This window comes from Danio rerio, chromosome 8 (assembly GCF_049306965.1).
Source record: "Danio rerio strain Tuebingen ecotype United States chromosome 8, GRCz12tu, whole genome shotgun sequence".
NCBI lineage: Eukaryota > Metazoa > Chordata > Actinopteri > Cypriniformes > Danionidae > Danio > Danio rerio.
Genome location: NC_133183.1, coordinates 59,384,552 through 59,528,730, shown reverse-complemented (window position 1 = coordinate 59,528,730; position 144,179 = coordinate 59,384,552). Strand labels below are relative to the sequence as shown.

Below are 144,179 nucleotides of genomic sequence, written 5' to 3'. Positions count from 1 at the left end.
GTGCTTAATTGTACTTTCATACTCTGTTAATGATTTATTTTTTATTACTAAATTAAGGATTGCATTATTTACAAGTCATTTGTATTTATGAGTAGTTGAGGGTTTTTAGGATCATTCAGAATGAGTTAGTAAATGATTAATAACTATTATAAATAACTAATCCCTTATAAATGACAATTAAAGGCTCAGAATCAAATGAACAATAATCTTTGCAATCTTGTCTAAAAATCAAAGTTACTGTAAAGTTTAAACATTGCCATAACAGGAGTGTCAAAATACGACATTAAACTGGATAAAACAACAACAATATCATAATTTAACAATATAATAAGATGTGATGTTTAAACTCTACAGGGATTTTATTTAGATAAGCTTACAAAGATTTATTTTTCATTTGAAGTACAGTTTCATTTGTGTATCTTTAAATAAATAGGAATGAATAATGTTATTTAACTGAGCCCGTTTAATTGTCATTTATAAAAAACTTATAAAGCATAAATAGTCCTCACTTTAGATTAGGTCACAAAACTATACTAGATTACTAAACCATTACTATATGCCTAAATAATAAGACATATAAACGTTGATTTCAATAGTTTATTAATCATTTACTCACTCGTTCTAAATTATCCTAAAAACTCTCAACTACTCTTTTAAATACAAATGGTTTGTAAATAATGCGATACTTAATTTAGTAATGAAAAATAAATTATTAAAGTATGAAAGTACAATTATTAAACACATTTTAAATATGTTTGTAAGTCAACAATAGAGCGTTTGTAGCTGCAATTATAAACTGCTTACTAAAGCATATTAATGTCGAGTTAATGCTTAACAGATAATGAATTCACTATTTGCTAACGCTTAATAAATGATTTATAGTGTGTTGTTATTATAAAGTGTTACCGTAAGTTTTTTTTTTATTCCTGGTTGGAGAAAGGTAAGTTTAAACAGTGGCTGAAGCCTGTCGCTGAAAACAACCGCGTCATTTATTCTTTCAAGCTTTGTTTCTTCTGAGCTTATCAGAGTTTTTTTGCATTGCTGCGCTCCATTGATCTATTAAACTACAACTGTTTATTAAGTTAAAGGTTTGATACTGATTAGAACTTGAAGTGGCGATATTCTGAGGTCTTTAAAAATCTTAAAAAGGTATTGAAATTACCTTTAAGATTCCTGCATTTACCCTGTATTGCCATTTTGAAATTCAAAAATCCATTATTGTGCATCCTCCGCACAGAAATAAATGAACGTTAAAGAAAGATATTCAGTTCAAACAGAGTACTGGCATCTCACTGTCTGAATTTTCTATTGTAATTTATGACCAACACACACAATAAATAATTTTAGACTATTAGAAATGTAATTAAGTCACTTTAATAGATAGAAAAAAAGAGTGTACAAAGCAGAGAATAAGCCAAATCAAATAAATATTCCAAATCAAAAGTGCAAGTAAACAGAAAAAATCTGCTTTTAATCACAAACTAAAAAAGAAAGCTAATATAGTTTTTAAATGGCGTGTATACCTTTTAAATAAATCACTTGGCTTATTGTTAAATGGCATTTTATGGATGCGCTGTATGTTTGTATCATTGCAGTGATGACCAGTATTACAGCTCTCAGCGTGGCCACATGGATGAGCGGCGGCAGTAAGTTCTGCATCTTCTTTGTTTGTATGGCATATTCATTGATTGTATGCCATATTTATTGCCTTGCTCTTTTTTTTTTTTTTCTCCAGTGGTGAACGGCGAGGACGTAATGACCGTTACGGAGGCAGCATGGTCAGTATTTAGTCTTTTGTCATTTTTTTAATCTTTACTTCCATTTCAATACATCACCCACAAAACATCTTTGTGAATCACTTTTAATAGCTGGCTTTCCATAACTGTTCGTATCCATTTTGAATTATCGCATTAGAAACGAGTGATGTAAATGCCAAATCTCAAATAAAATTCCCTAGTTTGCAAAAAACAGAAAAAAGTGAGAGACATTTGAAGTAAAAAAAAAAACTCATTTATTCTGGCTGCACAATATTGAAAAAACTGACATTGCGATGTTTTATAATTTACGATATTTATTGTGATATGGAATATATAATTTCACCAGATGTCTATTTGTAAATAATTCGTTTTTCAACACTAATATTTTAACAATTTATAAAAAATTTATCACTGTCTGGCCATCGGATATTAGGCATGGGTATAAATATTGCGAATGTGATTTTCGAAAGTGTTGCAGCTTTTCGTATACGTGTATGATTGCCGTTTGTTAGTCTCATACAGATGGAGCGATTGGACCCGGAAACTGCTTTGCGTGACGTCACACTTAACAAGCGGATAGCATGCAAAGCTGATGATGTTTACTTTGTAGCCAATGTGGATATAAAGACACAGACATGCTGTTTTCTGAACGTTGACATGATTTGAAGCTTATTTAAATTTGATTCTCACATTTTGTGTTCTGTTCTCTGTTACTTTGCAGAATGATGGATATGGTAAGTTTTCCCTAATATATATAAATATTTATATTTATATATTAAGAGTATTTGCATACTCTTACTTGGAATATAATTGTTTTGATATTTTTGTTCTGTTTATTTATATATTATTTACAATAAAACTGTATATTTTTAAGGATGTTTAGGAGTGGATTTATCTAAAATATCCACCAAGCTATGAAATATATTCTCTTATCCCATCTTTAATTTGTTACCATCTCTTTAGGGCAGGGGTGCCCTAACTTGTTCCAGTCTTGAACACTTTTAATGCTTCCACATGTTTACTGCATTCATATAGCATCTGTGTCCTCCCAGCAGGCATACAATGTCATGAGGCATTAATATTAGGTTAAATTTAGGTCATGATGTCGGGTTTTTAAAATTCAACGTTATTTTGACATCCAATTACTACCTCAAATGATGTGGATATTTGGTTGTTTTAAGGTTGCGATGATAAGTGAACAAAATCCAGCTTTGAGCCAAATCATACTGACATCAAATACTGACATTTATTCATCAGGTATGGCAACCAAAATCTAACATTTGATAGACGTCATAGTGGTAACGCCAACACTAGGCATGGGCCGGTATAAGATTCTGACTGTATAATACCTTGGATAAAAATATCACCGTTGTGTTATTACTGCTCCATAATATATTATTTTTTAATGTCTGTACAAAAACTTTTTTCCCTTTTAAAAACAATATATTTAATTTTTTAAAAGGTTTATAATATTTTGGAACATTAAACATGTCAGGCTAAACAATTCAAATGAATCATTGGCTTCTGCTGTCCTCTTTAGTTTCAAAAACACAGATTTCTTTTTTTAAAACGGCATCTTTGTATATTTTTTCTGCTGGAGATACTCTTGTCCTAAAAAAAAAAAAAAGGATGTAAATAAAAAAATCTTACACCTACTTTAGGAACAGTATTACAAAACATTTTGGCGGTTTTAAAACCCTGACTTTTTCAAATCGTATCATGCCTGGTCAACACAATGTCAAACTGTAACATTATTAAATGTTAATATTTGGTTGTTTTTAGGTTGTATTGGAAAGTGACCAAATGCAACGTCTGTCCAACGTTGGACACTAACTTAATTTTCATTTCATTCACTTCCTTCAACATACCTGCCTGGAAGACTCTACAAGACTCGACACTTGTAAACAGTCGCTCCAACGCACTTGTGCGGCTCTCAATCCCGCCCACATTCTTCAGCGATTCCAAGCCAACCAATCACTGAGCTTGCGCTTCTCGTCGTTGCGACATGTAGTTACATTTATTGAGAGGTGCACATCAGCCACGGCGAGGGCTATGCGTCCGCAGGTAGGCTGCGCCGTAGCATACGCTTGACGCAGAAGTATAAATCAGTCTTAACAGGCTCTATGCACAACTAGAATTATAAAGACAATCATAAACTTCCGGTGAAAGCTTAAAGTAGAGATCTGCGCGGGACTAAATTTTTAATCCCGCACCCGCCAGGTTTTAGCCTGAACCCGCTAAATATTATATTAAGAATTTGTTATCCCGCTGCCCAACCAGCCCCGTTTTCTACCCGCCGCACCCGATCCCGCTAAAGAGCGGGGGAGAACAAAACCGAAAATCACCCAGCTATACAGTTTATATATATAAACACACACAGCACCAAGCACACACACACACAAAGCTCTCTCTTTCATACGCGCGCACTAACACACATAAGCACCAAGCAGACACACAGGCAAAGCTCTCTCATTCGCATAGCAATATCTGCAATATTGCTAAACAGCCCGCTCCCGTCCCAAATTAAACCCGTTACCGACCGCTCCCGCGATTTATTCTGAAATTTATTCCCGCGCCGCAGAAATCTAGTCGGTCCCGCGGCACCCGCGGGACAGCCGCGGGAATGCAGACCTCTAGCTTAAAGTGACTATTTTCAATTTCACAAGGTTGTTTTTACAGCTTCAATGTTGTAATGTAATTGCAATACATTCAGTTAAATAGACTAAAGCATTCATTTAGTTGTTCAAGCGTAAAACGATATGAAAGACGTCAGTAGCAGCAGGCTAGCGCAGAAATTCCGCTTAAAATACTGGGGTAAAATAAACCATCATATTTTAAAGACATGGGGGGTAGGGTGGAATTTAATGCGGTGCTTCTTGTCTTATTTTTAGACCCACTATATATCGTATACCAGGCAGTGAAGATTGCTGATTTTTAAAGAAATCAGATCTTAAACGTGAAAATTTTGTAATGGAAAGACGGCCTGGCTGAAAACTAAAAGTCTGTGTGTGTAAAGCCCATTGGTGTTGGAACTAAACTCTGCAGGACATCGGCCCTCTAGGACTGAGTTTGGGCACCCCTGCTCTAGATTTAAATATGTACCATGTAAATTACATTTAATTAGTTTGAGGGGTTTTTTTTGGCATTGAGAAGACAAAAGAGTGGCCCAATTGACCCAAATCCAGTAAACATTATTAACTTCTTCCCCTTAAATCAGATAGTAATTCGTCTTGGGATTCCTCCTATCAGTCTGGTGAGTGTTTCATCCTGTTGGGCCAGCTGTTTTGTCGTGTCCAGTTGTAAACCTCTCATTTTAACACGTTTTTACTGTCTCCATGTGCTCAGGTGGAAGGAGCAGTTACAGTGACGGTCCTGTGATCACCACACAAGTGACTATTCCTAAAGATGTGAGTAAATCATTTACAACCACACCTACTGCAGTTCACTCATGAAACGCATATTCACGTGCATCTGCTGTGATTCTCAGCTGGCGGGATCCATCATTGGTAAAGGAGGACAGAGGATCAAGCAGATTCGCCACGAGTCTGGAGCGTCAATCAAAATCGACGAGCCCCTCCAGGGTTCAGAGGATCGCATCATCACCATCACAGGAACCCAAGACCAGATCCAGAACGCTCAGTACCTGTTACAGAACAGGTATGATCTTCATTCAGTTCATTTCACCAGAGAGCAAAGAATCACCAAGAGGCGATACTCTAGTGCGATTTGGGGAAACGGCCACTAGATGGCGTTGCGGCTATTTTGAAGTGAACATTTCAATAGAACAACAGAGTATTATAAGTCTGTAAAATAAGCTATTAAAAGTGCAGATGATTGTGATGGTAAGTGTTGAATTGTCGTCTTTCAGGTTGCTTTAATGCTCTTTTTAAATAAATGAATAACAAAGCAGCTGCTTTCCATCCCGACAGCAAAATGATTCAATAGACAGCCGACTGCTTTCACTCCAAAACGGCGGAATCGGAGGCTGTTGAAGGGCTCTGCTGTTGCAATTGAATGTTCTGTTCCAACATGATAAATGTCAATCAAAGGCGGCAACACCAAGGCTCCAAAAGTACAAATTTATTCAATTAAAAAGGCTGACACAGAGCGTGTAACGTTTCGAGCCACCCGGCTCTTCATCAGACAATGTTCATCACAATCAGGTGCTCCTTTTTGTACACTTCCGGATCACATGATCTCCTCTCCCATATATGCCCACATATACATACACGCATATGTATACATACACAATCATTCATGTATACATATATACACAGAAATACATGTATGCACATTCACATATAGTCTATAGCAGTGGTCACCAAACTTGTTCCTGAAGGGCCGGTGTCCTGCAGATTTTTGCTCCAACTCTAATCAAACACACCTGAGCAAGCTAATCAAGGTCTTACTAGGTATACTTGAAACATCCAGGCAGGTGTGTTGAAGCAAGTTGGACCGAGATTGGTGACCCCTGGTCTATAGCTTTGATATTTCATGTCAAATTACAAAAAAATATATATAAATAAATCAATAAACCGTAATATTACATCACAAATTATAATAAAGAAAAAAGTAAAAAATAAAGAAAAAATAAATATATATAACAGGATACACCAGACTATACAACAAACCTTTAAACCAAACCCCTACTTAAACTTTCATTTATTCATTCATTCATTATCTTTTCGGCTTAGTCTCTTTATTAGTCCTACCACAGCGGAATAAACCACCAACTCATCCCGCACACTTCCACGCAGCGGACGCCCCTCCAGCCGCAGTGTAAGCCTTTTTAATTTAATAAATTTGTACTTTTGGAGATTTGGTGTTGCCGCCTTTGATTGACATTTATTTGCACCTTTTGCGGTTTTGGCTGAGCACCCAATTCAGAGAGATGTGCGTGCTTTTGTACAGTTTTTTCTGTTCCAACATGATCTAATCGCCGTGACGTAGCTTCAAAATTTCTTTTCAAAACGGAAGAATGAGTTTGCTTGAAATAACAACTTATTTTCACTTTTTTGTGTAACATGTGTCCTAATAGTGTTTTAAGCAGCTTGGGACACATATATGACTGGCAACAGCTTAAAAAATGCGTTTGGGTGGTTTGTGACCCTTTTAAAATGTTATGTTCTTTCGTTCAAACAATAGCCCCTTTCACACATACAGACCTTTCCGGAAAATTACCGGCAATTTTCCGGAAAGGTTGTATGTGTGAACAGGTCCTTTTTGAGAATACCGGTAAATTCGTTCTGGCTATTTTCCGGAAAGAGAAGTTGTAACATTACCGGCAATTTGCCGGAATGCTGCGCTGTGTAAATGCAGAAGGAAGATTGCTGGAATAAGCAATCACAACAGTCAGACGCGGTCCGCGCAATTTTTTCTGAGAATAAAAGCCTTTGAATATTGTTCCAGACACATTTAGCTGCTAGAAGTTAGTCAGATAATGTTTATATGTTCTTCTTAATGCCAACTGTGTAAATAATCATCGATAAGATGCTTATGATAAGCCGCTGTTTGTTTACCTTCAAGCTTTGCGTGTGCCTGTGATACAGCCTGTGAGCGCCTGCACACGCACATATTATGAACATCTCGACATGCGAAAGTGATCCTGCGAAAGTTGTTCACAATATTGATCATCCACAGAGTTTGTAATTTAGTCAAATGTTTACAAATACAAGCGCAGCCGTTTAAAGCTCATTTGTGGGGAATGATGTCAGAATTTACCGGTATTTTGGAATGGATGTGTAAACGCTCTTTTCCGGAAAATTTCCGTAACGTCCTCGCCTGTGTGAACAGCGCTTTTTTGAATTTACCGGAATTTTCCGGATATTTACCGGTATCACTGTGTGAAAGGGGCTAAAGGTCGTGGAGAAAAATATACTGGGGGGTAATAATTCAGGGCGGCTAATGATTCTGACTTCAACTGTAGTGCCTTTTGAATATTGGCATGTTTGTTCAGTTTGGACTGCTTTCTTAAGTTCTCTCCTGCTTGTTGTGTCCATCAGCGCTCTTCACCTCTTGGGACGCCAGAACTAAGCAGTCCACGTTTCTCAGGATCTCCATCCAGCTGCAGCTCAACACCACCTTTACCAGAGTCAAACCAGCCCCAGTCTCCGCCTGTCCTTCATTGTGGATTTTGTGGGATCGTTCTTTCTTTCTTTCTTTTTTTTTTCTTGCTTTGTTTTTATAAATCTTCATTTTATATGGGCCAACTTTCACTTCACTCAACCTGTACGAGCAGGCGGCTTTTCAACAGGATGACGTTATTGTTGTTGGTTTTTTCCCCTCTTTTGAAGTGAATGTTTTGTGAGTTGCGTTTTTTTTTTTTTTCCACTGTTCCTAAACGTTTGATCCAGAATGTACACGTTTTTTTGCTCGCTCTTCATTAAATTGATTTAGGTAGAGAAGGAAATGTAAATATCCAGTGATACTATGGAAGATGAATACTACGGACATATGAGTTTAACCTTTACACTCTCTCTGTTCCACACGTGTGTGTTTTTCCCTCAGAAATGCAGATATTTTCTCTAGGTACTGAAGGCTTGCAGTACTTTTTGTATGTCTTCTCTCCTGTCTGTTTGCTGGGTTTTAAAATCTAGTGTTCACATTCTCTACCTCCGCTGTTTGTTTTGTAGGTAATCCTGCATCCCTTTTTTTTTAGAGAAAAGAACTAAAGTGGATTTTGAAGTTTTAGACTGTATTTGTGTCCGAGCAGGGCTGTAAATCTCACTCTCCCTTTCTTTATTTTATCTTTATTTTTGTACTCAAATTTGTCTCAAGTTCTTCAGCCAGGCACATTTGTAGAGTTTGTCATTTGTCTGAATTAATAAAAGAATTGCCATTTTTTTCAGTGTTGTGTGATTGTTGATGCAGTCATATCCTTTGTAATGAAAATCATCATGTCTGGATTAAGAATGTCTAACATTAGGTTTATATATGCTTTTCACTGTTATATAGTTTTACAGTCATTTGAAAGTTATAAAGTATGCCATGGGTGGTGAAATAATGAAAGTAAAGATATATATGTGTATATAAATATGTATTTGTGTGTATTTATAAACGTTCTGGCCACTTTATTAGGTACATCTGTCTAACTGCTCGTTAACGCAAATCAGCCAATCACATGGCAGCAACTTAATGTGTTTAGGTCAGTGCATTTCCATCCCTTTATGACCACCGTGTACCCATCTACTGATGGCTACTTCCAGCAGGATAATGCACCATGTCATAAAGCCTGATTCATCTTCGACTGGTTTCTTAAACATGACAATGAGTTTAATGTACTCAAATGGCCTCCACAGTCATAAGAACTCAATCCAAAGGAGCACCTTTGGGATGTGGTGCGAGATTCACTTCATGGATGTGCAGCTGACAAATCTGCAGCAACTGTGATGCTATTATGCAGTTCTGAAGGCAAAACGGGATCCAGTCCGATACTAGTAATAAAGTTATATCTAAAGTAAATAATATCTAAATAAGTTATATATAAAGTTATAAAGTTATTATAAATTATATCAGCCAATCTCAGTAATGATAACGCACTTTATTACTACTTAACATATAAAGGCTAATATAACCATTACAAAAAAACTCTTGATATTCTGTCTTCTCTCCACATCAATTCAAACTATGGTCATGCTTCAGGCGTTTTTGGACTTTGGCCAACAGTAATCTGTCTTCACACTTTGTGTATGATAAAGAAGTCTGTAATTTTCAGGTCACACTTTAAGGTACACTTCTATTATATAAATAATAAACCATTAAATATAACTTTCGCCTAAATGAACTCCTAATTTGATGTATACAATAAGATCACACAGCCGATATCTTAATAATAGGTACACTATATAAATAGTTCAACTTAAAATTTTAAGGCAACAAACTTCAGGACATTTTTGACTTGAATTACTTCACTTGACTCGGTTTAAGTTGAGTTAACTCAAAAATGTCCAGAAGTTTGTTGCCTTAAAATTTTAAGTTGACTCAACTTTTTTTTAACAATGTAGTTAATAAGCCGCTAATTAATAGTTAAAATAGAGTTATTACCAATAATGATTACAGCAATATATATTGATTACACACTTTTTTTTTCATTTGTGATAGGCTACTCATTTCAATGTAGTTCCCAAAACTTATTTTACTTTGAGCATTTTTAATGTCTTGAACTGTCTGAAATGCATTGCATTAAATATAAAATATGAACTCCAAGTCGCACACTGGAGAATTTCTTTCTTAATTTTGAAAAATAGACCATATCTATTATACAGTATGTGGCTATATAATAGTATCTTTAAAACTTTCAGGCACTTGTTGACCTGTTATGATGCATTTTGCCCTGTGTTCTTCTCATTTTGCTTTGTATCCATATGACATTTGACGTTTTTGCACTTTGGTCAGCCGTAATCTTTATTTCTTCACACCTTGTTTAAATGCGGCCTGACACAGTTTTCATCATAGCATATTTCATATAGCAATCTCTTAGACAGTTGTTTAAAAAATTGTGAGATAATAGCTATATTTTAGCTGGTCTTAAAGTAATTTTTCTGGTATAAGTTATTATTGGCCATTAAAGAATGCAGTCTGACAGCATAGCTAAAAGACATGATTTCTGAACATATCACAGGATATACTGTTTAATAGGTTTTTAATATAAAAATAATTGTGAACTTAAAGGAATAGTTCACCCCAAAATGACAATTTACTCACTACTGAACACAGAAATTTTGAAGGAAGCTGAAAACCTGCAGCCATTGACTTCAATAGTAGGAGAAACAAATATGGAAGTCAATGTAGGTTTCCAGCTTTCTTCAATAGTTTAGGATAGAAATCATACTCATTAAGCTTGAAACCAGTAAATGGTGTGCAAATTATGACACATTGCATATGTTTTGCAGCATTAGTAATATTTCTTTAAGCCTCACTCGAATGTTTGCGCATTTTTGCGCATCTATAATCCGCTTGAAGACAGAAACCCCGCTCCCTCTCTCTCTCACACACAAACACACACACACACACACGTGAGAGGAGCAGTCTTAGCAAAAGAAGAAAGCGGGAAGAAGCAGCTCACATAACACGGACACTACAACAGGTGTGTATTCTGAATTACAGATAATTCTGTGAAACAGCTCTACTTACAAAAAAGACAAGTCTGTGTTTGCAGTGGATGTACAACTTTGTTCCAGAGCCATTCACACAGGTCCTCCTGCGCTCTCATGTCTGTCATAACTCTCCTCTTCTGTCATTGGGTTGTTCAGTGGTGGAAAGAGTATTGAAAAGCATAGGCTACTTAATTAAAAGTACCATTACCTGCCTAAAAATGTAGTGTGAGTAGAGTAAAAGTATCTGTTGTAAAATTACTCAAAGTAGGAGTAAAAAGTAGCTCTTTTAAAAGTATTCATGAGTGAGTAGTGAGTATTACGCTGTTAGTTGACGCATTAACATGTAATTTGTGGATGTGTGTGTAAACGTAACATTCTGTAGTGCATTTATTTATTGCCCAGCAGCCACACAACATCATAAGACATTAATATTAGTTTAGATTTTGGTTGTGATGTCAGGTGACCACAATTCAATGTCTAGCCAGCGTCTAAGGACAACACTATTTTGATGTCCAATAATGACATCAAATGACGTTGATATTTGGATGATTTTAGGTTGTTAGAAAGTGACCAAAATCCAATGTCGAACCAACCTCTTGAACCAACATCCTATTGATGACAAATAACTGACATTTATTCATCAGGTATGGCAACTAAAATTCAACATCTGATAGACGTCATAGTTGAAACGTCTACACAATGTCAAGCTGTAACATCATTAGACGTTGATATTTGGTTGGTTTTAGGTTGTTAGAAAGTGACCAAAATCCAATGTCGAGCCAACATCTTGAACCAACATCCTATTGATGTCAAATACTGACATTTATTCATCAGTTATGGCAACCAAAATTCACGTCTGATAGACGTCATAGTGGTAACGTTGACACAACGTCAAGCTATAACATCATTAGACGTTGATATTTGGTTGATTTGAGGTTGTTAGAAAGTGACCAAAATCCAATGTCAAGCCAACATCTTGAACCAACATCCTATTGATGACAAATACTGACATTTATTCATCAGTTATAGCAACCAAAATTCAACGTCTGATAGATGTCATTGCGGTAACTCGGTCCTAGAGGGCCGGTGTCCTGCAAAGTTTAGTTCCAATCTCAATTAGACGCACCTGGGCTAGCTACTCAATCATATACCAGGCTTTCTAAAAACATCCGTGCAGGTGTGTTGAGGCAAGTTGGAGCTAAAATCTGCAGGACATCGGCTCTCCAGGACTGTGTTTGGGCATTCCTGATCTAAAAGGTCTCAGGGTCAATGCATGTAAAGATTTTGAACATCTTCTTGGACACTTTTAATGCTTCCAAACTGTTTGCTGCAATGTAAAGTGCAGATGTCTTGAGGTAGTTCACTATGATGCAATTTACCTTTTATGTGTGAATTGATTGGACAGGACTTACAGAACAGATTTTTCTAATTCCCATAGACAAGAGGAAATAAAGTAGTGAATGCAGGTCGAAGGAAAGTAGTGGAGTAAAAGTATAAAGTATGCTGCACTAAAAATGTACTCAAGGGAAAGTAAAAGTACACATTTTTAAAAATACTTATTAAATTACAATTTCTGGGAAAAACTACTCAATTACAGTAATTTGAGTTATTGTAATTAGTTACTTTACACCACCGATATCGTTACTTCTTTCGATATTCAGTGTGATTGAGAATTGGAGAAGGATTGCTTGATGAGGCATTTAAAAGACTTCAGTACATCCGCTTTTCAGCTGATCAAGGCACATGACACAAAATGCACACTTCGAGAATAAGTTTGAAATTGCGGTTTGTTTGAAATTGTTTACGACAAACAGTGTTGTTAAAATGCAGAGTAATAAAGTAATTAACACGTTAAGTAATTATATAAATATTTAACGATAAAACCACTAAAACAGTGTTGTTTAGATTTATTTTGCTGACTTAAATTATTTCATTCCCAGAGATGGGTTGCGGCTGGAAGGACATTCGCTGCGTAAAAACTTGCTGAATAAGTTGGCGGTTCATTCCGCTGTGGCGACCCCGGATTAATAAAGGGACTAAGCCATCAAGAAAATGAATGAACTTAAATTATTTCAAAGGTTTCAAAGAATGTTTAATCTCTAAGAATGTTTGATGCTTAATCTCTACTGTATAAATAATTGCTTGTTTCTCTAGATTTGAAGATTTTTAGGATTAGAAAAAGTAGTATATACAATACATGTCAGTATTAGGAAAAAAACTAAACAAAAAAAGAAAAAATTAAGCATATAAATGATTATATGGGGTGATGCAGTGGCGCAGCAGGTCGCTGGTTCGTGCCTCGGCTGGGTCAGTTGGCGATTCTGTGTGGAGTTTGCATGTTCTCCCCGTGTTCGCGTGGGTTGCCTCTGGGTGCTCCGTGTTCCCCCACAAGTCCAAACACATAGCTAGTTAAGCTATATAACTAGGCAGGTTAGGGTAATTAGGCAAGTTATTGTATAACGGTGGTTTGGTCTGTAGATTATCGAGTAAAAATATAGCTTAAAGGGGCTGATAATTTAGTCCCTAAAATGGTGTTTAAAATTTTTAAAGCTTTTATTCTAGCCGAAATAAAACAAATAAGATTATTTCCAGAAGAAAAAAAATTATCAGACATACTGTAAAAATTTCCTTGCTCTGTTAAACATAATTTGGGAAATATTTAAAAAAGAAGAAAAAAAATCAAAAGGGGCTAATAATTCTGACTTTAACTGTATATATATATATATATATATATATATATATATATATATATATATATATATATATATATATATATATATATATATACAACAGTTCTGTCTGGTTCTCGAATCTGATTGGCTGATAGCCGTGATATATTTAAGTAATATCAGCACTCGTACAGCCTCTTACCCTTTGTGTATTACCCCGCCCACATAAAGCCAGCAAAAAGCAGACACTACAGATCTAAAGTTTAAAAGATGCACGCTCAACTGTTTAACTGTCAGCTTTGAATCCAAAGCGGAAGAAAGTAGTTCCTCTTAAAACTGTTGTATAAACGGAATATTACACTCGTAGCAGTTCAATATGGCTGTATATTGGCACTGGTGGGAGCACTAAGCAAACGCACCCCTCCCACCAGTGCCGATATACAGCCATATCGCACTGCTACTAGTGTAATACTGCTCATATAAATATATATATATACATACATACATAATATTTAGATATAAAATATAAAAAAGTTTGGTATAGATTTGTTTTAATAATATAATATTATATCTGAGCAATATCACACTCGTAGCAATGCAATATGGCTGAATATAGGCACTCGTGGGAGACGTGTGTTGGCTCGAAGCCACAGGCCGAGTGTCCTAGTGCCCCAGCAGTGCCAATATACAGCCATTTCACACTGTGTGCACTTCTGGAGTGTGATATTGCATTTATACAACAGTTTGATGGCATAATCGTGTATATAAAACGAAAATCAAACACAGAGAGTCTGAAAAACCTTTTTGTACGAGGAACTACTTTCTTCCGCCATTCATTCACATCTGCAGCTGACATCAGAACAGCAGAAACCATTGCTACTTCTCCAAACCAGAGCTAATATTTGAATGATTGTAGTGAGTTTATTGATCTGCTGTCACTCTTTGTGGACAGAGTAATACACAAGGGTGAAGAGGCTGTACGAGTGCTGATATTGCAGAATGTCGTATGACTATTAGCCAATCAGGCTCGAGAACCAGACATAACTATTGTATATATTATATGAGAAAAGCAAACTTTCATTTTGGATTCGATTAATCTTTCGCAGCAAGAAGGTCGCTGGTTTGAGCCATGGCTGGGTCAGTTGGGATTTCTGTGTGGTGTTTGCATGTTCTCCCCATGTTCGCATGGGTTTTTAGTGTTCAGCAGCCACAAACTCACAGTCTTTCTCCAAACAGAAGGAATGGAGCAGCCGCTGTCCCCTCGAGAGTCCGGCCGGTTTGTGTCTGAGCGCAGTCGGGATGTGTTTGTGGATGAAGACGGTGTTAAACGTGTGGCACAGATGATCTATGAGCTCCGGGACAGTGACGAGTTCACCGCCAGCGGCTGGAAGAAGATGAATCCTCTCGCACCGTCACCGGACTCGGACGACGCCATCAACTGGGTGTTTGTGACAGACACCATGAACTTCTCCTTTTGGCCTGAGAAAGAGGACGAGCAGTGCGAGGTGGTGTGCAGGGGAGACACCTATCGAGGGTACATGTCTCTCTGTGCCGCCATCACCAGAGCCATGGACGAAGGTGACGACGATTACTTTATTCACTATAGGCAGCTATGTAGTTTTTATTGTTTATTATTATATATTATATTATATTATATTATATTATGTTATATTATATTATATTATATTATTATGTTATGTTATATTATATTAAATTATATTATATTATGTTATGTTATGTTATGTTATGTTATGTTATGTTATGTTATGTTATGTTATATTATATCATATCATATTATATTATATTATATTATATTATATTATATTATTATGTTATGTTATATTATATTATATTATATTATATTATATTATTATGTTATATTATATTATATTATATTATATTATATTATATTATATTATATTATATTATTATGTTATGTTATATTATATTATATTATATTATATTATTATGTTATGTTATATTATATTATATTATATTATATTATATTATATTATATTATATTATATTATATTATATTATATTATATTATATTATATTATATTATATTATATTTATTATATTATATAATGTTATATTATGTTATCTTATGTTATATTATATTATATTATGCTATATTATATTATATTATATTATATTATATTATATTATATTATATTTTATTATATTATGTTATGTTATGTTATGTTATATTGTATTATATTATATTATATTATGTTATATTATATTATATTATATTATATTATGCTATGCTATGCTATGCTATGTTATGTTATGTTATGTTATGTTATGTTATATTATATTACATTATATTATATTATATTATATTATATTATATTATGTTATCTTATGTTATATTCTATTATGTAGTATTATATTATATTATATTATGCTATGTTATATTATATTATATTATATTATATTATATTATATTATATTATAATTTATTATATTATATAATGTTATATTATGTTATCTTATGTTATATTCTATTATGTAGTATTATATTATATTATATTATGTTATATTATGTTATCTTATGTTATATTCTATTATGTAGTATTATATTATATTATATTATATTATATTATATTATATTATATATACAGTTTAAGTCAAAATTATTCGCCCTTTTGTGAATTTTAAAAAAAAAATATTTCCCAAATGATGTTTAACGGAGCAAGGATTTTTTTCCCTAGTATTTCCTATAATATTTTTTTTTCTGGATAAAGTCTTATTTGTTTTATTTCGGCTAGAATAAAAGCAGTTTTACATTTTTTTTTACATTGCAAAGTTCAAGCTTGATCAACTCTGACCTGCGAAATGGCATCACCTGATTGCGTGAGACCAATCGAAGATCAAAACATGGCCTCTCTGTTGTTGGACTTTCCCCTAGTCCCCCAGGTTCAAAGATCGGCCAGAGGCCTAAAATAAGTTCATATTAATTTAATGAATCAAATGGATAAAGCATACAGAGCGCTCTGGCCTGCAGAATAAACCCTTTACAGCAGGCATGTCCAAACTCGGTCCTGAAGGGCTGCTGTCCTGCAAAGTTTAGTTCTAACCTCAATCAGGCACACCTGGGCTAGCTAATCAAGCTCTTACTAGGGTTTCTAGAAACATCCTTGCAGGTGTGTTAAGGCAAGTTGGAGCTAAAATCTGCAGGACATCGGCCCTCCAGGACTGACTTTGGACATCCCTGCTTTACAGTATGAGGTTTACATGTGGGCATTCCACACTACTCTCTAACCCTGGCAACCAAGTATATATCGCCGATTTGCCTTCGGCCCCACCCGTGGGCGCTAGTAAGAAATATCCACCATTCAGATCAGTTCAATAATCAGTTAAATCATCAGTTGTTAGGCAGAACAGCACATCTGCAGAGAAAAATGTACGCATACACATAACAGAGCCTACAGGAGAGTGAGCCTGAGCCCCTCCAGCCTGTGATTGTTCTTGTAAATGAGCACACTCTAGAACAGGGGTTTTCAAAGTGTGAGGCGCGCCTCCCCTGGGGGGCGCCAGAGCATGTCAGGGGAGGCGCGGGAAAAAATATAATATAATAAAAATATAATTATTAAGTTTAATTATTATATGTATTTTTTATTATATTTAAACGTTTTAATTAAACAAAGCAAAAAAAAACTAATACGTCAAATATAAGAAAACCTTTTTTACCCAGAAGGCATAGCTGTGAATTTGCTTCTGTTTGGCAAGCCCGCCAATACAGGTATATGCCTTCTAATACAATGGGTCGGTTTCTGAGACCCCCCGATTCAAAGCTGTAATGAAGTTCACGGCCCTTTGGCCGCCGGGAAGAAGGAGGCGGAGAACCGAAGCAGTTTTAAAGTGATTTATTAATGACAGTGACGGCAGCTCCTCACGGAGGCTGTCGTCTAAACCAAAACAAACGGACGGCAGTCTCCAAAAGCAAAAGTAAAATATGTCCGGGCCCGGTCCTCTCTCGGCTTCCTCTGCCCTCGTTCCTCCTTTTATGATCCAGAGCTCCTTCCATGGGATCCGAGGCAGGTTTGCCACTTACGCGGTGGCCTCACTCCCTTCCCACGGCTCTCGGCCACGCCCCCTCGCCACAAAAGCCTTCGAGTTCAGGGTTTAAACCCAAAAGACGACGATATGATGATCAGTATTTTAGTTTAGGATTTACGTTATATATATATATATGTGTGTGTGTGTGTGTGTGTGTGTGTGTGTGTGTGTGTGTGTGTGTGTGTGTGTGTGTGTGTGCGTGTACGTGTGCGTGTGCGTGTGCATGCGTGTTTGGGAGGAGGGGGGCGCCAATGAATAAATTGTGTCAAAAGGGAGGCCCACTGTCTTAGACTTTGAAAAACCCTGCTCTAGAACACAGGTGTCAAACTATGTTCCAAAAGGGCCGCAGCTCTGCACAGTTTAGTTCCAACCCTAATTAAACACACCTGATCAAACTAATTGAGTCCTTCAGGCTTGTTTTAAACCTACAGGTAAGTGTGTTGGAGCAGGGTTGGACCTAAACTGTGCAGGGCTCCGGCCCTCCAGGAATTGAGTTTGACACCCCTGCTCTAGAAGAAAAGATGTAACATTCCGTCGATAACAAGTATGAGGAGTTAACTTCTCAGTTATCAGTCACACAAAGGCTGTTATGGAGCAAAATTATATGAGGTTAAGCACAAGGTTATTTGAGGATAAACACATCAGAATATGTTCATGCAATTATTTAAAAACAGAACTAAACTATTAATGCAATGATTAGTCTATTAATGCAAAGGATGAAGTTAAAATCATCAAACACTCCTTCACTGTACAGACACTAACATATGCACCAATTGCTTGCTTTTTTTAAATGTCTAATCAGGTCTAATTGTTTAATCCCGCCCCTTTTGCCGCGCCGTACAACAGAATTTTGCATGCTCAAACTCTACTGTTGCAAAACTCTTGACATTACACCAGCTAACAATGATCACCGCAGTTAATCAATGAATAGGTCTATTAGACAAATACGCAAGTTGAAACAAACAGAAAATGACTACATAAAAAAAATGCTAAGATGTGCGCCGCTGATGTTGTTTCTTTTTTTCAGGAGTGCCCATTACAAACCCCAGCTTCTTCAGTGAGATCAGTGAGTCCGAGCTGGCGAAGGTGCTGCGTTCGGACAGCCCTACACCCATGCCCATGCTGAGAGAGCGGCACCAGGCCCTGACAGAGGCTGGACGGGTGCTCGTCCAGCACGGAGGATCCTTCCGCACATTCATGAGCCGCTGTGAGAACGATGCCCAGAAGATGGTCCAGCACATTGTGGAGAACATCCCGTCATATAGAGATGAAGCCACATATGAGGTTAAAGATGTTTGATTGATTTCCCATTACTGGTTTGCGGCTGTAAGGGCATCTGCTGTGAGAAACATATGGCAGAGTAGTTCATTCTGCAATTGGTTCATTCCGCAGTGGCGACGCCTGATAAATCAGGGACTAAGCTTAAGGAAAACGAATCAATGAAAGTTTAATTGGACTTTTTATTTTTATTTTGTGGTAACACTTTACAATACGGGACACATAGTTAGGTAAAGGTTAAAGTACATCCAGGAGGGGGTTATCGCAGAATAAAGCACTTAGAATAAAGACTGAAGTGCATTATTCTATGATAACAACAGTCCTGGATGTCACAAAAAATAAAAATTAGACACAAAACAGTGTTCTGAGGGTGAGGCAGTGGCGCAGTAGGTAGTGCTGTCGCCTCACAGCAAGAAGGTCGCTGGTTCAAACCTCGGCTCAGTTGGCGTTTCTGTGTGGAGTTAGCATGTTCTTCCTGCGTTCGCGTGGGTTTTCTCCGGGTTTCCTCCACAGTCCAAAGACATGTGGTACAGGTGAATTGGGTAGGCTAAATTGTCCATAGTGTGTGAATTTGTGTGTGTGGATGTTTCCTAGAGATGGGTTGCAGCTGGAAGGGCATACGCTGCGTAAAAACTTGCTGGATAACTTGGCGGTTCATTCCGCTGTGGCGACCCCGGAATAGCAAAGGGAAATAGCCGACAAGAAAATGAATGAATGAATGAACAGTGGTCTGAGCCAAAATAGTTTAGCAATTTTTTAATTAAGGGCAAAGCCGACAGAAATGAAAACGGAGTCTACACTAACCTGTGCGTTGTTCATTCACAAGATTCACACCCTTTAGAAAGGGTGGCAAAAAAGTGTTATGGTACGGTTTGGTTCGGTACGCCTTTTGACAGTGGAAACGGCCCTAAAAGCGTACCAAACCGAACTGTACCGTACCACTCAGTGGAAATGGGGCATAAGATGATTCAGAGTTCCCGGATGAACCTGTGTTATTAAGCGGTTGTTATCTCGGAATAACATACCTTGTAATGTTGGGACTAAACATGTCAAACATGAATAAATTCTGTAATAAATGTGTTGTTCAATGTTTTTTTCAGGCTAGTAAATACAACACCTAACATTAATCATGTGTCCCGTTTTACAAAGTGTAACAACTAGGGATGTAACGGTATTGTAAATACCGTCATACCGCAATATTAAATTTTTTAGATATTACCGAAGTCGCATGACTCGGTAAAACTATAGGTCTTCTGAGAAAATTTGCTCAGGCGAATGAAGCGAACGGGACGTAGCTGAAACTACATTTCCCATCAGCCCAGGCGTGGCCATAATCCTTTGCGGTCTGTTGTCGCTACAGATCCAGTAATGCGGAAATGGAGTGTGCTGCTAGTAGCGGAGATGAAAAAAAGATGGAAATGATCGAACCTAAAGCGGGTGTTGTCGCCGCGCGCGTGCTGAATAGCGGTGCTGTCGCGCGCGTTCTAATCAGCTGTGTTGTGGCGCGCGTATTGTAAAGCGCCGAGGGGGGGTTGAGCGCGCATACTCAAGAGAGGTGTTGTCGCGCGCCTACTGAAGGGCTGGACTGGACGGAGGGTGTGTCGCGTCGCGGGGGCACTTTTGATCGTTTTGGAAGGGCACTTTCTATCCAAGACTAAAAAGGGCATGTGCACTGCACAGGTTGAGCCCTATGTGTGCACGTGCCTGCAAGTTGGGGAATACGACTAATAATCAGTCATGGGGACTGCAGAAACACAGCACACTGTTCAGATTAATGCAGACATGAGATCTCTATCTCACTCATGGTTTGTCTTCTCAAGTGGGGGAAAAACAATGCACAACCTTACCCCATTGCTGTCAACAAGGGCCAAGTCATATCTCTCTTGTCCCAGAAACCTCAGTCCCAAATGAGAGGGCTTTTTTCTGTTGCAGGGGACATTGTAAATACCCAGAGATACCAGCTTTTACCAGATTATAATTATATGATAATTTTCCTTTAAACCCATCTCTATCTAAGTGAGTGAGTGATTAAATGTTGAATGAGATGAGTTTTCAACAATACTAAATTGAAACTTTATTTTTTTACATGGTTTAATAATTTTTTGTTATTAAAATTGAAGTTAGTGTTTCAAAGCTTACAGATAGATGGCTAATTTGTATGTCATTGACACTTTTGGCACTTTTTTGGAGTATTTTCAAAAGTTTTTTTTTTCCTGTAAATGATTCAATAAATACCGTACCGTGACATTCATACCGAGGTATTACCGTACCGTGAAATTCTGATACCGTTACATCCCTAGTAACAACGTTTTCTTGTGTTTAATTAAATTGCATTTGATTAAAATTGCATACTCCATAATAAATTATTATTATAAAACCCAACCCTCAAAGGAAACAATCTGCATTTTGACATTTTTAATACAAGTGCCAATGAGTTTGTGGTTAAAGTCATCACCAGGACCAGGACACATTAATAGTGGTTTACAAGGACTCTTCATAGATCTGATGTATTTGTAACCCACTGGTCCTACTGTACCCAACCCGGTCTGAGCTGGGAACCGGTGATTTTTTTTGGATGGAAGTCGGTTGCTCTAAAAAGGAGGCTAAAGACCATGGCCTCTAGTGTATGTTGCTAGAGCACCTTTAGAGGTCAGAGGAGTGAGATTTTACGTGCATAGCACTTTGCTAGCTGACACCCGTTGCACTCACTCACCTAAACCTCAGTCCCATCCCGAACCCCCATGTGTAACTCACCGGTCCTACTGCACCTAATCCACTCTGAGCTGGGATCGAACCAACGATTCTTTGTATGGGAGTCGGTTGCTCTAACAAGAAGGCTAAAGACCATGTTTGTTGCTAGAGCACCTTTTTGAGGTCAGAGGGGTGAGTTTTACCTGCATAGCACTTTGCTAGCTGGCCTCTGTTACATATTTTATACAGTAAAAACAGCTTGTTATATAGATTACCCCACTCCTATTTATACCACATAAAAGGTTTAAAGTCGGTTAGTTCTAAATATAAAAATAACCGACTTTAAACCTTTTTTTGGGTGAAAATACTAGTGGTCTAAGACTTTTACACAGTACTATATATATATCAATGTTTTGTTAATAGGTATATATATATATATTTGTTTGCTGTTGTAGGGTAAGAGAATCTCGTTTTACAAGAGGGCTCAGATTCTTGTGGCAGACTTCTGGGGCATCATGGAGGCACGTGGAGAAGGCAACATCCCAAACCTCGACTACCTGACCATGTTCGCCGACTACAGGGTCCCACAGGGCCTGGTGTATCTGGGGGCTTTACGCTACTCCGATGCCCTTATGGAGACACTGAAAAACGGTTTGTAGCTTGTTTGCTTAGCTAGTCTGGACCTATTTTAAAGATTCTGAACTGTTTTAAAATCTATTTGAAAGAGTGCAACATGCAAGTGATTACGAGTGAAGAAAACGTTTCCATTACAGCAATGCAGACAGCTTTTTTGAGAATAATTCTTTTGAGACTTATATCAGAATTGTAATTCGCTATATGCAGTGGTGCAAAGATTAATGTTGCCATTACTTTTCACAAACTTTTAAAGACATTTAGGGACCGAAGACAGTGATGAAGTGTTTCAGGTGTAATTTTGATCTCATTCTTCCTGCAAACAAGTCTTCAGGTGGGCAACAGTACGGGGTGTTGTTGTTGCAGTTTGCGCTTCAAAATGCATTCTCTATTGGAGACAGGTCGGGACTGCAGGCAGGCCAGTCAAGTATCTGTTTCCTCTTCCTCCGCAGCCAGGACTTTGTAATGTGTGCAGAATGTGGTTTTGCGTTGTCTTGTTGAAATTTGCATGGGTGTCCCTGGAAAAGACGTCTTCTTGAAGGCAGCAAATTATACTCCAAAATCTCCATGTAGTTTTCAGCATTAATAGAACAGAAGTGTATGTTACCTTTGCCAAGGGCACTTGACCATGGCAGACCCTGGCTTTTGGACTGGAAACAGTCTGGATGATCCTTTTCTTCTTTGATTCTCAGCACACGGCGTCCATTTCTCTCAAAAATGACCTGAAATGCTGATTCATCTGACCAAAGTACATGTTTCAACTTTGTGATGGTCCATCCTAGATGCCTCTAAGCTCTGAGAAGTTGATTTCGCTTCTGGACACTGTTAACATAGGGCTTCCTTTTGGCACAATACAGTTTTAAGTGGCATTTGTGGATAAAACTAAGTATTGTGGTACTTCACAAAGGTTGGCCAAAGTAGTCCTGAGCCCATGTAGTGATATCGCTTATAGATGAATGAGGATTCTTGATGCAGTGCCACCTGAGGGATCAGAGATCACAGCTGTTCAGCTTAAGCTTGCGCTCTTGTCCTTTACACACTGAAATTCCTCCAGATTCCTTTTAATGGTGTTTTACACTGTTGAAGGTGAAATATCCAAATGTTTTCCTATCTTTCTTTGAGGAACTGGTGATCCTCGGCCCATCCTAAAGGACTAGACCTTCTTGGATGCTGCTTTTGTATTATATTCACCTGTTCATATTGTCTGCAAAGAAATACAAGTCAAAGTAAAGTTGGAAATCACTATTTTATTTTTTCATTTGCGCTTTTCATACTGCCCCAACTTTTTCTGATTTGGGGTTTTAAATAAATAAATGATTGTTATCCATCGAGGACTTAGAGGACAAAACATACACTTAATACACAAATACACTTAATTGAACGAGCACATAGACATCATTTATATACTATATAACTGCAGGTTAACTATGTTTATATATAATAACTTTAACTGTTAAAAGCTATTTTTAGTTAGTTTAGTTTAGTTACTAGTTAATTATATTTATTTGTAAGTAATAAAGTAATAACCTTAACTTTTTCCAAATTTGATTGTAACACAATACTGTGCACTTTTTGTAAAGCTGCTTTAATACAATAATTATTGTGAAAAGCGGTAGACAAATAAACTTGAACTGAATTCTTCTGTCACAGGTGAATTGTTGAGCTCGGGTGAGAGGCGAGAGGTGGAGATCAGGGGTTGCTCTATCTGGTGTGTGGAGAAGATCCGACAGCATCTGTGGAAGCTGGTGGAGGAGAAAGATGGGAAGAGCTGCCACATCAACTCTGCTCTCATTGACTTTTACCTGTGGCCATATGCCAAAAAACACCACAAAGAAATGGCCCACATCCCAATCCATCACACACGATGCATCTACTATTGACTGCATCTCCTTTTTCTATCATGCTGTTTAGAACTCTAAATAAAATGATGAAAACGAGGCGATTTACTTCTGGAATATATTGTTTTAATATTAAGGGTTAGTTCACGCAACAATTAAAATGTTTTAAATGTTTATGTCAGTTTTATATTTTCTAAACACTAATTTTTGTAGCTGTTTTTTAACACTATAGTATATAGACATCTTTAAAGCTAACATACTGATTCTAACATCTAATAATCTTTACATTAATTTCACGGGACCTTTAACCAGTAAAGGCTTTGTTTTTTTACATACACTGAAAACATTGCATGGTTCCACACATTCAATTTGTGCTGAGAGAACATGAAGGAATTACATCAGCGTATTAGCTTTTACAGAGTTAAGTGGATTGAATTTAAAACAAATTACGTTGTCCACCCAAAAAAGCTCAAGAATTGTGTTTTCAGCTCATTTTACATTAGTAGTTTGAACAAACAGCTAACTTTTGCACATTCTTTGTGTTTTTATATATTTTGTACATATTTTGAGTGTAACAAACACATCAAGGTTCAAATGGCTTGTTCAACTTTTAAAAAATCTGAAAAACGATGTTGGATTTTGCTGTATTTGACTTTACCGTTCTTGGGTGGCTCGCCAATGTGTTAGATCAGTGGTTCTCAAACTTTTTTACATCAACTACCACATCAGAAAGAAATTGTCTCTCCAAGTACCTCCATAATGACGAGGCAGATTAATTGACATATTTGTATATCTTTGAAATCTAAAAATTAACTTGTATTTTAAAATAAATAATTTGGAATTACATATTTAAGTTAGAAATTAGATCTGCTTACTCGTACTTTACAGTATGTGTGTCAAAAACTGAGTGATTATTTGCAGAAATACACTGCTTGACCAGTTCATACGTGATTTATCCTTTACGTGCAGAATTTCCGGGATTTGAAATCTCATCTTAAGTGGACCACGGAGTTTGTATTAAACACACACAGAGACTAATTAGGCTATATTCTAGCTCCAAGCAGAGGTGCAACAGCACATTAGTGCTGCAACTGCACATTGCTGGAAGGGTATACGCTGGATAAGTTGGCGGTTCATTCCACTGTGGCGACCTATGATAAATAAAGGGACTAAGCCGAAGGAAAATGAATGAATAATACTAATTGTTTACTGGAAAAACAGTGGACAATGCGTCTCAGGATTCTTAACGTCACGTGGTATGTGTTACATTTCTCATCTTTAATTATGATCGCAGTCGTGATTACTGAATAAACATTTGTTTAATTTTCGTAACATGATATATTTTACCAGAGGTGACAACACCATGTATGTCAGGTATTCACAGAATTAATTAATATATTTTAAGGAAACATTCAACGACAAACAAATAGTTCTCATCTGTTATTCTGAGCCATAGAGCGCCACCTAAAGGGAGCACGTATTGGCAGTTACTGACAACATTTCCACTCAATAATAACCACTGAAGCTTTTATGTCCGTTCAGGCCGCCATACTCACGTCTGTGTAGCAGTTTCCACTTGCACGAAGCCGAAGGTACCGACAAGTCCTAACCAGGTGAAAGTTTGCTTAGTAAATTATAACACCGCCGTTATTATAATCCCTACACGTTTGCAGAATACGTGTGTTAAAGGTAGAAACGCGCTGAGGGAATATTACTGTAAACAGGGCGCCTTTGTTACTTGTTTTCAACACCAGCGAGCTAAAAAAAGTCAATGCTAGCGACATTTTAGGTAGCGAATTGTATAATGACTAAAAACTACATTATATCAGGGTGTAATTATTATTTAAACGTATATTACATAACGACGAGTAACGTTACATCTGAAGCGGTTGTTCAGCGAGCACTACAAGCTCCACTCGATTATATACTACATCTTCTAATTGTCAAGTGCTTTGTGTTTATTCAGTGAACAATGCTTATTAAACCTGTTTTTATTTGTTTATTTAAGTCTAGCATGCTAACACATTCAAACGTTATCCGCAAAGTTGTTATGGTAGATGTACGTTAGCACTGATTTTTCAATGCTATAATTTGCTAGTCCCAGAGACGCCACTCATTATTTTGATACAGTTATGATATTGTAAATATAGTATATAAATGCATTTATAGCGCTTTAAAGCCTTTTTAAAGGTCTGTGTAACATGAAAGTGCACATTTTTGTGGTATTCTGCCGCGTCAGGTTTGGTTTGGTTAGAGCCTGTTGTGTCGAAATCGGACTCCCCTCCCTGAAAAAAAAAACATGTGATGAAACTACAATCTCATAATTTACCAAAATGTATGATATCAGGATAAATTTGGCTTATATGTGACCTCTTAAACCTGTATGTGTAGGGAGAGTAAATCTAAATTAATTTGCACCATTAATTATTTACTTTTAATTTTGTATTAGAAATTTGCTCTGAATGTTATACTTTTAAAAGTGCCATGACATTTAAATAGTTTTTCTAGATGTTAGTATCAGTATTGTTAGTTTTTAAGATATCTACAACTTATTTAAGAGTCAGCATACGGATGCAACGATTATAAATTTTGTTTGTACGATTATAGTCTGAGGAATAATCACGATTATTACACATTCATACATTTCAAAACACTACTGGTTTAGAAAATCACATGAAAGCACCCTGTATTTTAAATTGTTATTGTTATTTAATACAGCACAAAATAGTATTAAAAACAACCAATAAATCATTTGTCTTTGGAATTAAAAATAAGTGAAAAAAAAGTTTTTGACATTTAAACAATAATTATTTAACACTGAAAATAAATGACAGAACAATAAATAAATGTAAAAAATAAGAATAAATAAAAACATTGTATTTGTCGAATGCAAGTCTATTGCAAGTATTTCCCTTTTAAAGAAAACAAATGTAGTCAAAGGCTGTTGAACCTCTGTCTGAAAGGCACTTTTGATCAACTTTATTACATAAATGTTTGGTGTTTTCGTTTAAGATTTTTTATTCCATACAAAGTATAAAGCTGAGCGAGAATAAACATCCTGCGGTGCGATATTCGCGAATTGAGCGTTTGACGCGTTTAGCGCGTGAATCGCTTGAGTTCAAAAATCCGTGTTAGCCAATCAGAAGCTTGCTCTTGTGGGGGGCGTGATTTTGACGTATGCCTGTTGTTGGTGTCCTGGGGCAAATCCTCCAGCCGACACCGACAACAGTGCATCAAAGTGGGCTCGGCTCAGTCAGAAGCACCGCTGAAAGCCTCCATCATCCAGGTATAGTTTCTGGAGGAGTATATGAACTCACAAAGCTGGGTGCACCTCTGAACCTTTAGTGGACTCAGACACGGCCCTAAACGTCTCAACGCTGTTTTTCAGCCTTCATAAAACACATAAACTGTATTTTCTTAATAAAATCCATGTTAGCCATTTAGCAACGAAGCTAGAGTCACCGGGCAGACAGAAGCCCTGCCCATCACGCGACTCCGCGTCTGTTCTGAATTAAATTTGACGCGTGAATGAAGCAGATTTGATGCGCGAATGAAGCGAGTAAACTCAAATGTTCACGCGGCTATTTATGCGCGAATATTGTGATTTATCCGCGGATTCCGAGTCTGGTGTGAACGCAGCATTATAGGCGTAATCATTTCTGGAAACCTATTCAATGACATAATTTTGATGGTTGTTTGTCGCCACCTGTTGGTTACACAATGTAATTGCTACAACATTCACCAGCGTCAAGTTCCATTAAATGGAGATCTTAATCTTTACCACAAACATCAGTGTTATATGTTATAACTATAAACTGTTCTCCGAGCTCTTCTGTGTTATTTGATGGTTTGTAACGACCTGTAATAGTGTAAAAACTGAATATCTCTTGATCAAACACAGATTTGAATGCAGCACTTCGATAGATTAATAAACATATGCTAATCATTATCATTTATCATTCATGTTGCGTGGGTTTAAATTGAGATCACGATCCTTTAATGTTTATTGTGCAGCTTTACAATGAATGCATTATGGCAGACTGAACAAGCAGTGACAGAAAACACCTTTAATTAAAAGCCTAACCGTACGTTCACACCGAAAGCGGCGAGAGCGTCAAAGTAGCCGGAAGTCATTCATTTTCAATGAGAGCCGGCGGCGATAAGCGGCGAGGAGCAGCGCGGCGCGTCTTCGCCGGCGTGAGCGTCGAGGAGAGTTGAAATGAAGTCAACTTTATGGTAATGAGCTATGACGCGGTTTGGCGGCAAGCAATCAGAATGAAGACGTCCATCGCTTGATAGCAGTTCAGAGAACACAGACCTGTGAACTTTGGTTCCGACCACAGTTGTTCCCAATGGTTTGATTATTGCGGTCGCCGGATTTCCAATTATTTACAATTTTTTTCCTACAGGAACATACATTAAATAAGTTACTGGTGAGTTACTGATGTTCATTAATGCTATATAAATTTATCTTGAAAAAGCGGGAATATCACGCGATGTGACAGTACAAAACAGTACTGCTGCTTCAGGATATTTCAGACAAATGGACACATATTGGATAAATAGAGCAAAGCCACACCACACGCAACTTGATCTTCCATTGTTGTATGAATTTGATAAGAAGTGCGCAACATTTTCACGCTAGAAAACGTTTTATGCAGGAATGTAACTGATAATGCTGCTCCTTTAAATATGAGATCAATGTTGCGAGTTTTGACGCTCTCGCCGCAGGAGCTGAAGGCAGAGAGTGTTGTCGCCAGGGCGGCCAGAGCGACCTTGGACGCTCTCGCCGCTTTCGGTGTGAACGTACGGTAAGAATGCATTTAGGTGCCACTGCAACTTTTTCCATCATCATTATATTTACAGGGAAGCCAAAATGCTTTCATACATGTGATTTTAAATGATGCGGGAGGTGATCTCTTTGCGACTGTATAGTTCAAAAAAAGTTCTTAATCAACACGTTACTTGCGTTCCAAACCGTGGGTTCCTAGTTAATAATGAAACCGGTTAATCGTTGCATCCCTACTTTATTTTTCGTCAAGTAAATGTTGCACTGACTGGTGTTGGTGTGATTGGCAGGTCTAGGATGGCATCAGCAGTGATCTCCGTGCCCACCACCGCCTCACGCTTCGCCCTGCTGCAGGTCGACTCTGATTCGGACTCAGATTCAGATGTAGGAAAGCCGAAGGCGGCGGGTCGAGGAGCAGGGAAGCCCCGGTCGGGGAAATCGCCTAGCGGGAAGAACAGCCAAAATAACGAGAAAAAGAAGGAAAAGAGGAGACGGAAGAAGGAACAGCAGCAGAGTGAAGCTAATGAGGTGACAGAAAACAAATATGTATATGTTTGTCTGTCTGTCAGTCTGTCTACTTATAAACCTTTTTCTTGGAACGCAAAATTACCCATTATGCTTTGCGTGTATGCGCAAGGCGAATGCAAAGAACTTCCGGTCGGCAGCTGATGCGTGTAAACAGTTACATTTGGACAGCTTTGAAACGATAGTTTTAATCTGTTTTACCAGCTTTTATCCTCTTTGAACTAATACTGTTGTCCATCAGCAGCATCTCCTGGACTGATCATTTAAAGAAATGCAATCTAATAGGATGGAAAACAGCTGCTGTGAGGCGTTTTTCCCTTGTTGTCAGACGGCATGTTCTGCAGTTTAAATGAAGCCTCGTCATCGCTAAAGTCAACATTTTCTCTTTATTTCAAATATATAACCAGCCCAAACAAATGTAATTCACCAAAATGTTTGACACACACACATAGCCTGTACTGTGCCACTGACACACTGATTTAATAACTGTTACAACGTGAAAATATAGGCTAGTCTCATATCGAAATGACAGAAAAACACAAACCGTGGTAAAAACAACACACGAAATAAAACACAAACGGCTCGCGATTAGAATGAACAGCAAATCAGCAGCAGAGGATCAGTTTTTGTAAATTGCACGACTTTCATACCTGTTAAGTTTCATGCCAGTACTCTGGTTTGCTGTCTCTCTCTCTCTCTTTCTCTCTCTCTATTTCTCTCTCTTTCTCTCTTTCTCTCTTTCTCTCTCTCTCTCTCTTTCTCTCTTTCTCTCTCTCTGTGTGTGCGTGTTTGTGTTAAAGAGCCGCTGAGCTAACAGCTGACAGGCCGGGATGGCACTCACACACTGTATTTCTGACGGCAGACACGTGAACTAGGAGAACGTTTTTCTCGTATTTCTGACGCGCTTGAACCACACGTGACAGATTATAACGGCTTTAACAGACACATTTCTAAGTTGTGTGTCACAAAAACACTGTTATCCAATAAAAACGTTATTGAAACCCATTTTCGGAGCGCAAATTACCAGTTGTACACGCTGTAAACGGAAGTTTTTGGCATTCTACCGGAAGACGCTGGTCGCTATGGCGCCCTCCATGCAGCAGCCATGAAAAAGGTCTATATGTCTGTCCATCCGTTCGTCCTTCCTTCTGTCCGTCTGTCCATCCATCCATCTATTTATCTCATTTCCAGGGGGAGGGGCTCAGACCAAACATGAGTTTCTGCAGATTTTGTGTGATTCGAATGGTTGGATATGAAACTAAAGAGACAGTTGTTGTTTAACTGTATTGTTGATTCAAAATAGGAAATTAAGTCATAAGCTTGGCGATTTTAGAGAATTTGACGTTTCCATTTTGACGAGCATACTGCTCGAGAGGCGTTTCAAAGATGACCGCCGAGTGAAATCACTTGGACACAATCCCAATTCCACCCCTTTGCCCTTCACCTTACCCGATTCTCTTTAACTTAAAGGTGTAGAGATGAGGGGAAGGGCTAGATAGCTCTTGAAACTGAGTTTTTTTTTAGGACCACACTCGAAACCAAGGGATAAAATAAAAATTCCCAAAATAAAACAGCTGCATTGCTGCACATGGAAGTAAGGAGATGCACATATTAAATATATTTTTGGCAGTATTAACAAGCATATGTGTTAATACATTCATAACCGTTCATAAGCGTTCATAAGCGTTCGTGTTTTACCATCATGCTTTAAAAAAGAACGCTAAAATAAAAACAGCTAAATTTGGCTATCAATAATCCATAATAATAACTCCTGTATAGCAGTCCAACAAAATACTTTCACATCTGTCACTCGATGACACTCGAATACCCGGTCAGAAAAGTCTAGTGGTTGGGAATGACCTTTTTAAAGTGTCTGGTATAACGTTAAGGTTGTTTTTGTGTGTTTACATAGATCAGGGATGCCCAGACTCCGTCCTGGAGGGCCGGTGTCCTGCAAAGTTTAGTCCCAACCCCAATCAGACACACCTGGGCTTGCTAATCAAGCTCTTACTAGGCATTCTAGAAACATCCTTGCAGGTGTGTTGAAGCAAGTTGGAGGTAAAATCTGCAGGACGCTGGCCCTCCAGGACCGAGTTTAGACCCCACTGACATAGATGGGTATGGCTATGGTGTAAACGCACAGTACAGATGTGAGTTGATTGCCACGTTGTATCATTAGATAACATGATATATGCCTTTAGTGATTTTGTGAAGATAAAGAGCAAAAAATAATACAACTGGATTAACTACAGCAGTCACGATTGTCGATCTCCTATGAAGCAAGAGCTCACGATGACATGTGATGACATGTCCAGGTGCTGCAGTGCTGTCCCATTTCTTAGGGGTTAATTTTGAAGCCCTTCACACTCCGTTTCAAGGGGAAGGGGTAGGGGTACAAAAATAGAATTGGGATTGTGTCTTGATTTCAAACATCTTTAGGAAAGGGAGGGTTGTGTTTTACGCTAAAGTCCCTTTAGATAAAACATCAACTAAGTGCCTGTCAATGCTAAAAAAGAGAAAAAAAAAAGAGTTTTGTCTTTCTACATTGCAGCTCAGGAGTCTTGCTTTTAAGAAGATCCCTCAGAAGTCGACAGCGCCTCCTTCACTCACGCTCCAGGATTTAGCGAATGATCTGATCAATCCGGCAAATGTCCAGCAAGGCTCCAAACCGCAGGAAAACTGGCAGGAGTGGAAGCAGAGAGATGAACAGGTAAAAAAGCTCACAGTTTGTCTTTACTAGGGCCCGTTTCTCTCCACGCTTTATTCATTCGTGTTCATGTTTGTGTTCGTCACAGCTGACCAGTGACCTGTATGAGGCGGATCTGGAAAAGGCCTTGATGCTAAGTAAATTGGAGTTTGAGGAACATAAAAAGGTACGTTGGCAGGGCAAGAATTGCTTACAAAAACATATATTTCTTATACATTTGTGTAGACAGATCATTCATTTTTATTATTGTTTTTTTGTTAGAGCTTCACGATTCTGGCTAAAATGAGAATGGCGATTTTTATTTATTTAGTTTAATTTTTATTTTATTTTATTTTTTTTATTATCTTTATTCATTTTTGCTTTATATAAAGATCATGATTTTCTCGCGATTCTGTAGATGTAAATTAAAGGTATGGTAAAAACAAACATATGGCACAACATCGATAATAATATGTTCAATAGTTTCTATAAATAATTTTATTCTACTTATAATAATTCTGATGTTGAATTATGTTTGAGATATATGCTTGCAATCTGTCATTTTAGACAATTTTATTCACTGGTAAAATCAGACATTTGCCATTATCAGATTATATTCAACAATATATAGGCTAGAGTAGTAATACTGACATTGTAAACATTTATTTTCATGCACAACTTTGGGTTCGCTATGGAAGAAAGCGGCAACCCATCTCTGGGAAACATCCACACACACTTTCACACACACACTCATACACTACGAACAATTTAGCCTACACAATTCACCTTTATCGCAAGTCTTTGGACTGTGGGGGAAACCGGAGCTCCCGGAGGAAACCCACGCAAACGCAGGCAGAACATGCAAACTCCACACAGAAAGACCAACTGAGTCGAGGTTCGAACCAGCGACCTTCTTGCTGTGAGGCGACAGCACTACCTTCTGCACCACTGCAATTATTATTATTATTATTATTATTATTACATATCAAAAAATATCTTTATAAAAAAAAACAGAATTTTTTATTTTGTAAGTTTAAAGATAAAATATACAACATTAAACCAAAAGATTTGGGTACATGTGCATACAAAAAACTGGTGTTTTATCGATTCCTCCTCTAATTCACAAAAAATGCATGTAGATTCCATGTCTCTAAAAAAATTAACAAGTTCTTTCTCTGGATAAATTAAATGTCTTGGTTTATATGTCACTTCTTTCATTTTATTGGTGAGACAGTATTTACTAGGTAATTTCCAAACTTTTTCCCACTCAAATCTGTTCAAATAAGAAACTCCAAAAAGATTTGCATTTAGGCAGCAATGTGGTCCTGCATAACTTTTTAATGTAACAGTTTTTTAACTGTGTTGTCTACAATTCCCACACCATTGGTACTTAACTGATTAGTATGTAATAGGTTTGATTCAGAGCTGTGGTTCTCAAACTGTGGTACGTGTACCACTAGTGGTACGCGGGCTTCCTTCTAGTGGTACACGGAGGAATAAAATATATGTCATGTACATGCTACATACATTTCAAAATGGATTAAAAATTATGTATATAATACGCCATATATGATATATAGCCTAAATTTCTGAGGTAATCTGCCAGGTTTTTTCACTGTGCAGAATTGTAGCTGCTTTACTGGGCCTACTATGCTACTGTATTTCAATACTGCTCATTTTGGTGGTACTTGGGGAGACAATTTTTTTCTAAGGTGGTACTTGATGGAAAAACGTTTGAGAACCACTGATTCAGAGGATAAATTGCCAGATAAGAGCGGAACAAGTCCACTAGGAATTGCATCAAATACTATTGCAAATTCTTTAGCAGTTATGGGGATCTTTTAAAAATTGATCACATTTTGAATAACTGTCTCTAATGAAATGTTCTTGCCATAAAAACAGCGTTTGGTGCTGTCATCATCATCTGATCGGTGTAACAGCCCCCTCTTGTGGTTACACTGGTATAAGTTTTAAATGCCTAATATAAATGCAACTAATTCTGAAACTAATACTAATAATTTAACATTGTTACGTTGCTAGTTTGTTGTTTTCATGTGCAATTTTGCTCTCTTTCAAGGATGCTGACAAAGCTGAGACGGCGTCACCAAAGACGAAGACTGGTGGAAAGAAGGACAGGAAGAAGAACCAGCAGGGGAAGGACAAACGTGTCACCGTGTCTCTGAAAGACTTCCAGCAGGAGGGTGAGGACGCCGTATTAGATGACACTTTATAATAACGTGCACTGCGGATCAATGAAATTATTGGGTAACGCTTTAGTTGAAGTAACAATTAATGCTATTTACAACTGGCTTATTACCTGCATAGTATTAAGATATTAACTGTTTATTAGCACAATATGATCTCATTTACATCTCTAATCCCACCAAATACCTAAAACTACTACCTTACAAACTATTAATAAGCAGCTACTTTGTAGTGTATTAAGCTAAAAGTCTTAGTTGATGGTTTGTTAAAAGCATGAATTGTACATTAAAATTATTTAAAGTGGATCAGGGTGGGGCCAATTAGGAGCACTCACTCACTCTGATCCCCCGAGCTCTGCCAAGGTTGTGGAAATTCCGAATTGAAGCAAAACAAATTATTATAGTTGGCTTAACCACTTAAACTCTGCGGACCCGGTACCGTATTTACACTTAAATACACAGTATTTTGGATACCCGAGCTAGGTATTTTACATTGGTTCATTTTCATATTTTTCATATGACACATGTACAAGTTATAGCTCAAATGAAAGCTCTTGTCGGTGCTCATACGGTTCTAGCATTCTTTTTACTGAATTATATTCATATGCCAAACAGTTGTTGAATGAATTGTGGTGTTTCCATAGTGCAGAAATGTAAACAATACATTCATGATCAATAAGCAGCCACAGATAGCTCAGACAGCTGTCATCTCTTACCTTATGCTGTGCGCTTCAGGGCCATTTCTCCTCTGTTTTTGAGGTGATGTGCATAAGTAATCCTTTTATATGTCTGATGTGGTCCAAACACAGTACAATATGTTTGATCAAACAAAAGAATAGGGAAATATGAAAACAATGATCGGTCCATGTGGCTTGTACAGCACCTCTTATCAGTTGGAATGCAATAACTTTTGCATAGATTATGGTAGAGACATTTTTCTTTTTTCCTATGATTACAGACATGTGCAGGAACCACCAAAATTAATTACAGCACGCTAGACCACACAGAACCTAAAAGGTACACTTTCAAATTTGAGTTTATAAAAAAAAACACACAAAAAGCGCCTCCTTTTTTTAGGTGTTTATTATAACACAGATGACATATACAGTTATTTTAAACACTTTCAATAGTGTTTTATGAAAATTCAAAGGGTTTTCTTTAAAATTATACCAAATTTTTGCATTTACACCTCTTTATGTGGATTTGGGAAGCTTTTAAATTTGGTTAGGCAAAATCCAGGCTGAAATCCCCAAATAGCAGCAGAGTTTAAGTGGTTAAAATTGGCAAGAAAAAATCTGCACATGCGTCAACCAGCAGAACTTGGGAAGTTTAAAAATATACCGAACTTGATATTAACCTTTTTGATCACCAGCCACGTTACTAGCCACTCTGTACTTTCACTAGCCACAATTTTGTTGATGGGAAACAGTGTTAATTTTGACAGCAAATTCTGATTTAGTCTTAGTCTTTGGAATAATACACCATTTAGTTTTAGTCCTATTTTAGTCATCTGAAATCTTTTAGTCTTAGTCTAGTTTAGTTGACTAAATATCATAAGAGTTTTAGTCTTAGTTTAGTCTTAAGTCTATTAGTCTTAGTCTAGTTTTAGTGGACCAAATATTAGCAGATTTTTCTCCATAATTCATGTAATTCTAAGTATAATATAATATGTGGAAGCATATATAGAATACAGGCACATATCTAATTGTTGTAATAAAAAACATTTTATTACATGTCAAAAACAGTCTTTTTCACAAAAAATAACCACAAGACCTGCTCTCCCTGAACAATATACATGCTCCCTGAAAAAGATATGCATTGTCCCTGAATTATATGAAACGCATATGACATTGTTTCAAGATAAAGTACAGCATTCATACTGTGTTTTAATTAAATTGCTAATTTTAGTTTTCTTTGGAACTGTTAGTCTCCCGTCTATCATCCCCATCATTAGCACAAAGTCCTCATCCTCAATTGTTGTGAGTGGTAAACCTGTCCGTCCAATCCATCTAGCTATGGCCTGCTCCTTGGTCAGTTGTTCCTTTGATTCAGTCTTGTACTTTGAAGACCTTAGGAAATCTGAGATGGCCTGCTGCTGTGTTGTACTTGTAGCATCACTAGCTTTATTTCCACCTGGCCCATGGTCATCAGACATCTTCTGTATCTATGAGGATATATAAATGATATACAAAGTTGTGATATTTTCTTCTTTCTTGCCATATAACACACACACACACACACACACACCCACACCTTTTGTCGAGTCATATATATCACCACAACATCTATTATAATAGTACACATATTTATATTAATTAATTCAGCGAGACAATTCGTTTAATCAATACGATTTAAAGTTAATTTCCTTTGGCTTCAATTTTATTCCAAGTTTAGCAGAATCACGGTGGTTTATCTTATAGGATAACCTTAACGTTAGCGTTTATGCTTACCTTGGTGTGGATTTCTGGATGAGCCGTCTGTAACGTTAAATGTCGCTTCAAGTTGGTGGTGTTTTTCCCAGCGATTTTTACTCCACATGGTTTACAGACGCTCTTGTTGTCATATGTGAAGTTTGACCAGATGTCAATTCTTCGTTTTCGTCCTAGACCAAGCTCTGACATTTCTGTCTGTCTGTTCATGAGACGCTGCCCTCGGACCGAGTGAACAAAACTTTAGCGTGTTGTTAAGGAGAAAAGTCAACTTAAATTAACCAACGCTTTGTAACCAAGTATAATGTGTAACTAAATATAATGTATAACAAACGTCATCATAACTTGAAAACCGCGGCTTTTGTTTTGAAAATGGCTTTGCCAAGATCAACCTGCCCTCAAAAGATTCGCTCTGATTGGATTTCCCCACAAAAGGGTAGTTCTTATTGGATCTCTTCTCCATTCGTCCCGCCCCAACATTTTCCTCTCGTTTTTATTCGTTGACTAAACTGTCAGTTAAATTTCGTCATCGTCTTCGTCCTCGTATCTGACTTTTTATTTAGTTTTTATTTAGTTTTCGTCTGTAAAAAATGTTCGTTGACGAATATTTTTCGTCATAGTCTTCGTCAACGAAATTAACACTGATGGGGAAAATATAAATATATTTGTAAATAATAGCTGTATAATACACATTTTATTTAACAAAACATTTCTTTAAAAAAAAAAAACAAAGAAACATCATTGACTTAAAAAAAAAAAAAAAAAAAGTATTGTCATTTTATCAAACATATGCACAGTAATCTGTCCTGGCTAAAAATCTCTCAGATCACCAGTTAACTAAATATAAATGGATCTCATATGATCTCATAATCCCCTATTAAAGCATTGTTATTGTAAAAAAAATAAATAAAACGATAACTATATTAACAAAAATAACCGTAAGCAAAAGAAAGCGGGTGAAAAACATACTGTGTGAGATAATGAAAGGATGGTCACACGCACACGGTTAAGGCCAATTAATAATCTGTTCAAAGCGAAAGCAGCCGGTGCTGCTTACAAAATGACAAATTTGAAGCTCTTGAAAGACACAAGACTGTTGGTGCATGAGCATAACTTTTTGTCTAGTCTATTTGAACCGATCACAGTTGCCTTCCAGGCACGATTGCTTCACGCAAAGAAACAGGAGCGCGCACATGTTTTAAACAGTCCGCGCTTCACATCAGCTGTTATTTGTGCTGTTTCTCGATTCTAATATCACATTTGCACGCATATTGGGTCATCCTTATTGTCGAACCTTGCTTTTAAGAAAACCACAATTTAAAAATTATTTTCAACCAGCCAAAATGGCTAGTGATGGTTGTTGTCTTACCCGCCAAAGCTGAAATCTTGGCAGGTTGGCGGTTGTTAATGTCAATCCCTGGAAAAAAATAAAATAATTATTAAAAAAATATAAATATATTTAAAGTATCGCTGAATAACACAGAAAGGTTTGTTGTTTTATACATTTTTTGGTTGTATTTGACACTTATTTAGCGGCATTTAACCCTTTTGTGCTGTTTGAGATGTTTTCATCCACACTGGGATGATTCTGAGGCATAATTTGACCTCCACTTTCTCTTTTTCAGCAAATGGATTAATTCTTGGTGACTAATCTTAGTTTGACACATATTTTGGGAAAATGCTTTGGACTTTACTTTTTGAACGTGTTACTATCATCTGAGATTGAGCGTTTACTGCTTCTCTGTTGCAGATCAGCTGAAGAACAAGCCTGAGCGAGAGGTGAGTGAATATACTATCAGAGACCTGTAATAATATGAAATGGGCAAGCTCAACCTGCTTTGAGTTGAGACCGTTGAGATTTTCTAAAGCACTATTTGATTTTTTCCGACAGAAATATCATACATAAAAATTACATTTTCAATACATTTCAACGGACTTGAAAATGGAGCTGGATGAAGCAGAAGCTTATTATTTTCCCACCCTATTACCACACACATAATTTGTCTATTTCTTAAACTTATTTCTTCTTTTACTTAGCTCTTTTTACATGAGACATGATCTAATTAGTCGTCAGTCCCATCAAGTAAATCTGCTAACACTTTGCCATAAGCTTTCATTAGTTCATGTATTTATTAACATAATCTAATAATTACAGATACCTTTGCAACATTTATTAATCATTGTACAACATTTATTGATGCATTATTAAAGTCCAATTTATGCTTGTTAATATTGGTTAATGCACCGTGAGTTAACTAGATTTACTCTATTTCCATTTAACAAAGGTGAATTTGCACTCATCGTCCACTTTAATAGGTACATTAGTACCAGGTTAGAGTCCCTATTGCCTTTAGAACTGCCTTAACCCTTCATGGCGTAGATTCAACAAGGTACTGGAAATATTGCTCAAAGATTTTGCTCCATATTGATATTTTGGCATCATGCAGTTGCTGCAGATTTGTTGGCTTCACATCCATGATGCAACTCTCCCGTTCCACCACATCCCAAAGGTGCTCTATTAGATTGATGTCTGGTGACTGTGGAGGCCATTTGAGCACAGTGAACTCATTGTCATGTTCAAGAAACCAGTCTGAGATGATTCACGCTTTATGACATGGCGGGTTATCCTGCTGGAAGTAGCCATCAGAAGATGGGTACACTGTGGTCATAAAGAGATGGACATGGTCAGCAAGAATACTCGGGTAGGCTGTGGTGTTGACACAGCCTCAATTGGTACTAATGGGCCCAAACTGTGCCAAGGAAATATCCCCCACACCATTACACCACCACCACCGGCTTCAACCATTGATACAAGGCAGGATGGATCCATGCTTTCATGTTGTTTTTGTTCAATTCTGATTGAACATCCGAATGTCACAGCAAAAATCGAGACTCATCAGAGCAGGCAACGTTTTTCTAATCTTCCATTGTCCAATTTTGGCGAGTCTGTGTGAATTGTAACCTCAGTTTCCTGTTCTTAGCTAACAGGAGTGGCACCCGGTGTGGTCTTCTGCTGCTGTAGCCTCAAGGTTAGACGTGTTGTGCATTCAGAGATGCAGTTTTTGAAATACTAAGACCAGCTTGTCTGGCACCAAAAACCACGCCACGTTTTAAAGTCACTTAAATCACCTTTCTTCCACATTCCGATGCTCGGTTTGAACTGCAGCAGATCACCTTAACCACGTCTACATGCCTAAATGCATTGAAATGCTGCCATGTGATTGGCTTATTAGAACTGCTCATTGTTGCATTAATGAGCAGTTGGACGGGTATACCTAATATAGTGGCCGGTGAGTGTATATGCTGTATATATTCAGTTTAGCTTTAGTGTATTATTTTGGATTTGGTAAACATACTACCTAAACATGCTTTATTTAATTTGCTTGACAGATCAACTTTTGAATCTTATGGTTTTCTGTTTTTATTTGTTTATTTTAATAGGTTTACTCACTAAGCATGGAATGCAATGGTTGCCAGATTTGCAGTTTCTTTTCTTTCTTTTTTTTTTTAGCAATCTTTGATCACACTTTAGTTTAATGCACAATTAATGCCTTTGACAAACCATTAAGCAAGAATTTTAGCTCATAACTACTGATTATCTGCTAATTAATAGCTTGAAAAGGTGGCAGTTGGATTAGGGACACTTAAGATCATAGTTTAATAAGTGCTGATAAAGAGTTAAGATCCTAACAATAGGCAGGTAATAAGCTAGTTGTTAATGGTATGAATTGTTACTAAAGTGTTACCCTGTTGTTTTCCATAGCCTGTAAATCCAGCGCTCCGCGATGACAAGTTCTTTAACAAGCTAGAGGATGACGTGAGTAAAATCGTCCAGCGCGACAAACGCAGAGAGCAGTACAGCAACAGCGCCGGGCAGGAGGTCAACACGTCCTCAGAGCACGAGCAGGTCCGGCTTTCTCACTGCACATCATAATGTGATCTCAAAGTGGAGAATGCAGCTAAATATAACACCAAAACTGTTTTCAACTTCCAGGATGTGAGAACTGAGCAGCTGAAATACGAACTGGAGAAGAAAGACCAGGAAATCGCAAAGTTGAAAAAGACAATTTCACAATGGGAGGTAAGATGAAATGAGAAATGCTGCAGCAGCAGTAGTGAAGACGGTAATAATACTAGATAATAGAATAATGCATATCAGCTACTGTACAATGGGTACAAAGGAAAGCATTTTTATTGATCTGTACTTGTGTGGAAACAACAAGCAGTGTTTTAAACAGGGGCCTGTTTTAGTAAGGTTTAACCGACTGAGTTTAAACTTGAACTTTGAGTTGATTTACAGAGAATAAAAACTCAGAGTTTTCGGTTTCAGAACAGCTCATCTGAGTTGGGTCAATCAACTTTGAGTCGGCCAACTCAGAGTTAAGCGCGCACACTGTGACTATAAAAAGGCATTATTAATGGAGCGCAGATATTATGAGTGGCCATGGCAACCTCTGAAAAAAGAGATCAGCATTTCTTTCTCCAGCTGAACTTGGTGTGCTCATGCAAAGTTAGAGCAAATATGAGCGTATATATTTAAAAAAGCAACACCACTGCATCAGTGAACAACAGAGACAGTTACTGTGGGAAAACAGCTCAATTTAATGCATAATTTTACATTTAAAGTATTTAAATATTTAAAGGTGCAGTAGGTGATTTTTCACAATGCTAATAGCTTAGCATAAGTCTCTGAATCACAGTCCCTCCCCTGCCGTCTAGAGCCACGCCTCTAGAGCCAACTCTTAGAGTTGCATGGTTAACAATTTAGGGAGAGACTAGGCGGAATAGCGATATTTACTTGTGTTTTGTTGTTAAACTAAATAAAATCTACATTATCGATGCTGTAAAAAGTCCCTGAAAACGAAAATAGTCTAATCAGTCTTTCATCGAAAGATTTTAGTAGCTGAACAACACTTCTGTAAAGATATAACCCGTTTGTAACAACAACATCTAATGTTACATCAGCTGTGTGTGAAGCTAAAACAGTTTTAAAAACAGAACATTACCTGTCTAAGAGAAATTCTGCAGACATTGTGTCGTCCTTTCTCCAGCGTGCAAAGGTAACTCCAATATTGATTCAGGTTTTTAAAAAGTTTTGATTTAGCAGGTTTGTACCGATCTCGCGGGCGCTCCCCCTCTTGTGAACGCGCAGCACCAACAGCGGTCGGCAGAGATGCGTACAAACGGACTCTATTTAATTTGATGAACATTTTTTAGCTTTATGCCTTACCCAAAATATAAAAATACATAAAAATACATTTAGACCATTTACTTTAATCATTGATATTGAACAGTGAAACGGAAAACAGAAAAGGAGTTTCTCTCATTTCAGGGTTGAAATACTCTGAGTTTTCACTTAACCTCCTTTCTGAAACGGGCCCCAGGTCTATCACTGTTCTGACTAAATGTACATTTCATAGTAAAATACCCTCTATGCTTCATCAGTTTTATACAACCCCAAATTAGAAAAAATGTTGTTTTCCCAAATTTACTTTGACTTCTATCTTATTGCATGATGATCAACAGTGAACAGGGCTCGAAATTGTGACTGTTTTGGTCTCATATTCGCCCAAAATTAACTATGCAACCTCAAAATATATTTGGGAGCATTTGTGCGAGTGCATAAAATTGTTGTTTTCACAGCAAAATGTTCACCACATGCGCGGTATTAGGAGGCATTCATGCATTAGGCATCTTTGCACCTAAAAACACCAAACGCAGCGCTCGGGAATGGTTCAAAACAGTTGACATGTCAACTTGCTGCCGTAAACTAAGCCTGCAATGCTTGCCCTGCCTTCAAGCTCTTCTTATTGGCCCACTGCGCTAGAACAGAACGCAAATGGATTGGTTAATATCAGCTGTCAACCACTCAGCTCTGATGACAGCCGCGAAAAAGGTCTGGATACGAGAGAATGTAGACAAACTGACAGATATATTTTTAGAAACCACCTAAAGTTACAAATAATGGCACATCTGATAAGTGATCATGTGCTGAATGTCAATCCAGCATTTACACTTTTAGAAGAGTGGATAAAAGACTTCCAGTGGTTAAAGTCCGCTATGAAAATGACTAAAGCATTCACTGTAAAGAGTTTTCAGGTAACTGTGTTTGCCACTGAATCTACACATTTTAAGCACGAGATGTTCTAACGTTGTTTAATTCTTCACTTAATCATCACGATCCTGTCAATCGTGCGACTGACACCGCGTTCACCATCGATAAAAAGCATGCATTCACTGAGATGAAACTAATATTGCAGCTCATAAAAAAAAACGTTACTGCTATTAAGATGACGTATGCAAATAGTTAGTTGTATGTCAATATCATGTGTGCAATATCAGACATCACCCGTGAGAACAGCACAGTTATTATTGCTAATTCAGTTCATCTCATTCACGCCAAGCAGTGCGTGCCGGTGAGCGCATGCAGATTTTTGTTTATTTGTTAGTTGTGATTAGAGTGTTGATTTATAATAGAATTAATAGAATTGTTAATATAAAATGTGTAGTAATGATAATTTTTGGTGGGTGCGACTAAATTTTGTCTGGTGGAGTTAGGAGTACCGGTGCTACCAAGAAAAAAGGTTGATTTCGAGCCCTGGTGAAAATGCAAATTGTACCTCTTCCCAACAGAGAACATCCCCAACAGTCTAGAATGCATGATTATATAGCGTCAAGGCTTTACAATCAAAAAATGTGGTTATAATGGAAGTCAGTGGGGAAAAGCAGCCACCAACATAACGAAAGGATAGTCAGTTTGAACAGTACACAAGAGCTAATGTTATACTTTCTTACAGGTGAAATGTGCTAAATTGACCTCTCAAAAGATTTCAGTCCGATGAATCAAGGAATCTTTTATTTATTTATTTATTTATTTATATTTTTGATTTTTTTATATCTGTTTTTTTTTTCCAGGAAAGATATAAGGAAGTCAAGGCCAGAAATTCCCAGCTATTGAAAATGCTTCAGCAAGGAGAAAGTAAGTGCAAAATTGCCTCTGAAATCTAGCATTTATTAATGTTATAAGGGCTGTAAGGTGAATCAAGGCAAATTTGCTGCACATTTTGACAGGTAAACCGGCTCTGCAATTAGCTGTAAATCTCTAGCATGTGCTTTCAGATGGAGCAGCATTTACTACACAGAGCTGTTGCTCACTGACAATCTATGCAAAAGATATGCTAACTATTTAATTTGATTCAATCCTGAAATCAAAGTGAATCATTCTGCGATTTGACAGGCATTTCTTTGTGAACTATGGCTCAATGTTGCTGCTGGTCTGAAAACATGTGAGAACACTAAATTTAATAACAGGATTTTACTCATACCTCCCCTCACATCTTCAGTTGAGTTTTTATTATTATGATTCCATAGGCGTGTGTTTATTAGTGATGTTAAAGTGCCATGAACCCCCCCCCCCCCCCCTCTTTTGGTTCAAGTCCATCTCAGAATTAAAAAAAAAAAAAAAAAAAGTGCTTCGAGATGGGTGTGGGGCTCTGCGAGCAGAGGGAGGAGTGGGCGTGGCTGGCAGAGCAGTGGAAAAAGAATAGAGCGAACAACTGTGGCCAGTTGGCTCAAAGAATGAGACACAAACCACATGATTTTATAGTTTACAGAGTTAAAGTAAATCAACGGTAAGTAATTGAATGCCGTGCTACATTTGTTATTTGTAATTTGATATAAACAAAACCACAATTTGTTATATTATAATATATCATAATGTTATATCATAATATAATTGTGTTTATATAAATACGATAAATGAGGAAGACTTCTCTCCTCCTGAATCCTCGGGTCTGAATGCACTATTTGCTAATGCTTAATAAATAATTCATAGTGTGTAGTTATTATAAAGGGTTACTGAAATTTCTAATGTTCCTTTTTTTTCCTAGCGCACATCAGTTCTTATGGTGTGCAATTCATTTGCCTATGTTGAAAACTAAAAACTTTATTCTGACCATTTGACCGTCTCTTATGTCGGTTTGACGGATTGGCTGAAATATGCTTAGCCACGCCCCTCCAACCATTAGTTTCTGTGAGTGAAAGATAAGAGGAAGAGTATAGAAATAAAGCCCTTACTCTGTATTCAGTTTCATTTTGAAAAACGTCTTCAAGCTGAAATAAGTCAGATTTTTTTGCATATTAAAGGGATAGTTCACCCAAAAAAATTAATTTACTCACTTTTTACCCTGCCTTAAGTAGTTTCAAACCTTTAAGTTTCTTTACGTTCTGTTGAACACAAAGGATATACAGAAAAAAAGTTGAAAACCTGTAACCATTGACTTCCATAGTAGGAAAAACAAATAGTATGGAGGTCAGTGTTTAATGATTTCCTGCTTTCTTTAGAATTTCTTTTGTGTTCAACAGAAGAAAGAAACTGAAAGGTTTGAAACTAGCGAAGGGTGAGTGAATTATGACATCATTTTCTTATTTAGGTAAACTGTCCCTTTAAATTATCTAATTTAATCAATTTTAATCAAATTTTAATGGTGTATTTGCAGTTTGTGAGCGAGAGCACTCTCTTTTCCTTTGGAGTATATTTACAGCTGATCAGTCGTGTTTCCCTGACAAGATGTGCATGAGACTTCATTTTGATTGTTAATCATGTAGCCAGATATTTTTGAATTTTTATCCTGTGTTAATTTTAAAAAATCGTATCTAATTTATGTATTCGTTTGTGTTGTTTTGAAATGTTGTTGCCATGAAAAGTAGCCGTCATTGCTGACGTGGCACTAAATAAAAACACATCAGCAAAGGTCATCATGCAGCCCTAATTGGTATTGATCTATCTGTCTCTGTGCGTCTAGTGAAGGACAAAGCTGAAATTCTGCTGCAGGTGGAGGAGCTGCTCAACATTAAAGAGGAGTTGTCCTCACAGGTGTGTGTGTGTGAGACGCTACATTCACTCTTTCACTGGATGGCGTAGTTTTAGCATCAATAAAAGCTGTTTGTTGGTGTTTGTGTGTGTATTTCCAGGTTACACAATTACACACAGCTCTGGAGCAGGAGAGATCGAAAGTGAAGGGCTTACAGTCAGAACAACCCAAACATCAGGTATAAAACACACCAAACTTGTGAAAAAGTGACCACAATTGGCTGTTTAAAACCCTTTAATTTAAAAATTAACTTCGTTTACACAACAACATTTTTAGCAAAAGAGTTTAAACTCTTTTTAATGCATTTTGCTTGTTTGTTTACACAACAACAGCATTTGTTTATTTTTTAGTTTCTCTCTTCATTGTTGTGTAAATGTGAAATAATTATTTATATTTATTTATTTTATTATTATTTTTACGCAAGGGAAAATCGCATTTATTGAACGTAGCCTAAGATCCTAAGTTGTGTACTGCGGGCATGCGTGAAGCCTCATTCACACTATGATTGGCTAGCAGTGACAAAGCAACAAGCGTGAGCTCATTTCATTGGAGAATGAGCAACCTCCACCAACTTGAACAACAGCAACCGTTGGCGACCGGGTGGGCGTGCCAAGCGTCATGACAAAGTTGAGAATACTTCAACTTTATGCAAATGAAGAGTGACTTTCTTGAGCGACAGCCAATAGGAGCACTGGTAGAGCTCACACAATCCTCTCTATGCTCGCTCAGAGGCTGGTTGTCTTTGTGCTGTATATACCTACACAAACTTGCGTTTACAGCAGATCACCACCCAGAGTAGCAAGTAAATTCCAGGGTGGGCCATTTATATGGATACATCTTAATAAAAAGGGAATAGTTGATGATATTAACATTCTGTTTGTGGCACATTAATATATGTGAGGAGGCAAACTTTTCAAGATGGGTGGTGACCATGGTGGCCATTTTAAAGTCGGCCATCTTGGATCCAACTTCTGTTTTTTCAATAGGAAGAGGGTCATTTGACACATCCAACTTATTGGGAATTTCACAAGAAAAACAATGGTGTGCTTGATTTTAACATACCTTTATTCTTTCATGAGTTATTTACAAGTTTTTACCACTTATGAAATGTGTTTAATGTGCTGCCCATTGTGGTGGATTGTCAATGCAACCCTCTTCTCCCACTCCTCACACACTGATATTAACACCGCAGGAGAAATGCCAGCACAGGCTTTCCATATCCGTAGTTTCAGGTGCACATCTTGTATCTTCACACCATAGACTGCCATTTACATTTAAAATGTGTTTTGGTTTTAAGTAAGTCCACTATATTTTAGATTTTGATGTAACATCCTTACTAGATGAAAGAAAAATCCATAATTTTAAAAGGTTTTGAAATAAGATTTAGCCCTGACTCTAATGCATGCCATATTAAGTAAAAAAAACTGTAACATTTGCATATTTACTGGCTTAAACACATCCAAAAAATTGACTTTTTTGTCTGTAATACTTGTTTTTGCCACTATAGATTATAAATAACTTATTATAAGTCATAAATGTCTGCATAACATTGATTACATTTTTTTTTATTGGTTCAAAGATTTGCACAAGTGTTTTGTACATTTGTTTTCATGATTTAATTGGAAACACCACAATTACTGAATTCTGTCATCTGATTGTCAGGTCTGGCTGGAGCACTGTTAGCTTAGCATAATGCACCGAATCCGATTGGACCATTAGCATCTTGCTTAAATATCCAAAAAGTTTTGAGAACATTCATTTTTACAACTTGACCTTTCTATTGTTACATTGTGTACAAAGTCCAGAAGGAAATAAAACCTTGCTATTTTCTTGGCCGATATGGCTAGGAACTATACTCTCATTTCGGCGTAATAATCAAGGAACTTTGCTGCCGTAAAAGGGCTGAAGCAGAAGCAATGATATTACGCAGCACTTAAAAATCCGTTATTACATCGATTTTCGCGATTAACTTCCGTCTAATCAACTAAATGAAGTCAACATTTGATGTGTGTTTTTGTTTTTTACAGGGGAACCGGAAGGGTAAAAAAGCCTCAGAAGGGGATGTATGAACCGCATGTTAAAGGACAGACAGCTTGAATGTTCCACCTCCTCCATCAAGCTGCTGGAATCTGTAATATCTGTTCAAAACACCACTCACTCACTCCTAATCAGACTACCACAATCATCCACACACATTTTGTGTTCGTATTCCTGCTTGTTGCTGCATAGTTCGGTCCTGAAAACAGCAGATGTTTTTTTTTTTTTTAGAATTCGGACACTCATCATTGCTGTACAGTAAATCTGCTGATCTGTGCACCATGACTGAACGGCCAACAATCTTAAGTTCTTTTCAATAAAGATGCTAATCTACTTTTTCCAAGTCTGTTGGTTTATGCCTTCCATTCTCGTTAAGCGTCGTTATTGTTAATGAATGTAGCAGTCTTCGATCCATTTGCTCCACTCAATAAATCTATAATGATTACAGCTGGATATACTTGGACAGACTGACAGAAATAAGATAAAATAATCAACTTTTCACAACTGCTAGCATTGTAAAAATGGTAAAGAGATTTGTATGAAAATGTATTTTTGTTTTGTTTTCCCTGCACATTTCATGGAAGTTTCTAACATTTTGAAGAATGTTGGAAACTTGTAACCATTATAACAGGACAAACCAATACTACACTACTTGACAAAAGCCTTGTCGCCGATCCAAATTTTAGGAACAACAAATAATAACTTGACTTCTAGTTGACCATTTGGTATCAGAAGTGGCTTATATGAAAGGCAAAGGCCTCTAGATTACGCTTATTTAGCCAGAATAAAATATGATCATGCCTTGATTTTGAGTTATTTAAGTAGGACAGTAAAGTCTGACTTTGTTTAGACAAAAGTCTTGTCACTTTACAGTAATAATGTCCAGTATAGAATATAAAGTCCTGCTGCAGTGGAGAAAGAATGAATATTGTGTCTGACTCCATGAGCTTGGAGGACTGCATCCATACATCTCTGCAATGACTCAAATCACTTATTAATAAAGCCTGGTTTATACTTCTGCGTCAAGTGATCGGCGTAACTCACGGCGCATGCAACGCGCGTAGCTGTGCATTTATACTTCTGCACGCTGTCACTGTTGGTCTGCATTAACACTTCCGAAATGCTAGTTGGCAGTGAGGTGTAAATGTTCCTCTGTGTCGAGTTTCTTCGCTGCTGTTTTGCTTTTCCTGAACGCTTCCTGGATGTACAAGTGGCTCAAACTCGCTCATTTTGAGGCAGCAACCGACGGACGTGCAAAAACTTTAACTATGAGGTAAACACAAAACAAAACTTTCCATCCGGAGCTCCTTCATGGGACTCCACACTTGTAAACTATCGCTCCATTGCTCTAGCGCTGCTCGCGCGGCTCTCGGTCCCGCCCAGACTCATCAGCGCTACCAAGCCGACCAGTCACAGAGCTTGCGCTATGCGTTGTTGCAACGTGTAGTTACATTTTTTGAGAGGTGCATGTCAGTGACGGCTACGGCGAAGGGCTATGCATCAACGCCGTAGCATACGCCGGCGTTTGACGCAGAAGTATAAATCAGCCTTAAAGTCTTCTGGAATGCCAAAGAAAGCGTTCTTACAGGACTCCCAGAGTTCCTCAAGATTCTTTGGATTCATCTTCAATGCCTCCTCCTTCATTTAACCCCAGACATGCTCAATAATGTTCAAGTCTGGTGATTGGGCTGGCCAATCCTGGAGCATCTTGACCTTCTTTACTTTCAGGACCTTTTGTTGTGGAGGCTGAAGTTTGAGAAGGAGCGCTATCCTGCTGGAGAATTTGCCCTCTCCTGTGGTTTGTAATGTAATGGGCAGCACAAATGTCTTGATACCTCAGGCTGTTGATGTTGCCATCCACTCTGCAGATCTCTCACACACCCCCATACTGAATGTAACCCCAAACCATGATTTTTTTTTCTTCACCGAACTTGACTGATTTCTTTGAGAACCTTGGGTCCACGTGGGTTTTTTAGTAGGTCTTCTGCAGTATTTGTGATGATTGGGATGCAGCTCAACAGATGACTCAAAAATCCATTCTAACACTTTTCCAAATGAGCAACTAGAAGTCAAGTTATTTAAAACTGGAATCGACGACAAGACTTTTGTCAGGCAGAGTATGGACATCATTTGCTAGAGTTTTCCAACGTTCTTCAAAGTATCCAGTCTGTACTGTTTAATGTGTTTGAGGTGTGCCAGTTCCTTGAACTTGCATCTTCTTACAGGTCTGTTCTCCATCTTTAAATGTTAGAAAATCGTAAATGTTTTGCTGTGTAATACAAGTAAAAACAATTCTTTTTGACTTTGAATTGTTGACAAGGTCCTTCTGGGAAAGATGAAGCTGTGCTGCTTCCAATTTGGTTAGTTGCCACGTCTTATGTGGCCAATTTCCATCTATGAGCTGACGCCAAGCACCTGGATAGACCGGTCAGCACACAAGTAAGGCACTACCAAGAAATCTTAGCAACAGTTGAGTTCTCTAACAATTTTAAAGCCTGTGTGTGAAATAAAAACGTACAATGCTTATTTTGATTATGCACGTTGTTGTTTAGGTGAACAATTAATCCATACAAGTTAATCCACTGAAAAAAAAAACTTTGGTAATCTTCAATCAAAGTCTGACCAATTGCTTTTACCTTTGTCTGGTGGCTTCAGCCACAGTTTTCTTAGTCATATGAAATCCAAAGAAGTTTATTTATAAACTATTTCGAGAGGATCACGTGCTTATGGTTGCTTGCGGCTGATCTCACATTATCCAATTTATGATTCACTAATCAGACGATTCCTAAGCCACTATAAATACCCTAAGTTCCATATAACAGCCATCTTCATTTTGAAGAATCCACCCCTACTCCTCCTTTCCTAGATGGGTGGCACGGTGGCCCAGTGGTTAACACTGTTGCCTCACAGCAAGAACGTCACTGGTTCTAGTCCTTACCAAGCCAACTGACGTTTCTGTGCAGAGTTTACACGTCCTCCCCATGCTCATGTGGGTTCCCCATTTTCCTCCCACCGTCCAAAAGCATGCAACTTAAGTTAATTAACTAATCCAAATCGGCACCATAGACATGCTCCTAGTAAGTAGTTATCTCTTAAGAGCAATCACTATCTGTTCATTAGCTACTACAGCAGGGGAGTTCTCGAGATCTACTTTAGCTTAAACTCCCCTCTCGCCTTACAAACAGGAGGGAGCCCTGGGCTTGAGGATCTTATGGGCTCAGGGCTTTCTCCCGGGACAGCATGCCAAACAAGCTTTATAATCAAACATCAGCTTGGTGTGAACTCTTGAATTCACTCTTTATTTTTTGTGTATATAGTAGTGCTTGTAAAAAATGTGTGCAGAATGTGCACTGCATTATTTTGCAAAGAAAAAAAAATGTTTAATGAAAAACCCTCAAAACTGCTTTTCTTCACTTCTGCTCCACCAGTTTGTTACTGTTTTATTGCGTGGGGCACCAAAAAGTGGTATACAGTTCATCATTCATTCATTCATTCATTCATTCATTTTCTTTTTGGCTTGGTCCCTTTATTAATCTGGGGTTGCCACAGTGGAATGAACCACCAACTTATCCAGCATATGTTTTACGCAGCAGATGCCCTTCCAGCTGCAACCCATCTCTGGGAAACATCCATTCACTCTCATTCACACACATACACTACGGACAATTTAGCCTACCCAATTCACCTGTACGGCATGTCTTTGGACTCTGGGGGAAACCAGAGCACCTGGAGGAAACACACGCTAACATGGGGAGAACATGCAAACTCTACACAGAAATGCCAACTGACCCGGCCGAGGCTCGAACCAGTGACCCAGCTGTGAGGCGACAGCATTACCTACTGTGCCACTGCGTCGCCAGTATACAGTTCAATATTTCATATTTATGTCCGTTTCTACTGTCAAAAGTGTGTGAATATGGGACACACATCCGGGTCTCATCAGCCTATGATGGGCCTCAGCAGAGGGTATCTAAAGGACGGAAGCACTTAGTCATGCTGGGGTACACAACTGATGATATGTTGCCTTGGGGCAAACCCTACACCAGGGGTGGCCAACCCTGTTCCTGGAGAGCCACCTTCCTGCAGATTTCAGTTGCTACCCATATCAAACACACCTGAACCAATTAATTAGGACCTGAACACCACGTGATAATTACAGGCAGGTGTGTTTGATATGGGTTGCAACTGAATTCTGCAGGAAGGTGACTCTCCAGGAACAGGGTTAGCCAGCCTGTCTGACACCAACAACCATGCCATGTTCAAAGCCACTTAGGCTAAATCACCTTTCTTCCCCATTCTGATGCTCGGTTTGAACTGCAGCAGATCGTCCTGACCATGTCTACATGCCTAAATGCATTGATTTGCTGCCATGTGATTGGCTGATTAGGAATTAGTATTAATGGGCAGTTGAACAGTTGTACCTAATAAAGTGGCCGGTGAGTGTGATATATCCTATAGGTTCAATCTGTTGTGATAATTCTATAGTAATACAACAGAACAGAACAGGATAGATAGATAGATAGATAGATAGATAGATAGATAGATAGATAGATAGATAGATAGATAGATAGATAGATAGATAGATAGATAGATAGATAGATAGATAGATAGATAGATAGATGAAGACTTCAATGCAAAAAGCCAATAAAACTATGTCATTTCAGCGTGAACTGCGCGGTATCACTCGTTGTTATGGGAACTCACTGAGTGTGTTGATGATGACAGGTGAAGCTCGAAGCTGCTGATCTGTGATGGAGGGTGGTTCGCTCGCGCGTTCACGAGGGAGGGAGGGGGGAGAGAGCGAAAAAGAAAAGGGGGCTCGTTCTCCCGGTCATAACGACACATCTCTGGCGACATGAGCCACGCGTGACCGACGCTCCGTCCTCTTCAAAACCAAAGGCGAACTCTCGCTTTGCTATGCGGGACCGAGAGCCATGAAAATGCTTCGATTCCGGAGCCCGAGCCTCTCCTCCCTCGCGCTGGAGCTCCAGTGCACCGTCCGGCTGCTCGACGACTCCGAGATCTCCTGCAGCATCCAGGTAGTGACTAATAAACATGTATCCAGCATCCAGGTGATGACTAATAAGCGGTATATTGTTGACAGGGTTTGCGTTTGTTTAGCTGGAAGACGCCTATAGGGAGTGATGGTGACGCGCTCGTCATGGTTTGTGCTCGGTTTATTATTGCCGCCGTGAAATGACCGTTAACGTAAACAGTTACGCCCTTGACTTTTCTTTGTACTCGAGAAATATTGTTTATTAAACGTGTTTAGGTCGTGAACGCGAATAAGAGAATTATAACGAGTGGAAGCACGTTTGTTTTAATGGTGTGTAATTGAATTGGCTGCCTGATTGGCAACGGAGATCCTGATGTAAGGCAGCGCGTCCATGTGTCTCAGACTATGACGATAAATATAATTTTTTTTTTGCTTCAAAAGTGATTAGTGGCTGAAAAAAGTGTAACAGTTTGATAATTGTTTGTAAAGTCTTGTCAAGTCGTTTTTCATAAATAGCACTTGTCACTCAGTGTGTCAAAGCACGTTTAGCCCGTGTGAAGTACACTTTTAAACCGAGCGTACTTAAAATAATGTTTAATAATAATGTATAATGGAATAAAATGCTTACTTGTAAAATAGGATGGATAAATAAATAAAAAAAACAGTTACTTTTAGCTTGTGATTTACAGGAGTTTTCTGTTTGTCTACACTTTCAAATAAATGATTCATAACAAGACCCTGATCTCTGATCTTAACGTTTAATGTTACATTTTTTACTTTAAAAAGCCTATATTTATTACAATATATTGTATGTCCAATAATATATTAAAATAAATCAATTATTAGCAGGAAAGATATTATCTCATTACATTTTAAAAAATTCTTCATATTTTTATGTGATCGTCGCAGACTTTCTTTTTTTTTTCAAACTACTTAAAATCATCGACAAAAGTCGCTTTATTAAACTTTTGAACATCAAAAAGTTATAGGAGCAGAGATCAGATATAATTAAAATACACCCACTGGCCACTTTATTAGGTACACCTTACTAGTAGCAGGTTGGATTCCCGTTTTCCTTCAGAACTGCCTTAATCCTACGTGGCATAGATTCAACAAGGTATTGGAAACATTCCATGATAGCATCACGCAGTTGTTGCAGATTTGTCGGCTGCACATGCATGATTTGAATGTCCCGTTCCACCACACCCCAACGGGTGCTCTATTTGATTGATATCTGGTGACTGTGGAGGCCATTTGAGTTTAGTGAACTCATTGTCATGTTCAAGAAACCAGAGATGATTCGCGCTTTATGACATGACGCGTTATCCTGCTGGAAGTAGCCATCAGAAGATGGGCACACTGTGGTCATAAAGGGATGGACGTGGTCGCGCTAAACTTAAACATCTTCCATATATTGAAGTAATCTTTATTTTAATTATGTGCAGTTTTTAGAAAGGTATGTACTGTTTCAAGTGCATATTTGACACAAGCACACTTTGTTTTCACGAGGGCCTTAAAAATCTCTAATGAGCAAACTGAAGGCAACTATGGCATGGATTTTTTTTTTATGAACTTTTTTATGGCCAACGTGTGAACAGCTTGTAATTAAACTAATGAAGCCCTCCCTGACCTCCTAGGTTGTCTATGAAGCCTATGTAATTTTTATATGAATGACTAGGATGTTTTTGCAAAGAATGTTCTGTTTTATGACCCATGAATGCTTATGATTTCCCAGATAATACATAAAATGTATTCTGTACTTTTAATGTCAATTTATCTTGACAAAATATGTTTTCGCACTGTCCTCTGTAATATTAAATATAATAAAGTAAAACACTCACAACAGTTTAATTTTACCAAATGAAATCATCTTCGAAACTAACCTCTTATCAAAGTTGATTCTGCCTAGAGATTAAATGAACACTCCACTTTTTTTACAACTTCCCTAGAGTTTAACAGTTGACTTTTAAGGTTTTGAATCCATTTAGACAATATCCTGGTCTGCGTAAGCACTTTTAGCTTAGCTTAGCATAGATAATTGAAACTGATTAGACCATTAGCATCTCTCTTTTGCATTTTGATAATGATGATTTTTCAGAAATTTCTTTACCTTTATTATCAATGCATCTTGACAAAATATGTTTTGAATTCACACTGTCCTCTATAATCTTAAATATACATTTAAGTAAAACTTTCAAAACAGTTTAATTTTAATAATATCATCTTCAAAACTAACCTCTTGTCGAAGTTGAATATGCCTAGAGATTAAATAAACACTTCACTTAAAAAAAAAAAAAAAAAAAAAAAAAACTTCCATCAAGTTTAACAGTTGACATTTATTGTTTTTGAATCCATTTAGACAATATCCAGGTCTGGCGGGAGCACTTTTAGCTTAGCTTAACATAGTTAATGGAATCCAATTAGACCATTAGCATCTCTCTTTTGCATTTCGATAATGACGTACTGTACTTCTGATATGAATGTATCTTGACAAAATATGTTTTAATTCACACTGACCTCTATAATCTTAAGTATACTTTTTGGTAAAACTCTCACAACAGTTTAATTTTACCAAATGAAATCATCTTCGAAACTAACCTCTTATCAAAGTTGATTCTGCCTAGAGATTAAATAAACACTCCACTTTTTTACAACTTCCCTAGAGTTTAACAGTTGACTTTTAGCATTTAAATCCATTTAGACAATATCCAGGTCAGGCAGGAGCACTTTAAGCTTAGCTTAGCATAGATAATTGAATCTGATTAGACCATTAGCATCTTTCTTTTGCATTTCAATAATAATGATTTTTTTCAGAAATTCTGTACTTTTAATATCAATGTATCTTAACAAAATATGTTTTTAATGGACACTGTCCTTTATTATATTTTAGTAAAACTCTCACAAAAGTTTAATGTTACCTAATAATATTATCTTCAAAACTAACCTCTTATCGAGGTTGATGAGATTAAATGAAAACTCCACTTTTTTATATTTGGAAATATGCTTGTTTAACAGTTGACTTTTAACATTTTTAATCCATCTAGGTCTGGCGGGAGTACTTTTAGCTTAGCTTAGCATAGCTAATTGAATCCAATTAGACCATTAGCATCTCTCTTTTGCATTTCGATAAAGATGAATTTCCAGAAATTTTGCACTTTTAATATCAATGCATCTTGACAAAATATGTTTTGAATTCACACTGTCCTCTATAATCTTAAATATACTTTTAAACCTCTTTCAGTTTCTTTTATCTGTCGAACACAAAAGAAGCTATTTTGAAGAATGCTGGAAACTTGTAACCATCCGCTTGTTAAGTGGTGACGTGTTTGTGACGTATGTAATACTGTTTCCGGGTCCAAGCCGCCATTCATTTGAGTGGAGAAATCATTCGTTTATGATCACGTTTTATTCCTATCACACATTAAAGTTAATTTTATATAAAATCATAGTGTACACAACAATCTCTGGGCTTGCTGCATAACAAATACCAAATATTTAACAATTTATACAAAATTTCCACACTTAACAAGCGGATTGACTTTGATAGAATTTGTTATGGGCTAAAGGTTTTTAGCTTTGATCACAAGATCCTATTTTGTGTTTAACAGAAGAAACTGGTTTGGAGTAAATAGTGAGTAAATAGTAATTGTTGGGCGAACTATGTCTTTAGGACTGGATCATTGTGTCACCAAAGTATGGTACTGATATTCCACCTTTTGAGATGTATAGATATCCAGTGGAAACATCGTAATATCTTAATGTATCAGTGATGCCCCCCCCCCCCTCCCCCCAACAAATCTTGTCTTGCTTGGCAGCTCACTATGTTTTGTGAAGCAGCCAATACATTTCTTCCAATCATGCTCTCTATTTTCCAGTCACAATAAACGAGCTAACTCATTTCTGGGAAATACTCTTGACAGTCTGCTTCCTTTCAGAGCCCTCTCGGAAACAATACAAACATCCAATCTACTGAAAATCTGCATGTAGTTTTGCGAATATACAGTCAGATTTATTATATATATATATTTCTTTCCCCAATTTCTCTTTAAAGGAAAGATTTTTAAACACATTTGTAAACATAAATAATTTCTAATAACTGATTTATTTTATCTTTGCCACGATGAACACATAATATTTGACTACATATGTTTCAAGACACTAGTATTCAGCCTAAAGTGACATTACAAGGCTTAACTATGTTAATTAGGCAAGTTATGGTAATTAGTCAAATCATTGGATAATGATGGTTTGTTCTGTAGACTAAAATTGATTAAAAAATTGCTTAAGGGGGCTAATAATATTGACCCTAATATGGTTTTTAAAAAAGTAAAATCTGATTTAATTCTAGCCAAAATAAAACAAATAAGACTTTCTCAAGAAGAAAAAATATTATAAGAAATACTGTGAAAAAATTCTTGCTCTGTGAAAAATCCGGAAAAAGAAAAAAAATAATAATTCAAAGCTAATAACTGTGACTTCATCTGTAAATATGATTGAATCTGTAAGGGCCACGAAGCAATCGTAATGCTGTTATTGTCATGCAGCTGTAATGCAGGCTTAAGTGTTTGATGATAACGGATGATGATGATGTGTAGTCCGGCTCTTTGCAGTATCACTATCACATTGAGTCTAATGGAAGCAGCGTCCATTTCCAGAAACCGCACTATTATGATTACGTCAGGAAACTAACCACTTATCGAAGTTGAATCTGCCTAGAGGCTCATTTTACTGTTGACTTGCAGCGTTTTCAAACCATTCAAACCATTTCCAGTGCTGGTTCCATCCATCCTAAATAGTATTTGAAAATAGAATTAGTATATCCTAAACTGTAGTATGTTGAAAAGAGTGTGCCAAAGGTTCCCGGATGGTCTACTTTTTCCGGTAGAAATTCAAAGTGTAGAAGCGTCTGTACTCTAACTGCTAATATCGCCCACAATGCATTGCATGTTGGATGTGAATTCCATTTAAACTACAAACTCGGGTGGAAAAGTGTAAAGAAACTACAAACATGGCTGATGCGCAAGACCAATCGTCAAGTAGAGAGGCTTCGTTGAAGTTGTTGACTATTAATTAACATCCAGTCTACTGGAAAATATTTCAATCGTGCTTTCCGTGTTATATTTCATCAGCAACTACAATGTGAATTTATATAAAGACATGTTTGTACATTTACTTCTGAATGCATAATTATCCAAAGACTTGAAGAGATTCGCCTCGCAACACAACTGAATCTCCAATATTAAATATGAAAGAAAAGTGGATGATGTGTTGAGATGATTGACAGGGAACTTAACTAAGCAACAACAATGCGTATGTCCCAAAACTTGCATACTCTTCTGTTACACACTCAAAAGTATGTACTTATTCCTTCACAAAAAAGTACGCACTTTTAGAACGTAAAAGTATGCAAATTGGGACCCACCACAGGTCTGGCGGGAGCACTTTTAGCTTAGCTTAGCATAGATAATTGAATCCGATTAGACCGTTAGCATTTCTTTTAGGCTTTTCGATAACTTTTCTATTTAGAGATTGACTCTTCTGTGGTTACCAGTCTTCGCTGAGGCCCAGCTTCCAGCCTCTGCCGCTGAGACTGCAACTTTTGAGAAATTGAAATGGTCGTGCCCAACTGAGTCTGTTTTTTTTTTCTTCTCTTTCCCCAATTGGTGAACTTTTTTTCCCTCTCCGCTGTCGCCACTAGCTTGCATGGTTTAGGATCTGTAGAGCTGCGCATCGATGGACTTGCTCTCCAGTGTCTAGACCCTCAGTAGTGATTTTTAAACCACACTGAATTGAGCTGAACTGAACTTAAACACTAAAAAACTGAACTACACTGTTCCAATTTACTGCGACCATTTATTTGAAGCTGCTTTGACACAATCTACATTATAAAAGCGCTATACAAATAAAGCTGAATTGAATTAAATACATTGTGTACTAAGAGTGACGGAAAATGAAACTTGCTATTTTCTAGGTTGAAATGGTATGACTAGGAATTATACACTCTCCTGCAGCCATGGTACGGCAGGAAATTCTTCAATTATTACACTAAAATAAAGATATAGTACTAACAGAAGAGTCAAGTTTTAAATAGAAAGTTTTCAGCACATTTTTTGAGATGCTAATGGTCTAATCCGATACAATGATTTATGCTAAGCTAAGCTAAAAGTGCTCAGTCAGACCCAAAGACAGGCTGAATGGATTAAAACAAGTTAAAACTCAACTGTTTAACTTTAGGGTAGATGTACACTACCTGACAAAAGTCTTGTCGTCAATTTCAGTTGGAAGAGCAACATAATAACTTGACTTCTAGTTGATCATTTGGAAAAGTGGCAGAAGGTTGATTTTTGCTGTTGAGCTGCATCCCAATCTTCACAAATGCTGCAGAAGACCTATTGGAAGTCACATGGGCCCAAGATTCTCTCAGGATTCAGTCAAGTTTGGTTAAGAAAAAATCATGGTTTGGGGTTACATTCAGTAAGGGGGTGTGCAAAAGATCTGCAGAGTGGATGGCAACATCAACAGCCTGAGGTGTCAAGACATTTGTGCTGCCCATTACATTACAAACCACAGGAGAGGGACCACATCAAAGTTCCTGAAAGCAAAGAAGGTCAAGGTGCTCCGGGATTGGCCAGCCCAGTCACCAGATATTATTATTATTGAGCATGTCTGGGGTAAGATGGAGGAAGCATTGAAGATGAACCCACAGAATCTTGATGAGCTCTGGGAGTCCTGCAGGAACGCTTTCTTTGGCATTCCAGATGACTTTATTAATCAGTGATTTGAGTCATTGCAGAGATGTATGGATCTCCAAGCACATGGGAGTCAGACACAATATTCATTCTGTTTCCACTGCAGCATGACTTTATATTCTATACTGGACATTATTTCTGTTAAGTGACAAGACTTTTGTCTAAACAAAGTCAGAACTTACTGTCCTAATTAAATTGTTAAAAATCAGGGTATGATCATATTTTATTTTGGTCAAATAAGTGTCATCTAGAGGCCTTTGCCTTTCAAATAAGCCACTTTTGAAAACAAATGATCAACTAGAAGTCAAGTTATATTTTGTCTATATTTTGGATATTGTCTAAATGGACCTAAAGCATCAAGACTTTTGTCAGATAGTCTACTATGAGCCTATTTCCAAAAGAGTATTTCTTTAAAGCTAGTCCTGACTTCATAAAAAAAGACTGACAAAACTTTCGACCAACTTCTTAAATGTTGAAAACGTTTCATCTTTACTTACGGAAAAAACTGGAGGAGCAGAAGAGAAAGGAGAGAGATGACAGAAAGAGTGATAACCTTTTCATACATTGTATTTCTCTGTCCGGTGTGGTGTTTATAAACTTTTGAGCTAAAAGAAGGAGCTCGCTCTGTTTGGTCTAATAAATATTTCAGAAGGCCACGAGGCTCTAATGGCTTCTTGTTCTGTGATGGATTTCTCCTGCATATTTGATGACCGTCCTCATAGACAGAGGCTGCACCTCCATCGGCGCACTTGTACATGCTATAAGCACTCGCTGCTTACTTTTTCATCAGCTACACGAGGAGTTAAATGCTGAGTTTGTCGGCTGCGTCGTGTGCTGTGTAGGTCAGCAGTTAGTTCCGGTCCTTGAAAAGAGTGCTGATACGCAGACCTTTGACTTTTCACTGAGTTTGCGCCTTGCAAATAGACTCTAGATGTCTCACGAGAAAAGCTAACTAATTAAATGGGTGCCAATGTTTTAACGAGTTTCATTTGTGTGGAAAAGTGTATTTAATTTGTATAGAAAAAGTACACTCACCGGCCACTTTATTAGGTACACCTGTCCAACTGCTCGTTAACGCAAATTCCTTATCAGCCAATCACAGGGCAGCAACTCAGTGCATTTAGGCATGTAGACATGGGCAAGACGATCTGCTGCAGTTCAAACCGAGCATCGGAACGGGGAAGAAAGCTGATTTAAGTGACTCTGAACGTGGCATGGTTGTTGGTGCCAGACGGACTGCTCTGAGTATTTCAGAAACTGCTGATCTACTGGGATTTTCATGCATCTCTAGGGTTTAAAGAGAAAAGAGAAGAAAAAGAGAAAATGTTTTGTGGTCGCAAATGCCTTGTTGATGCCAGAGGTCAGAGGAGAATGGACAGACTGGTTGGAGCTGATAGAAAGGCAACAGTTACTCAAATAACCACTTGTTACAACAGAGGTCTGCAGAAGAGCATCTCTGAACACACAACATGTCCAACCTTGAGGCGGATGGGCTACCGCAGCAGAAGACCACACCGGGTGCCGCTCCTGTCAGCTAAGAACAGGAAACTGAGGCTACAATTCACACAGGCTCACCAAAATTGCACAATAGAAGATTGAAAAAACATTGCCTGGTCTGATGAATCTCCATTTCTGCTGCGACATTCAGATGGTAGCGTCAGAATTTGCCAATATCAACATGAAAGCATGAATCCATCCTGCCTTGTATCAACGGTTCAGGCTTGTGACGGTGGTGTAATGGTGTGGAGGATGTTTTCTTGGCCCACAGCCCTCACAAAGCGCGAATCATCTCAGACTGGTCTCTTGAAAATGACAATGAGTTCATTGTAAATGGCCTCCACAGTCACCAGAACTTAATCCAATAGAGCACCTTTGGGATGTGCCGGAACGGGAGATTCGCTTTATGAATGTGCAGCCGACAAATCTGCAGCAACTGCGTGATGCTATCATGTCAATATGGAGCAAAATCTCTGAGGAATATTTTCAGTATCTATGCCACGGAGGATTAAGGCAGTTCTGGAAGCAAAAGCGGGTCCAACTTGGTACCAGTCATGTGTGCCTAATAAAGTGGCCGGTGAGCCCAACCCCTAATTCTTTTTTTTTTAAAGTCCACATATACCGGAAGCTTTTTCCTCCCATACTGTGATTTTTTTGTTTTTGTTTGAAACAATGATCACATTCGGTTCCTAGCGAAAGCTGGATAGTGTCTTGTTTTTCAGACAGTAATAAGTAGTGTAGCAGCATTGAGGTGTGTGAAATTAAATTGAAACTAAAAAATAGTCCATGCAAAAGTTTGGCCACCCTCTCTTTTGTCTTGAGAGCAGATCTTTTAGACCAAACTAAATCCTCAAACAGACTTCACAGATGGTTTATTTCAGACATACTAAAAATCTAAAAAGATTTGCTCTTGTGTTTTTCTGTTTTGGACAGACTACAGGCATGCCAGTGTAGTAGGTCAGCGATAACGTAATCAGCGTGTGTTGGAGTGAATGAGATGCGTGTGTGCTTCGCATGGGTCATTTCTCAGTGGTGTGCCGAGTGTCTTCTCAGTGTCTGAAGGACAGAATTCTGATGCATTATTAAAGCAGATCATGTTCTTCAGCGAGTCTGTGCTTCACTTGTGTGCTACTGATGCTGCGCTCGCAAAACTGGACAGACTCAAACACACTTAACATCTCGACTCAGCTGGAGCTTGTGAAATATGATAGTTACCGTGTCTGTTTTAGTAATAAGTAACAGAATGCAACTTCTAAATGAAGCTTTTTTCAGTACTACACTTTAAAAAATTCTAGGTTCCACACGATTTCTTCACACTGTCCCCACAAAAATCAATTAAGTTAATTTAATTGTTTTTACAAACTTAAGTGCATTGAACATGCATTCATTCATTTTCTTGTCGGCTTAGTCCCTTTATTAATCTGGGGTCGCCACAGCGGAATGAACCGCCAACTTATCCTGCAAGTTTTTACACAGCAGATGTCCTTTCAGCCGCAACCCATCTCTAGGAAACATCCACACACACATACACCACGGACAGTTTGGCCTACCCAATTCACCTGTGCTGCATGTCTTTGGGGGAAACTGGGGAAACCAGAGGAAACTTACATGAACGCAGAGAGAACATGCAAACTCCACACAGAAATGCCAACTGAGCCGAGGTTCGAACCAGCGACCTTCCTGCTGTGAGGCGACAGCACTACCTACTGCACCACTGCTTCGCCCTGCATCGAATATAAAAAGATTAAGTTGTCGCCCCAAAAATCACAAGAATTGTGTTGATTCAGCTAATTTTAAGAAGGTAGTTTGAATAAGCAGCTGCATAAATCATTTTTAGGGTGTACAGTTGAAACCAGAAGTTTACACACACCCTATAAAGGCACATAGCCATTTTGTTTTTAAATGTCTCATAATGAATCATACTAAATGTTTACTGTTTTAGGTCTGTTTACATTTGCTAAATGCCAGATTAATGACAGCATTTTGCATATATATATATATATATATATATATATATATATATATATATATATATATATATATATATATATATATATATATATATATATATATATATATATATATAATTTTATATATTATTTTATTTATTTTATTTTTTTTTTTTCTAGACAGTCAAAAGTTTACATACATTTCCGTAGTATTTTGTAGCATTGTCTTTAAACGGTATAACTTGGGTTGAATGTTTTGGGGGATTTAAAGAGGAGCTACTATGCAAAACCCACTTTTATAAGGGGTTGTGTGGCATACAGAGTAGGGCTGCTCGATTTTGGGAAAAACCATAAACATGATTATTTTGGTCATAATTGTAATCACGATTATTCAAAACGATTACTGTTAGAGTCAAAATTATTAGCGCTCCTGGGAATTTCGTAAAAAATAAATATTTCCCAAATGATGTTTAAGTATTTCTTCTAATATTTTTTCTTCTGGAGAAAGGCTTTTTTGTATTTTGGCTAGAATAAAAGCAGGTTCAAATATTTTGAAACCCATATTAAAGTCTATAATATAAGCCCCCTTAAGCAATATATTTTTTGATTGTCTGCAGAAGAAACTAATGTTATACAATTACTTGCCTAATTACCCTAATTAAGCCTTTAAATCGCACTTTGAATCTGAATGCATGTATTTTGAAAAATATGTAGTCAAATATTATGTGCTGTCATCATGACAAAGGTAAAATAAATCAGTTATTAGAAATGTGTTATCAAAACTATTATGTTCAGAAATCTTATTTCCATTATACAGAAATTGAGGGGTGGGGGGCGTGGGAGGCTGCTAATATTCAGGAGGGCTAATAATTCTGACTTCAATATACAGTTATTTTCCACCCTGCAAAGGAAAGAGAAATAAATACCATAGAATACAATTATGAAACAAACTGTGCTTTAAGCATCTTCAAAAACATTTTAGCAACAAAAATCCTTCAGTCGAGAGCAGAGAGGCATGTTCTCCATTTGTTCTTTGATTATTAATCATAAAAACAGGCGGCAGAAGGATAATGGCGCGCAGTCTCTTTAATAGTTTCTCTTTCGCGTGTCTTTTGATTCTCAACTCGTTTGTTTATAACACAAATGAGGGTTAAAATGAATAATCACTTAACACCGCATTTTGACACCTATTTGACCATTAAAGCGCTCATGTTAAGATGACTTTAGATGTGTGCGCACTCCTCGTCTCAGTGTGCGAATGAGACCGAATGCTGGCTGCATGCTTCTGTTCTGTGTGTGCGCGGCACACAGAATCATGCGGTCTTTCGCGCTTTTAAGAGCAACACGTGTACCACTGGAAAGGGGGCGGTAAATGATGCAATAATCGTTTATCTCGATTAATGTTTTTTCATAATCGTTAGAAGCCGAAATCGGATTTTCGATTAATTGCACAGCCCAAATACAGAGTGTGAATATAATAAGCTTCTAATGGTAAAAATATATTATTTCTATTTTATTTAATCTCACTTAATAAAAACACTGCAGAAACACTTTAATTGACATTCTTACTTTGCACGTGCCATCAGAAAGGGAAAACCCCGCTCTCTAGTGACCATCTTTCCCTCATTAGTGTAGAGGTTATTCTTTTTTTTTTAAATCTGCCACTATGCTGACACGTAGGCATTTGTAGCTCCTCCCTCTTCTGAAAAGGGCACAGTCTCATTTGAATTTAAAGCAACAGTCACCAAAACAGAACAATTTGTATCAAAGCCTCAAAAAGTCAGTTTCAAAAAGTTATAAAACATTACTTGTTTGGTATTTGAGCTGAAACTTCACATACACACTTTAGGGACATCAGAGACTTATTTTACATTTCATCGAAAGAGGCATAATAGGCCTCCTTTAAACATACTTATTTTGGGCGCTCAGACAATCCATGAGAAAAGTTGTAAATTGTGAATGAAATTTGACTCCAGAACCATCTACTTGAAGGTATTTTGCCGCATCATGTTGCATAAATGAGTTCTGAAGCATGAAAATCAGCCAATCAGATCCATGACATGCATCACAGTGCTGTGTGCGTTCACCATCTGGCTTATTCAGCTTTACTCGCGCTGAACAGTTCTCACTGCTGTCCTTCTTGAAAGTGCAGCGGTGTCATCATTGATTAAACATTTCTATTTTGGTATTACAGCGAACGCAAATCTGCCCGTCTGCAGAAATGTATCTCTCATTGCCTGTTTTCATCAATAAACGTCCGGAGAGCCAAAAGGGAGAGAAGGTGGTGTTGTGGTGGAGACTATAAATAGTGCTCAGGCTATTCTTATCCTCCTCCTCTTCCATGTCCTTTGATTAGATTTCTTTTTTTTTTTTTTTTGTAAGAATGAGTGAAGAATGATAAAACAGGGAGAGAGAGAGAGAGAGAGAGAGAGAGAGGGAAGGGGTGTAAATGAATGACGTCAGCGCTGTGCTGGGAATGATGTGTCAGTGATGATGTGCAGAGCATGCTTACGGTTTGAAGGCAGCATGAGCATCTGAGCTGGGACTGCAGACTCTCTCTAAAGCTGCTCCTAATGCTGCATTTGCTCAAACGCATGTCTTTTATTGTGTCAGTTTACCTTTTTGGAATGTTTGCATAGGCCTGTCATGATATCTGTTTTTCGTTGTATGCTATATATTGCACCAAAATATACTGCGATAAAAATATTGTTGTCATTTTAAGACGATTTGATGCCACTTATTATTCATTCATTTTCTTGTCGGCTTAGTCCCTTTATTATTCAGGGGTTGCCACAGCGGAATGAACCACCAACTTATCCAGCATGTTTTTATGCAGCGGATGCCCTTCCAGCCGCAACCCATCTCTGGGAAACATCCACACACATATACTACGGACAATTTAGCCTTCCCAATTCACCTGTACCGCATGTCTTTGGACTGTGGGGGAAACCGGAGCACTCGGAGGAAACCCACGCGAACGCAGGGAGAACATGCAAACTTTCACACAGAAACACCAACTGAGCCGAGGTCCGAACCAGCGACCTTCTTGCTGTGAGGCGACAGCACTACCTACTGCGCCACTGCCTCGCCGCCACTTATCATATAACGCCAAAATGACAATATAATATCATCATGATGGAAGTACACTCTTCCAAAGAACACATATTTTATTAATACGAATATTTATTTTGAGTCATTTTAACAATTTAGGCATTGGAATCAGAATGTGAAAATCCATATCCTAAATAAATAGTAATAAATGTTAACAAGAAAGGTAAAAAGGAACAGAGGATGTGATGTCTAGAGCCCAAAAATAGATGTGAAAATAGAGCCCATATTGTTTGCTATAATGCAAAAACTTTGAAGCTCAATATCTCAAAATCATTTAGAATGCAGATAGAACCTTATAAATCTAAGATGACAATATGATGACGTGTGCAGGTGCTGTAGTGCTGTCCCAATTCTTAGGGGATACATTTTGAAGCCCTTCACGCTCGTTTTTAAGGGCCAATAGGAAGAGGAAGGGGTAGGGGTACAAAAATAGAATTGGGATTGGGCCTTAATGCCTTTTCTCTTCAGCATTATGAGCATTTGTTTCATTTGAACAGAAGCAGAAGAGAGGCTCTCAAAAGCCTGTGTAAATGTCTAATCCTTTTGATTTTGAGTCATTCATGCTCAAATCAATCTGCAGGCTTTCATAAGAAGTTGGGAAAGATCTCAAGGGTTCAAGCTTTTTACACATTTGGAAAGAAAATGGATTAATGATCTTTCATTTAGCCAATTTGAAAAAAATAAAATAAAACTTTAAAGGGATAGTTCAGCCAAAACTGAAAATTCTGTCACCATTTACTCATCTTTGACTTGTTCTAAACCAGTCTAAATCAATTTGTTGTTGTTGTTGTTGTTGTTGTTGTTGTTTTTGTTGTTGTTGTTGTTGAAAACAATGACAAAGCAAAAACAGAACAAAACAAAATCAAAGAGGCTGCACCGTGGCGCAGTGGGTGGCACAATCCCCTCACAGCTAGAAGATCGCTGGTTCGAGCCCTGGCTGGGTCAGTTGGCGTTTCTGTGTGGAGTTTGCATGTTCTCCCCGTGTTTGTGTAGGTTTTCTAAGGCTGCTTCTGTTTTTCTGACAAGTCCAAAAACATGTGCTATAGGTGAATTGGGTAAGCTAAATTGTTCGTAGTGTATGTGTGTCAATGAGTGTGGGTGTCTCCCAGTGATGGGTTGCAGTTAGAAGGGCATCCGGTGCATAAAACATATGTTGGACAAGTTGGTGGTTCATTCCACTGTGGCGACCCCAGATTAATAAAGGGACTAAGCCGAAAAGAAAATGAATGAACGAGTGCAAAAGAAGACATTTTGAAGAATGTTGGAAACCGGTATTCATTGACATTCATGGTAGGAAAAACAAATACTATGGAAGTCAATGGTTACAGGTTTCCTTCGTTTTAAAAAAAAATATCATCTTAAAATGTTTTTATATATTTACATTACAGGGTTTAACGCTAAGGATTTTTTCCTACTGGCCCGATTGGGTTTAGAGCTTTACGTGCTCTGCCAAAATTTTCACTGACCCCACCAAAAAATAAAAATAAAAGAATTTACAGCCCTGCATTATGTATTATAAAATATCATACACAACTTCTTAACTTTTCTGATTTTGACAGTAAAGTGGTAAATATCTTTTTATAAAGCTGCTTTGGAACAATAATGGTTGTGAGAAGCGCAATAAATTTAATTGACCAACACATGCAAACAGACAAACATGCTGCAAATAGGGCACACCAGCATCTTCCCAGCAGTGACTGTATGATTGTGAGATTCATCTTTTCACTTTGAGGATGATTGAGGGACTCAAACACAAATGTTAATGAATAAACCCTTACTGATGCTTCAGAAGAAAACACAAGGCATTAAGAGATGGTGAGGTGAAAACATGTAGAATCTGACGATCGAGGTACATTGCACTTCATCTATTTCCGATAGTTATTTCCCAAGAAAACAATGATATTTCAACAAAGTAAGAAAAAAAATTGACATTTTGTTGCACAATTTGTTGTGCTTAAAAGTTTTCACCCCCTGGTTCTTAATGTTGAGCTGATATTTACTGACATCCATAGGAGGAAAATAAATACTGTAGATGTTAATGGTTGCAGGTTTTCCTCTTTCTTTAAAATCTTATATTGTTTTTATATTTATATATGTACATTATATACTATAATATATCATTCTTATTGTTCAACAGAACAAAAACATATTTGGAACAATTCAAGAGTACATTTTAATTTTTTTTTTAAATATATAAATATTTTTTAGTGAACTAACCCTTTACATTTTTCATGTTTAGAAAATAGTGAAAGTCCATTATATCCATATTTAAATAGTTCACGTGCGGGTTTGTGTGTGTGTCGTCCTCTACTGTTTGTACATCACTAGCCTGCGGCAGTGCAGTGACAGTGTGTGGTGTGTGTGATAGATATTTTAGGAGACAACAGCATGTTTGGCCATTGGGGATATATGACCCGTTAAAGACACAAACACACACTGATACACACTCGTATCTGTCACTCACTGTGCTTCTGCTGGAATGACTGGATAGTACAGCCCCTAGAGCACAGTCAACTTACTATAATGTATAAAGTAGTCAACATGTGATGGGGATTTGAAGTGAACTTGTCCTAAAACATTTGAAATAACACGCATTGTTGTTTTGGAACAATTTTTGGGAGGGTTGTTAATCGCAGATGAAAGTGAAGACGGGTGGACGGGTCGCGGATGCATGTTAAAGGGGGGTGGGGGTGTTCACAGATAAAAGTAAACAGGGGGGGGGGGGGGACACATAAATCGCAGACATAAAAGTGAAGAGCGGGGGATAGGGTGGGGGGATTGGCGCGGGCCCTTGATAATGTCTTTGGGGGCCCCCTAAATGTATGGGCCCTTAAGATCGTCCTGACAAAAAAAAAAAAAAAGTAATTTGATTTAGAAAGTAGTAACGCTACCGCCACGATACTGAGTATTGTAGTTAAACTAGTAGCATCACTACTTGTAGCGACATTACTGCCCGACACTGCTGACTCTTGATGACACTCGAATCCCCTGTCAGAAAAGTCTAGTGTCTGGGAATGAGCTTTTTACAGTGTCTGCTATAATGTTAATGTTGTTTTCGTGTGTTTACATAGATGAATGTGGCCACGGTGTAAAAACACAGTACAGATATGAGTTCATTGCCACAATAGATCGTTATGATAACATGATATATACCTACAGGGATTTCCTGAAGATAAATACCAAAAAAATAACACAACTGGATTAACTAAAGCAGTCACGATTGTCAATCTCATTTGAAGCAAGAGCTCACGATGACGTGTGCAGGTGCTGTAGTGCTGTCCCATTTCTTAGGGGTCAACTTTGAAGCCCTTCCCCTTCACACTCTGTTTTAAGGACTAAGGGGAAGGGGTAGGGGCACAAAAATAGATTTGGGATCGGGCCTTAAAATATGATACTTTTTTATATAAAAGTATGTCCGAGTATTTTTTCTCCCCCACAGGGGAATGCAGGAAACAACAGGAAATTTCACTCAAGTTGCCTGTGTTAAAGGATTAAATGTTTTATGATGCACCACAAACCATTTGTGCAGCCTTTGAGAACACAAGTACCACATGCAGCCTTCCTGTGTGTTCATATGCAGTACCAAAGATCATTCTTAATATGCAGGCTTTTTTTAAAAAAATCAATTAAATCTGAGTTTTAATCGTCAAAGATTCATAGTAAATAATTAAAGCTAATATTCTTTCAGCATGACATGTCTTGTAATTGTCTGCAATGATGTCGTCATCTCTGCGGATCACTGAGAAATAGTGAGTCATTCACTTTGGCATCTGCATTTTCTGCGAAATGTTCCTCTACTTATTAGTTTCTGTGTTCAACTCGTCCTTAAAAACATTGCGAGTAATAAAATTAGGACTTTGCAACTTTGAAACCGTCACATCCAGCCCAAGTTTTCACATATGCAGTGGGATGTTAAAATCAAACGTGAAACATACAATACCTGACAAAAGTCTTGTCATCGATCCCAGTTGAAAGAGCAACAAATAATGACTTCTAGTTGATCATTTGGAAAAGTGGCAGAAGGTAGATTTGTCTGACTAATCATCTGTTGAACTGCATATCAAATCATCACAAATACTGCAGAAGACCTATTGGACCCCGCATGGACTTAATATTCTCACAGATATCAGTCAAGTTTGGTGAAGGACAAATCATGGTTTGGGGTTACATTCAGTTTGGCGCCGTGCGAAAGATCTCCAAGACATTTGTGCTGCCCATTACATTACAAACCACAGGAGAGGAAATTCTTCAGCAGTAAAGCGCTTCTTCTTATGCTTCAGCCTCCACATTAAGGTTCTACCAGAAAGACTTTAGGAGGCAGATAAACGTTTGAACATTTATTGTGAATTGTTTGCATGAATGAGAGTCTGTTACGGTCCTTTCATAAAGTTCTTTGGCGTAAGCCCCGTCTATTGACCTTATTCTAAAATGCGGAAGTGCGCCTGTTTTCGCGATTGTCTTAGAACAGGGTTTTTCAAAGTCTAAGACAGTGGGCCTCCCTTTTGACACAACTTATCCATTGGCGCCCCCCTCCTCCCAAACACACACGCGCGCACACGCACACACACAAAAAATTCTGGAGGTTTTCCTGCTACCTCATCATGCTTGGTTTCAAGGTGTCGCCGAAGTTTAGCGGGTCTCATGCTGTCATTAGCCAAAATATCTTGACAAACCACACAGAAAAGAAGTGGTTCATCAGCTGGTCCTGTCCACGTAAATCCTAAACTCAAATACTGATCATCATATCGTCGTCTTTTGGGTTTAAGCCCTGAACTTGAAGGCTTTGAATCGGGGGGGTCTCAGAAACCGATCCATTCTATTAGCAGGCATATACCTGTATTGGCGGGCTTGCCAAACAGAAGCGAATTCACAGCTATGGCCTTCTGGGTAAAAAAGGTTTTCTTATTTTTGACATATTATTTTTTTTAGCTTTGTTTAATTAAAACGTTTAAATATAATAAAAAATACATGTAATAATTAAACTTAATAATTATATTTTTATTATATTATATTTTTTCCCGCGCCTCGCCTGACATGCTCTGGCGCCCCCCAGGGGAGGCGCGCCTCACACTTTGAAAACACCTGTCTTAGAACTTCTGTTTCAGTCGCCTATGGGAGAAATGACAAGGAATAATAAACGGCAAAAAAACGGTCAAACTACTTGCTCTACAAACAAATGTTTGCATGACTATACAGACCGAGTAGAATAATATAACAAGGAAATATCAGTTTACAACATCAAACAGCGAAACGAGCAGTTTTTAATGTCTAAAAATGAATGGAAGTGAATGAGACCGGAAGTCTCTTGCCAAAAAGATTTAAATAGCAGCGTCCGCTCGTCTGCGGAGAATAAGGTCAATAGTGCAGAACTCTGGAAGAGCTGGGAGATCCTGCTTGAAGATGAAGGCAGGGCGAAACCAACCCCCTGAGTGGAGACGAGGCCGACCTGGTGGTGGTGGTGATGGGGAGGATGGAAGGAAACTTCCGCCACGTCACCTGAACACAGCGAAACAGATTGTTTAGATGAGCTTATATACATGGCTTGCTTGGTTGTTAAAGGCTGACGAGATAATTATTATGAATGACGTGACACCTCAGTCTTCCTGGTAGAACTATAGCTAAAGCTTTCATTTCCTGAAAGCAAAGAAGGTCAAGGTGCTCCGGGATTGGCCAGCCCAGTCACCAGACATAATTATTATTAAGCATGTCTGGGGTAAGATGGAGGAGGCATTGAAGATGAATCCAAAGAATCTTGATGAACTCTGGGAGTCCTGCAGGAACGCTTTCTTTGGCATTCCAGAAGACTTTATTAATCAGTGATTTGAGTCATTGCAGAGATGTATGGATGCAGTCCTCCAAGCTCATGATGGAGTCAGACAAAATATTCACTCTTTCTCCACTGCAGCATGACATTATATTCTATACTGGACATTATTTCTGTTAAGTTACAAAACTTTTCTCTAAGCAAAGTCAGACCTTACTGTCCTAATTAAATCATTAAAAATGAAGGCATGATCATATTTTATTTTGGTAAATAAGTGTAATCTAGAGGCCTTTGACTTTCATATAAGCCACTACTGATACCAAATGATCAACTAGAAGTTATTATTTGTTGTTCCTAAAACTTGGATAGGCGACAAGACTTTTGTCAGGTAGTGCACAGCATGTTGTAAAGTCAATATGGCGACCGTCCTAACTAAGATCTTTAGACGGAAGAAAGGTTTGGACAATGGCATCGTCTTACAGCAGCGGGTCAGTTTCACATCAGACATGTTGTCAGCATAATCCACTTTCCTGTGCTCGGGGCGTAAAGGGCGGACAGAGAAATGCTTCTATTGTTTCAAGATGGCTTCCATTATAGGCATAAATGTTGTGCAGGTCATAAGAGTCAAGCACTGGGGGACTGCTAAACGGAATCTGAATCTGCTGTGTGAAATGGCATTGGTGTCACTAAACAAAATCGCAAAAGTAATGTTTGCAGAATCTCACAAAATAAGCACTTTTTGTGCTTAACTATCTTTAATATGAACATTCCTTATTGAAGGCTTTACAAACAAGTCAGGGGCATACACTCACCGGCCACTTTATTAGGTACACCTGTCCAACTGCTCGCTCACGCAAATTTCTAATCAACCAGACGCATGGTAGCAACTCAATGCCTTTAGACATTTAGGCATGGTCAAGACGATCTGCTGCAGTTCAAACCGAGCATCAGAATGGGGAAGAAAGGGTTGTTGGTGCCAGACGGGCTGGTCTGAGTATTTCAGAAACTGCTGAAGGAGTGGGATTTTCACGCACAACCATCTCTAGGGTTTACAGAGAATGGTTAGAAAAAGAAAAAGTGAGTGGCAGATCTGTGGGTGCAAATGCCTTGTTGATGCCAGAGGTCAGAGGAGAATGGCCAGACTGTTTTGAGCCAATAGAAAGGCAACAGTAACTCAAATAATCACTCGATGTCTGACGCACAACAGAAGACCACACCGGGTGCTACTCTTGTCAGCTAAGAACAGGACACTGAGGCTACAATTCACACAGACTCACCAAAATTGGACAATAGAAGATTGAAAAAACGTTGCCTGCTCTGATGAGTCTCGATTTCTACTGCAACATTTGGATGGTAGCGTCAGAATTTGGCATCAACAACATGAAAGCATGAATCCATCCTGCCTTGTATCAACGGTTCAGACTGCTGGTGGTGGTGTAATGGTGTGTAGGGAGATATTTTCTAGGCTCACTTTGGCCCATTAGTACCAATTGAGCATCGTGTCAACACCACAGCCTACCTAAGTATTGTTGCTGATCATGTCCATCCGTTTATGACCACAGTGTACCCATCATCTGATGGCTACTTCCAGCAGAATAATGCACCATGTCATAAAGCGTGAATCATCTCAGACTGGTTTCTAGAACATGACAATGAGTTCAATGTACTCAAATGGCCTCCACAGTCACCAGAACTCAATCCAATAGAGCACCTTTGGGACGTGATGGAACGGGAGATTCACATCATGGATGTGCAGCCGACAAATCTGCAGCAACTACATAATGCGATCATGTCAATATGGACCAAAATCTCTGTGGAATGATTCTGGTACCTTGTTGAATCTATGCCATGAAGGATTAAGACAGTTCTGAAGGCAAAAGGGGGTATAACCTAGTACTAGTAAGATGCATCTAAGAGGCCGTAATGTATGTATTACATCATCACACCCCCAAGCTTTTAACATTTACCAGCCCTTCCTACTGTATGTATTTGGGCCAAGGACAGACTGAACCATTCAGAGAAAATTAGGGATTAATAGGAATCGACACGCAGTTTGTCTTTCACACATGGTCACCTGCTCAAACAAGGTGAGTGCGCACACTGTAGAATACTAACATCTTCATTAACATCAGTCGTCTTTGATTTTGCGTAAAGAAAGTGACCTCTAATTTTATTGCTCGCATAAATCTCATTCATTCACACTTCTCCCTGGTTTGCTCATGTTCGGGCTCATCCTCTGCTTAATGACATGACTGGATCTTTGTGACCTCTGGATTAGCAGACATTAGACGTTCAGCTCTAAGCGAGAAACACTCATAATTGATATTGCATGGGTATTAATTACTGAACATTTTATCTAGGGCAAAGCTTTTATGGTCCTAAAAGTATTATTATTATTATTATTCAGACTAGTGCTGCCGACAGAGGCGTTGCTAATGCTAAGTGAATTTTGGAGGGATTTTGAAAGGTGGAGATTTAAAGAAAGCACAGCAGTGCAGTTTGCTTGTGTTGTTTAAACTAGTCTTCCATGCCATCTCGTTTGACTCCTTAATAATTGATCATTTCACCCACATACTGCTTCTCTGTCTCATGCATGCCCGCTTATTCATTAGGGGCGGTGTGCAGAGCAAGCATCTTTTGCTGTTACTCATGCTTTGTCATTTAAACATTTTAAAATCCAGCTATTAACTAGCATTAACATCAATTCAGAACACCCTAGCAACACCTTAGCAACCATCAATCACACCCAAACATTGGCCACATGCTAAGAAGTGTTCTAAACACCCTAGCAACCACCATTTACAAAACAAGAAACCGATTATTATAAACATACCAACACCCTAACAATGTGGTGACACAAAAACACTCCATAAACAACTATCTAGCATTGTGACAACACATTAACAAGCATTCAGAATCCCTTGGCAACAACATAGAAACACCTTAGCAATGATAGCTTAAAACCCAGCAATATAGCTGCACACTAACAAGTATTCTGAACACATTAGCAAACTAAAATAGCACATTTATAGTGGTAACACCCTAACAGTCACCCGGGACACCTTAGCAACCATATTGGAACACCCTAGCAACACCTTAGCAACCATCAATCAAACCCAAACATTGGCCACACGCTAAGAAGTGTTCTAAACACCCTAGCAACCACCATTTACACAACATCAGCACATTATTATAAACATATCAACACCCTAACAATGTGGTGACACAAAAACACTCTTAGCAATCATAAACAACTATCTAGCTTTGTGACAACACATTAATAAGCTTTCAGAATCCCTTGGCAACAACATAGAAACACCTTAGCAATGATAGCTTAAAATCCAGCAATATAGCTGCACACTAATAAGTATTCTGAAAACATTAGCAAACTAAAATAGCACATTTATAGTGGTAACACCCTAACAGTCACCCGGGACACCTTAGCAACCGCATATATCAGCACTTAAGCAACCACTATTTACACAATAGCATTGTGGAAACACCCAAATGGTGCATAGCAACACCCTTACAATATGACAATCTAACGAACTCCTTAGCAACAACAAATATTCCTGTAGCATTGTGGCAACTCAAGCAACTATTGAGAATGTCTTTGCAACAACATAGTGACACCTTCACAACCATCAACTACACTCTAGCATTATGGCAGGACACCAACAAGTATTCTGAACACATTAGCAAACGGAAATAGCACATTTATGGTGGCAACACTCTAACAATGACTCAGAACACCTTAGCAACCACGTCAGCAACCTGGCAACCACTATTTACACAATAGCATTGTGGAAACACCCAAACAGTGCATAGCAACACCCTAACAATATGGTACACTAACCCCTAAACCCTCGTTAGCAACAACAAATAACCCTGTAGCATTGTGTCATAACGTAAACAACTATTCAGAAAGCCTTAGCAACAACGAAGCAACACTTTAGCAACCATTTATTACACTAGCATTATGACAGCATACAAACAAGTATTCTGAACACATTAGCAATCTGAAATAGCACATTTATGCTGGCAACACCCTAACAACTACTCAGAACACCTTAGCAACCACATAGCAGATTTTAGCAACCACTATTTAAACAACAGCACTGTGGCAACAGCTAAACAGTGCATAGCAGCACCCTAACACTATGACACACTAACAATCACTCAGAACTCTTCATCAATAACAAATGACTCTGTAGCGTTGTGACAACACATAACCAAGCATTCAGAATGTCTTAGCAACAACATAGAAACACCTTAGCAACCATCATTTACATCCCATTCTAAACATATTAGCAAACTGAAATAGCACATTTATGCTGGCAACACCCTAACAATCACCTGGGACACCTTAGCAACCACATTGGAACAACCTAGCAACCACCATTTACACAATATGTGTACACAATACAAAGTATCATCAACATATCAACACATTAACAATGTGGTGACACAATCAACTACCCAGAACTCCTTAGCAACCACAAATAACTCTCTAGCATTGTGACAACGCATTAATAAGCATTCGGAATGCCTTAGCAACAACATAGAAACACCTTAGCAACCATCATTTACATCCTAGCAATATGGGGGCACACTAGGAAGAATTCTAAACACATTAACAAACTGAAATAGCACATTTATGCTGGTAACACTCTAACAATCACCCGGGACACCTTAGCAACCATATTGGAACACCCTAGCAACCACCATTTACACAATATGTGTACACAATACACATTATCATTAACATATTAACACATTAACAATGTGGTGACACAATCAACTACCCAGAACTCCTTAGCAACCACAAATAACTCTCTAGCATTGTGACAACGCATTAATAAGCATTCGGAATGCCTTAGCAACAACATAGAAACACCTTAGCAACCATCATTTACATCCTAGCAATATGGGGGCACACTAAGAAGTATTCTAAACACATTAGCAAACTGAAATAGCACATTTATGCTGGCAACACTTTAACAATCACCCGGCACACCTTAGCAACCATATTGGAACACCCTAGCAACCACCATTTACACAATATGTGTACACAATACACATTATCATCAACATATCAACACATTAACAATGTGGTGACACAATCAACTACCCAGAACTCCTTAGCAACCACAAATAGCTCTCTAGCATTGTGACAACACATTAATAAGCATTCAGAATGCCTTAGCAACAACATAGAAACACCTTAGCAACCATCATTTACAACATCGCAATTTGGCGACACAATAACTGAACATATTAGCAAATAGAAATACCACATTTATGCTGGCAACACCCTAACAAATCACTTGGGACATCTTAGCAGCTACATAGCAACACCCTAGCAACCGCTGTGAGTTTAAACGAGCAAACTCCACTCATAACTGTCTAGTGCTTATCATGTAAAAATGCAATTCTGATGTTGATATGAGAGAAAACATATGTGATCATGTTAGAATTCTCTTCCTAATCCGGGCCGGTGTAGCACTTAATCCTTGTTTCACATTTTCAAAAGTGCACAGAGATATTAAATATTTTGTATTTCATCATGTTCAGAAACTGAAGCTCTAAGATGATTTTGTCATAGTGCATGAGCAGAATGTCGAGGCCAGTCTTCATTGTGTGTGGTGATATTGGAGTCCCCGCAGTGAGATGTATTTCACATATCAGGAGTGTGCGATGGCACCCTGCGTCACGGGTAATAACAGCAAGGTCAAAAAGCTGATGGTCATCAGAACCGAAGCAGAGCTGCTCAGTGGAGCAGAGACGCTGTCCTGTATGAGATCATAAACCATCATCAGTCAGTGTTTCCTGCAGAACCATGTGTTCACAGCTGTGCCATTTTTGCACATAAAACATGTCTAAAAATGAATTGTTAGAGGAATGTTCAATTATACAGCATCAAAATTATTTATGGAATATTGCAAAATTAGTTATAAATGATTTATCAGTGCAATTTTCAAAATGTTTGTGCTACCATAATATCATAAAACAATATATATGTGTTTGGTCATGCAAATTATGCTACAAAAGCAGTGTAATTAGCCGCCAGTGATTTTTCTGGTAATGTGCACAATTTTTATATGCATTATTTCTTATACAAGAGATTAATTTTTAACAACAAAAGTTAATGAAGCGAACTCCTTAATTTCAAACTCCCTTTAATTTTTTAACCTAGTTTATTTTTAAGATCTGAGGTAAACTATCTGCTGGGCCCAGTTTTTCAAAAGGTTTAATCCGGATCAAATTGATCCAGATTTAGCAATTCTGTTTTTGCGATCCGTGATCAGGTAATCCAGCTTACTTTTTGAGCCAGTTTTTCAAAGCAACATTGGATTGGATCAATCTGATCTGGATAGGAACTTTTCAGGATCACTAAATCTGGATTACCAGTGCTCAAACAGGATAGGAAATCACAATGTAGAACTATAGATATGTAAAGAGCGACAAGTAGAATAGCCAGCGTGGGGTCAATATAACTTTTTTTTTTTTAATGAAAACTAAGAAAATGTAATAAATATTAATTAATAATAATAATAAGTAAGAAAAACAAGAAAAAGCCCACCCCATCCTTTTCCAGCAGTCCGCTCATCTGAGACCTACAACACAAACACTGTACATTGAGGATATTAATAATAAGTTTCAAATATAGATGTAAATTTAAAAAATACTTAATGTCAAAAACTCCACAATAATCTCAGACTTCCTCATCTGATGTGAAGCGTATGCTTTAGGAGGGGGATCTCAAGTCTGGCCTTGGTTTGCTGCAGTTTGGTTAGAGTCAGTTGTTTCTCTGCCAGGCGAAGCTGTGCTTCTGCCCTTTCAGTCTCTTTTTGCAATTGCTGAAAGAGATTTCAAAAATCAGTCATTGCCATTTCTTGCATTTTTTGTTTATTCTGTAATCATTGCTATCATCATTAATAAATATTCTAATAAGAAAAATATTTTCCATTGTGATGAATACATATATATATATATATATATATATATATATATATATATATATATATATATATATATATATATATATATATATATATATATCAATTAGTGACGGAATAAAATGTATTGTTTTTGGTCAGTTTTGACAGCTGTTTGGGGGATTATTTTATGAGGCCAAACTCTTTCTACTTTGCTGGAGGCCTATACAGAAAGGCTGAATACGTTAAAGCCAATAATCACTATAGCCTGACAGATGAACAAATAAAATTAAAACCTTATGAATAAATAGTATATCTCGTAAGATACTGCATGATCCAAAAATAGTATTGTTTAATAAATTTTTTAAGTTTTCATGACATTTTAGGCATGAAATCCACGCTAAATCCACCCTTCTGATGGGATCAGTTTAATCCATGTTTTTTGGATCAAAGTGATCCAGATCCTACAAAAAAGGTCCAAAAAACCCACACTAAAGGTTTGATCCGGATCAAAACAAAGATTGGATTACATGATCTAATCCGATTATGTAATCTGTTTTTTCTTTTGAAAAACCCATTTTTAAGATTTGATCCAATCCCTTATCCAAAATCCTAGTGGATTACTTTTGAAAAACCGGGCCCTGGTGTTTATGTAGTATTGTCACAATCACCAATGATCTAGCCTGTGCACATCGCTAGAGAACTACACATATGTCACTGGTAAGAACTACAAATCCCATCATGCACTGCACACCAGTTCCAGTTCTCTCCCTGATTGCACTCACACAGCTGGAAGCTCATGATGGAATAATCAGATGGACCATATAAACAGCGCGCACACACACACAGACTTTGATTTTGATGTTTTTGTTGTTTTTGCCGCCTGTCCTGACCGTTTGCCTGTTTCTTAACTACGTTTCTGGATTTCCTGAATGCTTCTGTTTGCCCCTGTCTTGACCTATGTCTGCTTGACTAATCTGTTTAATAAACTGCGTGTGCACCTTCACCTCTGTTGTCCAGCAACCCTACAGTTACAAGTATGGCAGTAAATGTCATGTAAAATGCTATTCAAACTCACATTGGTAGCATTAACACAGAATAAAGCCTATAATCAGTACCTGTGGTGATCATTGTCATAGTTGTATATGCTGTTGTTCTGGCGCAATGTTGCGGAAAAAGTTTCTCTGCAGACCCGGTACCGGGTCCGTGACGTCATAGACTTTCGCTTTAAGATTTAAAGTGCTAGCATTGCACCAGACCCCGTAAGGGGTTTCATTTGAAAGTGTAGAATCTATATTTTATGCACATATGCATCACTTTGGTTTTTATTCTACTGTACAAAAGTTATTTACACTTAAATACACAATATTTTGGATACCAGAGCAGAGTATTTTACATTGGTTCATTTTCATATTTTTCATATGACACATGTACAAGTTATAGCTCAAATGAAAGCTCTTGCCAGTGCTCATACGGTTCTAGCATTCTTTTAACTGAATTATATTCACATATCAAACAGTTGCTGAATGAATTATGGTGTTTCCATGGCGCAGAAGTGAAAGCAATACATTTATGATCACTAAGCAGCCCCAGATAGCACAGACAGCTGTCATCTCTTACCTTATGCTGTGCGCTTCAGGGCCATTTCTCCTGTATTTCTGAGGTGATGTGCATAAGTAATCCTTTTATATATCTGATGTGGTTCAAACACAGTGAATTATGTTTGATCAAACAAAAGAATAATGAAATATGAAAACAATGATTGGTCCCTGTGGCTTGTATAGCACCTCTCATCAGTTGGAATACAATAACTTTCGCATACATTATGGTAGAGCAGGAGAATGTCAATAAAGTGTTTTCATCAAGTGTAATTATAAATACTGAATTAATACATATTTACCATTAGAAGCTGGTTATATTCACACACTGTTACCACACAACTGTTAAAAAGTGATTTTTTAATCACCTTTTAAATTTGAAAATGGTTTTGATTTTTTATTTATTTTATGTTTTTCCTCTACAGAGAGACACTAAAGGGCAGTTTCTGGTGGATCATGTGTGCAATCACTACAGCCTGCTGGAGAAAGATTACTTCGGCATCAGATATGTGGATCCAGACAAACAGAGGGTAAATAAATACACATTTACCAACCCAACTTCTTTTGGCTATAAAGCAGGACCGTAGTCATCCTGGTGAAATAATTTTTTTCTCAAAAAGTGGATCTTTTTGCAATTATTTGCTTTATCTTCTTTTTAACTTTGAGGTTTAAATACTGCATTTTAGTGACATTTTAAGCACTATTTTTAGCTGGACTAGCTTGTCTCAAGAAATAAAAATAATATATATATATATATATATATATATATATATATATATATATATATATATATATATATATATATATATATACACACATATATATACATATATACACATATATATATATATATATATATATATATATATATATATATATATATATATATATATATATATATATATATATATATATATATATATATATATATATATACACATGTATATGTGTATATATATGTATATGTAAATGTATCACTTTGAAAATACAAATTTATCACATCATATATCATTAGGGAAAAAAAGGATTAAGGATTAAGGCTTTAAATTAAAAACTGCCTAATAAGGCCAAGTAAATTGTCATTTATTAGACAAATAACTGACTGGCCAGCACATTCAACATCCTGTAACAATTTGACCAATAATAACAGTAATTAAAAATAATATAAAAATAAAAATATAATAATAATAGTGATAAAAAAAATAATAATAATAATAGTGATAATAATAATTATAATAATAATAATAATAGTGATAATAATAATAATAATAATAATAATAATAATAATAATAATAATAATAATAATGGTGAGAATAATAATAAAAGTGATGATGATAATAATAATAATAATAATGATGATGATGAGGATGATGATGATGATAATAATAATAATAATCATAATAATAATAATAATATAAATAATAAAATAATAATGAAAAAATATAAAAATAAAAATATAATAATAATTATAGTGATAAAAATAATAATAATAGTGATAATAATAATAATAGTGAGAATGATAATAATAAAAGTGATGATAATAATAATAATAATAATAATATAAATAATAAAATAATAATGAAAATAATATAAAAATAAAAATATAATAATAATTATAGTGATAAAAAAATCATAATAATAGTGATAATAATAATAATAATAATAATAATAATAATAATAATAATAATAATAATAATAGTGAGAATAATAATAATAATAGTGAAAATAATAACAACAACAATAATACTAATAATAATAATAATAATAGTGAGAATAATAATAATAATAATAGTAATGAGAATAATAATAATAGCATTATTAATAAAAATTATAACAACAATAATAGTGATAAACAGAGTGGCGCAGTGGGTAGCACAATTGCCTTACAGCAAGAAGGTAGCTGGTTCGAGCCCAAGCTGGGTCAGCATTTTACTTGCTGACTCGCAAGTACAACATAGATAATAACATTGTGGTAAGTTTTATTTTCCTGAAACATAATACTAGCCTCAAACTTTTGAACAGTGATGTAAAGTACAGAAAAGCTTACCAATGTTACACAAACTAGTTTCTACATTGTCACCAGGGTAGATTGTTCAACCTTAAGTAGCTTATTATACCGACTGTAAAATCTGAACAAAGTTGCCATGACAACCGAGCAAGGGGTTTTTCCCTACTGTATGTAAGACAATGTTTCTTCAGTCGAGCAGAAAAGCTCCCGGCAGCACTGCAGTGAATTATTTACACTCATTTATGTTGTAATATTAATGGCCGTTATAGAAAGGCTCATCAGTGGGAATGCTGTTTACGATCATTTCCTGAGCAGGATGCTTGTATAGAGTGCTTGCCATAAAATGTTTTGATTTGTCACCATCTCTGTACACAGCAGTCAATAATTTCTTTTTTTTCATGTCTTTTTTTTACAGCATTGGTTGGACCCGAGCAAACCAGTAGTGAAACAGATGAAATGTAAGTTTTATCTATATTGCGTATGCCTTATATAGCTCCTGGCTATATAAGACATGCTACTCTTTACACACACTACCTGCCAAAAGTCTTGTTGTCAATCCCAGTTGTAAGAGCAACAAATAATACCTTGACTTCTAGTTGATCAAACTAGTGGCAGAAGGTCGATTTGTTGTAGATTCTGTTGAACTTCAATCATCTCACAAATACTACAGAAGACCCATTGGAATCTGCATGGACCCAAGATTCTCACAGAAATCAGTCAAGTTTGTTAAAAGAAAAATCATGGTTTGGGGTTACATTCAGTGTGGGGGTATGCAAGAGATCTGCAGAGTGGATGGCAGCATCAACAGCCTGAGGTATCAAGATATATATATATATATATATATATATATATATATATATATATATATATATATATATATATATATATATATATATATATATAGTTTAAATATTTACTATTTTCCCAAGTGTAAATAACTACTACTGTAAGAAAATATCAGAATTCGGTACATACTTTCAGTATTATCTTTGCTTGAACTGACCCGATCTAATCCTGTTTATATGAATTGAACAAATCCATAAACAAATCCAGCTAACTGAGTAATCCACCTACGAAGAACAGACCCCAGGCCACAGGTCACCAACCAAAACAAAACTAAAGATCAATGTAATATGATGTTGTGCCGGCTGGATTCCTTCTTTTAGGCTTACAACAATAGACTTTACCTTTGAAATGTCTTTTACTGAGAATAAATCCCTCTCATGTTCCCGAAATGGAAATAAAATGACTTTGTATAATTACTGTATAGAGAGGAAGTGGATGGACAAGTGACAGAGAGAGAGAGAGATCGTAGACCTTTTAGCCAGACGTTCTCTAAAGTGACGTCAACGAAATCAATCTCTCCCTCCGAGCTTTTAACTTCACCGACTCATTACGTTTATCTTCGAAGACTTCATTGCATCCTTCACCAGAGGGGTTTCCCTCATCTCGTGGATTAATATAATCATTTTAGCTCTCCTCATGCCCTCGGTTACACTTCTCTGCATAATCTGCATCACATTTACTGGCGTACGCTCAAGACTCTCTCTCTATCTCTCTCTCTGGGTGTTTGATTGTTGATGTTGTGCTGTTTTCAGGTCAGCAGCCGTACACCATGTGCTTCAGGGTGAAGTTCTACCCTCAGGAGCCCATCAAGATCAAGGAAGAGCTGACAAGGTAACCGTTCTCTGATCTAATGCTCAAATGCTGTTAGAATAACATTAAGCGGCTCCGGCCGATTCCAGTGTAAACAGCTCTGAATTGCTGGAGTCAAGTGTGCGAGACGGAGGATGCTCTGGAAGAGATTTGCATTTTAAAAAAACGCCTCCTGGGCAGATTGTTCCAGTTTCATTTGGAAAGAGCATGTTTACTTTGCAGCCGAAGCCAGAGCGCTTGATCTGCGGCGGCTTTCATGTCAGAGTAACCAGTGTGATCTTATTATAGTGAATATCTCGAACCTGTCAAACAACATGTACCAGGTCTCATTTCGCTCCAAAAATTAAAAAAAAACGAAACAAGAAGATGTATTCTGCTACAAAAATTTATGGTATCACTTTAGTTTGTCACAATTCAAATTTGCTTATTAAGATTTATTCATTAATTATCTTTTCAGCTTAGTCCCTTTATGAATTTTTTTTTTAAGATTTATTTTTGGCCTTTTTGCCTTTATTAGATAGGACAGTATCAAGACAGGAAGCGAAGTGGGACAGAGAGAGAGGGGGTAGGGAAATGTCTTCAAGCCGGGATTCGAACTCACGACGCCCTGACGTGCTATTGCACCATATGTCAGCACGCTAACCACTAGGCTAGTGCGCCGACAGCTTATTAACCCGTGGTCGCCACAGCGGAATGACCGATGTTGACCATGATGACAAGGTTCGGTACGGTTTCAGAAAGCAGGTCAATCTGTGCATTTGAACACACTATTGGTTGGGTTTATGGAAAATGTAGGGTGGATCAATCAGTCAATCAACAGCAGCCTCTGGTGGATTGAACAGCAGGCGTGAATGGCACTTGCAAGAGAAATTTGAGATCTCAAAAAGCGTACACAGTGGCCTCTGGTGGATTCGGAAAAACTGCAAAAAAACGTTCCTCCTGGGACAAATTTGGTGCTCTCCGGAAATGTATATAGGGGTACGTTTTCAGAATGAGCCTGGGTTGCATCAAAAAAACCTCCAAATAATCCAAAATACATTCGAGTTCTTATTACTTTTCGTATACTTGAGTAATAATGATTACCGTGTGTAATAGAGGCCAGCTAGTTAAGTGCTGTGCAGGTAAACCTCACTTCTCTAACCTCTAAAGGTGCTCTAGCGACAGACGCTAGAGGCCATGGTCTTTAGCCTCCTTGGTTGAGCAACTGACTCCCATGCGGTAGGTCGTCGGTTCAATACCAGCTTGGAGCAGGTTGGGTGGCGTAGCACTGGCGGGGTTACACATGAACTTTTTAAATTAGGGAAGACATTCCATGTTTTTAAATAGAATTTGATGAAGAAGTCTTTTCGTTTCATCAGTTTGGACATCCTTGTTTTTCCATAAATGAATATTAAGCATGTTTACCCCTCAATTTTATGTTAATAGGATTTTTTTCCCATCAAATGGAACCAAAAATAATCTAAAAAGGCTGTCAGTGTCAGTGTGTTTCACGTGTTTTCTCTAACATTATCACAGAGCAACATTCCTAAAGCAGGCTTTGATTCCATCTCACTGATTCCTCCCAAACACACACACACACACACACACACACACACACACACACACACACACACACACACACACACACACACACACACACACACACACACACACACACACACACACACACACACACACACACACACACACACACACACACACACAGACTGTCAGTGTGACTAACTCATTACTGCTGCTCTCGCAACATGGGGCTCAATGCGTGGACCATCTGAACTGTGAAGATAAATGTATTCTGGATCTTGCATGCTTTCTCTGCCCTGGAAGACCAGAATGTTCCTGTGGCCAGACGAAGCCTGAGTGCATGTGTGAGTGTATTGAAGAGCGCAGGTTGCCTGAGTTTAAATGGTTACATCCTGTGAAAGAGGAAGAAAGGAGTTTGAGATGGAGGTGCATTAATGTTCCTGAACCAAGGCTTTCTCTGTTAAAAGCTTGGTTTGACATAGAAAACATCTATATATTTTCCCCCTACCTCGCTCTCTCTCTTTTTCTCTTTAATATTTAATATAAAGAATGCATTTGAGTGCAGTGGGTTAGGAAGAGGAAGAATGGAGAAAATGGAAACTACTTACAGTTTTTTACAATTGCTATGACACTTTTATCAATACATTTAACAAGTTTCCTAAACTCTTAACACAGTTAGCACAACATCCGTCTTCGTGGGCTATACAATTAACACATTTCTTGTTGTTTTGACACAAAATGCATCCAGTTAACACAAATTTAAAATGCTTTAACTTCTTTTACACACAAGCACAACCAGGAACAAAACAATGTAATTTTACAGTCAAATTTACAAATGCTTTAACACAGTATGTCAGAACAGATAACACCATGTTCTAAACAGAAATTATATAGGATAAAGTCAAAGTGAACAGCTGTTCTAATTGTGAATTGAAACACAAGTTTATTCCCTTTATTTTATTCAATTGCCAATGAGAAACAGCATATTGCGGTTATATAAATAAAAAAAAAATTAAAAAAAAAAAAAAAATATATATATATATATATATATATATATATATATATTTATATATATATTTATTTATTTATAAAAATTTTTTTAATATATATATATAACCGCAATATGAGTCTCTCATATATATATATATATATATATATATATATATATATATATATATGACAGCTGATTCCCATCTAGAAAGCACACTCATGTCTTGTTTTGGTTTTTCCAATCACATGATCATATGTTCTAATTGAGGACTTTTGAGGTTTTTGAAAGGAACATCAAAGAACTCTGTCACCAATACGTCCATGTAAGATTATGCAATACAGTCATTACTGTACTATACACAGTGTGTTTTGCAGTAAACTACTCTTTAAACCTGGAGTTCATTAGTACATACAGTACATATACAGTACAGCATTTGCATACACTGTGTCTAATTACTTTCAGAGAGTCATGAAGTTAGAGGCCAATCAAGTACCACATGAAATTTTCAATGTTGACAAGGCTGGGGATGTCGCCGTAGGAAAAACATAATAGACCAAAGGGCCACAGTTACCGTGCCGGGCCACAGAAGATATCAAGTATAATGTGGATGAGAACTTGTGGCAAAAGACCGGGCAGAATAGAAGATTACTTTGTTATTTTATTATAATTGTGGTGCTTTTCCTGTTTGCAGTGATGTCCTTCTGCAAAAAAAGTATGTACTGCAGAAATTCTGTGTCTCTATTTTTTTTACATAAACTGTAAATTTTATAAAGCAATTTTTTTTCTTCGTTTTGTATAGAATTTTTGCCGTAAACGAAAGAAAATGCATGCATTTACTTAACCCAACGAAACAAAACTGCAACGAGACTTCAAATATAAAGGCAGAGCTGACACATAAACTAATGCAGTTTCTGTAATGTCAGCTGATGATAGTGTTTTTATTGTCAGTATGTTCTGATTGACTGAATGTTTATGTTGGAAGAGAACATGTGTTAGTGTTTTGAACAATAATTTCATTTTGAAACATGTTTGCAGTGTTTTGTTAGACATGGTGTAGTGTGTTCGTTTATTATTGTATTTTGAAAAGTAGTTTAGAGGTTTAGTTTATAATGTGTGATTTTGAGCATAAAATTAACTGTTTTGCCAATTGTGTATTTTAGGTGTGTTGCTGTGTTAAGAGTTTAGCAAACTTGTTAAATGTATTGAAAAAAGTGTCATAGCCATTGTAAAAAACTGTAATAGCAGACACACGTGTCTAGCTAATGCATTACAGTCTCGTTCTATAAACTGCAGAAATCAAAATGAAACATTCTTTCTGTGAACAGTTTATCAGTGTTTATTATTCTAGTGGAACATGGTCAGTAATTTAATTTTACCAAAATAATCTGCCAATGGGGTAAGCAAATTAATCTTGTTTTTTTCTTATGACGTAAGATTATTTTGCTTAGCCCATTGGCAGATTATTTTGCTTGTTTTAAAGAAAAACTGACTTAATATTGGCATAATATTTCTCAAAACAAGGCAATATGTTTTGCTTGTTTAGAAAATTCTTCTTGATTTAGGAATTTTTAGATATTTGCACTAAAAACAAGACAAAAAAATCTAAGCAAGAAAAGCATTTTTTGCAGTGTAGCATCTGATAAAGCAATCATGTGGATTATTTTACATTTTTTACATAAAAAGTAGGCTAAAGTCTGCTCTCTCTCTAATTTTCTCTCTATTTTCTCTTTCAGGTATCTTCTGTATCTCCAGTTGAAGAGAGACGTGTATCACGGCAGGCTGTTGTGTCCATTCGCTGATGCTGCATATCTCGGAGCCTGCATCGTCCAGGGTACGACTGTAACCTCATCTACAGACACCCTTTACAACCAATCACACGTTTCATCACGTCACATCGTGTTCCTGAGACACTTTCGTCTGGAAGCTTTTAAACTAATGAACAGTCATATTTCAAAAACCTCTTTCCACATTTCCCTGCTCTCAGAGTGAAGGAGAGGGATTGTGACGAATATGAAGCTCATTTAGATTAGAAACCGATGAGAGTGTCTTGTTCTAGATATGCAGGAATATTAATGGTCATTTATAAGATGTGAATCTGTGTTTTAGCTGAGCTTGGAGATTATGACCCCGAAGAGCATCCTGCAGACTACATCAGCGACTTCAAGCTCTTCCCTAAACAATCCCTCAAGCTGGAGCGCAAGATCATGGAGATCCACCAGAACGAGCTGAGGTCAGAGACAAAACACAGTTTTTTAAGCTGACCCAATGAGGGGCCTTTAAATTATTTGCATGATAATTTTTGTGTTGTGGTGATTAAAAATATGGTATTTATCTTGAACTCACTTCCTTCTTTTTTTATGGCAAATAATTAACCCACAAAAAATATACACTACCTGACAGAAGTCTTGTCGTCAAAGTCTTGTCGCTGGGCCAGCCCAGTCACCAGACATGAACATTATTGAGCATGTCTGGGGTAAAATGAAGGCATTGAAGATGAATCCGAAGGTTCTTGAGCTCTGGGAGTCCTGCAAGAACGCTTTCGACTTTTGTGTTAGCAAAGTCAGACCTTACTGTCCTTATTAAATAATTCAAAATCAAGGCATGATCATATTTTATTTTGATAAAATAAGCATAATCTAGTGGCCTTTGCCGTTCATATAAGCCACTTCTGATGTAATGTAATGTGTATTTATATAGCGCATTTATTGTGTATGGCCATACACCCAAAGCGCTTTACAATCATGAGGGGGGGTTTCTCCACACCCCCACCAGTGTGCAGCATCCACTTGGATGATGCGACGGCAGCCACAGGACAACGGTGCCAGTGCGCTCACCACACACCAGCTATTGGTGGAGTGGAGAGACAGTGATAGAGACAATTCAGTGGAAGGGGATGATTTGGAGGCCATGATCGTAAGGGCCGATAGAGGGACTTTGGCCAGGACATCAGCGTTACACCCCTGCTCTTTCACGAGAAGTGCCATGGGATTTTTAATGACCACAGAGAGTCAGGACCTCGGTTTAACGTCTCATCCGAAAGACGGCACCCACTGACAGTGTAGTGTCCCCTTCACTTTTACTGGGGCATTAGGACTCACACAGACCACAGGTTGAGCGCCCCCTGCTGGCATCACTAACACAACTTTCAACAGCAACCTGGTGTTCCCATGTGATCTCCCATCCAGGTACTGACCAGGCTCAGCCCTGCTTAGCTTCAGTGAGTAACCGGTCTTAGGCTGCAGGTTGATATGGCTTGATACCAAATGATCAACTAGAAATCAAGTTATTATTTGCTGTTCCTAAAACTTGCATAGGCGACAAGACTTTTGACAGTTTGTGTATTAAGATTTAAGATAACCATATCAAGTGAAATTGTATGAAGTGGCCAGAAGTTATGTTTAACACACTTCCTTTACTCCACCGTACTTCCATCCATTTTATCACACCCTTATGATGTTTACAATCTTATTTTCTAAGTTGAAATAAATAAAACTAAATAAAACAAGTTGAATTTAAACTAAAAGAAAAGAAAAGTGCACTTTTTTTTAAAATTTGATGTACATTTTTGACTTTTCAAAAGCATAAAAATACCATAATATGTTTGCAGATATTAAAGAAACATGTCTGTCTTTGTTTTGGTCTGTGTAACTTCGACCACTGCCAGTTTACCTAATTATATTTCAGCACCCCATGTTACTTTGGTGGAAAACTGAGTATTTCATTACAGCCTTGAAGGATGCTTCAGTATATAAACAGGGAGTACTCTGTGTGAGTTTGTAACACATTGCTTTAATAATGTGTACTCTCATTTAGACAAATGTGTTCAAACAACCAAAAAAGACCACCTTCTGTCTGCATCCTGAATTATTACTAAATTAGTCTTGGTGAAATCTGAACGCAGCTGTTCACAGGAAAGGTTATTTTAGTTAATTTTAATGTTAAAGGTGACCTATTATGCCCCTTTGTTGTAAAATGTGTGTCATGTAATAAAAGTAAAATAAGACTCTGATGAGCCTAGAGCAAGAATGGGCAAACTCGGTCCTGGAGGGCCGGTGTCCTGCACAGTTTAGCTCCAACTCTAATCAAACACACCTACTTATAGATTTCTAGTAATCTTGAAGACACTGATTAGCTTGTTCAGGTGTGTTTGATTAATGTTGGAGCTAAACTGTGCAGGACACTGGCCCTCCAGGACTGAGTTTGCACACCCCTGGCCTAGAGTGTGAATGTGAAGTTCCAGCTCAAAATAACAAACAAACAGTGTTTTATAACTCCTTGAACCTGCTTCTTTAAGAATTTGATCCTACATTGTAAAACCCAAAAAGTTACGGTAAGTGAAACCTTGAGGAAACCGATTGCAACTAATGCTAAGCTAATCCTAATGAGCACTGTGAACTTAATCCATTCGAGTAAACAAAGCAATTTGAGCACAGTAAAACCCGATAAATCAGTGGTCACCAAACTTGTTCCTGGAGGGCCGGTGTCCTGCAGATTTTAGCTCCAACCCTAATCAAACACACCTGAACAAGCTAATCAAGGTCTTACTAGGTATACTTGATCCATCCAGGCAGGTAAGTTGAGGCAAGTTGGAGCTAAACCCTGCAGGGACACCGGCCCTCCAGGACTGAGATTGGTGACCCCTGCGATAAATGAAGAGAACTCAAACCAACTGAGTACTGTAAAACCCAATAAGTTAAGGCAACTCAAACCGTTTGAGGAAACGGATTGCTACAAACCATCTGAGTTAAAAACTAATCTATATGAATACTGTGAACTTACTCTATTTAAGCGGAAGTAATAAGGTATTTAATTAACTCATTACCTTCAACACTGAGTTCAAAACTCCTTTCAAGTGAGTAGAATTAACTTTCAGTCAATTTTGAGTTAACTACACTCATTTCATTTGATAAAGCTCGCTGTTGTAGTTTACAGTGTAATTGGGTCATTTTGGTGCCTGTTGCTTTAAATTTAAAAGAGGACGGAGCTTCAAATGTGTCAGCATAGTGGCAGATTCAAAAACAAGACTAACGTCCTATGCTTTCTGCAGACTGTTTTTATGAAGCGTGATAATAAAATGAATACGATTTTACCATTTGAAGGTGGTTATATTGACAGACTGATGGCACACAGCTGTGTTTAAACCCCTCATGAAACGGGTTTTTGCATAATAGCTCCCCTAAAACTACTGTAGCGCTCAAAAACATTTTCGTTAACTAAAATAAAATGAGACTAACAACAACAACAAAAAAATACTAATCAAAAAATCTTTTCAGAATTTATAAGCACTCATTCTGGGAATTTTTATATACAAAAATATAATATCTATATAAACCTAAAACAACGTTTCAGTTTTTTCTTTGTCTGCCAAAAAAAAAAAGAAATAGCCATGTTTAACTATATATTATTTTTAAAACAAAACTATTACAATTATAAATCATATATTTTCTAGCAAAGTTGCATTTGTGTGGTTTTGGGTTCAGTATCTGTTCAAACAATTGGTTCGCTGAAAATGTTTATTTAGATTTAAAGGGCACCTATTTTACCCTTTTTCAAGCTTTAAGATAAGTATTTTGTGTCTCCAGAATGTGTCTATGAGGTTTAGCTCTAAACACCCATCAGATTATTTATTAGACCTTTTAGATAATTAGAATTTACTACTTTGAACACACTGTATTTGTTGCCTGTTGCCTGTTGCCTTGTGTCAGATAAACAGCACAGTGACAGACATAAAGGAAGCAGATCTCCTGTAACGTTTGTGAGAAAAAATACAGTAAGACTTCACCAATGATTATTTGATGTATTTGTTGTGAAGTTAATTCAAGCCTTTCTGCAACGATGAGTCACACACAGTGTCATTACAAGCGCACACACACAGCGGACATGCATGTGCATTTAACACGTGTGTTTTTGCACAGCAAATGTGAAAGGATACAGGTTAATATCCATGGCTGTATGAATACCCGTTATGTTAATGTTAATGTCCACAAATCAGGAATGAAGTGTCTTCTTTAATAAATGTACTGACATACAGCTGAGGTGATAAAGACCGTAAAATCACTGTAATTCATTACAAACGTGCACTGTTTTAAACACATTTTAAACTTGTAAAACTTATTCTTGATCACATTTGATGATCACAGAGCGCTGAACAGATCTCCCGGTTGCTTTGCACACTCCTGTCTTGTTGATATGATTGTGCACATTACTACGGAGATATGTTAACACACAGCTGTCAATCAATTCGGCGGGCTGAAAAAACGCATTCCTACATCATGTTGTGGTCGGCCTCAACATGGGACGAATTTGCATCCTATTTTAACGTCAGAAAATTAATAAAAAGAGGTTTATCGTGTTTATATCACCCCAATATGACTGTGGACACACTATACCTGCACACCGTTCTGTCTAAACAGCTTACAAAAGAAGATTTTATTCATAGGTGCCCTTTATCGTAAACTGTGCAAACACTAATCTTTACTTTGGCGGACACTAGAAGTAAAAACTAATTATAAATATGTTCATAAAATAAAAGCTAAACAAAAATGAGCAAAACCAATGATGAAACAAAGCTAAATTTAAATTTAAGCACATTTTAAAAACAGTTTTGAAATAAAAGCTCATTATAAAATGCAAAACTATAGTAACTTTGATCGCATATGATCATGTAAATACCAGATGGAAACCGAAATGTGTCTTGAATGACAACTTATGCCAAACGAAATACCAGTTGGAAACAAGCCCGAATTGGTTTTTAAATTTTAGTTTAAATGTAATTTCTAAATTTGTATAGAATATTAATCACTTTATGTAGTCAGAGGTCTTCAATTGTTACATTGTTTTGTTTGTGTAGAGGTCAGTGTCCTTCCCTCGCAGAGTTAAACCTTCTCCAGAGGGCTCACACACTGGACACGTATGGAGTGGATCCACACCCCTGCAAGGTACTGACTCCATGAAGACAAAAAACATACCATTCATACAAGTTGTTGAACTTCTGAATACATTTTAATTATGTTATATATACTACTTTTCTCAGAGGTTAAACTAATATAAAACTCATGTTTCATTAATCCTTTTCAGGATTTTACAGGATCCACAGCCTTCTTGGGATTCACTGCAAGAGGGTTTGTGGTTTTCCAAGGAAATAAGAGGATCCACCTTTTAAAATGGTAACTTATTTAAAAAAAAACTTTGAACTTCATTCTTCCTCATTTCAAATATTCTTCCTCATTTCCCATCCTACTCGGTGTATTTTGTTTGGGTTTATTAAATAATTTCAAGGAAGCTTTACAGGCCAATATATGCACATATTTTTATACACATTAGTGTGAAAAAGTGTTTGCCCCCTTACTTATTTAGATTTTTTTACATGTTTGTCACACTTTAATGTTTTGATCATCAAACAAATTTAAACAGTCAAAGATAACACAAGTAACAGGGTTTCTGCAGGGTCTTAAAAAGTCTTAAATCTCAAAATCCAAATTTCAGGCCTTAAAAAGTGTTAAATTCACTGAAATATTGTGTTGTAGGTCTTAAAACAGGTCTTAATTTTCCTGTTCATGGATTGCCACCTAATCTGGTCAAAACCCATATAATCATAAACAATCATCTCAATAAAACTGTAAACTTTTCATTTAAAAAGGGAACTTTTAACTTTATTTATCATAATGGTTTAATAGTTTTCCTTACAATAACATTCGTTTAGAAGTTCTCCATGTATTTACTGCTGAGGACACTGATCTGGACTGATTTTTTGTGCATACATTTAGTTTATTATAGTTTTTAAAACTTTTAATTCATTTGTTCATTTTTATTTTATTTTAAAGTTACTATGTTGTTTAAAAAAGGTGTATAGATACAACTAGAACTTGCTTGTTTTTATGCCATATTTAAAATATTTTGATAGAAAATTAAATTTACAATATTTTTTTATATTAATGTATTATTGTATTATTAAATGTATTAAATTGTATTTTTTTAAGAGTGCAAATAAAAATCTTTTCCATCTGGACCATTAAAAAATGTCTTAGTCTTCAGCCCTTTATGAGTCTAAAAGAAGTCCATTCATAATGGTCTTAAAAATGTCTTAAAAAGTCTTACATTTAACTCGGTGAAACCTGCAGAAACCCTGAAGTAAACACATCATGCAGTTTTAGAATGTAAGAAGTTAAACAATTAGGCATGCTACGGCAACTCAATTGGATTCAGGTCAGGACTTGGACTACACCACTCCAATGTCCTTATTTTGTTTTTATTCTGCAATTCAGAAGTGAACTTGCTGGCATGCTTTTGGATCATTGTTCAACCAGTTTGCTTCTGCTCGAGGTCACTATCAGATTATATTTTGGTAAACAGCAGAATTGATAGTTACATTTATCATAGCAAGTCTCTCAGGCCCTGAAGCAGCAAAACAGCCCCAAACCATCACACTACCAACACCATAGTTTACTCTTTGTACGAGGATCTTTTTTCTGAAATGCGGTGTTACTTTTACGCCACACAAAATGGGACGCACCCCTTCAAAAAAGTTTAACATTGGGGTCGTCAAAATATTTTCAAAAAACATTTTTTGAAACTATTTTTGCCCAGTCTCTCTCTTATGGTGAAGTCATGAACACTTGCTTTAACTAAGTGAGGCCTGCAGTTTTTTGGATGTTGTTGTGGGTCTTTTGTTACCTCTTGGATGAGCTGTTGCTGTGGTTTTGGGCTAGTTTTGGTCGGTCTGCCACTCATGGGATGGTTCTCCACTGTTCCATGTTTTTTCCATTTGTAGATTATAGCTCTCACTGTGGTTCACTGCAGTCCCAAAGCTTAAGAAACGGCTTCATAACCTTTTCCAGACTGGTAGATCTTAATTATTTTCTTTCTTTTGTTTTTGAATTTCTTTGGCTCCTGGCATGAGGTCTAGCTTTTGAGGATCTTTTGGTCTACTTCACTTTGTCAGACAGGTTTTGTTTAAGTGATTTTTGTTTTTGATTGACAGGTTTGGCGGTAATTAAACCTGGGTGTGGCTAGAGAAATGTTTTAAGAGGCAAACACTTTTTCACACTGGGCTGTGTTGTTTTGCCTTGATAATAGAAATCTTCATTTCAAAACAGCATGATGTGTTCACTTTTTTTGACTAATATTTAAATTTCTTTGACGATTTGAAACATTAAAGTGAGACAAACATGCAAAACAAATTCAGTAAGGGGGCAAACACTTTTTCACACTACTGTCTATTGCACGGCCCTACTATAAACAAATCAGGCATAACTCTAGAGACAAGGCTGGATGGCACGAGCCGTGCAAGTGCGACTAGAATCTGTTTTAGCTGTAAATCAGTCTGTGAGCTTGTAAACAAACCTGTTTCTTGGCGGACCGTTTAAAGCTGTGAATCACAGCTGTTATGTAAGGCCAGTCGATCAGATGCAGTTTTCATCAGCAGATCTCCGAGCGTCTGATCTGTGACTTGAGCTTTTGTGCAGTTGTTAACAGCGGCCCACAGTCAACAAGCAGATGAATGAACACAAGGCCAGACGTCTGAAGAGTTTTTCCTCTCTCATATCACTGCTCATGAAGACAGTTTCACAAGGAAAGCTTGAATACTAATATTTGACTCGCGATGTCTCACTCTTGCAGGGCAGATGTCAGCAAATTCAAGTTTGAAGGAAAAACCTTCTATGTGATTGGAGTACAGAGAGAGGTAGGTAGATATACACTGCCTTTATTTGGACAAATCTCAGCCATTTTTACGCATTTATAACTCGACTTAAAATCATTCTAATTTTGTAAAGTTACTCAAAAAAAAAGATGTTTGCTGTTTGTTCAAACTACTTATTTAAAATAAGTTGAAACAACACACTTCTTGAGTTTTTTTTTTGACAACTTAATTGTTTTACGTTCAATCAACTTTAATTTGTAAAAACAAGTCGTTTAACTTAATTCCTTCACACAAAATGAATTGCGTGAAACCCATTTTTTTAGCAATCCAGTGCTCAGCATAAATGTGCATGCCTCATTTTGAAAATTTATGTTTTTATCTGTTTCACAATGAATAAAATCAATATACACTCACCGGCCACTTTATTAGGTACACCTGTTCTACTGCTCGTTAACGCAAATTTCTTATCAGCCAGTCACATGGCAGCAACTCAATGCATTTAGACATGATGACATGATCAAGAAGATCTGCTGCAGTTCAAACTGAGCATCAGAATGGAGAAGAAAGGTGATTTAAGTGACTTTGAACTTGACATGGTTGTTGGTTTCCGACGGGCTGGTCTTTGTATTTCAGAAATACAGAAAACATTCGGATGGTAGGGTCAGAATTTGACCACAGTGTACCCATCTACTGATGGCTAAAGTGTGAATAATCTCAGATTGGTTTCTTGAACATGAAAATGAGTTTACTGTCCTCAAATGGCCTCCACAGTCACCAGAGCTCAATCCAATAGACCACCTTTGAACTGTGGTGGAACAGGAGACAAATCTGCAGCAACTGTGTGATGCTATAATGTCAATATAAAGCAAAATCTCCAAAGAATATTTCAATACCTTATTGAATCTATGCCACGGTAGATTAAAGCAGTTCTGAAGGCAAAAGGGGGTTCAACCTGATACTATTAAGGTGTACCTAATAAAGTGGCCAGTGAGTGCATTTCTGTAGGATGCTTTACAATAATCAGACCAGGAAATGTTTTTCCAATCTTCTATTGTCCAATTTTTATGAGCCTGTGTGAACAGGAGAGACATGTGGTGTGGTCTTCTGCTGCTGTAGCCCATCCAGCTTCTTCTGCATACCTTGGTTGTAACACGTGGTTATTTGAGTTACTGTTGCCTTTCTATCAGCTGGATTCAGTCTGGCCATTCTCCTCTGACCTCTGGCATCAACAAGACATTCGCGCCCACAGAACTGCCGCTCACTGGATATTTTTTCTTTTTCGGACCATTCTCTGTAAACCCTAGAGATGGTTGTGCGTGAAAATTCCAGTAGATCAACAGTTTCTGAAATACTCAGACCAGCCCGTCTGGTACCAAAAACCATGTCACGTTCAAAGCCACTTAAATCACCTTTCTTCCCCATTCTGATGCTCGGTTTGATCTGCAGCAGATCGTCTTGACAATGTCTTCATGCCTAAATGCATTAAGTTGCTGCCTTGTGATTGGCTGATTAAAAAAACTGCGTAAACAAACAGTTGGACAGGTGTACCTAATAAAGTGGCCGGTGAATGTATACTAATTTAAAAAAAGAGATCAGTACTCATTTATGCGTAGCACTGTATTTTATATTACATTTATTTGCATTCTTTGGTAATCTCATTCACATTGTTCTGTATATACATATGTTTAATAACATTCACGTGTCCCGATTCTTCTTTCTATGAGAGTAAATATCGGAAGATTCATTTACATATTTCTACAGATGAAGAATTTCCCACATATTTCAAACAGCATATTTCACATAGATGTCTGATAGTAGAGATGTAAAGAATGTTCACTTCAATTGGAAAAATTAGAGCATAAAAACATTTTAGTCTGCGGAAATAACTCTGACAGACAGCGTCGGTTCTAGGATTTCTAGGATAAGTCATTATAATACTTAAAAATAGGAACTTTAGCTTCTTGTTGATACAAAAGTTACGTTTGCAACACTCTGTAATGCTTTTCTCATATCATTTAATGTGATTTTTAAATATTGTATTGTCATTCTTGGTGTGAACAAGCCTTTTTTTCAGCTTCCTCTTCCTGTCATTCTGTTCGTGTGTCACGCTTTAAATCTTCTTTTACATGTGCTTCTGTCTTCTTTTCTTTGTGTGCTCTTTTCCATTGATGGTGAGTAAACATACATCATGGCAATTGATTATTATTCCAGACTTCCAGTACAGCTCCTCACCCACACATCTGTCCTGGTGTTAATAATACTTTAATTGTAGTGCCCACCATAGAGTATTCATAACATCTCCATGATCAACATTATCTGTTAGCACTGCATATTTACAAAAACATCAAAATTATTATGTATTTCAGTGGATATTTTTTTATTAAAATGTTTTTCACATGCTGTTGTCTTGTATACATTAATATGATATAATATTTCTTAATGTATTTATCACTCCTACTCTTTATTACACTATAATTAAATGTAATGTAATTTAATAAAATTTAATAAATAACCTAAATGATATTTTATTTTGTTTTTTGTTTTTTATTCATTCATTCATTTTCCTTCGGCTTAGTCGCTTATTTCTTAGGGGTTGCCACAGTAGAATGAACCACTTTTATTTTATTTTATTTTATTTTATTTTATTTTATTTATGCATGTATTTATTTATTTATTTATTTGTATTTTATTTTTTTGTATTTTTTTATTTATTTATTTATTTATTTTTTTTTCTCAGGTAACCCCTGAGAAATAAAGGACTTAGTCAAAGAAAAGAAAATAAATAAAATAAAATAAAATTCTTTAATGCACTTTAATTTAAAGTATTGTTGAAACATATGCAATAAATATTTGCATTACATATTAAAAAATAAATAAATAAAATGAAAAAGCCGACTAAGTCGAAGGAAAATTAATAATTTATTTAATTAAAGTATTGTTGAAACATATGCAATAAATATTTGTATTACTTATTAAAATAAAACAAAATAAAACAAAATAAAGGCGGTTCATTATGCTGTGGCGACCCCTGATAAATAAGGCACTTAATTAAATTAAATTAAATTAAATTAAATTAAATTAAATTTAATTTAATTTAATTTAATTTAATTTAATTTAATTTAATTTAATTTAAAATGTTGTTCAAACATATGCAATAAATATTTGTATTACACATTACATTGTATTTAAAACCTTATTAATACTGTATGATTACTGTATTAAGATGAATACTGTAATAATAAAATAACAGAGTTTTAAAAATTAAAATAATAGTTCCCAAACGGGGGTCTTGAGCTTTGTGAGTTTTTTTTTTTTATCATTTAAAATAAAGTATTAAACTGCAAAATAGGTATAAAAATCAGCCTAAACAACTTGAGAAAAAGTTTTTGTAGAGAGAGTCTTAGAATACCTGACAATTATTCCATTCCATTCCATAATTATTTTTTCAAGAAATCACAAACTTATTCTACAAACAGCTTAAAGTCAAAAAGCTTGAGGCCCACTGGTTTAAAAGCATTAAATGTCTGTCAGGTTGCTTCTAAAGTTATGCAAATTGTATGGTGGGTATGAAACTAAAGTGTTGTTGGATGTCTGAACCTGTGATTGTTGAATTCTGTGCACATCATCGCCTGTCTGGGTCTCCAGCACCCATGCAAGCCTGAGACCTTCTGCATTGATATTGTATGTGTGAACAGGGAGAACCACTGTGTGTCTGTTCCTTTCTGCATGTTCACACACACTTGAGCAGTATATGTGAGAGTGTGTGTGTGTGTGTGTTTACTTAATCTGGACATGTGACTGTGTTTCACCCACAAGCACACATCTGTCTGTGATATACACAGTTCTGCTCAGAAGTGTTGGAGAGCAGACTGTTCATGATCCTCAGAGGTTGAGCAATGGCTGACCTGTTCTGCTTCTCAGATCTTAACACACTGATATCTGTAATATTGCTCACTCTCTGGCATTTCAACATTCATAACAGTTGTGAAACCTCATATCACATTATTTTAAATTGCTCAAATGCATGAAAGGTCCTCTTTAGTCATTGTCCCTACTCACTAAACTCCCTATTCTATCCACTATACCTGAGATCCAGTTTCTACACTATCAGGAATAAAGGTACAGGAGTTGTCACTAAGGTAGTGCTTTTTTTTTGGTCAAATACATTTTAATGAAGATAAATATATTTAAAAGCAGATTTGCAATTTTACATATTTTGTCTATAAATTACATATGCAAAGAACTCGATAAAATTGGAAAGAAGAAAAGAAAGAAATCAACAACTTAACAACTTAACTCTAGTGTACTAGACTATGTGAGCTTGGACTGATTTGCCAACCAGCTTAACTCTAGTGAACTAGACTATGTGAACCTGGGCTACCTGCCAACCAGCTTAACTCTAGTGAACTAGACTATCACTATCGCTATCATTTCAAACTAGTCACCAGAGCAATCAAATCTTTGATGTGTTCGGTTGTTTAGTGTCTTTTTAGATGTTAACAATGCTACTATTTTGAAAGGAAAATGGCCGCTGACCTTTGCCCTTTTGATTGATGTATCATTTGAACCAATAGTTGCTTCTAAGATGTGTCAATAGGCGTCAACATCCAAGGAGCGCATAGCTTGGGAACTGGTCCCGCCCTCGCTTTGACGGTCAATAGATCAAAACACTATATGTTGAGCCCTATATATATATATATGTATGTATATATATATGTATACACACATATACACATACTGTATGTCTACATGTATAAACAAAAATTGCATATATACACACACACATATATATATATATATATATATATATATATATATACATATTTATATATATATATATATATATATATATATATATATATATATATATATATATATATATATATATATATATGTGTGTGTGTATATATATATATATATATATATATATATATATATATATATATATATACCAATAATATTTACAGTGATATATTTATATATATATATATATATATATATATATATATATATATATATATATATATATATATATATATATATATATATATATATATATACCAATAATATTTACAGTGATATATATATATATATATATATATATATATATATATATATATATATATATATATATATATATATATATATATATATATATATATATATATATATATATATATACATATATATATATATATATATACCAATAATATTTACAGTGATATATATATATATATATATATATATATATATATATATATATATATATATATATATATATATATATATATATATATATATATATATATATATATATGTATGTGCAATTTTTGTTTATACATGTAGACATACAGTATGTGTATATACTGTATAGTGAGTTTAAGTTATTCAATTTTCCTTCAATTAGTCAGCAAGTATTGACAGTGAATATGGATAAGGGATAGAATATCTCTAAGTGTAGCCTTTAATTAGAGCCCAAAAATATGACTGTACAATAAAGCATTTAAAAGTTACAGCCTTTTATGTGTCAATGGCCTAAAAGGGTAATTTGGATTCTCCAAGTGACCTTTTTGGGGAGCGCCCATACATTCATTTGGATAAACATGTATAAAACACTAATTTTCTAAGGTACTGTTATCAAAATAGAAAATTGGGATTTGTGAGTCTTTAAGCTTTGATCCAATTGTCTTTTCAAACTAATACCTCTTAATTATAGACTTCTGCAGACATTAATCAAGATAAAACCTTAAGGTGTTTTTTTTTTTTTTTTTTTCAGTGTGTCTTCAGTTTAATTACTCAATACCAATAATATTTACAGTGATTCTGACTATTAAGGAATAAACCTAAAACCAAAACCATGCATATTTAAAAAATGGTTCAAAAATAGCATGCAATTTACTTTGGGTATGCATTTTTTAGGCATTTAAGCTAATTTTATTTACGTGCAGATAAAAGCAGATGTCACAATATCTGTTTATTTGTCAGTTTACTGAATGGTCTAATGTTGGTTTGCAATCCCAATAAAGCCTGAAAACCTGAACTAAACACAAAGTTCCCTTGGAAAAAAACGCTAAAACCAGCTACATGCAACAGGTCTCTAAGGGAAACATTGTATCCTGCAGTTTATAATCACAGTTAGTTTATTGCAGGATATTCACACTAACACCGCATGAGTTGTTGCCTGTCAGATTGAGATCTCTGTTGGCACAGACTGGTAAAGCTCTTCGACATGATACTTTATTTTGCGCGCTGTGACTTTAATCTCAGTGTGAGCATCAGCAGTGAATCGCAGGGCCAGCAGTTTGATGCTAAACGCCCTGGAAGTGGTTTGTATCGATTTCTGCCCCAGATCGGCTGTTCCGTTTAGTACCCCCATCTATTGATCGTCGTCTGAGATTACAGCATATGCGAGGGGTTAATGGAGCTCATTCTCCTGACACTTCACTTTATCAGACCTCATATATGTCTCCGTCACATTGATCTAACACTTACATATTCACCTCCGCTTCAGTTCTTGGTTTATAATCCAGGACGTATATTTACTGGGCTCAAGTTGTCATATATAGTCGGGGAAATGAGTATTAAAGACGTCATCATTTTTCACAGAAAGCCTATTTCTAAAGGTGCTAATGAGTGAAATTTTCTGCAGATGATGGTAGCGATCATGCAAAGAAAACTAAATTAGTTAGTTTACATATTAAGTTATGTGTAGAATCTGCGGACATTTTTTGCTATTTCTGTGGAGAATTTTATTAAAAATCGGCAAATTTCTGCAGAATGATTTTAGGAGAATCATAACGAAAAGCTTAAAATATGAAATATTAATAATTTTTTTATATGACGTGAATGTATTATGGAAAATAATGCCTTTTTACCTCTTATTTAATGTTTCAAATGCAAATCCAATTAGATCCACTTATTTGGTAAACAAATCAAGTCTCTCATATATAATATATCTACCGAAAGACAGAAATATTACTTTAAAGACGGTATTGTAAATAAATCGTATGAACATTTTAATATTAGTATTAATATATCACAATAATATTAGTGAAATGACACATTTATACAAGTAAATAGACTCAGTGATGGACTAAAAATCTGCGGATATCTGCTGATTTCTGCACGTGCAGATTCCGTGTAATAAAATGAAACAACACGAGGTAAAAGTATTGAACACATGAAGGAAGGAAAGTTTAGAAAGTTAGGGATATCCCAGACAGCAGCTGAAATCTCTCAGTAGTTATTCTGCCCTTCATCAATGTAAATGAATATTAGCTGCTTTAGTCTAATGTCTACAGTGGCAGGAGGATGAAGATGCAACTAGGGTGGACATTTCAGCAAGACAATGATCCAAAACACAGCCAAGGAAACTCTAAGTGTGCTTTCACACCTGCCTTATTTAGTACGATTGAATCGCACTAGAGTTCGTTTCCCCTTTTGGTGCGGTTCGTTTGGGCAGGTGTGAATGCAGCAATCGTACTCAAGTGCGCACCAAAAGCGTACCAAATAAGCGTACCGAGACCTGCTTGAAGAGGTGGTCTCGGTACGCTTTCAAACGAACCCTGGAGCGGTTCGCTTGTGGTGAGAATATGAACCGTACTAAAACAGGTCCAACCGCAAAAAGTACTGCACCTTTTGGACTAATTCAGCTGCCGTAGGCCAATGCGCTGTGCATTATGGGATATGGAGGAAAAATATTTGTTGACAGCGCTTTACCAACAGAGAGAGAGAGAGGGGAAAACAGTACCTGATGGATCGTTGGTAATATTTCCGCAGGATGACCATGTCGCAGTTTAGCTAAATTAATTCACGGCTCCTCCTGAAGTGATGAGCAATGCATTAAACACTGTTTTCCAGCCGCGGCCGCGCTTCATTCTCCAAATGTATAGTTTGTCTAAAGCAGGGATACAATCAGCCAGCGCAGTCGTCGCTCCAGAGTAAAAGGTTTTGTTTACCTGCGGTAGTTTATTGGCATTTTCCCGCACGTGAATTCTGACCAATCAATAAGCAGTTTAGGAAATATGTTCAACAACATCTGGCCAATGAGAGATGTGGATTTTGTCAGATGACTGCATTTTGGTTCGTTTCAACTGGTTCAGACCAAAGCCAGCAGTGTGGTGTGAAAACGACCCAAAGACGGCAGAAGATGCAACAATGTATCATTTATTGCCCTTGGTCCGGACCAAATGAAGCGAACTACAGATGTAAAAGCACGCTAAAATGCTTTCGGAGAAAGAAAATCAAGCTGTAGATTGGCCCAGCCAATCACCTGACTCGAATCCAATAGAAAACACAAAATAAAGATCAGATTTGGTAGACAAGACCCACGGAAGCATCAAGATTTTTACAGTCTGTGAAAAAATCCCATCTGAGCAGTGCATGCGACTTCATTCTCCATATGAGAGGCGTCTTTAAGCGGCCATCACCAAAAAAGCCTTTATAATACATTTCAGTAGTTCAGCACTTTCTCCTTGTGTCATTCCATTGTTGATACACGTAACCTTTATTATTTTGGTTTTGTTTTATTTTTATGTTTGCATTGTTTGGATTTTTACCTAAATCTGCTTTAATTCCATCTCAACAGCTCCTTTCGAGTTATTCCCAGGAAAAAACATGACGTGTTCAATACTTATTTCCCTCACTGTAGTCCGGTTGGGAGTTCAGCACATTTAGCTCCCTGTCGTCAAGAGAAAGAGCTGGAAATCCAATCCATATCGACTCAGCAGAAAACCAATAGCATGTACTTTCATTACAGCACTGATGCAGCTTCTGTCCTCTCATGCATGAAGATTAATCTAACACGTAATTGTCATTGTAAAGCACTTTATGGCCTCCTGATTGGTAATCACAGCATTGGAGTGGTGATAAAATACAGACTATAGTCACGTTTACAATGTAGAACACCGCTTTATTAGCTCTTGTGAGTTTTTACAAAGAAATAAATGCTTTATATACAGTAGTCTTATACATTCTCATGGGTTCGACAAAAATATCATGTGCAGACTTTACAACACTGATAATAATTAGAAAAGGTTCTTGATAATCAAATCTATATTCATTCAAGAGTTCACACTTAGCTGATGATTGATTATCAAGCTTGTTTGGCATGCTGTACCGGGAGAGAGCCCTGAGCTCATAAGATCCTTGTGCCTGGGGCTCCCTCCCATTTGCAAGGCGAGAGGGGAGTTTGAGCTCAGGTAGATCTCGAGAACTCCCCTGCTGTAGTAGCTAATGAACAGATAGGGATTGCTCCCTCTCAGGCTCAAATTAAGTTTTAGAAACAGGAAAAATCTGATATTTGGGGAAAATTATCATATGGGGTAGTACAATAGAATCCTGACTTTTTTTTTAAAGGGCCATGAAACCCCCTCGTTTCAGCAGGGTGTTTTCACACCTCTACTTTGGAAAAAGTCAGAAAAGTGGGCGTGTCCAGCTCTGTTTAGGGGGGAGTGTCGGAGGAACTAAAGTGGGATGGTGTGGGAGTGTCTATTTGGGCACGCGCGAGTTTCAGTCAAAATACTCACACACAGTAGAATGTGATGGTGTTTAACCTACATGGACATCTGTAGTCGAATTATTTGCCAAATTATTAAATGGTGGACTTTAACTGCAGTTTGGCTCTTTCATTCAGGGAATTTATTCATGCCCCTCACGACAAACGCGATATTTGATTCGAGGATCTGCTCTAAGCGTGTATTTTTCATGCAATGTTTGATACCGCACGGCGAATGAGAGAAAAAAAAACTCTGCATTTCCCGGAAACTCAGATGCACACGGCAGGTAGCGTCAGAAAGCCGCGTGTGTTATTCCGGTCACAAAATGCGGTGCTATGTTTGCACTCAGTGCAATAGTTAACTTAATTTGATACGAACAAACTGAATAAACAAAGAGCACTGGTCGCTCACTTACCAAATCTGTAGAGACAGGACAATCACCAGCAACTAGAGCCGCGTCTTTATGAAGAGGAGACTAACGTTACAAGCGAATCCGGATTTCAGCGTTTGCAGATGAGAACAGCTCTCAGGTAAACAATGTTCCTCCTTAGACACGTAAGTTATTGTTGTCGAGCGTCGCGTACACTGTTAATCCACACGTGATCCAGCTGAGCTCTCACAGAAAGAAAATGAAAACGAAACTTAATGGCAGCAAACTATAAAAGCAACACTTCCCGCTTGTTTTGCCAAGACAACGTGGCGTCTCTGTGGCGTAAACGCGGTGACACTGATGAATATTAATGAAGTTGCACAATAGAGCGCGCTGATTGGTTTGAACCAAGCCTTACTCATGCATTAATGCATCACACTGTAAGATGTAATAAGACTCACTCTGGCACAGACGTCCAGTCTGCACGCTGGAATACACGCTAATATGTCATGACCGTGACGCAGCTTCAAAAATTCGTTTCAAACAGGAAGTACGAATGTGCTTGAAATAACGCAAAAACAACCAATTTACACTTTTTAGTGAAATATAGGTGTCCTAATAGTGTTTTTAGCAGTGTGGGACACATATACGACTGTCAACAGCTCAAAAAATGTGTTTTGGTGTTTCGTGACCCTTTAAAGAGACCTTCTCATGCAGGGCGTTCTGGCATGTTGCAGATTTGCAACATTGGCCCAGTGTGGTAATTAGACACTGACGCCTGAATATGATATGAACAATAACTTTTTATATACAACTTTTCAAACAATGTAATAAATTGCTTTTCTGTGGCAGAACAACAACAAAAACAATATGGGATCCAAATCCAACATCTCAAATCCTCATTGAGTAGGTCATGTTTCCAAGTCACTTTGTCATGTGGTACTCCAAGAAACAGTTTTTGTCTTTTGTGTCATCTGGTGAGCAAGTGGGGAAACTGTTTGTTGCTAATGGACAACCAAGTCCTGCAGTGGTAATTCTGAGTAAAAAAAAATCTCATAAAATATGTATCTGGAGTAATATGGTAGTTAATTTTTAACTGTTGCAAATCTGCAAAGCCTGCCTTGAGAAGGTTATGAGATAACTACTTATTAGGAGCAAGTCTATGGTGCTGATTTGGATTAGTCAATTAACTTAAATTGCATGTTTTTGGACGGTGGGAGGAAACCGGGGGAAACCCACATGAGCATGAGGAGAACGTGTAAACTCCCTACTGAAACATCGTAGGAGTAGAAGTGAAAGGGGGGATCTTCAAGACGAAGACGGCTGTTATATGGAACTTAGGCCGTACTCACACTAGGTACAGTTGCCTCGAACCGGCCAAAGCCCGCTTGTCCCTCCTCCCGTCTCCCCCGACGGCCCTCGCTCACACCACAAACGGGCTTCGGCACGCTTACGTCATCGCTGCTGCGCTGTTCAGTGAGAAGCGCTCTCTCACTCAGCAGCACAGTGAAGATTTCTCTAGTTATATCCTTTCAGTCGTTTGATATGCCGTCAAATATTTCGCCAAACAGTTCTTAGGGATGCGGGGACACGCAGTCAGATATTTCGCCGAACAGATCCGCCACTTTTGGCCCTCATTTGGCGGAATGAGGAGGTCTGCTGAAGGCGCGCAGCTGTCGTGCAGTGAGGGGTTTGCGTCTTTAATAACCTACGGCAGTTTGCGTTCACTGAACAGTAAGAATTATTAATAAATCCATATGAAACAGCCCCTTAAAAGTCACGTCTCGCTTTCGGTTTCGGGCTTTGGTGTGTTTTGCACTCACACAATTGCCCAATTGAACCGCGCTCAGGCACACCTCTTCCAACCGGGCCAGGGCCGGCCAAGTGAACCGTGCTTGAGCCCGATTCAGCGCACTCACACTTCTCAAACGATCCGGGAAACGGGCCTGGGCACGATACGGATGGCATAGTGTGAGTAGGCCCTTAGAGTCTAATTATTTCTGTTTAGTGACAAGACTTTTGTCTAAGCAAAGTCAGACCTTACTGTCCTAATGAAATAATTCAAAATCAAGGCATGATCATATTTTATTTTGGCAAAATAAGTGTAATCTAGAGACATTTGTCTTTACAGTTTTTCTTGTTTGCTTTGACCTGGTTAAAGAAACTAGGTTCCACTTCATTTTCATTTTCACTATCCCAGCAGAGCAAAAGACCGGTCTTGCAAATGTGTAAACTCTTTCTCATTGGGTTGACACATTTTCTCCACCATTTTTCAAAACAGCTAACACGGATGTCATTCAAGCAGTCCAAACTCCATTGTTTTAGTTATGGTAACCAAACAGAAACCATCTATTCCTAACTATTAGACACTACCAACATCAATATGAATTCAGTGAAGCACCGGTTTGACACTACTTCACACAAATCTTTAAAAAGCAATCAGTCTACAAACCTTATAAAATGGTGGAAGGTCTGTGTTGTTCTGTGCCAGCATGAATGGAGAAGGTCAATAGTGGCTATGTCTTATACTCCCAATAGATTTGACTGTATATTGGTTTACATGTGTTTTCTCTAATATTTACAGTATTTTATTACTTTTGTCTGTTTTTACAGTATTTCAGTTTTCAGCCACTGTTTGAAAATTGTCATGAATTCAATATAAATGTAATCAAAGCATTTCTTATTCTGGATGCAATTCTTTGCAAAAAGGCAAATTTGACAGCCCAAATAGAAAGACAACAAATGGCATTGGCAATAGGCTACAATGACAAGCAATGGTGGTGCACTGACTTCTGTATTTTCTATTTTGTTGTCTATTGTATAATGATTAACTGAAAGGGCTCATATACTTGTTTGCAAGTTATGTTGTTTGAAGGTAAAACTAGCTTTTGTTGCATATTTTAAATGTTTTGACACGGTATGTGCCTTTTGCCAGCAAAATGTGTCATTTTGACCATGAGTGCCGCTGTTTAGGCCTGTGTGTTAACTGTTTTGAAAATGTGGAGTTTCAGTTGACAACTGCATCCAAGCAATCGAGAAAAACTGTAATATAAACCACTTCTGATACCAAATGATCAACTAGAAGTCAAGTTAGTATTTGTTGTTCCTAAAACTTGGATGGGTGATAAGACTTTTGTCAGGTAGTGTATGTTCATAGTGTGACTGAAAAGGAAATAAATGTACACTGTGTTCGTTCTGGTCAAAGTGTTGCTAAGCGTCTGTTATAGTGTGTCATATTGATCCACACTCTCATATTTCCAGCACTGTTTCCAGTAAAGCCTGCGAAACACACTCAACGTCCATCACTCTCACTCTCACTCACACAGATTTGGGTCAGCATTTTGTTCAGCTCTCATTATTTATGACATTGTGCTCCGATTCCATCTCACTGTAATTTATAGACACCTTCCTTTCTTCCTCCACCCCCCTTCACTTAAGCTGATTACTGTTATCATTTCAGAGATTGCACACTTCAGCTGTTCATCAACTCTCTTCATTTCTCTCTGCAGAAGAAACTGGTTCTGACCTTCCACACCTCCACACCAGCAGCCTGTAAACACCTGTGGAAATGTGGCGTGGAAAACCAGGCCTTTTACAAGTGAGTCTTGCAGTCCATCCATATTAGGCATGGGCTGGTATAAGTTTCTGTCGATACGATAAACCTTGGATAAAATATCACGGTATTGTGATTACTACTCTAAAATATGTTCTTTTTAAATGTCTGGGTAAAAAAAAACTAACTTTTTCCCCCATTGAACACCATGGGCTCTTTTTTTTTACGATCTACGTGCAAAGTCTAAAGTGCATTAAGGCGCAAAACTGTTAAGGACATGTACGAATCCCCAGCGCATGGTCAACAGGGTTGTGCTTATTCTCTTAATAAGTTCTGGGTGTGTTTTGAGCAGAACGTGCATCAAACCAATCAGAGTCTCATCTCACACACTGCAAAAAAAATGCTTTTCTTACCTAGATTTTTTGTCTTGTTTCTAGTCCAAATATCTACAAATTCTTAAATCAAGAAACATTTTCTAGACAAGCAAAACATATTGTCTTGTTTTAAGAAATAATATGCCAAAATGAAGTGAGTTTTTCCTTAAATCAAGCTAAATAATCTGCCAATGGGGTAAGCAAAATAATCTTGTTTTTCGATTTGTGATAAGATTATTTTGCTTACCCCATTGGCAGATAATTTTTTATATATTATTTCTTAAGATAATATGTTTTGCTTGTCTAGAAAATGCTTCTTGATTTAAGAACTTTTACATATTTGGACTAGAAACAAGACAAAAAACTAAGTAAGAAAACAATTTTTTGCAGTGCATTCCCTTTAAGAGTCAGTTGCTATTTGCTAATTACATGACAGACTTTTTAAATGGAAAAACTGAACGCTTCACTAGCGAAAAACAGTTAAACATAGCATCTGCAGCACGAGGATAAAGAACGAGCCTCCTCCATTGCGCCTTTTTACTTTCTCTTAACTTTAATTTTACTCTTTACTTTTTTATTTAGTGGAAAAGGAAACGGTGTTGTACACGCTCCAATGAAGACATCATTAGCCTACATATTTAATTTAGTTTGTTTAGCACAAACATTTATTTCAAAACTATTTCTACATGGAAATCTTTCTTGAATTATATTGACACTATTGATCTTAAAGCAGAAGAGGAATAAAGCTTTTATTTATTTTTAATTACTTTTATTGTTTTTTATATAATTATTTTAATAATAATTGTTTTATTTAATTACTTTTTTAGATTTACTGTATTTTTTAATTTTATTGTTTTTTATGGTCATTGGTTTTTAGTAGTGAAAAATCAAAACAATGTATTACTTATATTTTAAATGTATGTATATGATATTGTATTTGCACAAAATAATAAATATAATTAATAAATATATTTAATAAATAATAATGTATAAATTAATAAAAAATGTATTAATATATTTTGCAAAAAATATTTCTAAATTCAGTTCTAATTTCCTGCAAATGGATAAATAAAACTGCTAATAATAATAACATTATACAGACGCAAATTGTTTTGAATAAACTGAAAAAAGCCCCTCAACATGAAGAAGGCATGAAGGCAGTGGTTTTAAAATAGAAAACAATATTTTTTGTAATATTTTAATCCTTTATTTTTTTTATATGTAAAGATACTTGTGTACTGCTGTATATCCTGTGTGTATTACGCAATGTGTAAGCATTTGGACCATCATAGGCGCATAACTAACTGGACTTTAGACTAGGTTTCAGTTGGTCAGTGGCACAGCCTATTTCAGTTCTTCAAAATAGCAACGTGCAAACAATGCGCCTTAACACACCTCTTTCTTAGATCCGAACGCCTATGAGTCCACAAAGTGGCCCAAATGGATTTGCTAATAAAACAAACGTGAAAATAGAGTTGCGCTGGTCTGAAAATAGCAACAAATCGCTGGTTTAAAAGTATGCAATATTCACAGCATAAATGCAACCTGTGATATCGACAAACACAAGTGTGCATTTTCAGATATTCTGTCAGTTTGGTCATAAAGAGAAAGTCATCATTCAAAACAGTGACTACTCGCAAATACAACAACACTGTGCATTAATGGAACAGAAAACTTTTATTCAATCATCTCCGTCTGCCTGATCTTTATGCAGAAATGTGCCACCAAAATAATGAATGAATCTCAAAGTTTACATACATGTCCTGCCGAAGTTTTGAGTAAAGTCATTTATAATATTTAAGCGTCAAATCGTGAATAGACGCGCCACACATTATAGTAAACTTTTTAAAAATGCTTGTGAGTTACGACTAAGACTGAGGGCAATTTTATGCCCCAAAAACATGGTGCGGCACAAAACGAAATGTGGTTAATAGGCAAGGCAAGTTTATTTATATAGCACATTTCATACACAGAGGCAATTCAAAGTGCTTTACATAAACAAGAATAAAAGAAACAAGTAAATAATAAATAAAACGAATAATAAAACTGATTACAAAACATAAAAACAGGTAAAATGTGATATAAAAGAATGAAGAATAAGAGAAAAACATAATAGTGCAATCTGTGGGACACAGCACAGTGCTCATTCAGTAAAGGCACAGCTAAAGAGATGTGTTTTCAGTCTTGATTTGAATGTGCCTAACGTTGGAGCATTTAATAGATAAATTGGTTGGGTTACCTGTCAGTCATATCCTTGCCCATTCAAGCCAGCAAAGCTCCCAGATCTTCAACCGTCAGTCTGGCTATATGAGACTAATGTGGTGTTCACACTGGATGCGACATGTGAAAAAATTGCCCTATTCCCTCCTAAATAGACACGTGAACATTTTGACTTTACTCGCTTAATTTGCTTATCAGATTCACTTCACAATAGACACAGCTTCGCATCGTGGGCGGGGCTTCTGTCTGCCCGGTGATTCTAGTTTCATTGCTAAATGGCTAACATGGATTTTATTGAGAGAGTAGCTGTGCTTTATGTGCTTTAGGAAGGCTGAAAAACAGCATAGATTCGCTCGGCGCCGTGTCTAAGTCCACTAGATCCTTTTAGAGGTGCACTGAGCTCTGTGAGTTCATCAACTCCTTTAGAAACTATACCTGGATGATGGAGGCTTCAGCAGTGCTTCAGATTGAGCCAAGCCCAGTTTGATGAACTGTTGTCCGGTTGCGTCAGGAGGTTTTTCCCTCAGATCTCCAACAACAGGTGCTACGTCATAATCCCGTCATAATAACCGCGTCAAATGCGCAAATGCTCAATTTGTGCGAATGGTGTCGCAGGATGTCTATCATGTAAATCACTCACGCTTGACTTTTCATTTGTGTCTGGTGTGAACGCACCATAACACCTCACAAGCTGGACTCGCTGTTGAAAGGCTCTAGTTGCTCAATGAGGACACCTGCTGATCACAAGGGGGTAATGCATAGTCGAAAAATCAAAAAGATTGTTATCGTTTGTCAGTGTGGACGCAAATATGTTGTTCTATTTATAGTTATCGTGCTTGAGGTGAATGGGTCTTTACATTTATATAATAACATGCAATCAGTAAGTATATGAGTATGAGGTCATGGGGACAAAGGAGGCACACAACTGGCAGTGTTTCCTGAGAACGACCCTGATATAAGTGCGTCTGTGTCTCTAGTTACTATGTGTGAGTGGTGTCACATTACTGTTGAAAGCCCTTTAATTAAGAGCTTAAATGCCAGCCAGACAGCAGGCCCATCCGTTCAAACAGCCACTCTGAAGTGTTCATATTAACAACACACACATATTAGTCTGTCAGTCAGATCAGCAGACACACACACACACACCATTGCACATTAGCTATAAATCGCCAGTTCTGCTAAATGGTTTAAATATAACAAAAAGAGGTTAATATGAGAGTTAAAATCATGCTTACACGTGGTGTAAGATAAACTTGAACATTTGTTTATCTGAAAAACACTGCTAGTCAGTTATTCTTTTTTGAAAATGTGCGTTTCGGGTCTTTGTTTTTGCCCACTGCTAGATTACCTTTACCAGACTATATTTCGGCACCACAGCTTGCCTTAGTGGTATTTTTAATTTCAGTCATGAAGGCTCTTTCAATATATGCTGGGAAATGTGAGTTCCAGAGGACAGTAGCAGCCTCAGAAAAAAGACTAAGGGCTCTATTTTAATGATCTAGGTGCAGTCTAAATCGCATGGTGCAAAAGCATAAAGGGTCTGTCTGAATCAGCTAAAAATACACTCTGCGTCACGGCGCATGGTCTAACAAGTTTGTGCTTATTCTCTTTATGAGTTATGGGTTTGTTTTGAGCATAACATGCATTAAACCAACCAGAGTCTCGTCTCTCATTCTCTGTTACATACTACAGTTAAGAGTCAGTTACATGGCGGACTTCGTAAATGGAAAAACTGAACGCTTCACTAGCTAGAAAACAGATAAACAGAGCATCTGCAGCGCGAGGATAAAGAACGAGCCTCCTTAATTCAGCCTCTTTACTTTACTTTTACTCTTTACTCCATTACTTTCATGGATAAGGAAACGGTGGAAACTCACTCCACTAAAGACATCCATTAGCCTATATATTTATTTCGTTTGTTAAGCGCAAAGATTTGTTTCAAAACTATTTCTAAATTCAGTTCTAATTTTTAGCAGACGAATATGTGAACAATAATAATGAAGTGTGCTAAAAAAACTGAGTTATATCCAAACACACTTCCTGATTTTATGCCTCATATGGTAATGCAGATGTCTCCAAAACTAACAAATCTAAAGTTGTTTTAATTAAGCAAATATAAATATGCAAATGATAAATAAAACTGCTAATAATAATACAATTATACAAATGCAAATTGTCATAAATAAACTTGAAAAAGTAGGGGGTAGTAGAGGCAGTGGTTTTTATCTTTATGTAGAATTTTTTTGTGACATTTTAGACCTTTAATTGTTTTCTAATCTAAAGATATTTGTTTATTGCTGTACATTCTGTGTGTTTTAAGCAGTGTGTAAGCGTTTGGACCCGCACAGGCGCAAAACTAACAAGCTCTGTGCTGGACTTTAGAGCAGCTTTTAGTTAGTTGATGGTGCGATCTATTTCAGTTTCTCAAAAAAACAAAGCGCCAACAATTCGTCTTAAAACATCTCCTTTTCAGACACCCATGAGTCCACAAAGTGGCACAAACGATTTTCTATTTAAACAATGTGGTGCAAAACATGAAAATTAATGTTGCGCTGGTCTGAAATTTGCAACGAATCGCACCAAACTCATCTTGCGCCATATCACGCTCGCTTCTATTTATGTTAGCAATCTGGCAACCTGCATTTGCATGGAGTGGTTGGAAAAAAAACCCCTTGTCAAATATTTTGAATTTGGACTGCAACACATAGTTCAACCACTAGATGTAAATCCTACATACTGTACCTTTCATTTTGATTAAAATAAATCAACCCAAGGTTGGGCTTGTCTATATCCCAAAGTTCGGTTACGACAGCACAGCAGTGTATTTTATCTGCAAGTAAAAACTAATTTCTATAACGTATAATGAATAACGAAAAACTGATTTCTTTTATCTTTGCCATGATGACAGTAAATAATATTTGACCAAAAATTTTTAAAGGTACTAGTATTCCTGCTTAAAGTGACGCTTAAAGGCTTAACTAGGTCAATTAGGTTAACTTGCAAGCTAGGGTAATTAAGCAATCTATCGACTATCGAAAACAAATATTTGCTGAAATAAAGCAAATAAGAGTTTGTCCAGAAGAAAAAATATTATCAGACATACTGTGAAAAATTCCTTGCACTGTTAAACATCATTTGGGATATGCTTGAAAAAGAAAAAAAAAAATTATTTTGACTTCAATGCGTCATTACACTTATTGTAAATGTTTGTTTGATCATCTTTTTTACGTCATTCACAGCTAAACGTTTGATTGTTCTCTTCATTTATTTCCTCTGATGTCTGTGTGGTTTTTAGATGTGCAAAGTCAAGTCAGATCAAGACTGTGTCCAGCAGCAGTATATTTTTCAAGGGCAGCCGATTCCGCTACAGGTGAGATCATTCCTCTTTAAAGGAAAGTCAAGCGAATGCTCATTTTCTGTGTGTTATTTATAAAATCTCCTACTATTTAAATGTTCCTGGTTGTGTTCCAGTGGTCGTGTGGCTAAAGAAGTGATTGAAGCCAGTTCAAAGATTCAGAGGGATCCTCCTGTTGTGCACAGGTTAGCATTTATTTCTAGTATATCTGACCAACACTTAGGGTGACACGGTGGCTTAATGGTTAGAACTGCCATCTCACTGCAAGAAGGTCACTGGGTCGAGTCCCGGCTGGGCCAGTTGGCATTTCTGTGTGGAGTTTGCATGTTCTCCCCGTTTTGGCGTGGGTTTTCTCCGGGTGCTCCGGTTTCCCCCACAGTTGAAAGACATGAGCTATAGGTGAATTGAATAAGCTAAATTGGTTGTAGTGTGTGAATGTGAGAGTGTATGGGTGTTTCCCAGTACTGGGTTACAGCTAAAAGGGTATATGCTGGATAAGTTGGCGGTTCATTCCGCTGTGGCGACCTATAATGATTAAAGGGACTAAGCCGGAGGAAAATGAATGAATGAGTAGGAGTAAGTGCTGTTGGAATATCTAGCCAATTTCACTTGTTGTGGTTTTTTTAATGTGTTAACTGATTTCCGAAGCATCTGATGCTGTAGTATTTTAGCTTTTTTTCTTAACATTTTTGTGATTGTGTGTGTTTTTGTTGCTGTTTTAGGTGTCAGTTTGGACAAAGCAGAAGCTTTACGTCACTCAGTCATAAACAGCTCATAATGAACATGGAGCCGCTTTTACCAGCTTTAAGCTCCAGCAGGGAAAGCAGAGACTCCTCAGCAGATAACGGTAACGCACACACACACACACACCTGCATGCACACACACCAAAACAATCACAGTTTTTCTCCTGCATGATAAAAATTATCTAAAGCACCTTTGAAATTAATAATGCACTTTATTTTTTTATGGCTGACTCTGATTGCAGATTTTTCTAGGAGCAAATGGCCTGGTACAATTTTTTAAGATTGATTCTTAAAAGCTAGAAACAAAAAAAAGAGGACTAATATATTGACATGAACAGGCATAAAAGTGACCACTAACTTTTTTCCTCAGGTATATAAGCAATATCGCATGAGTAGTTGTGCGATGTGGCTGTATATCGGCACTGGTGGGAGGTGTGCATTGGCATGACGATATACAGCCACATTGCACTGCTACGAGTGTGATACTGCATTTATACAACAGTTCGATAGCATAATCGTGTATATAAAAAAAGACAATCAAACACGCAGTCGCAAAACCCTTTTGTATGAGGAATTACTTTCTTCCACCATTCATTCACATCTGCAGCTGACGTCAGAACAGCAGAAACTGTTGCTTATTCTCCAATGTCACTTTAAAACTAGTGTTTGAATGATTCTCTAGTGTAATATCTAAAGTGATGACAAACTAGGTCATTTTTGCTGACATTTTAAGATTGAAATGCCATCAGTCTACAGAGATTTCCCAGTATTCCACTGTTGTAATCGGGAGATCACAATAATTAACCCCAAAAAAGCCAAAGCAAAGCAAACACTACAAGATCACTATGGTATAAATACAGCACTACAACATACAAATGAAAGAGATCATCTTAGAATCAACCGTTACTTCCTTTGGTCTGCTCAGACAGGTTGATGGGGACCGATGCACTGCATCAGATGCTCCAAAATTAAAAATATTTTAAAATATGCACAATACTTATAATTAAACTCCATAAACAACTACATTTTCTACTAAAAAAGTCTCTAAAGTACATTATGTTGTCCAACAGCTGCAATTCATGTCAAACTGTACAGCGTCCTCTGCTTGTCGCTGTATGTGGACGGAGTAATACACAAGGGTGATGGGTGAAGAGGCGGTACAAGTGCTGTTATTTGCAGAATGTTGCATGGCTATCAGCTAATTAGATTCAAGAACCAGACAGAACTGATCCTGGAACACCATTTTGGTTGAAAAATGTAATCCATACCTTATTCCTACCCCTAAACCCAACCATAACTGTAAATTATTTCCAAAATCAGAGGGGAATAATAGTTGGATAAAAATCATCTAGAAGTTCATAACTCTAACCGTAAGCCTAAAATTAACATAAATAATAATAATAAAACTCAAAATAAAAATATCCCTTAATTCTGATTGGCTGATTGGACTGTTGTTCCAGGATCAACATAGATGTTGGTAAAATCAGGTTGGCGTCATCTTCACACGTATAAACGTAGCAAAGCATGCTTTTTCAGTTTGGCCTTTTTCAGTTTCAGCACATGTCCCTCAAAATGTTTGTGCATGACCCTAAAAGTGGATAATAACATAACTGACATAACTATAGAAGCTTGTTTTCTATTATTAATATATTCAAGCTACAGGTCAAAATGTGGTGCCAGATCAGATTTCAGAGGTGCCGGATTTGGATCTCCGGCACAAATTAAGCCCTGCGCTTGTTACACTTGAATACCATTCCATTAATGCTCAGTTTACAGGCTTTGAAATATAAAATGATTACAGTGCAGGTCTGGAGCAGAAATCTGCAAAAATGAAGCAAATATCTACCAATTCTGTTCAATCAATCAGTGCATCTCTGACATGAGGTTGTCAAGTAAACCTCCCTCGTCTTCAGTGTATCCGTTCAGATTGACCCAGCGAGAGGGCTGGTGTTCGTGGAGACTCTGATCAGAGTGTTAAAAATACATGTGAATATCCTAGCAGAAGACACCATGTTAGCGGTGATTAATAGCATGCCTGCTTGAGCTTGTGCATTAAAACAAAGACACCCAAGTACACAGGCTGCAGGTTTAACTCTTTAAAGGGACGCTCCACTTGTATTTATATTTTTTAAATAGGCTCATTTTACAACTCCCCTGGTGTTAAACGATTGATTTTTAACACTTTTAAATCAATTTAGCCAGTCTCTAGGTGTGGTGAAAGCACTTTTAGCTTAGCTTAGCATAGATCATTGAATCGGATTAGACCATTAGCATTTCTTTCCAAAAATTCACAAACGTGTTTAGATATATTCCACCTTTTTTTTTTGGAAATAGGCTTATTTTACAACTCTGCTAGTGTTAAATGGTTGATTTTTAACTGATCTCTGGGTTATGCGAGAGCACTTTTAGCTTAGCTTAGCATAAATCATTGAATCAGATTAGACCATTAGTGTCTTGCTCCAAAAATTCACAAACGTGTTTAGACAGTTTTCCCATTTAAAGCTTGACTCTTCTGTAGTTATATCGTGTTTCTAAGACAGACTGAAAACGAAAAATTGCTCAACTCTTTGAAATTTAGGTGCGAGATGCTAATGGTCTAATCTAATTCTATGATTTACGCTAAGCTAAGCTAAGCTAAGCTAAGCTAAAAGTGCCCCTGCCAGGCCCAAAGATTGGCTAAATGGATTCAAAAATGGTAAAACACAGCAGTTTAACTCTAGGAGACTTGTAAAATGAGTCTATTTCTCAAAAAAGTTGAGTGTTGCTTTAAATTTGGAGATATGGATCATGTGATAGAGCTGTGGAGTACTGTGTGGAGATGTAAAGCTTGTTCCTCAATCTTAAGCCCTTTACAGATCAACTTACCAGACGAGAGGACAAGGCTTTAAGGTCTGAATGTCAAACCTGCTGGTCTCAGATGTTCCCTGTACATCCTGCTATAAAAAAAACAATGCACATGTTATGATAGCTTCTGTATAGAGATCGGACAGAAGTGCTTTGTTTTTAGTGAAACGTCAAATAATCTCATGGCAACGTTGTGTGTTTTACTGGTGGAAATTGCCATCCACATTGTAAGTAATCCACATTTGGATGAATGGGTAAATACGTGCTACATGCTTTCCTCTCAATAACAAAAATAACAGTGGTGAGAAAATAGCGATATGGAAATATTTGGACTAGCTTCTATCCAGTGTGTGAATTATACATGCTTCAGTGAACCAATTATTTTAATCCAGCATAGGCTCATTCTGAAAAACGTAGCCCTATATATACATTTCTGAAGATCATGAATTATGTAGCCAGAAGTACGTATGGCTGCATTTCATCTTTAAAACGAATGCTACGGGGCTTTTCTTTTTCGTGCTTACTGGCTGACTGCTTATCTCCGTATGGACAGCTTTCCTGCTGTTAAGAGTTTGTCCAGTAGCTCGCCATGTACATTAGTGAACTTGAGACGCCGGGGTTCGAGTCCAGCAAAGAAAGGTTCCAGAAAGCAGGAAAGACAAAAACTGAAGCCAAAAAATGAAATAAACAAGTAAATAACAGCGTGAGAATGTGGTAAAATCTGAAAAAACGTGGTGAAAATCTAGCGTGGGCTTTTATTTTTCTGGGTTTCTTTTTAAAACTGTCTGTTGGGTTTAGGAAAGTGGGTGTTTGTGTCAATCGGTGCTTTTGAAAACACTATTGGATTAGGGAAGAAGGAGGGCGGATTAGTCGAGTGGTTAGTCAGTCAGTCAGTCGACAGTGGCCTCTAGTGGATTTACTTGAGAACAGCAGGCGTGAATGGCACTGGCGAGAGGAATATGATATCTGAAAAAGCGTACACAGCGGCCTCTAGTGGATTTACGTGAGACCAGCAGGCGTAAATGGCACTGGCGAGAGAAATTTGACATCTCAAAAGCGTACACAGCGGCCTCTGGTGGATGCGAGAAAACAAAAACTGCAAAAACTTCTGGTGCTCTCCAGAAATTTATACAGAAGTGCATTTTCAGAATGAATCTGGGTTGATTTAATCTCATTTATAAGGTAAACTTATTTAAGATTTCAGTGTTTTGAGGGATTTTGAGGAGGTTAATAGCTGATAATCACATGTCTGTTGAAATAGCCTATCAAAGATAAACTATTTTTATAATATAAAACAATGAATTGAGCTTAAAGAGATGCAAACCCTGAAAATGTACTCCCTGTTTAGTCACCCTCTAGTGTTTCCAAAATTTTGAGTAATTATGACTTCAATGGTTACAGGTTTCCAGCTTTCTTCAAAATATCTTCTTTAGTGTTTAACAAGAAGGCAAACAGGTTTGGAACATGTACAATACCAGATGAGCAAAAGATGAGACAATTTTCAGTTTTGGGTGAACTATCCCTTTAACAGTGATAAGCATGTTATCTCTTGCAGGGGTGTTGCTAGTGTGGGGTAAAGGGGGGCAGAGTACTTAGGGCCCTGGCAATTTAGGCAAATCCCTAACTGGCAAGCTCCCCCAGCCATTTTTTTTTTTACAGTGTAGAGTTGCATTCACAATTGTTTGATCTCTAGAATCTTGGAAGATGTTATCCAAAGCTCTTTGGCCTGTTTTCTGTTTTCCATATACATTGGCGTAACGTTGGTTGCTTCTTCTGTAGCTGCTTCTTAAGGTTTTATGGAATGTTTTCACATCCGGACACCTTGTTGATTGCTAGTAATCCAGCAATGGCTTTATTTAATGCAGGATGTCAGATTCCTCTTCTTCTTTGATGATGTACCACTTTGGTATGGCAAATAGAAGCTCAAGAATCAACAGAATACTTCATGTTCTCTGAGGTAACTCGGGCAAAGTTGGCATGGATGTATGCTGCAATGTCACTGCAACTGCTTTTGCTGATAAAGATAAACACTACCTGACAAAAGACTTGTCGCTTATATAAGTTTTAGGAACAACTAATAATAACTTGACTTCTAGTTGATCACTTGGTATCAAAAGTGGCTTACATGAAAGGCAACGACCTCTAGATTACGCTTATTTGACCAAAATAAAATATGATCATGCTGATTTTTAATTATTTAATTAGGACTGTTACGGCCCAAACTCAAAACTGGCTCGAATAACAACAACAATCAAGGTTTGAGCCGAACATATGGAAGACACAGACGTTGAATGGTTAAATTGACGTTCCGTCAATACGTTTTATTTTTCCATAAATCATAAGTTTTCAAAAGACAAAACATTAACAAAAATCAAGTAGACAGGTAGGGCAGCTAAGGTAAACAGGTCTCTGACTATACTGCTTTAAATGGACAGATCTTACCTAACTCCCGTGAAAGGAAAAAAAATAGGTGAGTCTTCCGGGCCGCTGCTTACCTTCGCTAAACTAAATAAATAACAAAACGTGACTATGAAAAATAAACCCCTACCTGCTACAAAACAAAGTATCAAAATAAACAAACTAGTTACAAACTAAGAATCAAAAAGATTAACAGGAACAAAACACTAAATGGAGCGGCATCTGGATGAATGATCGACTTGCGGAGCACCGCCTGCCAGACCGCCTGAGCGCAAGCCACCACCGAGCTGAGGGAGGGCGAGAGACTTCAAGGTAGAATGAGAGAGAGAGACGCCATGGTAACACTTTTACAATAAGGTTCATTAGTTAATGCATTTACTAACATGAACTAATCATGAACAACACATGTACAGCATTTATTAATCATAATTGATCATTTACTAATGCATTATCAACATTCAAGTCCATGCTTGTTAACATTAGTTAATGCACCATGAGTTAGCATGAACTAACAATGAACTACTGTATTTTCATTAACTAACGTTAACTAACATGAACAAATACAGTAGTAAATGTATTGTTCATTGTTTGGTCATGTTAGTAAATGCATTAATTAACATTAACTAATGAACCTTATTGTAAAGTGTGACCGACGCCATTGCTGTCAGCCTTATATAGTGGGAATCCCCAGCGACGTCACGGGCATCATCCAATCCTTGATAAGCCGGGTAGAAACACTCCTCCTAGTACTCGATGGCAACAAGCACAAACCGGCAATAAATACATAGATTCATTAAATAACACAGACCCACGTAACAAGGACAGTAAGGTCTGACTTTTTCCCAGGGATGGGTTGCGGCTGGAAGTAGTCCGCGGTTTAAAACGTGCTGGATAGGTTGGCGATTAATTCCGCTGTGGCGACCCTGGATTAATAAAAAGGTACTAAGCCGAAAAGAAAATTAATAAATGAATGAATAAGTAAGGTCTGACTTTGCTTAGACAAAAGTCTTGTAACTTAACAGAAATAATGTCCAGTATAGAATATAAAGTCATGCTGCAGTGGATAAAGAATGAATATTGTGTCTGACTCCATCATGAGCTTGGAGGTCTGCATCCATACATCTCTGCAATGACTCAAATCACTGATTAATAAAGTCATCTGGAATGCCAAAGAAAGCGTTCCTGCAGGACTCCCAGAGTTCATCAAGATTCTTTGGACTCATCTTCAATGCCTCCTCCTTCATTTTACCCCAGACATGCTCAATAATGTCTGGTGACTGGGCTGGACAATCCTGGAGCACCTTGACCTTCTTTGCTTGTTGCTCTTATATCTAGGATCGACTACAAGACTTTTGTCAGGTAGTGTATAACAGAAACTGCTTTAAAGGGATAGTTCATCCAAAAAGGACAATTCTGTCATCATTTATTCAATACTTTTTGAGTTTCAAAACATCTTTAGTGTTCAACACAAGAAAGAAACTCATTAAGGTTTGAAACCACTTGAGGGCGACTAAATAGGGAGTCAATTTACATTTTAGGTGAGGTGATCTATCCCTTTAAGTCTGTTGAAGTATATCAGTGCCTAAGGTTTTTTCTCTCTCCAGTAACTCATACTTGAAAATCTGTGTTTGATATCTACCAGCATAATGCTAAAGAAGCTTTTAGCTTTTTAGGGGGAAATTTACAACCTAGGAAAGTGACATAACATGGCTTTTGATTAAAATAGACCATTTGTTGGCTCACCTCTTTGATATTACGCTGGGTTTACAAAATTGCACTATAGATCTATCAGATGGCTTCATGCTGTTCAAAGGCTTTCAAATCTTTCCAGACATGCTTCAAGGAGTTGATTTTGTTAGATTTGTTAAATGCCAAACTGCTAGGGTGAGAAACATTTTGCTTATCTTTGAGTCGCACATGGTGTTGTTGTTGGCTGTTTTCGAGTAGCAGTCTTAAAGGAATATTTCACCCCAGAAGAAAAAATCATTAATTCATTTTCTTTTCGACTTAGACCCTTTATTTTTCAGGAGTCGCCACAGCGGAATGAACCGTCAACTTATCCAGCATATGTTTTACACAGCGGATGCCCTTCCAGCTGCAACCCATCTATAGCACATTTCATACACAATGGTAATTCAAAGTGCTTTACATAAACAAGAGTTAAATAAACAAAATACAAGTATAAGAAAAAACATTAAAGAATAAAAATGATTAAAATCTGATTAAAATGTGTTAAAAGGTTATAAAAGAATGAAAAAGAAAAGAAAGACATAATAGTGTGATCTGTGGGACGTAGCACAGTGCTCATTCAGTAAAGGCACATCTAAACAGATGTGTTTTCAGTCCTGATTTGAACGTGCCTCATGTTGGAGCACATCTGATCATTTCTGGAAGCTGATTCCAGCAGCGGGGACTGTAGTAGTTATAGCAAGCATTTAATTGATTTGATTGCTAATTAAGGCTTTTATATTGATGATTGAGAAGGGTATGAAGAATTTTGGACATGCTACTTATTATTTACATGCTATTATTAATTTTTACTCATTAAAATAATGCATTTTATTATTTTAAAATAATAACATATCTGACCAATGCAAAAGGTGCTTGTTTTGGTATGCTTTTCACATTGTTTTATTGTTTTAATATCTAGTCATGAAATATTAATTTTCATAAAAAAAAAAAGAGTGAGAGATCATCCAGGGTCTGCAGTGGGACGTGGAGACGTGCGATGTCTGCTAGATGTCCTGTACTCTGATCTGAAGGGTTTCTCCATAATCAGCCCCTGTGATTAGCAAAGCCTTGTGCTATGACTGATGCTGTATAAATAGCTCATCCTGCATTTGGGCTGATCCGGCTCCTAATACCCCGACTTTGTTAACACCCTGCACATGTCCGCTGTTCAGGGGCAGGACGGCAGGACCATGTCCTAGAAGTGTGTGCGGTTTTTACTACAGCATTAACCCAGAAGAGTCTGAGAGTTTGTGTTGTGAACTTAAAGGAGGTCAGATATGGAGGTTCTGGGAGAGCAGGAAGCGCGTGGAGGTGATGTGTACGCTGTGGTGGGTTGCGAGGATGCAGATGAAGTTCTGAAGGTGGTTTTGGAGGAAGGTTTAGAGGAGCGGGCTGACGCCATGCGCTGTCAGGTGAAGATCACCACACGGCACAATCTGCAGCTCCGCATGGCCAACTACACAGACCGGGATGTCTATGTGAGGTTGCTTGGCCATGGGGATCGTATCTCAGGAACCGGTACGGAAGTGTCATTCATACTTGCTCGTTCTCTCAGAATAGCAACTTTGCATCATTATAAAGCTTTGAAAGCATATTCATACCCCAAAATTACTAAAAAAATATCTGTAAATTAGCAGTTTTATGTGTTTTTCCTTGTTTTTTATGCCTTTGAATTGCATTATGGGATCTTAATTTTTTTCAACAACTTTTAACCTTCAAAATTTTTAACAAAGTGACTTTTATTAACATTTTTGATAGTTTAAAGTAGGGTTGTCTGGTTTACCGGTACTGTGGTAGAATTGTGACAATATGACTCCAAAATACTGGCGGTGCCACTGTAATTTGTAAACGATAGTATTGTCATTAAAGGACCCCTATTTTTCATTTAAAAAGATCTTATTTTGGGTTTGGGGGTCTCCAACAACATGCTGATATGTGCATATAATGTGCTTTTAATTTTACCTAATTATCCCAGTGACTCCCATATGATTCGTTCAGCAATTCATTTATTCTCAAACCACTCCTTAGCACTAAGCTAATCTGCGCTGATTGGACCGATGACCCAGTCTGTTGCGATTGATTGACAGTACAGTATAAAGTAGCAGAAAGTATGTGAGAGCTCAATGCAGGAATGCAATAAAGCAATACAGTCAAACACAAGAATATTACTCTACTCTTAACGCTAACCCCAAATAATAACGACACATTCAGTATTTATCCACATAGTGTTAAAGGTTTTAACTACTTTGAAAATTGATCGCGCCGCTTGTAAGGAACAGTCGATGGTGGCCATAGCAAAGGCAAACAGCAGAGGATCACTAGTTCAGAAACGCATTTAAATCGGTAAAGGAAGAAGCACGTTTTTAACGTGGTTTTGGGCACGATATGTGAAAAGCCCCATACAGATTTAACCTGAGAGATACAGTACGAACACTGATCTATAATAGACATGTGAGAACAAGCCGTGCGGGGCCATTACAACTACGGGGCCATTGTAACACACAATTACACACATATTTTACAAACTACACAAAATGAGTCAACAATTTTAATGACAGGTTCTGATCCGCATTAAGAAGAAACTGGTCCATTTGAACTGTAAAATGAAAAATGATGGTGATGTACTGTCTCGACGTCCATGTGTTCAATCAAAATATCCGAACCAAACTAGATTTGTTTATTCAACTCTGAGTCGACTATTTTGCTATTTTGGATGGTTTCATTCACTTAGTGCTATGTTACATACTGCATTTTCAGCTCATTTTCAAAAACCCATAATAGGGGCTCTTTAACGGTCTATCTACGATACATAATGTTGCATGTTGAAAAGTCACTAAAATGCTCACACGTTTGTGCAACAATAGACCATTTGGTATGAATAGTCTGTGAAGCCCTGTTGCAAAACTATGTAGAATTCAGGCTTTTTTTTTTTGCACGATTTGAAATGTTTAAGTTTGAAAGCACATCCGAATCGGTTCATTTCTGTTCCTGTCAATAATATTTACTAGCCACAACAACCGCAACAATCTCTTAAAAAGAACGACTCACAAAATGAAATTTTGAATATCTGATAAGACAAAAAAAAAAAAAAAAACTACAGATGAAAAACCCAAAAGAGCAAGAAGAAACATTGACACAATTTTTGACCATTTCATATAGCCTAATTTTGTTGATAAAACACTCCATTTGTTTAACAAATTTCATTCGGTATATATATTTTTTTATTTTAATGTATTTTTTTTTTTTGTTGGTCAGTATTTATTTACAGTATGTATTTATTTCATAGATTTGAGTTATGAATTAGGGCGACGCGGTGGTGCAGTAGGTTGTGCTGTCGCCTCACAGCAAGAAGGTCGCTGGTTCTAGCCTCGGCTGGGTCAGTTGGCATTTCTATGTCGAGTTTGCATGTTCTTCCTGCGTTCGTGAGGGAAAAATAAGTAGTGGAGTAAAGCACTGATACCAGAAAAATCTACTTAAGTACAGTAAGTACTTACAAAAGTAAGTACAAAAGTATTTGTTCTTCGTTACTTCCCATCTCTGGCCATTTCTAAGGCGTCACTCCAGAATTGCTGTATTTTTGCATTTCCTAGATCAACCTTTAATTCTATGAAATATATATTTTTTAATAATAACACAATATATTAAGGGCGAGGCAGTGGCGCAGTAGGTAGTGCTGTCGCCTCACAGCAAGAAGGTCGCTGGTTCGAACCTCGGCTTAGTTGGCGTTTCTGTGTGGAGTTTGCATGTTCTCCCTGTGTTAGCGTGGGTTTCCTCTGGGTACTCCGGTTTCCCCCACAGTCCAAAGACATGCGGTACAGGTGAATTGGGTTGGCTAAATTGTCCGTAGTGTATGAGTGTATGAGTGTGTGGATGTTTCCCAGAGATGGGTTGTGGCGGAAGGGCATCCGCTGCGTAAAAACTTGCTGGATAAGTTGGCGGTTCATTCTGCTGTGGCGACCCCGGATAAATAAAGGGACTAAGCCGACAAGAAAATGAATGAATGACGTTATATTAAAGTTATCTCTAAAAATACTGTTTGTATGTTTATGTAAGGACATTTTGTCTTGAAAATATTAACTTAAATACTCCCATTATAACTAGTTTTAACTTGAATCGTACATTTAGCTTTATTTATTCATTAATCTTACTTCGGCTTAGTCCCTTTATTCATCAGGGGTCACCACAGCGGAATGAACCAACAACTTGTCCAGCATAAGTTTTACATAACGGGTGCCCTTCCAGCCGCTACCAAGTACTGGGAAACACCCATACACTCTCACATTTGCACACACACTCATACACTTCAGCCAATTTAGCTCATCATGTGTCAGTATTACAAAAACTGCTACTACCAAAAACAACACAACATTACAGCTTGCATCTGTACAAAATAATCAAATTGATTGAGTGACTGGAATGTTGTTACCTTGTAGTTAAAGTCATGTTACGAATAACACAGAAAACGAATCAAAATCCAGGTCGCATCTGTTTTCCTCTTATGCCTTTCACACTCCTTTGGAAAAATCACCCTCAGATTTAGTTATTGTGTCATCGAACTGTTGCCATGGCAGCTGTGATGGTCTGTTTCCAGTGACGACTGTTGCCTCCCCCTGGGTTAAACGTCCCTATAAGCATCACCATGCTGGCATCTACATGCTAAAGTGTGTGTTTTATATAAGTTGTTCAACAGATAACACATAATTAACCAATTAATTTGACAGATATTACATTTCAGGCACTATTAGGTGACTGTCAGTGCTGATGCCATGATATCTACTACAGTGTCAATGGAAAGTCATTTATTTACATAGTGTGAATTAAAGGCTATCAGTCCAATAATAATAATATACATATATATATTTTTAATAGAGCTATTATATATGATTTTGAAATGAAATGATGGTTATGTTAGATAACACTCTAAGCGTGTGTGTGTGTGTCTGTGTGTGCGTGTTAGAGAATAGTTGCATGGAGAAGCTTCGACGTCAGTGACAACTTAGCCAGGAGACTTGTCTTAATCCACACTATACCCAGGCAGCTGGGTCTATATTTAGACTGGACTTGCCCAAAGAACACAGGCTACAGCCGTGCCTCCCAACCACTATATAAACATATAATAAAACATGCAGACTAAAGAGCACAAGATTTAGCTTGCCGTTTAGTTTGTCTATATATTGTATACAGTTGAGGGCAAAGTGAATAGCCCTCCTGTGAAATATTTATTCTTTTTCTAATATTTCTCAAGTGATATTTAACGTGCAAAACAATTTTCAGTATTTCCGATAATATTTTAAAGCGGTTTCAAAATTATTCTTAAAGTCAATATTATTAGTTTTAATATTAATAATTTATTTTCAATTGACTACAGAACAAACCAATCGTCATACAATGACTTGCCTAATTGCCTAATAAGTCATTATTTTATATTATTCGATCAAAGAAATCCGTTATTAGAAACTAGTTTTTATTAAACTATTATGTTTAGAAATGTGTTGAAAAAAATATAATTCTGAACCTCAGCCGGGTCAGTTGGCATTTCTGCGTGGGTTTCCTCTAGGTGCTCAGGTTTCCCCCACGAGTCATATAGACGTGCTCTATAGGTGAATTGGGTAAGCTAAATTGATCGCAGTTTATGTGTCTGAAAGCTGTGTGGGTGTTTCCCAGTACTGGGTTGCAGCTGGAAGGCATACACTGGGTAAAACATATTATAGATAAATTGGCGGTTCATTCCTCTGTGGCGACCCCAGATTAATAAAAGGATTAAGCCGAAAATAAAATAAAAGAATGAATATAGATGGACACTGTTAACATAGGGCTTTCTTTTGGCACAATACAGTTTCAACTGGGATTTGTGGATGCAGCGTGTATTGTATGCACAATGTATTGTGGTACTTGACAAAGGTTTGACAAAGTAGTCCTGAGCCCATGTGGTGATATCGCTTATCGATAAATGAGGATTCTTGATGCAGTGCTGCCTGAGAGATGATTTTCAAAGTAGTCATGTCACAGATGTCTGGGCTAGCGTTTTGTCGCTGCTTTGTTTACACTGCAAGATGGATCGGCGACAGGGGGTTTCACACACCCAGAAGTGCGAAATGCACATTAATATGGCAGCATTATTTAATGACACTGTCTAACAATAATTCGTATTTTTACAGTTCGGTGGGGTCTAGGGTTTGGGTGTGGGTAGGCATTAAAAAATACAATTTATTGGGTAATTTAATATAGACAAGATAAATAATACTCGGTACAACTATTGTTTTTACATTACTGTGACGGTTGGGTTTAGGGTAGAGTTGGCGGTAGACGTTAATAAAATACAATAAATGGAAAATTTTATAAATAATGTAAATAAACTTTCGGCCACAACCATATGTGATCTAGCAACAACCGTCTGAGCCTCTTCCCTAGAGAATCCCCAGTATAAAGCGACCTCTGATTGGCTCTTGTGATAGAAGGCGGGGCTTCATTCACCATATTGACCATTACACTTTTCCCCATTCAAAACTATACGAGTGACATGTCTTGTGTATTTTATAGTCTTTGGTAAAATTCAGCTTTAAGACAGAGGAGCTCAGTGAGGACCTGTAGCTGCACATTGTGGCTGCTCAAAAGTCAGGAAAAGGCTGTAAGATCATATCTAAATATTTGAAGTTCCAGCAGCTACTAGTATTATTTAAATAAAAGACAAAATGTATTGATTAACCCAAGCACTTGTTCCTTCTGCAGGACTTTCAGCTCTGAAAGACTGTTTATCTGTTTCTGCTGAAGTCAATGGGAAAATTGAAAGTTCTAGATCAGATCACCTCAAAAAAGATTGTCTCTCCAAGTATCACCACAATGATCAGTATTGAAATACAGTAGCGTAGTTGGCCAAACTAGGCAGCTACAGCACTGCACATTTCGAGGCAGAGTCATATTCATATTTATACAATTTTTTAAAAACTTTGAAATGTATGTTGCATGTACATATGACATATTTTTAAAACTTTTTAAAATCTAAACAATAACTTGTATGTAGATTGGTAGGGAACCCATTTTTCTCAGAGGATGTCAAGCTGACAAAACATATGCGGAGAAAATAAAAAGCACTGCAGAGTTTGGGTGTTTGTGTTTGCATACAAAATATGAGGCTGATCAGTCAGTTCTTGTCACGTGACTCGTGGCGTGGCATTTTGAAAAGTTAGGATGTTTTTAATCGGGCAAGCCTGGAATATGCAAGTGCGTCGTGCTGCAGTTCTTACTCATTTTACTAGCCCCTGGGTTAAATTTTGATGCTCATGTGACCGAGATGTAACAAGACAATATGGTCATTTTTCAAAATAAAAGATTTTTCTAAATAAATGATCGTTCAGACTCTGATTATAAATAAAACGGAAACAATCATTTTTTTTTTGTGCGGCCCGATACCGATTGATCTATAGAATGGTGCCAGTCTGTGGCCCGAGGGTTGGGGACCACTGCTCTAGCGCGTATCTGCTCTGCAAGCACCACACACCTCTTTCTCTAGTTGTGCATCATTTGAGTTGATTTTTAGCAGCTGATGACGCGATGCACTAAAGTAAACGTTCTAAGCACATCGCTTTGATCGTAGGCTTTAGAGAACAGCCAATGCTGATCACATTAGTGTTATCGTACACATCAAATAATTATAATTATATTCATTTTTTCTTTCATCACTCAGTGATTCCTCAGCGTACCACTAGAAGTAAGCCAGCGTACCACAAGTGTTACACGTACCACAGTTTGAGAACCACTGTTCTAGCCCATTCCAAATAGTCCAAGCTGTTCTAAAGCATCCCAATGACCCTGATGCATTGGGAACTGCTGTTTTAATCAACCCAGCTGGTGGAAAACAGAAGCTCTGTGCTAGTTTGTGGACTGTTCTAGACACTGTTGGTTTGTGGAGAGACAAAGGAGCTTAGTGAGTACCTGCAGCTATATATTGTGGCTGCTCAAAATTCAGGAAAAGGAGACCATATCTAAATGTTTTGAAGTTAATACAATGCAGAGTATTCTTAAACGAAATAAATGATTCATTGATTAACGCAAGCACTTGTTGCTTCTGCAGGACTTTCAGCTCTGAAAGACTGCGTTCACCTGTCCCCACTCAAGCCGTCGGTCACTCCTGAAGAAGCCGAGATGGAGGAGATGCTAAACTTCAGCCAGGAGAGACGAGAAGATGAAGCCTCTCAGCGGACCCGAGTGGACGAGGACAGGAGAGAGATCCACGTGGACAGTGAAGATGACACCAGCGGTGGCGCTCATACCATCTCCGACACCGCCTACAGCCCGTGTGCCAGCCTGGTGCCCACGCCGGTGGAGGAGGCTCAGGGCGGCCTGGAGCTGCTGTTTCAGAGCCCCGCACGTCTGCTGAAGGAGCTGCATGCCGACCCGGACATGCAGAGGGAGCTTCAGGCGGAGCGGCAGAGGGAGGCAGAAAGAGAGGCCTTTCGGCAGTCGCTTTGCTCTCCGTCATCGGGACGCCAGCAGATGCAGGCATGCCTCCGCAGCGCTGCCCGTCTAGTGCTGATGGCCACGGGTCTCCTCATGATCCTGCTGCCGCTACTCCTCGTCCTGCTGGAGTCAGATCTGGACATCTCCTTCCTGCACGACATCCGGCAGACGCCCGAGTTTGAGCAGTTTCACTACGAGTACTACTGCCCGCTCCGCCGCTGGTTCCTCTGCAAGCTCCAGATCATGACGGAGCATCTTTCAGGGAATGAATAGGGATGGGAATGAAACCAGAAGGACAGGTTTGCTCTCCTACATGGGTTATTCATTCACATCTTCTTCTCTTTTTTTTCTTTGAGAATCATGCTGATAAGTTGCTGTAGCAGTTATTGAGACTGGCTGTTGTTTTAGCTGTAGCTTTTCTTTTCATGCCGGACTGCAGCACCTTCAGCTCTGTAGAGTTCAGAAAAAGGGTGTACAAAAAGCACAGCTCTGAAATACATCATACAATTCAACATCGACTATGGTTATGTATGACTTTTCTATACTTTTCATTCATTTCATCTGCCCGTTTTCATAAACATAAAAAAAATCAGTCAGGGTCCAAAATTAACTTGTTAGTGGTGAGTGAATACAATTTTTTGTTTATTTAATACTAAATAAATTAAATACTATTTTAAAAATAATAAATATAATGTTCTTTTTATTATTTTGTGTGTGTGTGTGTGTGTGTGTGTATATATATATGTATGTGTGTACATATATATATGTGTGTGTGTGTATGTATATATATATATATATATATATATATATATATATACACACACACACACACACACACACACACACACACACACACACACACACACACACACACACAAGAGTAGTAGTGCGATATGGCTGTATATCGGCACTGGTGGGAGGCGTGCATTGGCTCGAGGCCACAAGCCGAGTGCCTTAGTGTCCCACCATTGACGATATACAGCCATATTGCACTGCTATGAGTGTTATTGCATTTATGCAACAGTTCAATGCCATAATTGTGTATACAAAAAGAAAATCAAACATGGAGAGTCTGAAAAATCCTTTTGTACGAGGAGCTACTTTCTTACGCCATTTATTTACATCTGCAGCTGACATCAGAACAGCAGAAACCGTTGCTAATTCACCAACGTGACTTTAAAGCTAGTATTCAAGTGATTCTCTAGCATAATGTCTACAGTTATGACAAAACAGGTGATTTTGCTCACATTTTAAGTTTGTAAGGCTGAACAGCATGAAATGCCATCAGTCTACAGAGATTTCCCAGTATTTCTCTGTTGGAATCAGGAGATCTCAATAATCAACCCAGAAAAAGCCAAAGCAAAGCAAACACTAGCAGATTACTATGGTATAAATACAGCCCTACAACATACAAAAGAGAGAGATCGACTTAGAATGTCACTTACCTGTTTAAAAATAATTTTAACAGTTGTAGTTTGAGTTTTTCCTCCCCTAAGGACGTATTATACTGTCTCTGTCACCATCTTGTGGTGCAACCAGTTTTGCTCTGCTTAATGACAGGCTGATGGCCTGAATTTTTAGAAATTATAAGTATTTAAAAAAAGGAACTATCCTTATAAATAAGCTGCATAGTTGCAATCTAAAGGCCTAAAAAAGCCTTAAAAGTACATAATGTTGTCCAACAGCTGCAATATTTGTCAAACTGTAGTGAGTTAATTGATCCGCTGTCACTACGTGGGCGGAGTAATACACAAGGGTGAGGAGGCTGTACGATTGCTGATATTGCAGAATATCCAGCCTGATCTCACGAGAAAACGTAAGTATTTTACGTTTTGGCAGTTTAGTGGCTAATTCGTACGAATTCGTACGAGTTCAGTCGTAAGAAAATGTACGATTTTAAAAAGGAGGCGTGGCACCTAACCCCACCCCTAAACCCAACCGTCATTGGGGGATATGCAAATCGTACTAAAATGTACGAATTAGCCACTAAATGAAAAAGTTACGAATTGCCGTGAGATTGTGTTGGAATATCACATGGCTGTCAACCAATCAGATTCATGAACCAGACAGAACTGTTGTATAAATAAATATACACCAGATTAATCTTTTTTATTTGTTATTTTTATATTTTTAAACAGTCTAGGGTATTGAAATGAAAGTCTTTTCTCACAGCTGTTCACCATTGATAGTAATGTGAAACTTAATTAAAACTTAATTTTTGATTTGTAATGTGCAGTGCTAACAGCTTAATTTAGTCAAGTTTAAAGACTTTAAAGAATTATTTGATTTCAGATTTTCAAATCAGCCTAATATTGTCTTATCCTAGCACATACATCAATGGAAAGATAATGTTTAAATGAAAAAAAAATACTTTGTAGTCCAGGGTCACATATTAGTAAGCTTTCTGAAGGATCACTTGACACTGAATATTACCATTGATTTTATTTAATAATAATTCCTCATACTCACCAAAGACTCGTTTTATTCAAGTTTAAGCTAATTTTGGACCCTCTTCCTGCAGTGCGAAATGCTTTGCCTCAATCCACCTCCATTACAATGCAGATCAAATAACAGATGTCAAAATGTAGAAGATGCACAGGCAGGACAAGGAGCTCAGACCCGCTTCCCTCAATCAAAACCTTATTTTCTTAAAAATCCAATGACAGATTCTGACCTCACAACACTGTATTAAAACACACACACACACACATAGACACACAGACTAGATATGAGAACGAGGGCAAGCTATACAAGCTAAAACGTAATATCTGTTTTTAAAATTTTATACATTTTTTAATGTGACGCTTACAGTTACTTATATTTTTCAGCAAAAAAAATAAATAAATAAATCTAAGTTATAATCTTATTTAAACTAAAAAAAAGTAGGTGGTGTAGAGGTGAAATATTTTTTATTATCACTGAAAATTTACCTTAAAATGCTGTGCTGCGTTTTTATATAGAATAGCACAAACTACGAAAAACAGATTTCGTTTTTTTCTTCAGATTTTCAGATGTCATGAGCAGATGTTACAGCAGGCTGTGCTTGTATGTTTGAACAAACTGATCACTGTAATCACACAACATAGTGCATACAAACATAACCAAAACGCCATAGATGCAGATGATTACGCATTATTCAAGAACATACAGAAAGTTTGTCTGTATTATTATGGAGTAATGAAAAGACTGAGCACATGCATTTAAACAATGAAAGAGGAGCTAGTTTATAGACAGCCTGCTCTCACGAGGAAATAACTATTTTACATTTTTTTTCAGTTTAGTGGCTAATACGTATGAATTCGTACGAGTTCAGTTGTACGAAAATATCTAATTTTAAAAAGGAGGCGTGGCACCAAATCCCGCCCCTAAACTCAGCCATCATTGGGGATGAGGAAATCGTAATAAATTGTACGAATGAGATTGTACAAATTTATACGAATAAGCTACTAAATCAAAAAGTTACAAATTGCCATGAGAGAGCGTTGGCCCACACGTTTAAGTTTTATTTTGCACAATTGGCTCTCACGAGAAAAAATAACTATTTTACTTTTTGTCAGTTTAGTGGCTAGTACGTACGAATTCGTACAAGTTCAGTTGTACAAAATATATGATTTTAAAAAGGAGGCGTGGCACCAAACCCCCTCCCTAAACCCAGCCATCATTGGGGGATGAGCAAACTGTACTAAATTGTGCAATTGAGATCGTACGAATTTATACAAAATAGCTACTAAATCAAAAAGTTACGAATTGCTGTGAAATAGCGTTGGCCCAAACGTTTAAGTTTAATTTTGCACAATTGGCTCTCACAAGGAAACGTAACTATTATACTTGTTGTCAGTTTAGTGGCTAATTCGTAAGAATTCGTACAAGTTCAGTTGTACAAAACTATAGGATTTTAAATGAGTTGTGGCACCAAACCCCGCCCCTAAACTCAACCATCATTGGGGGTTGAGCAAATCGTACTCAGTTGTATGAATGAGATCGTACGAATTTATACGAATAAGCTACTAAATTAAAAAGTTACGAATTGCCGTGAGATTGCGTTGGCCCAAACGTTTCAGTTTCATTTTGTACAATTGGATTTTTCAATATATTTCTGAAAAGTATTTTTAATCGATTCTGTAAGGTGTATCAGTGCAGGGTTTCAGTCACACATTATTGATTTTATCCATCAGATATCGGTTGAAGTGTGCTTTGGTCTCAGTGTAGCATTGCTTTTGATGACTTGTTTAGCGCAGTCTATTCTATTATTAAATCCACCCAAATGTAATGGTTGTTTACTGAACTTCATGTGGTTCTAAACCTTTATGAGTTTCTTTTTTTTTTGTTTCAGTTCAACACTCATAAAAAAAGGTTTTAGGAATGTTAGAAACCGGTAACCATTGACTTCCATAGTAGGAAAAACAAATACTTTGGAAATCAATGATTAGTGGTTTCCAACATTTTTTTTTAAATCAGTTTTTTTGTGTGTGTTAAACAGAAAAAAAAAATCTAAATTCAAGGAGGTTTGTGACTGAGATATTCAGTTTTGGGTGAACTGTCCCTTTAAAACTGTCCTATTTTAAAACCTGAAAAACCTGTGAAGACTTAAATTTTTTTTATTTATTCACAACAAGCTAATAGCTATTTTTATTTTACAATAAGCTTATAGCCCCTTTCACACATACTGTTAGCTAATAGCTACTTAAAGGGTTTATAGTATTTTCACACATTCAGTAAATTACTGTTTAGATCAAACACCAAACACCATCAACACCATCAAACACCATCAACATAAACTTACAAATTGTGGTGAAATAGCGTTGAAGATCTAACCAAACATTTATTTTCACTCGCAGAGACGTATTGTTCACCTAAAGAATAACAATGTGGGCTAGCAAAATAAACAATGAATTTTGACTTCACACAAAGTTAAATGCTAATTGCTAATGCTAATAGTAAGTGCTTTGCTTTATATTGTAGTAAAATAATGTAGTAACACTATTTATTTTGGGCATTTCATTTTGAAAGGACGGTCGATATATTGACAGAAGGTGAAGTGGTAGTGGGGATGCTAGGCTAACAGTGTTGACATGTAAAAACCATTTTAAGCTATGATTTAATAGACCAAAGCTTTGATTCCCAAAGACCAGTGACCAATTTGATTTCTTATGTCACGATCCCTTTGAAAGGATGAACCGCTGCTGTTGTATTTTAACGCTAGTTAATGTGTGAAAGGGGCTAATGATTAGATGATTAGATTAGCATTTTTTTTTTTCTTCTTCCTGACAGGCTTTGAGCTCATCCGCATGAACTAATCCAGTTAAACGAATACCAGATGTGATGTGATGGTGCTGAGGTAAAAGCAAAAGGGCTACGACACACTTCTGTCAATGCATCACACACTCAGACGAGCTCTGTAGAAACAGCAGGTGGCGCTCTCAGGAACGTACAGTACGCGAGGGATCTTTAAAGAGCTGTTTATTTTCTGATAGAAAAACAGACGAAAATGAAACAAATATGCATATCAGCAAATCTTACAGAGCATTTACCAGAGAAAATATTTGATAGTGTATATGTTATGTGTGATGTTCAGTCTCATTATTACATTACCATTACAACATATAACATCGACATAGAGCATAAAGTTGTGACTCAGTCAGTGTTTGTCCGTGTAAATACATTTTTTCTCTGATATATCATCAATGTTTTTTGTTTTAAATCACATACCGTGTAGACTACCAGTCAAAAACAAGGACACGCTATTATGTTCATTGATATTTATTGATATTTAAATTTAAAAAATACAGTAGGCCTATTACACTGCTGAACATACCCATATTCCACTGCAACAGGCAGCAAAAGTGGTTTGGAAAATGACTTTGTACTCTTCTTCTTCTTTTATTTTAATGAATATAAAGCGGTTAAAATTTTGTTAATTTAAAATTAAACATATGAAAACTATAAAATGCGATTAGCTGACTTAATAAATTAACGAGTAAAGCTATTGTCTTAAAATTAAGTAAATGAACTGTGTGCATAATAATACAAATTTTGTTAAGTCAACATTTTTAAGTTACTATGGCATTTCTTGAAGTTTTAAGTAAAGTCCACTCGTTTTGTTTTTATTTTACTTCAATATAATTTATTTTATTTATCTTTACATAGTGAAGGTACCTAATATAAAGCCTAATATTTTGTTAATTTTAAATTGAACATGTGTACACCTTAAAAGGGGATTAGTTGACCTTACTTTAAAAAGTGAGTAAAGCCATTACCTTAATTTTATTATGCATATAGTTCATTTAATTAAATTTAGTTCAGTCAACTTAAAATTGAGCTACAACAGGTTTACTTGCTGTTTTAAGTAAAGTCAATTTATGTTTTTATTTTAATATATTTTATGTTTACATAGTGAAGGTACCTAATATAAAGCAGCTAATATTTTGTTAATTTGAAATTAAACATAAGTACACTTTAAAAGGTGATTAGTTGGCTCAATAAAAAAATAAAAATAAAAAAAGCCGTCACATTAAAATGATTAACTAAATGAACTATGGTCATAATAATGAACATTTAGTTAAGTCAACTTAACATTTTTAAGTTACAATGGGTTTACTTGCTGTTTTAAGTAAAGTCTACTTATACTGTTTTTGTTTATTTTATTTTGATGTATTTTATTTCATTTTGACACCGTATAGGTATCTAATATAAAGCAGGGCCTAATATTTTATTCATTTTAAATTGAACATATGTACACCTTAAAAGGGGATTAGTTGACCTTACTTTGAGAAGTAAGTAAAGCCATTAACTTAAAATTAAGTAAATAAACTACAGTATATGCATTAAAATGTAGTCAATTCAATTTTAATAAGTTACAACAGGTTTACAGGCTTTTTAAAGTAAAGTCCACTTATGTTGTTTTTATTTTACTTTAATATAATTTAATTTATTATTATTTTACATAGTAAAGGTTTCTAATATAAAGCAGGGCCTAATATTTTGTTAATTTAAAATTAAACATATATACTTTAAAAAGTGATTAGTTGACTTAATTTAAAAAAGCGAGTAAAGCCATCGCATTAAAATGAATAATTAACTATGTACATAATAAAGTTACAACAGGTTTACTTGCTGTTTTAGGTAAAGTCAACAGATTTTGTTTATTTTATTTTATTTTTTATTTTATGTTTACATAGTAAAGGTAATTAATATAAAGCAGGGCCTAATATTTTATTAATTTTAAATTGAACATTTGTACACCTTAAAAGGGGATTAGTTGACTTTACTTTAAGAAGTGAGAAAAGCCATTACCTTAAAATTATATGCATAACTATATATAACATATATAACTATATGCATAATAAAATAAAGTTGACTTAACTAAATGTTAAAGTGACAACAGGTTTACTTGCTGTTTTAGGTAAAGTCAACTTATTTTGTTTATTATATTTTATTTGTAATTTTATTTTTACATAGTGAAGGTACCTAATATAAAGCAAGTAAACCCAGCAGGCACAGAATGGCATAAGACGATAAAACTAGGTTAGATTTAGGACATGACATCTAGTAAATACGTTGTTATTTGGTTGATTTTAGGTTGTGTTGGAAAGTGACCAAAATCCAACGTCGAGCCAACATTTTAAACCAACGTCATATTGATGTAAAATATTGACAATTATTCATCAGGTGTGGCAAACAAAAACCGTCTAATAGACGTCATAGTGGTAATGTTCACACAACGTCAAGCTGTAACATTATTAGACGTTGATATTTAGTTGATTTAAGGTTGGATGTTGGACACTGACATCGGTCTAAAGTTGGGTTCTGCCATCAGCCCGGTTTTTATTTCCAAACAAACTGTAACATTCCCACGACGTCAATCTGATGACATGTTGACATCCTGGGCCTGCTGGGAAGCCATTGCCTTAAAATTCTAGATGAACTATGTGCATAATAATGACATTTTAGCCAAGTCAGCATAGCAGTTCCTGGTTACACTTAGTTTAATTGCTTGCTTAAGTACAGTAAAATTACTATTTTTTTTTCTTTCTTGGAGTAGGTGGTAATTTGTAATCCCTACACTACTGTTGTACTATATTTACAGGGTTGCCAAAAAAGTTTTTGATCTGATTAACAAAATTAATCATAATTAATCACAACTTTGCATCAAATAAACATTAGACAGTAGATGTAGAAAAAACATATTTATTAACCTTAAAGAACAGACTACAATATGAACGAAAATAAACAAACACCTCAAATAAACAGCTAATTATTGAACCTTTTTCAGACTGTCCAGTTTTTCTCTGGTAGCTTCCACAAACACCACGAGCAGATGACGGTGTACATTCAACAGTGACACTCACTCGCATGTAAACCTATGTAAATACTGGAAAAAAGAAAAGCTCATTCTCATTCTCAAGTGTCTGACGTGTATAAACTCATCGAGTCTTACTCCTGTAATGATCATACGACTGTAAAAGGTTTGTTTTTTCCTTTGGTGTTCAGGTTTCTCTGCACTTCCAGCTCAGGGTTGAGTCATTTTCACTGATGGATTCATGAAATACAGCATTCATGCATACTTCTGACGCAAAGTCGTAGTATAGTTCTCACCGTTATAAAAACATATGTGTAAAATGTAGATAATAGATAGTCCTGCTTTGTGCTTTAATGTGTGTTATCATGACCAATGAAAGCAGAGAACCAGTGGACACGTCCAGTCAACCCGACAAGCGCTTTTTAAAGGAACAGTTCACCCAAAACTGATCTTTCAGACTGTTTATGACTGTCTTACTTCTGCTAAACGCAAAAAAGATACTTTGAAGAATGTTGGAAGAATGTCAAAACTTTTATAAATGTCTTCTATTAACCACAAAAGAAGATACTTTGAAGAATGTTGGAAACCTGTAAACATTGACTTCTATTGTAGGGGGTCAATAGTTACCGGTTTCCAACATTCTTCAAAGTATCTTCTTTTGTGTTTAATAGAAGACATTTATAAAAGTTTTGAACAAATCAAGGGTGAGTAAATGATGACAGAATTGAAATATTATGGGGTGAACTGTCCCTTTAAACACACTCATTAGTTTTCTAGAAGGCTGATTGAATTGGTCCAATAACCTGAACATCTCTTATCGTATATTGTAGTGTGGCAAAATATAGATGTCCGAACTCCTTTAATCGGGTAAACTTCTGTTTCATACTGCAATTCATGCACTGGAATTAGTTTAAAGTTAATTTTTTTTTTTTTTGGTTGTTGTTGCCTTGCTATTCTGTTGCATGATGGGACACAGAGACTTTTATGTTTACTAGAGCTGTGATCCTTTTATTTTTATTTCTCCTGTGGACAAAACTGTTCCCGATGTAAACTGAACACTGATACTAATGTTTTTTTTTTTACATCTTTGGTTTGTTTACACCAGCATTTATTGCTCGAACAACAATTTTCATGTGTTAGTTAATTACTGTATGATAAATTGTAGAATATTTGCATTTGTTTAACGTTTTTGGTCAATTTATTCCTGTAAAGAACATATCAGGGTCTCAATTTACCCTCAAATTATATATATATATATATATATATATATATATATATATATATATATATATATGAGCAATATTACATGATTAGCAGTGTGATATGGCTGTATATCGGCACTGGTGTGAGGTGTGCTTTGGCTCGAGGCCGCAGGCTGAGTGGATTAGTGTCTTACCATATGTTGACAGCCATATCGCACTGCTACTCGTGTGATATTTCGTTTATACAACAGTTCAACAGCATTATCGTGTATATGAAAAGAAAATTAAACACGGAGAGTCTCAAAATTCTTTTATAAGTGGAACTACATTCTTCCGCCATTCATTCACATCTGCAGCTGACGTCAGAACAGCAGAAACCGTTGCTAATTCATCAACGTGACTTTAGAGCTAGTATTTGAGTGATTCTCTAGCATAATGTCTACAGTGATGACAAATCAGGTGATTTTGCTCAAATTTCAAGATTATAAGGCTGAACAGCATGAAATGCCATCAGTCTACAGAGACTTCCCAATATTTCTCTGTTGCAATCGGGAGATCACAATAATTAACTCCCGAAAAAGCCAAAGCAAAGCAAACACTGGCAGATTACTATGATATAAATACAGCACTACAACATATTAATGAGAGAGATCGACGAGAATGTCACTTACCTGTTCTGTATGGATTTCTTCAGCTGTAATTTGAAATTTACGCTGAAAAATTGCTGGTTTTCTCCCCTAAGGACGTATTATGCTGTCTGTCGCCATCTTGTGGTGGAACGTCAACTGTCTTTGCTCTGCTCAGTATGGCAGGCTGATGGCCTCCAATGCACTGAATCTCCCAAATTATAAATATTTTAAAATAGGCACTGGACTTATAAATAAACTGCATAGTTGTAATCTAAACAACTACACTGAAAAAAATTATTCAAAGATGATTCCTTGGATTTACTTAATATTTTTTACGTTAAGTGGTTCTAAACTATTTATTTGTGTTGAATTTAAACAAACAAATTAAGTTGAACATTATTAAACTTAATTTGTTTGTTTAAATTCAACACAAATAAATTGTTTGCCACAGTTCTGCATGCAACACTTTTTTCAGTGTATATTGTCAACTAAAAAAAGCCTCAAAAGTACATTATGTTGTCCAACAGCTGCAATATTTGTCAAACTGTAGCCCTCTGCTTGCCACTCGTGTGGGCGGAGTAATACACAAGGGTGAAGAGGCCGTATGAGTTCTGATATCCGCTTGTTAAGTGTGACGTCACGCGAAGTAGCTTCCGGGTCCAAGCGCTCTATCAAAATGTATGGGGAAACTCATGAAATGGTAATAATAAACGTTTACAAAGCGATGTAATGTTTTCGAATCACGATCGCAATACATATGTCCATGCCTAATATCTGATGGCCAGAAAGTGATTCATTATTTTACAAATTGTTACAAAAAGTCCAGAGATTGTTGTGTACACCATGATTTTATATACAGTTCACTTTAATGTGTGTCATGAATAAAAAGTGATCATAAACAAATATTTTCTCGATTCAAATGAGCGGCGGCTTGGACCCAGAAACAGTATTTCATTCGTCACCAACACGCCACCACTTAAACCAGACAGAACTGTTGTATAAATATATATAATACACTGTTAAAGACAAAATTATTAGCCCTCCTGTAAAATTGTAATCCTTTTTATACATATTTCCCAAATGCTTATTAAAATGAGTATTTAAATTTTTTATTTTATTGGAAAAAAAAGTGTTTTCTTTTAATTTGGCTGGAATAAATTATTTTAAAATGATGCAATTATATTAAATATATATTTTATACTAATGTAAATACTGCTACGGTCAATATAATTAGTTCTCTTAAGACTTTTATTTATTTATTTTTATTTTATTTTTTTCGATTGAATGACTTGGTTGCCTATAGTTCGCCCAATTAACTAGTAAAATATTCTGCACCGTCGTCATTGCGACAACGAAATAAATTGTTTATTAAAAACAATTTACTGAAAAGGGGTGGCTTGGTGGCTCACACTGCTGCCTCACAGCAAGAAGGTCACTGATTTGAGTCCCAGCTGGGTTAGTTGGCATTTCTGTGTAGAGTTTGCATGTTCTCCCCATGTTGGTGTGAGTTTCCATGCTCCAGTTTCCCCCACAGTATATAGGTAAACTGGATTAACTAAATTGGCCGTAGTGTATGAGTGTGTGTGTGTGTGTGAATGAGAGAGTGTATGGGTGTTTCCCAATACTGGGTTGCAGCTGGAAAGGCATTTGCTGCGTAAAACATATGCTGGAACAGTTGGTGGTTCATTCCACTGTGGATGAATAAAGGGAAAATGAATGAATGAATTTACTTTCTCTTAAATGAAGACCAGTTGGGAAATATTACAGGACGTTTGGATTATTTTCGTTTAATTACTAACCAGCAAAATGACACCGAATGAATTATTTCTGATTAAAAAGCAAGCATATTGCCTTCAGACAACATGATTTTTAATTGTTCTCCTAATTACAGTAATACCAATCTAATGAGATACACAAACATGCGGATGCATTACAGTAATGAGGATTTAAGAGGGAAATGTCCTTCATTATCATGACAATAATGAAACGATAAGCAAATAAAAATATGAATGCTTCTATAAATATAATATTTGATCTTCTCATAATGTTTTCTGTATGAAATGACCTGGAAATATGAAATTCCCAACAACCTTGTAGCGAAAACAAATGTAATGTCTAACCCAGATGTTTCTCGCATTGATAAACATTGCCCTTTAGAAATCAACATGTAATTATACTGTAAAACAGGAGTATATGCAAATGAACCGAACATCTGGTCAGAAAAAGCTTGTACATGTTTTTATTGATTTCTCAGTAGAGCTTTGAAATCTTTTTGTTTGTGTGTTTGGTGATTTCACGGCAAGTGAAACGTGTTCATGCATGTTTAGCAGCTTTATAAATGTTTGAGTTTAAAACGGTCTGTCACTTCATTTGAAAAGACAACTCTGGGAGTATCAGAAGAAAAAAAAAAATCAGTTCCCGGATTGACCGGGAATCGCCTTATTCAATTTGTAAAGTGATTTTTGATTGTTTATATGTTCTGAAAATAAAACCAATTGT

General features: G+C 36.9%; 4 protein-coding genes across 24 annotated transcripts in view; all 4 read left to right on the top strand.

The window, feature by feature from the left end:
• hnrnpk (heterogeneous nuclear ribonucleoprotein K) overlaps positions 1–8,604 on the top strand; it is a 20,580-nt gene extending 11,976 nt beyond the window's left edge. For 3 of the 9 annotated variants that reach the window (XM_073909278.1, XM_073909279.1, XM_009304280.4), the window contains 7 exons: positions 1,596–1,646; positions 1,736–1,778; positions 2,479–2,491; positions 4,975–5,010; positions 5,103–5,164; positions 5,245–5,414; positions 7,760–8,599. In XM_073909278.1, coding sequence (XP_073765379.1) covers positions 1,596–1,646; positions 1,736–1,778; positions 2,479–2,491; positions 4,975–5,010; positions 5,103–5,164; positions 5,245–5,414; positions 7,760–7,790 — 406 coding nt within the window. In that variant the 3' untranslated portion in view covers positions 7,791–8,599. Of the gene's footprint in view, positions 1–1,595; positions 1,647–1,735; positions 1,790–2,478; positions 2,492–4,974; positions 5,011–5,102; positions 5,165–5,244; positions 5,415–7,759 lie in introns of all 9 variants that reach the window. The other 6 variants (XR_012383655.1, XR_012383657.1, XR_012383656.1 and 3 more) reach the window with 4 other exon arrangements.
• A 2,178-nt stretch (positions 8,605–10,782) lies between these two features.
• Positions 10,783–24,130, top strand: qng1 (Q-nucleotide N-glycosylase 1). 2 transcript variants are annotated; one of them, XM_005167323.4, is made up of 5 exons: positions 10,783–10,842; positions 14,761–15,099; positions 18,614–18,870; positions 22,011–22,206; positions 23,839–24,125. In XM_005167323.4, the coding sequence occupies exons 2-5, from the start codon at positions 14,763–14,765 to the stop codon at positions 24,066–24,068; spliced, it is 1,020 nt and encodes a 339-aa protein (XP_005167380.1). In that variant the 5' UTR covers positions 10,783–10,842; positions 14,761–14,762; the 3' UTR covers positions 24,069–24,125. The 2 variants fall into 2 exon arrangements, with proteins under 2 accessions (XP_005167380.1, NP_001077027.1); NM_001083558.1 differs by having other exon boundaries at positions 10,803–10,842; positions 14,758–15,099; positions 23,839–24,130.
• Positions 24,131–25,049: 919 nt separating this feature from the next.
• On the top strand, positions 25,050–47,907 carry gkap1 (G kinase anchoring protein 1). Of its 7 annotated transcripts, none has more exons than XR_012383664.1 (13): positions 25,050–25,282; positions 29,106–29,343; positions 31,892–32,050; positions 32,136–32,213; positions 34,104–34,227; positions 38,410–38,438; positions 40,423–40,566; positions 40,654–40,740; positions 43,575–43,638; positions 45,464–45,534; positions 45,633–45,710; positions 47,560–47,663; positions 47,801–47,907. XR_012383664.1 is itself a non-coding variant. In XM_073909291.1 (12 exons), exons 1-12 carry the CDS (start codon positions 25,215–25,217, stop codon positions 47,599–47,601), a joined length of 1,182 nt encoding a protein of 393 aa, XP_073765392.1. In that variant the 5' UTR covers positions 25,050–25,214; the 3' UTR covers positions 47,602–47,907. The 7 variants fall into 7 exon arrangements, 4 of the variants coding, with proteins under 4 accessions (XP_073765392.1, NP_998237.1, XP_005167378.1 ...); XR_012383666.1 differs by lacking the exon at positions 25,050–25,282 and adding an exon at positions 25,583–25,618; XR_012383665.1 differs by lacking the exon at positions 25,050–25,282 and adding an exon at positions 25,583–25,639.
• Positions 47,908–52,402: 4,495 nt separating this feature from the next.
• Positions 52,403–138,028, top strand: frmd3 (FERM domain containing 3). Of its 6 annotated transcripts, none has more exons than XM_073911218.1 (15): positions 52,403–52,608; positions 80,597–80,701; positions 82,595–82,637; positions 83,778–83,856; positions 88,081–88,178; positions 88,454–88,577; positions 93,198–93,285; positions 93,425–93,513; positions 95,966–96,029; positions 109,367–109,452; positions 115,297–115,371; positions 115,473–115,541; positions 116,079–116,203; positions 131,165–131,849; positions 136,822–138,028. In XM_073911218.1, exons 1-14 carry the CDS (start codon positions 52,504–52,506, stop codon positions 131,821–131,823), a joined length of 1,809 nt encoding a protein of 602 aa, XP_073767319.1. In that variant the 5' UTR covers positions 52,403–52,503; the 3' UTR covers positions 131,824–131,849; positions 136,822–138,028. The 6 variants fall into 6 exon arrangements, 5 of the variants coding, with proteins under 5 accessions (XP_073767319.1, XP_009302566.1, XP_021334176.1 ...); XM_009304291.5 differs by having other exon boundaries at positions 109,364–109,452; XR_012384795.1 differs by lacking the exons at positions 131,165–131,849; positions 136,822–138,028 and adding an exon at positions 118,346–119,617 and having other exon boundaries at positions 109,364–109,452; positions 116,079–118,309.
• Positions 138,029–144,179: the final 6,151 nt, after the last annotated feature.

Coding starts and splice junctions, on each gene's coding strand:
- qng1 (NM_001083558.1), top strand. CDS start 14,763: ATGGAGCAGCCGCTGTCCCCTCGAGAGTCCGGCCGGTTTGTGTCTGAG. Junction 18,871..22,010: donor GAGATGAAGCCACATATGAG/GTTAAAGATGTT, acceptor TTGCTGTTGTAG/GGTAAGAGAATCTCGTTTTA. Junction 22,207..23,838: donor TATGGAGACACTGAAAAACG/GTTTGTAGCTTG, acceptor CTTCTGTCACAG/GTGAATTGTTGAGCTCGGGT.
- gkap1 (XM_073909291.1), top strand. CDS start 25,215: ATGAATAATACTAATTGTTTACTGGAAAAACAGTGGACAATGCGTCTC. Junction 32,051..32,135: donor GGAAGCAGAGAGATGAACAG/GTAAAAAAGCTC, acceptor TGTTCGTCACAG/CTGACCAGTGACCTGTATGA. Junction 45,535..45,632: donor AAGAGGAGTTGTCCTCACAG/GTGTGTGTGTGT, acceptor GTGTATTTCCAG/GTTACACAATTACACACAGC.
- frmd3 (XM_009304291.5), top strand. CDS start 52,504: ATGAAAATGCTTCGATTCCGGAGCCCGAGCCTCTCCTCCCTCGCGCTG. Junction 88,179..88,453: donor CGGAGCCTGCATCGTCCAGG/GTACGACTGTAA, acceptor TCTGTGTTTTAG/CTGAGCTTGGAGATTATGAC. Junction 115,542..116,078: donor GATCCTCCTGTTGTGCACAG/GTTAGCATTTAT, acceptor TTGCTGTTTTAG/GTGTCAGTTTGGACAAAGCA.